General features: G+C 47.8%; 5 protein-coding genes across 7 annotated transcripts in view; 2 read left to right on the forward strand and 3 right to left on the reverse strand.

The window, feature by feature from the left end:
* USP43 (ubiquitin specific peptidase 43) overlaps positions 1 to 12,580 on the forward strand; it is a 55,500-nt gene extending 42,920 nt beyond the window's left edge. For both annotated transcript variants that reach the window (XM_081220592.1, XM_081220593.1), the window contains exon 15: positions 10,726 to 12,580. In XM_081220592.1, the coding sequence (XP_081076718.1) occupies positions 10,726 to 11,771 (1,046 nt within the window). In that variant the 3' untranslated portion in view covers positions 11,772 to 12,580. The remainder of the gene's footprint in view (positions 1 to 10,725) is intronic.
* Positions 12,581 to 19,103: 6,523 nt separating this feature from the next.
* Positions 19,104 to 36,028, reverse strand: DHRS7C (dehydrogenase/reductase 7C; the record flags this gene model as incomplete). 2 transcript variants are annotated; one of them, XM_081219351.1, is made up of 6 exons in its annotated part: positions 19,104 to 19,312; positions 20,323 to 20,478; positions 23,596 to 23,688; positions 25,353 to 25,563; positions 27,781 to 27,893; positions 35,875 to 36,028. In XM_081219351.1, the coding sequence occupies 6 exons, from the start codon at positions 36,026 to 36,028 to the stop codon at positions 19,104 to 19,106; spliced, it is 936 nt and encodes a 311-aa protein (XP_081075477.1). The 2 variants fall into 2 exon arrangements, with proteins under 2 accessions (XP_081075477.1, XP_081075476.1); XM_081219350.1 differs by having other exon boundaries at positions 25,353 to 25,566.
* A 6,084-nt stretch (positions 36,029 to 42,112) lies between these two features.
* On the reverse strand, positions 42,113 to 56,890 carry GSG1L2 (GSG1 like 2; the record flags this gene model as incomplete). The annotated part of the gene is made up of 5 exons (XM_081218622.1): positions 42,113 to 42,371; positions 45,467 to 45,578; positions 47,327 to 47,479; positions 48,506 to 48,553; positions 56,596 to 56,890. The coding sequence occupies 5 exons, from the start codon at positions 56,888 to 56,890 to the stop codon at positions 42,113 to 42,115; spliced, it is 867 nt and encodes a 288-aa protein (XP_081074748.1).
* A 3,667-nt stretch (positions 56,891 to 60,557) lies between these two features.
* GLP2R (glucagon like peptide 2 receptor) lies at positions 60,558 to 108,322 on the forward strand (the record flags this gene model as incomplete). Its single annotated transcript, XM_081219269.1, has 13 exons — positions 60,558 to 60,746; positions 67,089 to 67,176; positions 69,117 to 69,221; positions 71,901 to 72,022; positions 77,420 to 77,526; positions 79,753 to 79,906; positions 82,373 to 82,532; positions 83,578 to 83,638; positions 84,477 to 84,546; positions 93,816 to 93,904; positions 100,998 to 101,136; positions 105,462 to 105,503; positions 106,526 to 108,322. The coding sequence occupies 13 exons, from the start codon at positions 60,558 to 60,560 to the stop codon at positions 106,859 to 106,861; spliced, it is 1,662 nt and encodes a 553-aa protein (XP_081075395.1). The 3' UTR covers positions 106,862 to 108,322.
* A 4,903-nt stretch (positions 108,323 to 113,225) lies between these two features.
* Positions 113,226 to 120,676, reverse strand: RCVRN (recoverin). Its single transcript, XM_081219281.1, has 3 exons — positions 120,038 to 120,676; positions 116,303 to 116,414; positions 113,226 to 113,388 (listed from the first exon to the last, which is right to left on the reverse strand). Exons 1-3 carry the CDS (start codon positions 120,416 to 120,418, stop codon positions 113,273 to 113,275), a joined length of 609 nt encoding a protein of 202 aa, XP_081075407.1. The 5' UTR covers positions 120,419 to 120,676; the 3' UTR covers positions 113,226 to 113,272.
* Positions 120,677 to 121,896: the final 1,220 nt, after the last annotated feature.

Raw genomic sequence — 121,896 nt, forward strand, 5'->3', positions numbered from 1 at the left:
AAATGTAGTCACATTCTTTTTTCTTTGACTTCTTTTGTTCAACATTATATTGGTGAGATGTATATTTGTGGTATGTATCAGTGCTTTTTTCATTTTATTCCATTTGTCAGAAACAAAAAACAAAAAAACGCAAACCAACCCAAAACAACTCAGACACATAACGTTTGTTACCGAGTCCAAGCTTGTACTGCTCACCGCATGACAGGCCAATAAATCAAGAGACATAGTGTTGGTGCAAGGAATAGCGACTTTATTTGGAAAGCCAGCAGGCCGAGAAGATGGTGGGTTCGTGCCCCAAAGAACCATCTACCCAAGGCAGAATTCAAGCTTTCCTTATACTAAAAGGGGAGGGGGTGTGGCTGGTCCTTGCTCACTTCTCGGGGCAGGAATCCTTTGTACTTGCAGCTGCCCAGGTAGGTCTGGTCACAATGTTCCTATAAACCTCCAACAAGAGAATTGTTACTTTCTGTTCTGCAACTTTTTATCTCTACACGAATGGGAAAGTGTTATACCTTTAAAGGTCAGAGCCTTGAAAATGGGCTATCAGGTATATTTCAGGCTCTAGGCAACATTCTTTTACAAAAGGTGCAGAGCCAGCATGACTGAGATAGGCAACAGAGCACAAGGGTTACAGCTAAAGAAGTAGATCCAACATGGAGTCATGTTTGTTCTCCGTTACAGGTTCTCTGCACGCAAGTTTAATTGTACATATGAGAGAGAAAAAGAGAGATTGTTGTCTGTTGACTGTTGACCATTGTCAATAAAAAAGCAAAAGCAGGCATTTGGAAAAGAAATCATGATGGGTAGGGTGGGGAGAACCACCGTATTTCCGAGGGGTTCACGGATGGGCTGGATTTGATCTCAGAGGCTGACCTGGCGAAGTTTGGCTTGATCGTCAGGGGAAGCACTTTGAGTCGTTACAGATTTCCGGATTCTTGAGTTATTTGTGGATTCTCCAAAAATCCACACAAGTTTTGTGGTGAAGACACGTGACAGAGTGTCTTTGGGAAACGTCTGCTGGTGTCCTTCTGCACCCTGATGGGATGCTCCACTTCCCTCATCAAAACCTCCCACATTGTAGGAATAGATTACATTTTGCTTATTTATTCCATTGTGGTTGGATATTGGGGTTGTTTCCGTTTGGGGCTATTACTAGTAGTACGGCTATGACCATTTCTGTTCATGCCTTTCTGTTGTACGTATGTCTGCATTTCTGTTGGCTATTTACCTGGGAGTGAAATTGCTGGGGTGTTTGTGTGTTTATTCGTCAGTTACTTATTTCTTTATACTTTAAGTTACTGTTCTATCAAAGTAGCTAACACAGTTCCTGGTGTGTCCCAGGCTCCTGTTACATATTCGGGAGGGAATAAATATGATGATAGAATTTTTTAAAATAAAATTATTTATTTATTTATTTTTGGCTGCATTGGATCTTCATTGCCACGGCCAGGCTTTCTCTAGTTGCAGCGAGCGGGGGCTACTCTTCGTGGCGGTGCGTGGGCTTCTCACTGCGGTGGCTTCTGTTGTTGCGGAGCCCGGGCTCTAGGTGCATGGGCTTCAGTAGTTGTGGCACACAGGCTTAGTAGTTGTGGCTCAAAGCCTCTAGAGCGCAGACTCAGTAGTTGTGGCGCCCGGGCTTAGTTGCTCCACGGCATGTGGGATCTTCCCAGACCAGGGCTCGAACCCATGTCCCCTGCATTGGCAGGCAGATTCTTAACCACTGCGCCACCAGGGAAGTCCCCTGATGATAGAATTTTAAAGCGGCAGGTGGTTTTAGATTGTCATGGACTCCAACCCTCTGGTTATTATGGTTTATGTGTCAAATTTTGGTGAATTATTCCTCCATGTTCAGCATTTTGGCTCCCAATATCTCACTATTAGACAGAATGCTGATTGCACCACCGCCCCCTGCAAATCACGGTGGTCTGATTTCCTTAGAATCCGCTCTGTGTTGGCGTACTATTTCATGCATTATATTCTGACTCACCCTGTCTGGGCGTTTCTTTTCCCTTCACATTTTTATGACTGCACATTTAGGGTAGTGTCTGGTGAACAAAAAAAGGCATTCCTTCCCCAGCATGTCCATCCCCCATCAGCATGAGCCACTGACAAGCTCATAAATTCATCCCAGTTCTGTCCAGGGGCGTAGGACCTTGGGCCATTTCTCAGTTCTCCCAAGAAGAAATGTGTTTCACACCCCTTAAGGAGGCAACTTCAAAAGATGGCCAACTTTTCAACAGGGTACTCGGACAGGCGTCAGGCACAGCTCCAGAAAACTCCCCAGAGAGACAGAGAGGGCTGGGATGGGAGGAGAAGTAATATTGCAGAATAACTGTCCTCCAGACCCTTGCAGGCATGTTACTTATCTACTTCATTCAGAACTCTGGGAGAGGTGAAATGTTAGCCCTTTTACCAGGGAGAAAGCTGAGCCTCGGACGTAACCAGTCACAAGCTCGCCTGGGAAGTAATCGGGCTGCAAATAGACCGGCTCCCTCTGGCTGCCAGAGTCCTGGCTCTGTGGCTCTTAGATGTAAATTCCAAATTCAAGGCTATTCCTTTCAGACACTGCCAGAGCCTCCCTTCCAAAGGGAGCATTCCCTCTTGGAGTCTGAATATAATGGTGATAGATTTGAAACCTGTTTGAGAAGCTCTGAGATGGTTGAAAATCCAGCTTTATTTTACTGTTAATACTAAGCCCAGGGCAAGATCAAAATCCAGCACATAGGCTTTCAACAATGATTGGTACTGACTCCTCTCCCCACGAGTATGTGGGAGACTTTTTTTTACTGTCAAAATGAGTAGAGGGCAGGACTGGCATTTAGTCCCCAGGGGGCAGGGATGCTAAATGTCTTGCAATGTCCAGGGATGGTACCATGTGGTACAGACCTGTCCTTCCCAAATGCCAGCAGTCCCCTGTAGAGAAACACTGATAGCTTGGCAACTTCATCCTTCTGGTAGCTCTGGTTATGGGACTTCATAATAACGAAGGCATTTTAAAACGAAAATGAACAGATCCAAGTTTTGTGGGGTATGCAACTTAAATAACTGGGGATGGGTATTGGGAGAGGCTCTATAAGAAAAAGGACAAAGAAATACCTTACTTTTGCAATTGTTGTAAAAACATGACCATGTGAAAAAATTGCTAAAGTCCTTTGCAGAGGAGGGGCCCTGGGACTAAAGCGTTTCAGTGTCAGTGTTCCTGATGGTAAATTTCCTCTATGGCTTTATTGAGCCTCAAAGGTTTTGTTTTTCTTTTTCAGTGCTTTCCAAATAGTATGTTGTTTCAGTTTCGATTTCCTCTTTGATCTAAAGGTTATCTGGGTATCAAGTATTTAAGAGTTTTTGGTCACCCTTTTATTCTTTATGTCTAATTTTATGGATTGTGATCCAAAAATGTGGTTTTCAAAAATGATTCCCTCTTTGTGATCAAGTAACTACATGATGATTATTTTGTCAGTGTTCTGTGTATACACAAAATAATGTACATTGTCTTCTGAGGAATGTGAGCTTTATTAAATTAGGTGAGTTGATTGTTGCATTCAGTTTCCCCATGTCTTTTTGTTTTTTAATTGAAGTACAGTTGATTTATAGTGTGTTAGTTTCTGGTGTACAGCAAAGTAATTCAGTTTTAAATATACATATATATATGTTCTTTTTAATATTCTTTTCCATTATTGAATATAGAATAAGATACTGAATATAGTTCCCTGTGCTATAAAGTACGACCTTGTTGTTTATTTTATATATAGTAGTTTGTATCTGCTAACTCCAAACTCCTAATTTATCCCTCCCCCACCCCCTTTCCCCTTTGGTAATCATAAGTTTGTACTCTATGTCTGTGAGTCTGTTTCTGTTTTGTAAATAAGTTCATTTGTGTCATATTTTAGATTCCACATATAAGTGATACCATATGATAGTTGTCTTTGACTTACTTCACTTAGTATGATAATCTCTAGGTTCATCCATGTTGCTGCAAATGGCATTATTTCATTCTTTTTTATGACTGAGTGGTATTCTATTGTATATATGTATCACATCTTCTTTATCCATTCATCTGTCGATGGACATTTAGGTTGTTTCCATGTCTTGACTATTGTAAATAGGGCAGCTGTGAACATAAGGGTGCATGTATCTTTTCAAATTAGCTTTTTCTCAGGGTATATGCCCAGGAGTGGAATTGCTGGATCATATGGTAGTTCCGTTTTTAGTTTTTAAAGGAACCTCCATACCGTTCTCCATAGTGGCTGCACCAATTTACATTCCCACCAACAGTGAAGGAGGGTTTCATTTTCTCCACACCCTCTCCAGCATTTATTAGCTTTTTAACGATGGCCATTCTGGCCAGCATGAGGTGATACCTCATTGTAGTTTTGATTTGCATTTCTCTGATAATTAATGATGTTGAGCATCTTTTTTTTTTTTTTTTTTTTTTTGCGGTACGTGGACCTCTCACTGTTGTGGCCTCTCCTGTTGCGGAGCACAGGCTCCAGGCGCGCAGGCTCAGCGGCCATGGCTCACGGGCCCAGCTGCTCCGCGGCATGTGGGATCTTCCCGGACCGGGGCACGAACCTGTGTCCCCTGCATCAGCAGGCGGACTCTCAACCACTGTGCCACCAGGGAAGCCCGAGATTTTTTTTAATTGAAGTAGAGTTGATTTACAATATCATGTTAGTTTCAGGTATACACAGCACAGTGATTCAGTTATATATATATATTGTTTTTTTAAAAAATAAATTTATTTATTTATTTTTGGTTGCTTTGGGTCTTCGTTGCTGCGGGTGGGTTTTCTCTAGTTGCGGTGAGCAGGGGCTACTCTTTGTTGTAGTGTGTGGGCTTCTCTTGTTGCAGAGCACGGGCTCTAGGCACAGGGGCTTCAGTAGTTGTGGCACATGGGCTCAGTAGTTGTGGCTCATGGGCTCTAGAGCGCAGGCTCAGTAGTTGTGATGCACAGGCTTAGTTGCTCCACGGCATATGGGATCTTCCCAGACCAGGGCTCGAACCTGTGTCCCCTACATTGGCAGGCGGATTCTTAACCACTGCGCCACCAGGTAAGTCCTATATATATATATATTCTTCTTTAGATTCTTTTCCTGTATAGGTTATTACAAAATATTGATACAGTTCCCTGTGCTATACAGTAGGGCCTTGTTGGTTATCTATTTGATATATAGTAGTGTATATACATTCATTTCATTAAAAAAATTTCGATCACTGATTCTTTTTTCTTATTTTTACTGATTTGATCATGTTGCTGTGTGTTCCCTTTTTTCCCCCTGGTTCAGTGGGAAGCGCTGTTCTTTTCCATCTTGTTAATTCTTACCTTATGCTTCCCTATATTTAAAATCAAAGGCATTTTCCAATTATTATATGGATACGAGAAGCCTGCTATTTCCTACGAGTCATTCTGTTTCATCACTGCCTTCTCTCTTTCCCCTAATGAGACCTTTTAATGCTTCCGTGTCATTCCCCGCAAATGAGAGCTTTGAGCTGCTTTCCCAGGTTCTCTCTGGTCTGTTTCAACAGCACCCCCTCGTCAGTCCCCAGTTCTTAGATTTTGCTGAGATGGTTTCCTCCTCTGTTCCAGACTGTAATCAGAATTACTCTTGCTGTCCCTTTCCTGTCCCAAACACACCAACTTAACTTCATGTAACACATCCTAAGACCACCTGTCCCCTGCGAGGGTGGATGGTACACGATTGCACTGGACACCGCTGTCTGTCTTCTTTTCATCACCTTCTGTCTTCAGGTCTCGGTGCTGATTTTTAGTGTTTGGTCAGAATTCTTTTCAGGTATGCGTAACATGCTCTTCCTCTGCAGAGCCAGGAATATTTTCCTTTCCCGGGGAGTGAAGGGCAGATAGACTGGTGAAGGGCTCTTGGGTTGCAGTCCTTTTCTTTCGGGCATCTGTGGATGTTTTCCCACGGTCTATGAGGCCCCAGGGTTGCAGGTGAGAAGTTCTTCTTTTTCACATGAGAGTCACTTGTTCTTTCTGGCTGGAAGCTTTTAAAATTCTGTCTTTGACCTTGGAGTTTAGAAATTCTACCAGAATTTGCCTGGGTCTGTGTTTTTTCATCAAACCTGCCTGGGACTTGTGGAGGCCTCTCCTTCTACAGATGCAGACTTTTCTTTAGGGAAATGCTGTTTTTGTTTAATTACTGTCTTGCCTACTTTTCAGATTCCTATTATTTGCCTCTTGGGTCCCCTAGATCTGTCCTCCAAGTCTCCTAGCTTTTCCCTGTGATTTCTATTGCTTTGTCATTTTGCTCTATGGCATGAAACATTGCTTTCACAATTATAAAATTTGTGAAATTTACCAAATGTCATCAATTTCAAGATCATTTCAGGCCACTGATTTGAGTCTTCACAGTGACCCTGCATGCCTTCAGTTCATTTACTGAATTTTAAAACCTGAAAGTCACATTCTTCAGTCTCCTGTTGTTCTACACTTGAATCTCCTTGACAGTTTTATTTTGTCTGTTTTTCTTTAATGGCCCAAAAGGCTCTGTTCTGATGGTTCTCTTTATTCTTTTTTTTTTTTAAACAGAGAACAGGAGTATTTATTTATTTATTTATTAAAAAAATTTTTTTGGGGGGTGCTGTGTTTGGTCTTCGTTTCTGTGCGAGGGCTTTCTCTAGTTGTGGCAAGCGGGGGCCCCTCTTCATCGCAGTGCACAGGCCTCTCACTATCGCGGCCTCTCTTGTTGCGGAGCACAGGCTCCAGACGCGCAGGCTCAGTAGTTGTGGCTCACGGGCCTAGTTGCTCCGCAGCATGTGGGATCCTCCCAGACCAGGGCTCGAACCCCTGTCCCCTGCATTAGCAGGCAGATTCTCAACCACTGCGCCACCAGGGAAGCCCCTGGTTCTGTTTATTCTTATTCTCTGACTGCCAGACCCCCTTAGGTGTGTTTTTATTTTTCTGTTTCTGCCTGTTGGGGCTTCCTTCCACCCTCTCCTGAGTGGCCGTGGTTCTTGGAATGATGGACGGGGCAGTGGCCTTGGCTCCTGAGGCAACCTTTCCCCTCGCCAGCCTTGTCCTGCCAGCTCAGTCACAGAAGTGGACCAGGCTCAGCTGTTCTGTGCAGCTTCTCCTTACTTTCTGGGGGACCCGAGAAAAGTTTGGGGGTCGGGCTTGCCCCAGGTTGCACTGTGCAACCAGAGACAGAGATGTCTCCAAATACAGGTTGGGGCTTAGACGATGAAGGCCCCTAGTTAGGGCCCTTCTCTCCCTTGGTTACAGCCCTGGAGGGCTCTTTGCTGCTCCCTCTGCCTGGAACCTGTTATCCCCAGATCTCCACGCAGCTTCCTCCCTTCTCTCAGGTCTCTCCTCACTGAGGACCCTCTATTTCTCCCTTATTCTGCCTTCTTCTTCATCCTAGCTCTTATCTCTACATCCCATGGGATCTATTTTTGCTTTTTTGTCAAGCCCAATAAGGAATAGGCACATTGTACTTTATCCACAGCTGTATCACCAGCACTGCAAACAGTCCTCGGCACCCAGTAGGCTCTCATTAAATATTTATTGAGTGCATAAGTTGGGGACACCCTTGACGGGACGAGGAAAAGTCTTGTCCTGTTGCAGGTGGGCTGAGGATGGTGAGAAGAGCCCCCACCCCCTGCTCACAGCACACATAGTGAGGACAGGTTGGTGACCGATTTCATTAGCCCAGGAGAAAAAGTCACAGAGGAGCAGATGTGGCATTTCTCAGCACAGCGTCCACCGGCTCCAGGGCCCCTGTGTGGTGGGGTCTGTGCCCCGAGGCTGCCCTGGAGCCATCTGTGTTGAGCAGGGCTCTGGGGGACCTGGGAAGCTCCTAGGGGCTTCCTGGCTTCCTGCTGGCTCCCTGGGGCTTATACAACCTCAGGAAGCACTTAACCATTCATGTCCTCAATGTGGCTTCAGATTCTAGGCCCTTGCTGGTTCTCAAGCCAGGCTGGGGGTGAGCAAGGCCACGGATTCCATGGTGGGAAAGGAAGCATAGCTCAGGGGTCTCTGAACTCCACCTCTGCCTCTAGCTGCCAGCCTCCCTGGAGGTCTGGCTCCCCAGGGGAAGGGCTTACCATCCCCACCCCCCCACCCCCCCGCCCAGAAGCAAGATACTCGGTGAACAGTAAGTGCTGCATCTGCTTGGGTGCTTTCCCATTCGTTTCTCCTCTTAGCCAAAGCTCTTGCTCCCTCTCAGATCCAACAAACAGGATGAAATAAAATCATGATGGCCAAGGTGTTTTCTCACTGCATCTTGAGAAACAGGAGCTGGGTGCTGCTGGGCACCTGTGTTTCCTGTGACATGAGCTGCTGCCCGGTGCTGGGTGCCCGGGAAGAAGGATGGAGAGTGGGTTGAGGCCGTGGCCAAGTCATCTGCCACCTGCCCGGGCTGCAGGCTGGGCCTCCCGTTTTGAAAGGCTGAACGTCACCGCTTTGTGACTCCTAATACAAAGCTCCTCTTTTTCTGCCCTTCCCAGGGCTGTGGACCAGGAACAAAACCTTCCCACATGTCTCAGCCCCCAGAACAGTTTTTTTTTTTTTTTCCTTCCAAGGTGTGGGAATTTAATGATGGAGCAACCACGTCAATCGGGACTGGAATTACAAAGTATTTGGGGTGAGATTGTGTCTCTTGATGGCTAATCTGAAGAAGTACTTTAAAGAAAAAGAAAAATACCAAAGATTATCTGTGAAAAGCCTGAAAGGCAAGATCCGCGGAACCTCAGATGCTATAGACGCCTCGTGGAATTGATGGGCTTTCCGCGCCCTCGCCTTCTTGGCACCTCTACTGGCTGACGTCTGTGCGCTTTCCCTGCTGGCGCCTTGGGGACCCCTTGTACCTGCTCCTTTGACCTCCTGAGCCCCCCGCCTGTACCTCCGAGGACCCCGGTCCCTCTCCATACAGCTCAGAGGTTGGCTTTGGTGGTTGTGGTCCTGGCTCATTTTGGAAGCTGACTTGTGCTCTGTGATGAGAGTGGAGAGGCTGGTGCCCTTGACCCAGGCTGACTGTCCTTGAGCCACGTGGGCTTCAGCAGATTTCTTTCTCAGTGGTGGCAGGCATCTCATAAATCAAGTGCCTTAATGGTACAATGGCCAATGACTTTTTAACTTTTTTTTTTCCTTTTAATTGTGTTGAAATACACATAAAAGAGAATTCCCTGGCGGTCCAGTGGTTAGCGCTCTGCTCTTTCATTGCCGAGGTTCCCGGGTTCAATCCCTGGTCGGGGAACTAAGATCCCACAAGCCAGGGGAAGAAAAAAAACAACCAAAAACACATAACAGACTTTGTTTGCCATCTTAACCATCTTTAAGTGTACAGTTCAGTTGTATGAAGTACATTCACGTTGTCGTGTGGCCTATAACCACCACCATCCCTATAACTCTTTTCATCTGTAAATCTGAAACTATGCGTGTTAAACACCAACTCCCTATTCCCTCCTTCCCCAGCCACCTTTATACTTTCTGTCTCTCTGATTTTAGCTGCTCAGAATACTTCATAGAGTGGAATCATATAGTATGTGTCTTTTTGGTGACTGGCTATTCGGGGTCCCTTGAGATTCCATATGAATTTTAGGATGGGTTTTTCTATTTCTGTCCAAAACCTCACGGCGATTTTCATAGGGATTGCATCGAATCCATAGATGGCTTTGGGTAATATTGGCATTTTAACAATATTAAATCTTCCAGTCCGCGAACACAGGATGCGTGTCCATTTATTTACGTTGTCTTTCATTTCTTTTGGCAGTGTTTTCTAGTTTTCAGTGTACAAGTCACCTCCTTGCTTAAGTTAATGCCTAAGTATTTTATTCTTTTTGATGCTATTGTAAATAGAATTTTTTTGGGTAACTGATTGACTGTGTCTAAAAAAAAAATACACGACCTGGGTATATGTCTGTTCCCTTTAGAAATGTTGAGATTTAGGAAAGACTTGAGAAGACAATCAGAAATACACAGCACCCCCATGGTTCCTTCTACACCTCCTCATTTTATTTATTTAAGCATGGAGTATTTATTTCTCCATACTTCTTTGTATGTTTTCACATGCACGCATCAGGCACATACACACACATCTACACATATACGTGTGTATATATTTTTGCAAGTTGGATTACTCTGTGTTTTTCTAGACTCTATTTCGCCCTTAGCAATATATATCAAAAACATCTTTCTAACTATATACAGATGTTGCAAAACACACAATGGAGGTATAGCTGGCAGTTCTGATAGAATTAAACACACAATACTTTTCTTTTTCTATTCTTTTCTTTTTCTCTTCTTTTCTTTTTCTTATTTTTAGCCCAAGGTAGAATATCTGAGACTTGTGCATTGGAAAAGTACAAGCACCTAATTTGACCTGAAAAAGCAGGGACTTTTGCTGAGTATTCTGTTTCATGGCCATATATAAAGATGAATGAAAATGATGTTAAATCTTAGGCTAGCTGCCTCAGAGACTGAGTTTTCTCGGGAGTCTGCACTGCCTGGCATGCAGCTACCTTCGTTGGCACTGGCTTGCCCTGTGGCTTCAAATATATAAATGGATTCCATGGAACAGTGGGTGAAAACAGTGATGCTCCTGAGGGCAGAAACCATAATGTCTTGTTCACTGCTGTGTCTCCAGCACCCAGGACAGTCCCTGATCCATCAGAGGTGCATGGTCAGTGCTTGTTAGACGGACTGGCCTTGCAGCTACTCTTATTGCAGCCGGAGGGATACTAGGGCACTGATGCTCTTGGTGTCTCTTTCAGGAGGCTTGGAGTCCAGGCCTTTGGCACGGGGTGTCCAAGGCCGCAGCATCAGCATGAAGGTGCCCACCCCTTCCCGAGCCAAGCAGGGGACCTTCAAGACCTTGCCCCTCCGGTGGTCTTTTGGCCCCAGGGAGAAACCCCTGGGTGCATCCATCGAGCTGGTAGAGTACTTGGAGTCCAGACGGAGACCTCGGTCCACGAGCCAGTCCATCGTGCCGCTGCTGACGGGCACTGCTGGTGGGGATGAGAAGTCAAACGCCACCCTCTCTGCTAAGGGTGAAGATAGTGGGCGAGCCGGCGACAGAGTGCTGGCCGAAGCGCCCTGCCCCTCGGGCCACCCCGGCCGCTGCACGGTCCCTGGCAACTCACATGGCCCGAACACAGCAAGGAAGCTCAAGGAAAACGCAAGTCAGGATATCACGCTGCCCAAACAGTCTGACCTGTCCCTCACAATGATGTCCTCAATGGACGGCGGGAAACGAGCCTGGCCGGAGGGCCAGAGGACCACAAGCTGTAAGGGAAGTGGCCTGGCGGGGAGCAGTGGCCAAACACCCTCTCCCAAGGAGGCTCCCAGCGCTGCGACGTTATCTAGAAACAGTGCAGACAGTTGCCCAAATACCTTTGGCAAGATGAGGGCTAATGTGGAGAGAAGGGGCCCCGAGACAGACAGATTCCCACAGGGAAGCCTCACCTTTCTGAGGTCTGTGTTTTGGAAGAGGGAGAGCAGGAAGAGTGACAGGGCAGAGGTGGCGAGTGGCCGGCAGAGCCCAGCTGTGGATGAGCAGGCCCGGGGCTCGTCTCCATCCCTCAGGATTCGAGAGAGCCTGGCCAGGGGCCCCGCCAGCCCCCTGGAGAGGGACATCCGGTCAGCGCCCAGCTCTCTGCGCCTCCCTCGCAAGGCCGGCAGGCTCCCGAGGGCCGCTGCCCTTGGCACATCACAGAGGAGTGTCCCCGGGGAGCAGACTTCTTTCGGCACCTTGCCAAAGGTGAAGTACCACACGCTCTCCTTAGGTCGGAAGAAAACGTTGCCCGAGTCCAGCTTCTGATGGTGTGTGTTCCAGTGACGTGTGGAGCTGGTATCCTTGTGACTCTGCGCTGAGCACCTGTAGGCAGCCTGTGTTGAGAGTGGGATTTGGGGAAGACAGTTGTCTTGTGACCCCTGAAAATAAAAATTTTTTGGTCTCCGCATCTAGATTTCCAACACCTAATTCCAAAAATACCTTATTGGCTGCTTTTATGCCACCAGAACCACAAGAGGGCGTTGGTGGGTCAGCATAACCATTTTGAGGCAAGAACTGCTGTTTTGTTTAAATTTCAGGGCCTGAGTACTTACTACTAAGGAGTGATTGGTTGTGGGCAAAACATAGAGCATAACTCCGTGAGGAAGCCTCGTTAATAAGAATCTTCAGTATCAAATCAAATACTGTTATTGGTTTCTCCTATTTAAACTTTTTTTTGGGGGGGGGTGGGAAATAGCGGACTTAACAGGAAAATCTTCTTTTCCTCTTGATTCTTCTCTGGGATAAAGCATTAAGGATGCCAAAAAAAAAAAAGTGATAGTGACACTAAAGCAGGATTCTAGGGTAATGAGGTGGGAGAGAAATGGTTGAGATTTTAGGAGAGTATTTAATATATAACAAAATAATTGTATTAAAAGTTTGTCAAGGTATTTAAAAAAGATAACTATTTTGATACTGGGAAAAAAGGAAGTTCTTTTTTAAAAAAATTAACTATGAGATCTATGTACAATTTTAATAAAAGCTCATCTGTGAAACATGCAAATGCTGTCTGAATTATTCAAGTTAGACAAATGATCTTGTTTCTGCTGCATAAACTTAGCTCATTGCTTTTTTTTTTTTTTACCGTTTAACCATTTTTTAACATTGAAGTATAGTTGATTTACAATGTCATGTTAGTTTCAGGTGTACAGCACAATGATTCAGTTATACAGATAGATAGATGATAGATAGATGGATAGGTATATTCTTTTTCAGATTCTTTCCCCTTATAGGTTACCACAAAATACTGAGTATAGTTCCCTGTATATACAGTAGGTCCTTGTTTGTTATCTAAACTTGTTGCTGTTGATATCAGAAAGCCATTGATTGAGTTGTCTCTGAAAATTTTGAGTACTTTTAATTAAAATGATTTGCTGTTCTCTAAGGAAACAGAAGTCTCCCCAGGTCTCTCTCTGGAGGGCATGTACTTTCAAGGACTAGAGAGTCTGAGCCTGTCTCAACGGACTCTCACTTTGTTACCGACTAGGGTCCTTGGACTCCTTAATCAATAGAAATTGATGAGAGGCCAGAGGAGGAATTCAGGCAAGGCTTTACTGGGACTCGTGCAGCAGCAGGAAGGAGCGAAAACAAGCAACAGGTGCCCTTGCTCACTCTCCGAGGAGGGTGGGCTGCTCCCTTAAATGGGGGAGGCTGGGGGCGGATCAGTGGGTCAGGCCGGAGCAGTGGCTCAGGTGGTCTGCCTACGCCCTTGGTGGTGCCGTGTGCAGGGATCATGTGCAGGACCCTGCTTTTCCTCCCCGCCCCTCAGAAGTGGCAGTTGGGTTTTGACCTTTTTGTATCTTCTTGTTCATAATTTGCCCCAGCTGCGCCTGCGTGCAGGTATTTTTAGTCTCTTATAGTTTCTTTGTATTCTGTTGCTGGAGGAGACGTTTGTCCAGGTGCAAGCCCTGCAGTAGAGGGTCCCGGGTCCCAGCCTGTCTCAGGTTGACTGTCCTCTGTTTCCTAGAGCTTTGCACACTTTTCAATAGCTCTTCTAACAAATATCCCCTCACTTCTTACAGGGAAGCTGCTAAGGCTGATCCCAGTCCTGGGGCTCGATAGGTGAGGTTACTGGTGAGTCTGTAGTTCAACAGTCCATTTTCTAGGAAGACTTCCTTTCTGATAGGAACCATTTGTTTAAGACACCCGACTCCAAAAATTAAGTTTTTCCTCATATGCACGGCACGACTCATTGGTGTGTCTCTGCTACTGTTCTTTTCTTAAGAAGGAAGAATGAGGTTCTTTTTTATTCCCCATGAAAAAGGCTACATAATTTTGAGCAACAGTTCCAAGATAGAAGGAACCGAGATGACAGAAGGAGAAAGCAGGGGGACCTGCCACCTGATCCCAGAGGGCAATGTGTGTATCAGTAGACCCACATGCTTGCATTTCAAAAGAAGTCCGTGTTTTCTTCAAGTCTTAACTGATGCTGGGGAGGATGTAGCTGTCCGTGCCCTCTTGGGTGATGGGAGTCTAGGAGTCCTCCTGCTGTATCCGGTTCTTTTTCCTCTGTTGACATTCATGTGTCATCTTTCACTCCCATGCTCTTCCTAAGCCCAGCCTCACTTTCTTTGTCCCCTAAGGCATTGGGTTGTGACTCAGATGTGCATCCCCAGGCTTCTCCCTTTCGAATACCTTTGGATATCATGAGCAGGTCCCAATTGTTAGCAGCTTTCTCTGTAATACACCACAGATTGGAGCATTTGCCCTAGGCTATGAATTTGGAATCGAAAGACGCTGGTAGTTATATCTGCCATCCCACATCTTCAACAAGGATGCCTGAAGTTCCTTGGTAACGCTTTCCCTGAGGTTGCTTCCCTGTCGACAGGGACCTGGTAGGGAAGGCTGGGAGAACACAGCATGGAAAAGATTGGGTTACATTTCTGCCCAGATTGGAGGCATGGTTCCAACCTTGACCGTGCATCTGAGTGTACGCTGTGGCCATCTGGTCAAGGGATGTTTCAGGAGGAAGCATGGCAGAAATACTTGGATGCTTTTCTCAAACTACAGAGCTGCTTTTGGACATTTGTAAATTGGAGTTTGAGGCAGGTTGAAAGCCATTGAGTCAGATACGAGCATGGCCAGCGATTGAGTTAGCTCAGCCTGGCAGAAATGGTCTCCCATCCTCCTCTGGAAGCCCAGGTACCCTGCCTGGACCTTTCCTTGCTCCTGAGGTCTGGACCCTGATCTGGTGGTGATAACTCCCTCCTGGCTCCCAGCGTGTTCTCCAGGTCTGAGACTGCTTTGCTTTATCCTCCACTCTCTTCCACTAGCAGAAGGAAGGGTTTGCAAGTCCAGAATCTTGGGCTGGGACGTCATACTGGCGATGTCAGAAGCTCCAAGGGCCAGAGGAGAAAGAACATCTAGAGGAGAGGAGATCGTAATCTATACAAGTTACAGAATTACAGTTCTGGGAACAAACAGAGGCATATGCTAGCTCCATCCTGCTTTCCAGATCCTGTCAGCAGGACACCACCTGTCGTGAACAGACACAGGGATGGTGAGTTAACCAAGCTCCTGCTGACTTGATTACCTCTCTTACTGCAAAAGGTAACATGTAATAGTTGCAGCTAACGAACATTTCGATAGCACCTGCTGTGTGTGCAAAACACTTCTTCTAAGGTGCTTCAGATTTGTCCTCCGAAATGTGAGAGGTTGGGTCATTGCCCACCAACTCCTGTCCCCTGCTGGGTGAACAATGCCCCCCCAGGGACATTAACTCTTGTGCAATTCAGGACTGCACCTGCAAGGGTTGAAGGGACCCTCAGGCTTTAGAGAAAGTCCCCCAGGGCAGAGAAGTGGAGAGGTGAGCTGGAATGCTGTTGGCAGGTGTGGGAGCCTTCCATCATAGCTACCGCTGACACTGGGGACAGGGGGTGGGGAGATGGGTCACAGGGCACCAAAAGCATCTGCTAAATCCTCCTGATTCCTCTACTGTTTATATACTTGGACATTTCCCTTTTGGGCAGCAGAGCACCACCTAATCCAGACCAAACTTCCCCCCTGTACCTCAGCCTTTGTAATGGAAACTCCTTGACTGACTTTGCAACCCAGAGTTCCCCCAATACCACTGTTGACCAGGGTACACCAGGAAGGTGGGGGTGATCTGACCCTACATTTGGAAACCTCACCCAGTTCTAAGAAGAAAGGGACTGATAGGTTATTGGTCCTCTTCAGCTGCAAGGGCTCCAGCCATCTCCACCCATGTCCCAGCTCTGCCATTGACCAGCTCTGTGATTTGGGCTTAATTACCTACCCAGCTTTCTGAGCCTATTTTCTTCACCAGTAGAAATGGAGCCATTAAATACCGGTCTTGGAGGCTTGCTGGTAGCATTGCATAAGGTGACGTGTTAAAGTTCCTCATAAGGTAGCAGGTAGGTGGTAAATGCTCAGAAGTTCCCTTGTCTTCTCCAGAGATAAGCATTTACATAGAAAGGCTTGTTTTGCCCGAAAGTGTGTTCTCCCTTTCTTTTTGTAAGAGCATCTTTTTTTTTTAATTAAAAAAAATCATTTATTTATTTATTTTTGACTGTGTTGGGTCTTTGTTGCTGCATGCGGGCTTTCTCTAGTTGCAGTGAGCGGGGGCTACTGTTCGTTGCGGTGTGCGGGCTTCTCATTGCAGTGGCTTCTCTCATTGTGGAGCATGGGCTCTAGGCGCACAGGCTTCAGTAGTTGCGGCACGCGAGCTCAGTAGTTGTGGCTCACGGGCTCTAGAGCACAGGCTCAGTAGTCGTGGCACACGAGCTTAGTTGCTCCGTGGCATGTGGGAACTTCCCGGACCAGGGATCGAACCCGTGTCCCCTGCATTGGCAGGCGGATTCTCAACCACTGTGCCACTGGGGAAGCCCGTTGTAAGAGCATCTTAATTTTCTCTTGGGAAATCACTCCCTCTCCACTCTGTCCATCAGACAGAGCTGCCCCACGTCTCCAGCCCTGGAATGGGCACGTGGCCCAGGCTTGAGCAATCAGACACACGTGGTGGTTTCAAGGTGGCTACATGACCAGGTGGGCGTTGGAACTAGGGGGAAAGAGGAATCTTTTTCTATCTGGCTTCTCAGTCTATAGGATGTGAGCCTGGAGGTATTGGTGTCCATCTTGTCGTGAAGATGGGGAGAGCCTGTTGAGAATGAAGCCCGCCCAGTAGAATACGTTGTTGAGAGATGGCAAAACAAAACAAAGAACAAACAAAACAAAAACCCTGAATCCTGGTGGCATCCTTTGGACGCCTAGATCTAACTATACCTGAAATAGAACTTTCTAGTTACTTGGGTGAATCAGTGTTTTGGTTCACTCTGTGGTCTGGGATGGTCACTGGCCTCTGAGGTCCAGTCCTTCTGTGTCCCCAGGGGCCAATGAACCGCCTTCAGGCTGCCCTCCTTCTGCCAAGAGTATCCCACAGAGCATGACCACCCTCATTTTTCTCATCGGTGAAATAGATTTGTCGGCTGTTCCAGTGACTCAGGGTTGATGTGAAGACCAGATGGGATCTTGGAGGGGAATGCTCGTTGGAGATGATGAATTGCATGCAGTTTTGTGGGCTTGTTACTGCTCTGCTGTGCTGGATTTCTGTTCAGAGGAGGAAGCTATAAAATAGGTTTGGAGCCACAGTGACACCTGGTGGCCATTCCTCTTATTGCATGATGCTTCCCCACCCCCAACTTAAATAAAATTTCCCATATGTTTCAGCCTAAGGGTTGTAGGTTTTCTCATTTGCTAGGCTGGTGAGATGCCCCATCCTGAGAGGGCAACGGGCCTGTGTGGACACAGGGACATCCTAAAGGCAATAGGGGGTATCCAGTCAGAGGGAGACCAAAGTCCACGGACAGGAAATTCAGCTTAAGGGAGCTTGGGGGGCCAGCCACTCAGTCCTGCTGTGGCTGCGTCCACCTGCAGGTCTCTGACCCTGTTTGGCTGCAGGGACAGCGGAGCAGACCCACTGACACAAAGGTCCTGCTTCCTGAGCCATCATTCAACGTGGTTTTTTGGGGGGAATCCCAGGGGTCTGAGGTCTTCCCCCTCCTTGGAGTCTTCCAGTCTTTGCTTTCCCAGAATTCGGCTTGGTGCCCGTGTGGATGCTTCCCAGAGGCAGTCGCTCTCTGCCCGTCCACCCCTACTCCCATCACCAAAGGATGGTTCCCTCAGCCCCGCTCCAACCTGAGAGGAGGCAGGGCCCCAAAGAGAGCGGGTCAGGACCCCAGGCCCGGGGCTGGGGCGTGGCGAAGCTAGACCCGGAGCCCAGCCCTGGTGCGACCCCAGGACTGGCTGCCTGCAGCCCTGGCTCCAGCCCTTCTTGCCCCAAAGCTGCCGTCTCTGTCTCTAGCCACCTATTGCATTTCAGTCGTTTTCCCGATGCTGTTGTCCGTCCCCCACCTCCCAGCCCCTACCGACCCTCCATCATTCTGGCCTAAGCACCTCTAGCGTCCCAACACCCAACAGCAGTAATAACATAGAAGGCCTGCCCTGCTTCAGCTGTCCCTCCTAAGTTCTGGCGACGCAGCCCGACCAGCAGCCTTATCCTGAGGTAGCCTGGGTTCCCTGGTGATCATGTGATCCTGGATATTTTGCTTTTTAAATTCAGGGATATATATATATATGCAGACATGTACCATGTGTGTTAATTTTGTAAATGGCTTAGGTTCAGGGAGGAAATTTGAGCCCTCTTTCATCTGTAAATATTAGAAAAGTTTGAATCAGTAGGTACAATTATTAGTGCAAACAATGTACCCTACACTTTCCAAGATTTCAAGAATCATTAACAGTTTTGTTTAGGAAACACTAACAGAAACACCCACCAACAACAAGGATGGCAGTTCTAAATGAATTTTGCTTTGAGAATGTAAGAGGCTTGAATGAGCTGGATGCCCCGGGGCAGAAGTTCTTAAGATTTGTTGCACCTTAAGCAGCTGTGCCTGGGCTCCTCTTTGGACCAATTAAATCCAGGGAAAGGGCTGATTCTGCCAGGACCGAGGATTACAGCTCTGCTGTGTTGCCAGCCTGGGAACCGCTGGCCCCATGCAACTATTTAAAGTTAAATTAATTCAAATTAAATAAAATTGAAAATTCTGTTTGTTGCACAGGCCACATTTCAGGTATTCAACAGCCATACGTGGCTAGTGGTTGCCATACTGGACATTGCAGATGATAGACTATTTCCCTCATTCAAGAAAGTTCAGTTTCACAGCGCTGCCCTAAGGAGTTGCCAAGTTCAGCTTTTGTGGTTGGGGGCAGAGTGGGCAGGTCACCCTTGTGTAAAATGGAGGTGGTTTTTTGAGGTCCTGGGCAGGCTGATGACCACAGTGGGAGTGCGAGTATTTGGGAGTTGGACCCGTTATGGTTCCTGTTTTTCTGCCGGGCTGTCACTCTATAGGGTCTAGAAGCTTCTGGAAGTGAGTCCTGGGAAAGTCACGTGGGAGACACCCAGGGGCCCAGGGCGACCGGGCTGAACGCCAGGCCATCCTCACTGGGACGGTGCACATCTCCCACAGCTGGTGCGCAGGTTGGGGAATTGTTTGGGGCCCCAAGTGCTGAGAGAATAGAGGGTCCCGCAACTGCCCGTGAAGCCTTTATTCCCCGCGGGGTGACCCCTTTGGCCCCCTGCAGTTAACCCTCCTCTGGGACGTTGAGTTTCTCCTTCACCCCACAGGCCACCACGGCAAAAAAAACCTCAGGGAAGAAGGTGCGGAGGTACACGGCGGCCTTGGGGATGGGGTTGGCCAGGAAGACCTCTTGCTTCTTGCGTCTCACGGTGCGCATCACCTCCTCCGCCACGTCCACGGGGTGCACACCATAGGTCAGTCTCCTGAAAAAGACTGAAAAGCCCCCAGGAGGGGGCAGGGCTTATAGCCTCGGGAGGAGGGGTGTGGTCAGAGCCCCCACCCCCACCCCGAGGGTGGGGACGGGTGTGCGCTTCTGGAGTCCCAGTCTCGGGACCAACTCTGCCGTCTGCTGGCCGTGCGCCCTGGGGAGGCACTTTACTCGCTGCGCCTCAGCTACCACATCTGTAACGTAGGCACAGTTTTCTGCCCCGTTAACATCCCAGGATAGTTATGAGCCGTCGGAGGGGATGAGAAAGAGCTTAGAAGATAGGAAAGTGCCGGATGTATGAAGGGGCTGTTGTTTACAGTTGTTGCGAAGCTGTGTGTGTCCAGAGCCTCCTGGAACCTCTTGCCCACGTCTTGATTCATCTTGATTCCCTAATGTAGATAGAGCCTCGGGCAGGGGGTAGCTGCTCTGTGTAGAGCATTCTAGAATACTGATCATAGGTGCATTTACAGACCACTCAGGATGTGCTGATCGCTGCTCCAACCCCTCTATGAGCTGGAACTTTCCGTCTTCCCTGTGAATCTACAAGTTAGGTATTACCATTAGCCCTCATTTTCCCAAAGGGGAAACAGAGGCAGAGAGATGAAGGGAGTTGCTTAATATGTGACTGAGGCGAACTTCATATGCAGGCAGTTGGGGCCAGACTCTGAGTTTCTCTGTGCTGCCTTCTAGGGCAAGGGGAACAGGAAGTTCTCGAAGACCAAATCCTGGCTATTCCACATGGGAAACTGAGGCCCAGAGGCGGGCAGTCCCAGTGGCCAAGGTCACAGAGCCTGTGACTGACGGAGCCCAACGTGGCTTCGGTCTGCTGATTGCAGGTTAGGATTCCATCTACCTGGTGCCTCAGGACCTGAGTTTTGGGGTCCCTCCCCACTGTTAGCTGGGTGCAGGGGCCTCACCGTCCCCAGTCTCATGCTTCAGGAACACCCCCCTGGACCCCCCCTCCCCCAGAGCCCTCCGCGGCCCCTGTCCCTCAGGCTTCGCTCCAAAAGCTCACATTTCCGGATGGAGCCCTCCCAGTTTCCTTGGCCTGGATGAACGTGGTAGGAGCGGATGAAAGAGGGGCTCACAGTGCTGACGGTGACGTCGTATTCCTCCACCTCGGCCCGCAGGCAGTCGAAGAAGCCGAGCACCGCGTGCTTGGCGGCGGCATCTGGAAGAGAAACCAGCTGGGGGTGGGCGTGGGTCCTGCTGTGCTTCCCAGGAGGGGCCTTGGGGACACACATCCCTGCGAGCTCCGTTGGGAGAGGCCTCAAGTCACCTGCCCCTCACTTCATAGTTGAGGACAGAGAGCCCTTGTGAAGCAGTGGACAGGTGCAGAGATGAGACGGAATCCAACTTAGCCACTGGCCCCCTGTGTGACTTTGGGCAAGTGACTCATTTTTACCTGAAGAGGCTCAGTTTTCTTATCTTTAAAATGGGCATAATACACAGGGAACTATATTCAATATCCTGTGATAAACCATAATGGAAAATAATATGAAAAAGAGGATGTGTATGTGTAACTGAGTCACTTTTCAGTACAGCAGAAACTAATACAATGTTGTAAATCAGCTATACTTCAGTAAAATTAAAAATCAATAAAATGGGCTAAATAAATAAATAAATAAAGTGGGGATAATATCACCCTATCCAAGTGAGAAAATGTATATAAAACATTTCAGCCAGGAAGGCTGATTCCCTGAGGGAGTGATTTCTCCAAGGTCCTGAAGCCATCAGGGTTAAGAATGCAGGAGCTAGGACTTCCCTGGTGGCACAGTGGTTAAGAATCTGCCTGCCAATTCAGGGGACACGGGTTCGAGCCCTGGTCCGGGAAGATCCCACGTGCCTTGGAACAACTAAGCCCGTGCGCCACAACTACTGAGCCTGCACTCTAGAGCCCACGAGCCACAACTACTGAAGCCCACGCAGTGAGAAGCCCATGCATCACAACCAGGAGTAGCCCCCGCTCTCCGCAACTAGAGAAAGCCCGTGGGCAGCAATGAAGACCCAATGCAACCAAAACTAAATAAATAAATTTTAAAAAAAGAAAAAGAAATGTTCCAAGGAAAGCAGTACATTGGGTTCCCTGTTAGTTGGAGGCCAAAGGGCCAGTTGTTTTGCCCACGCCACATTGTATCATGTCACTGCTGTCTGTGTCCCCAGCACCTGGTTCTAGGCATTCGATTGCTGTTTGTTAAATGAACGAAGGCAGCGAGCAAGTGGAAAGTAATCCACCTGCTGAAAATGACAAGTATGTTTGTGAGTAGGAGGAATAGTGGTGAGGTTCTAGATGGGCTGGGTCAGAGACGGAATGAGGTATGTGGCAAAGACTGCCCTGTGCAGACCCAGATGTACTCCTCTCCCTATCCTGGGCCCACAGGCAGACTGCAATTCCCAGCATCCCTTGCAGCAAGGGGGTCTAAGCATGTGACTGGCTTCTCGACAACAGGATGTGAGCAGCGCTGTATGGGCACGACGCCCTCTTCTTGCCAGCAGGAACCCATGTGGGGTGGGAACTAGCTTTGACCACATGGAAAATGATGGCAAAGCTGTGACTTGGCACGACTCTGGGCCCCCGAGTGACTGTGAGGAACAGTGATGCCCGCTGAGCTGGGCCATGCCATTTAGACAGTTATATGGAGGAGGAATAAAGGTCTTTACAGCACCGTCGGCTTAGCCTAACTAATGCAATCGAGAAAAGGAAAGTGAAACACTATTAGGGGGATATGATGGGCTGAATTGTATCCCACCCCCAAATTCATATGTTGAAGTCGTAACCCCAGTATCTCAGATTGTGGCCGTATTTTGAGATAAGGGCCTTTTAAAGATAATGAAGTTAAAATGAGGCTGTTACGGTGGTGCCCTAATCCAACGGACTGGTGTCCTTATAAGAAGAGCAGGAGATGGCAGGGGTGCCCACACACAAAGACCATGTGAGGACCCGGGGAGCAGGCCATTAGCAAGCCATGGAGAGAGGCCTCGGGAAACATCAAGCCTGCCCACACTTTGTTCTTGGACTTCCAGCCTGCAGAGCTGTGAGAAAATACATTTCTGTTGTTTAAGCCACCTGGTCTTTTTTTTTTTTTAATATTTATTTATTTATTTGGTTGCACCAGGTCTTAGTTGTGGCAGGTGGGCTCCTTAATTGCGGCTCACCGACTCCTTAGTTGTGGCCTGCGAACCCTTAGTTGTGTCATGCATGTGGGATCTAGTTCCCTGACCAGGGATTGAACCCGGGCCCCCTGCATTGGGAGCAGGGAGTCTTAACCACGGTGCCACCAGGGAAGTCCCTGGGGTATTTTGTTGTGGTGGCCCCAGAAGACTACGTCAGGCTACCCCACCCCCCCTTTCTTCATTCCTCTCTCCCTCTCACCTTTCTACCCACCAGACACTTGCTTACCCAGCTCCAGTTTCGTGCATGGTACTTTGGGCCATAAGGAAATGTATGAGACATGTTCCCCCACCCTCCCACATCCTACCTCACGGGAGGTGGGAATGTCTCCAGAATTCTCCCAGTTGGGTCCCAGGAACATACACCGAGAAGTCCCTCTCCTCCTTGGGCTTTTTAGAGGAGTCTCACCTTTGGAATTCTCTCTCTCACCTCCCCTGGAATTGTGTCCCTTTCCTTTTCTGCTTCCTCCTTCCTCAGACCCTCTCCATCCCTCTCCCCTTTAGGGATGTGCACCCCTCCTTTCTTTCCCAGTTGTAATTGTTCCTGTCTCTCCAGGGGCATCTTTACAGAGAAGGGGGCATCTGAGCTGGGGCTGTGCACCCATGTCAGGAGCGTGCCCTTGATCTGGCATTGATTGTGTCCAGCCAGGACATGCCCTGACCGCCTGTGAGACGTGAGCTTCTGGGGGCTGAGGGGAGGGCTTATCTTTATCTCCCATAGTCACCTGTGCGCTGTAGATGGTCAAAAATAGGAGCTGAAGGGATGAAAGAAAAGCCAACAGATGCTTTCATCTCTGGACCCTCTTCCCCAGTATAACCCCATGCCTAGTCCTAGACACACATCTCTTGTCTTATAAGACACATAACAGGGCTTCCCTGGTGGCGCAGTGGTTGAGAGTCCGCCTGCCAATTCAGGGGACATGGGTTCGTGCCCCGGTCCGGGAAGATCCCACGTGCCGCGGAGCAGCTGGGCCTGTGAGCCGTGGCTGCTGAGGCTGCACGTTCGGAGCCTGTGCTCCGCAACAGGAGAGGCCACAACACTGAGAGGCCCGCATACCACACACACAAAAAAAAGACACATAACATAGGACGAAACATGTTTGTCTTAGCAACTTACAGGCTGTACGGAATGGGATTCCAAGCTTCCCTTGGATGTTATTCACTAAAACAATTTGTCCGGTCCTCCGGGAAATCATGTTGGGGAGCAGGGCTGGAAAGCACAGGACAAAGAGTCACGGTTACAAACCTGAGACTGAGTCAGGCAACATCAGGCAGAGCCCTTCCCCTCATCACGGAGGGCTCCTCTACCTCCCTGACAGTTAGATTACAGTGGAATGGACCCTGGTTACCACTTATCCAGTGTTTCCTAAGAGTGGGCTGGGCTCGACTGGGGAATTGCTGGGTTATTTTATTTTATTTTATTATTTAATTTTTTTGGTCTCACTGCATGTGGCATGCAGGATCTTAGTTCCCTGACTAGGGATGGAACCCAGGCCCCCTTCAGTGGGAGTGCAGAGTCCTAACCACTGGACCCCCAGGGGAGTCTCTGGGTGATTTTAAATGACCCATCCATGTGCATGGAGTGACACTGATTTCAATAGTGAGAAAGGTAATCCCTTTTCAATTGTCCTATTGCTTCCAGTAGGAAAGTTGGTTCCAATGGGTCTTTAATAATTCTCTTGCATGTGCTAATCTTTTTAAAAAAAAGAGAAGAAAGACCTCAGCCCTTTGTCTTGGGAGAACTTACTGCTTTGTTCTGATTTCAGGTTTTCTTGTATTGATGGAGAGGGAAAGGGGTTTTTAATTTATGGTAAAGATTTCCTCCTGAATTGAATTAATTTACAAATGAGGAAATTTAGAAAAAGATATGGAGTAATAATAGCACAGATTGAATAGGGAGATGGCAAAAAATATCAGAAGACTTAAGTTTGCATTCCTCACCGTGGTGCCAGGGAACCTGAGCTCTCAGAGGTTGAGTGAAGGACACACCTTGGCTGGCCTGCTTGGTGTGTCCACAGCGACTGGGCTGGAGGAAACTGTAATCTCTGGGGCATCATCTTAGAAGCTCTGGGGAGTCATGTTTCTGCTCCCAGTACTTCTTTCCCTTCAGCAGTCACAGCTCTCAGAGTCCCATTACCATGGAGATTCTGGCCATAGAGAAGGCAGCTCTAAGATCATGCTTTCTCAGCCTTTGCCAAACACACTACTCCCTACGTGTAGACGTTCTCCATGCTTATATTCTCCCTTTTGTGCTTCTGCTTTGATAAACTTTATTTGGGGTGGGAGGAGGGCTTCCAACTCTTGGTTCTATTCCATGTCATCTCTAGCAACACCCCTAACCCCAGCTTCAGATCTGCATTTGAACTTGACCCTTAGAAATCTCCACACAGGAACCACCATTTTACCTTTAAAAGGGAGACATCCTCCTGCCTTCCTGTTTCTGCAAAGGGATCGACAGTATTCTGGGTCTCTTGCAGATCAACTCTTTCTCAACCTTGGACCAACTGTCATCATTAGGAGCAGATCAACCACAGGGTCGTTATAGTAAAAGATTTGCAGGGGATGAAGACAATGGTCCAGAGATGTGGAATGGGATTGGAGGGGAGCCATGGATAAGAGTAAGAAAAGAGGAGAAAAGGGCAGGGTGTGGGGGGGGGGGCGCTTAATGGAGAGGCAGGTTGGAATATACCAGTCAGAGACTTTCACAATCCCTTTTCTTTCATCAACATTTACAGTCAGATGCTGAAAGCTTTCACCAAATAAGCAGGGATTTTTCTGAAAGAGGGGCTGAGGCTCCATCCAGAATTGGGTGACTGTCTGGAAATATAACAGAGCCCTCTCTAGCAGCCAGTGGGAAGGTCAAACTCACGAGACCTTTGGTCAGTGTGATGGGTCCAAAGTAATTGGCATCCATGATCTTTTTGTCGAGTTCCAGAGAAATCTTATGGGCAGGCCCCTTCACCTTCATGCTGGCATTGTTGATGAGGATGTCCACACAGCCATAGCAATTCAGGACCTCTTTGGCCACATCCTGGACACAGCTGATGTCCGAGAGATCCAAGAGGACCAGCTTTGGGGTGAATGTCTGCTGGACCAATGAGAGAGTCAAGGCACATGTGGGTACATCCCCTCAGACCTTGGGACCCTTCAGTCTAAGAGCTGCCCCTTTTGAAACTCAGAGCTCATGGAATGACTACAAACAAATGAGGAAGAAGCAGAGATGGCTCTGGGAGGAAGGAAATTGATGGAGAAGATGCATCCTTGGGGACCAGAGCAACAACAACATTCCCAACATGCAAACATGCAGTCATAAGTCTGAACTTCTGGTCAAGGGGCCAGACCTGAGAAATCCAAGTTGAGGCCATGCATTGATTCTGCTGGTGATGTCATTTCTTGTAACACTTCTGAGCTCCTTTTTGGGAATTCTTTCAAACTGGCTTCCAAGCCACAAGAGAATCTTCCCAGTACTTTGTAGCCACATTTAATTTTTGGCCAAAATCATACAGTCAACATAATTTTTTTGGAGCACCATCTATGTGCCAGGCATTTGTGTTCAGCCCTAAACATTTGAGATCGTCAAGATTCTCATGGATTCGAAGGGATACAGATGGAAAAATTGATGGTACCATATGATGAATGCAATCCCGGTGTTTGACAAACACTAGCCCTGATATGGCCTTAAAAAAAGTTTCCCTGGTCAAATTTGCTTAGGAAATGCAGACTATCATATGTTCTTCTTGGAGATAACACAATGCACATTTGCATAGCAAAGGCCCTGAAAAGTCCTGCAGTAAAGAAATTAGTCAGACAAGCTTGGCCTAACTCAGTATTTCCCACACAGTTGACTTCAGAACCTCGTTTTTACTACTTAATAACCAATACCCAATAAGATCCCAAGAAACATACCTTGGAGTATGTTGTGTTATCCTGGTTGCTCCATCTCCTCAAATACCAGAGTTAGTTCTGAATGATTTTTGGCTAGTTCCAAAATCAAACTCAACATCAAGGGAAAAGATCAAAAAAAAAAAAAATCCTGAAGAGAACTCTCTGAAGGCAACGTCTTTTTCTTTTTTTCAAATAAAGTCATTTATTTATTTATTTTTGGTTGCGTTGGGTCTTCGTTGCTGCGCACAGGCTTTCTCTAGTTGCGGCGAGCGGGGGCTACTCTTCGTTGTGGTGCATGGGCTTCTCATTGCCTTGGCTTCTCTTGTTGCGGAGCACCGGCTCTAGGCATGCGGGCTTCAGTAGTTATGGCACGCGGGCTCAGTAGTTGTGGCACAGGGGCTTATTTGCTCTGCGGCATGTGGGATCTTCCCGGACCAGGGCTCGAACCCGTGTCCCCTGCATCGGCAGGAGGATTCTTAACCACTGCGCCACCAGGGAAGCCCCTGAAAGCAATTTCTTAAACAATGCTCCAGAAATGCTTTGAAAACCCCAGCTGCATTGAAATGTGTTCACCTCCTGTGTAACTTCATGGAAGGGGACTTCACTTCCCTGATTTCTTTGAAGGAAATTTTTTTTTTTTTTGGCTTGCGGGATCTTAGTTCCCTGACCAGGGATTGAACCTGGGCCATGGCAGTGAAAGCGCCAAGTCCTAATCACCGGACTGCCAGGGAACTCCCTCTTTGAAGGAAATATTATTTGAAGTATTATTTTAAAAATCAGCCATGAGTGTTTATAAACAGAGCCCATATCTGTGACATGCCATATTTTCTGGATCCTCTTTGAGTCTGACTTAAATAGAATGGGTGGGGGGAGGCTCAGAGGCTAGAGGCACGATGAGGGGTCAAAATGAGCCAACCCCCAAGTTGGCAGACTTACCTGTGTCAAGATTACGTTTCCCCAGGACTTCCCTGGTGGCACAGTGGTTAAGAATCTGCCTGCCAATGCAGGGGACATGGGTTCAATCCCCCGATCCAGGAGGATCCCACGTGCCTCGGAGCAACTAAGCCCCTGCGCCACAACTACTGAGCCTGCGCTCTAGAGCCCGCGAGCCACAACTCCTGAAGCCTGCACACCTAGAGCCCGTACTCTGCAACAAGAGAAGCCACTGCAATGAGAAGCCCACGCACCGCAATGAAGAGTAGCCCCCGCTCGCCGCAACTAGAGAAAGCCCGTGCAGAAATGAAGACCCAATGCAGCCAAAAATAAATTAAATTTAAATTTAAAAAATACATTAAAAAAATTACATTTCCCCAAAGCAAAATTTCACCCAAATTTCACCGAAAGAGCTGCTCTGTAACAAGCAACGAAGGCTAAGGGTGTCCAGGGGTTGCCCATGCCGGCTGCCAGAAGGCCTTACCTTGCTGGGGTCAGCCACACTGATCAGGGCATCATATAGACTCTGAAGCCTCTCCCAGTTCTTTCCGCACAGCACCAGCCTGGCCCCGCTGGTATGGAACACCCGAGCACACTCTGAGGGGAAGAAGGAAGGAGGACAGGACACGCTGTGGGTGAAACCACTGATGGGGAGCCCCTCCTTCTTACAAATTCAAGGGTTCAAAGAATTCAAAAGCCTTAGAGCCATGAGTTCCTTTAGAGGTCATTGCATTCAACTTCCTCTGGAATTTCTTCTTGTTTCCAGCCTCAGCATGGTTGCCTCCTGTGAAGGGCACCTCACAGGGGTGTGAAATAACCCCTCCTCCATTGGGTAGTTCTGATTATTAGGACATTCTTTCTTAAACTGGACAGAAAGATGACTCCATCAAACAAGACCCCCAGGAGCACAGCTCCAAATATATCTCAATCTGAAGATATTGAAGACAGCTGCCATGTTTTTTCAGACCAAATGTCACTAGTTTCCTCCACATTTTCTCTGTGGGTCGATACTCCAGCCAGGGTTCTTTTTATTAAGAAAGGAAACCTGCCTGCTGTCTAGTAAGTTTTACTCTGGATGAATTTCTGACTCACCGAATGTCCCAGTGTTATTATTATTTTTCTTTGGCCATGCCACGTGGCATACAAGATCTTAGTTCCCCAACCAGGGATTGAACCTGTGCCCCCTACGGTGGAAGTGTGGAGTCTTAACCACTGGCCTACCAGGGAAGTCCCTCACCCAGTGTTCTTAACTGGGAAGTAGTTGGTAGATACAAGTATTCTTATGTGGCAATAACAATGATATTTAAGAACAATAAAAGCTAACAGATTTTGACCGTTTACTTGTTTGAGTAGCTATTGAAAGGGATTTACATATATTACCTCACTTAATTCTCACAGTCATCCCATGCAGCAGTTTCTTAGGTTGGGTTCCCTAAAAGCAGAATCTAAGACAGGGATTCAGGTGGCCAGGATTAATTCAGGGAGTGCTCTTCAGAGAAAATCTGTCAGGGAGTAAGGGCATGGGGTAGGTGAAGGGGAAGGATAAAGTCTAGCTTTGGCTGGACCCAAGGAAGGCTCTGGACTGTAAACCCAGCTGCAAGACTGTCCCACCTGGATGCAAGGGGACTGTCTTTCGTACACGTGTGTCAGCCAGTCACTGATGGTGTGCTGCCTCCCGCCGGGGGTGGGTACAAAGGGTGTCCAGTGGCAGAGGGCAAGTCTATGAGCCATGGCCACCAACACTCCTAGGACCTGGGGATGAATGAACCGGCCAGGTACAGGAATCTAGGAGGGGCACCAACAACACCTACTACAGGGGAGTAGCTATTATTGTCCCATTTTTACACCAAGCATTGGTGACCCAGGCTGCCTGGGGATGCCAAAGGGTAGTTGGGCAGCACTGGGTGCCCACTAGGGGCTGGAAATCCTGTGTGCTATGGCTCTAAATGATCTTATGTTTGTGTGATTTTCTCCTGCAAGTCGCAACAGCTGGAGCAGGTGGAGAGAAGGGGGCCAGCTGGACAGGACAGTTGGCAGGGGTTTGATAAGTGGGCATTGTGGGCAGGGGAATTGTGGTATTGGAGAGGGAGCAATTGATGTGCTGGACCATTCAGTCTAAGCCAGATGGGAGCAGAAGTGAAGGCAGGAGGGGCTGATGGAGAAGGAAAGGAGAAGGCTCTAGGGAGGGGAGGTCTCAGTGAGGTCTAGAAACAGATGTGGTCGGGGGAAGCTGTGGTCAGTTCTGCTGACAGAGGGAGACTTGAATCAAGAAATAACTGTGTGGGGCTTCCCTGGTAGCGCAGTGGTTCAGAATCTGTCTGCCCATATATACACTACCAAACGTAAGGTAGATAGCCAGTGGGAAGCAGCCGCATAGCACAGGGAGATCAGCTCGGTGCTTTGTGACCGCCTGGAGGGGTGGGATAGGGAGGGTGGGAGGGAGATGCAAAAGGGAGGGGATATGGGAACATATGTATATGTATAACTGATTAAATTTGTTATAAAGCAAATAAATAAATAAATAAATTAATTAATTAATTAAAAAAAAAGAATCTGTCTGCCAATGCAGGGGACATGGGTTCGAGCCCTAGTCTGGGAAGATCCCACATGCCGCGGAGCAACTAAGCCCACTAAGTGCACCACAACTACTGAGCCTGCGCTCTAGAGCCCGCGAGCCACAACTACTGAGCCTGCATGCCACAACTACTGAAGCCCGCGTGCCTAGAGCCCGTGCTCTGCAGCAAGAGAAGCCACCACAATGAGAAGCCTGCGCACCACAACGAAGAGTAGCCCCCGCTCGCTGCAACTAGAGAAAAGCCCGCACGCAGCAACAAAGACCCAACGCAGCCATAAGTAAATAAATAAAATTTTTAAAAAAGAAATAGCTGTGTGAACAATGGCACCTTGAATTGTTAGGATCATAGAGAATGGAAGATTTCTCTAAATGTAGGTGTTTTATTGAGAAACGGGCTGTCCCTGATGATTCTCGCTGGCAAAATTCAATACAGATGTCAATCCATCTCCAAGTGAATTTGATGCAGTAAATCAAGATCCCAACATGTCTTGGAAAGTGACAGAAAGATCCTAAACTTTATTTGGAATACCTTACAAACTTTACTTGGAATAATAAATATGCAAGAAACCAAAGAACATTTTGATAAACAATAATGGGAGAGGACTATCAGTTATTAAAATATATTACAAAGCGGCAGAGATGAAAGCATTGTTAGTGTTTCCAGTATAGATAGAAATACGGATTAAAAATAGAGCCAGTGGGCTTGCCTGGTGGCACAGTGGTTAAGAATCCACCTGCCAATGCAGGGGACGTGGGTTCAAGCCCTGGTCCGGGAAGATCCCACATGCCGTGGAGCAACTAAGCCTGTGTGCCACAACTACTGAGCCTGCACTCTAGAGCCTGCGAGGCACAACTACTGAAGCCCACGCACCTAGAGCCTGTGCTCTGCAACGAGAAGCCACCGCAATGAGAAGCCCACACGCCACAACGAAGAGTAGCCCCCGCTCGCCACAACTAGAGGAAGCCCACACACAGCAATGAAGACCCAACGCTGCCAAAAGTAAAAAAATAAATAAATTTATAAAAAAAAATAGAGCCGAGTATTCATAAGAATTCAACATATGGTAAAGTTAGCACGTTGAATCAGCAGGAAAAGAACGTATTATTTAAAAGAGGTTTTTGACCCACTATTTGTGAGGGAAAAAATCTAGGTACAATATACCAAATGTATTAAATAACTAAACATAAAAATAGAACCATAGGGCTTCCCTCGTGGTGCAGTGGTTGAGAATCTGCCTGCCAGTGCAGGGGACACGGGTTCGAGCCCTGGTCTGGGAAGATCCCACATGCCGCGGAGCAACCGGGCCCGTGAGCCACAACTACTGGGCCTGCGCGTCTGGAGCCTGTGCTCCACAACAAGAGAGGCCCGTGCACTGCGATGAAGAGTGGCCCCCGCTTGCTGCAACTAGAGAAAGCCCTCGCACAGAAAGGAAGATCCAACCCAGACAAAAATAAATTAAAAAAAAAAAAAAAGAACCATAAAAGACCTAGAAGAAAATAGAGATATATTGCTTTGGGGAAAGATCTTTTAAGCACAGCACTGAAGGAAGAAATAATACAAATTATTTACAGGTTTTTATCCTTAAAAAAAAAATCCTTCCTTACAGAAGAAAACATAAATAAAAATTAAGAGGGAGATAAATTGAGGAAACCTATTTATAATACATATGTTGGAAAAGGGGTTAATTTATTTAATCCACAAAGAACTCTTGTAAATCAATAAAGGCCCTAATAAAGAAATTGGCTAGTGAGATGTGTAAGCAATTCATAAAAACACAAAGAGCTAATACACAGAAGATAGAAGTTCAATGCCAATAATAAAGAAATGCAAATTAACAGATGACAATCAAAACAAAATTGGTAATAATCACATATTCACTGCTGGTTGTAGTGTAAATTGCTACAGTCTTTTGGAAGAAAAATTAAAAGAATCCTTAAAAGTCAGCATGGCCCAGTTATTTTATTTATGGGCATTTATTCTAAGGAGATAATTAAGAATGTCTGCATGGAATAGTTAAAATATTATTTCTCTCAATATTGTAATAACAAAGAGTTGGAGATGTTGGTTAGGTAGATGGTGGTGTATCTATATATCAGTTATTTCAAAGTCTTTAAAACTGATGTTGCAGAAATAGGTCTACCGACATGGAAATCTCACAATATAGTAAGTTTTTTTTAAAAAGATTCAAACAGTGTGTCTAACACAGTGCCATAACACTTGACTCTGTGTGTGTTATTGGTCGTTAAATTGCACCTATGATTATGTAACAAGATTTAAAATTGGGATTTCCAAGATCAGATATAAAATTCCAAAGTGACAGTCCAAGATGCAGATTTTCAAAGAAAATTACTGAAACCCTGTTTCATGAATACCCTTTACTCCTAATAGGATGCAAACGGATAAGGCAGAGGAGAGAGGGGACTTGGAAAGGGGGTGTTTGTGGAGAGAACACTGTTAGGTGAGTTTTTGCCCCTTATGTCCATCCTAGAGAGAAGAGATGGACCATTTGAACACACGCTGTGAGTTCCCTGCAGCCGGGAGCCCGGAGTGATGTCTGAGTTGCACCTGGGAAATCTCATGAGCATCGCCAACTATCCCAGAGCAGAGGGAGGAGAGCTGGGGCTGCCCCAGAGGTTGGTCTCTTTACTGAAGGACCCTGCCATCCACCACAACCACTTGGACCAGAGGTGAACCATGAGCTGGCTGGGAGCTCTTGAATTCTGCCCAAGAAGACCTCTGAGAAGGGCAGTGGGACTACTCTAACACGGGGCATACGGGCAGCAGACTGCCCCAAACCAGGGCTGGCAAGGGAACTGAGCAAGGGGAGTGCACCTGCCCCGCGGCAAGTGCGGGTGAATATCCCAGGGGGCGCCTCTGAAGGACCCACAATAGAGCCCATGAGAGAAAGAATCCACTCGGTTTTAAATGTGTGCCAGGCATGGAGCTCGAAGCAAGCTTCTAGGAGTGTCAGTCAGCTGAGAATTTTTCCTGTCTTCCTTCTCTCCTCTCCTTCCTGCCCCTCCACCCCCAGAGGGTCAGAAAGAGCAGCAAACTGGCCGGCAACTTGCCCTCGCTGGGGGCAGGGATGGGAAGGGAGAAGGAAACTTGAACTTAATGAAAACGGACACGTTTATCAATGTATTGGACTGGGCACTGCAGTTTCTGAATCAAAGCTATGTTTGGGAATTTATTGTGACCAAAGGGTTTGGTATAATCTAATAGTAATCAGAAAAGCTATGAGACTATCTGATTTTTTTTTTTTTTAAATCAAGATGCAAAGGAAGACTTTCCCTTCTGCATGAGAGACCGGGGTGGGCTGTCTCCCTATACCCCTCCCCCCCCATGTGTGCTTGCCCCCTGATGGTTATAATCTCAGCATCATAAAGTTGCTGGAAGGAAATAGGATGAAGAGTTCCCGAGGGGGTGGGGTTCTGGGTGTGTTTTCGGTTCTTTTTTCTTGAAAAATCCTCTTTAATATATGTGGTTTCTATAATGACAGAATTTGCTAAAAGAAACTTCACGTGGAGGGAGGATGCCTAGCCTCCCTGCGTTTGGGCTGTAATTCTGAGTGGCGGCAGCAGCTGCGCTGGGTGTGGGCATTCGTGGAGGTCGTGTTTCACAAACCCGAGGGACGTGGTTCAGTGAGCGGAGCGGGGTCACCTACCACCCCGCCGCTGGTGAGTGGTGAAGCCAGGAGGGACCCCAAGTGCTGACATTCCCGTTGGGTCCCTTGTTCCGCTGCTGACAAAGGAGCAGGTTGGGGCTCTACTGTCCCTGATGACGGGCAGTCTTACAGGCTGGCCACTGGGGCAGGGTGAGGGTCTGTGGCCAGGAGCCAGACCAAACCCGTGGCCTTGACCTCCTTAGGAGAGGCAGCCATGGGTGTTTGTTACCATCACCCATTTCCCCCCCTTCTCTGCTGACACCTCACCTTTGCCAGGTGGACTCCAGTGGTGCATCACTGCTTTGGTGCAGCCCAAAGCCATGCTCCCAAATGGGTCCTTTCTGCCAAGGCCAGGCATTAGGTATAATACGCAGGTGTTCTTATTTTATTCTTTATCAGCTCAGCACAACCTATATCTTGTATCAAGCACGTGGATGCCAGGCTTGTTCTTTTTCACTCAGCAAACATATTAATACACGGAGCCCTTACTTCCATAGTTCCTCAAACCTAAGATGCCACCCACCTGCAAGAGGCTTTCTGATTTCAGATATTAAAATGCACAAGGATGGCCCGTGACAATTGTAAGATGCCATTGACTGAGAGACAATTAGCTCAATTTCAGAAACGTTGAAACGGGAAAAACCATGCATCTTAGAGGTGATGAAACATAGGCAGGCTCTGTGGTCTCTGAAGCAGTTCAAGTACAGTGGTTAAGTATTTTGAGAGTCACTCTTGCTGCAGACATAGTGGGTCCAAGGCGACCCCATCCCTGACTTGGCCGAATTGTGCGGGTTTGGGGTGAGGGTTAGAAGTCCTGATCTCTATCTGTCTGGTTTCCCTAGGAGACAGCTTGGAACTGGGCTCCTTGCTGCTGCCCAGAGCTACCCACTGAGTTCAGTCAGGTTCTGTGGGACTGGGCATATACTGTGGGCTGTGTGTAGCCTACATCATCCACTTGGTGCCCCTCACTTTTTTCTTGCCTTGGACCTGAGAAACGGAGCAGTTTGAACCCAGAATCGCTGTAGTCAGCAGCGTGTCCTGGCTAAGCGTTGATTTAAGGTCATCCACGCCCAGCTTCTCAAGTTATTTCTAAATACTCGGACTTTATTTTTTTTCTGCTTTGCATTTCTTTCTAAGGTGAGTCGTAAGAGACAGTGAAAAAGAGCAGTGACGCTAGTCATGACAGAGACTAGACCATATTCCTCTGAAAATGCCATTGTGCTCCTGAGATATGTTTCCTGGGCACCTGATTTGTACAATGTTCGCTTATAATAGAATGAGACTTTTAAAAATAAATAAACAGGGCTTCCCTGGTGGCGCAGTGGTTGAGAGTCCGCCTGCCAATGCAGGGGACACGGGTTCGTGCCCCGGTCCGGGAAGATCCCACATGCCGCGGAGCGGCTGGGCCCATGAGCCATGGCCGCTGAGCCTGCACGTCCGGAGCCTGTGCTCCGCAACGGGAGAGGCCACAGCAGTGAGAGGCCCGCGTACCGCAAAACAAAACAAAACAAAACAAAAACAACAGCAAAAATGATACCCAAATTATGTGACAAATGGTGCTGCACTACCATTGTTAGGGATGAGAGAGAATCTTAAAAACCTGAGGGCACTGACTGTCTCTTATGTCACACATGCCACCAGCAGAAGGGCCCTCTGAGACCATCTAATTCAGGAGTTGCAAACGTAAATGCCTTCAAGGCCAGGAGGTGATGTGGTTGAGAGAATCAGGCCGAGTGTGAGACAGTAAGGATTAGTGGGGTGTGTGGCACACTGGTGTTTGCACGTTCTGCATAATTATCACCGTTGCTAACACTTGAGAGGGGCCCACTCTAGTTCCCGGCACTGTTCTAAGTGCTTTCCATCTATTAATTCATTGATTCATCACAACAGCGTTATGAGGCAGAAAGCATTAGTATCCTTGCTTTCAGATGAGAAACCCAAGGCTGAGCAGTGCGTCACCAGCTGATAAGTGGTGGAGCCAAGACTTCAACCCCACCCCCAAGTCTGGCCTCATCACCAGTTCACTGGCCCGGCTGAGGGCTTTGCATTTCAAAATTTCTAGAAGCCCCCCTGGAGGCAAAACAAATCATGTCTGCAGACCAATTTTGGCCCTTAGACTGTGAGTTTGCAACCCCAGATATTCCAGTCCCCTCATTTCTCAGGCGAGAAAGCTGCAGCCTCCAAGAAAGAAGACACATGCTGGTTAATGACAGATGCTGGGAGAGAACACAGCCTCGATGCACCCACGACCTGCCCAGCGGGCTCAGCCACACGCCACCCTGTTGCCTCTCGTCCTTCAGGGCAGGAGTGGGCACGAGAGGGGGCAAAGCTCGCTTACCCTTGCCCAGTCCTGAGATGGCATCAGTGATGACCACCACCTTGTTTTGCACGGCTGACTTGGACCACAGGTTGGACACCTCCTGGTAGATGAAGAGGAGGCCGCTGATCCCCAGGAGCAGCAGGGGCAGCATGAGGAGAGCTGGGACTCCCATCTTGCGCTGGAGGAAAATGGGAAGAAGGAATCCGCTTTGCAAAGAGGCTCTGATCGGGACACGGGGCAGGGGGAGGCCTGAGTCTGTGGGACGCACTCATGCCCCAAGCCCGGAGCCCGCTGTCCAGGGAGCCAGGCTCTGTGCGGACTCCCAGAGGGCTGCTTCCTAGAACACCTGGCCGGCACGCTAATCCCCAAATGGTCAATGCAGAGAAAATTACTCACGGTGTCTCCAGAAGCAAATGGAATCCGGCCTGCCCTCCCAAAGGTTAATTACAAATTTAATTAAAATGGGTCTGCATTTTTGGAAGGAAAGCCATGTGTTAAGGCCACTTGCTTGGGTCCTAATGGCTATTTATAGCCCTCTGTGCACTAAAGGGCTTTCGGGGTAAATATAGTGTCTCTTCTGATATTCAGGAACACATGCTGGCCGGGTCTGATTTCAGAGTTCTTGCCAAGCCTTTTAAAGCTCTCCCAGGTGCCTCACTATTAGAGAGTCCTCTGCAGTTTGGGGCTGGGCATTAGGGATTAGGACTGGGGATTTCAGCACAAACACCCTCACCTTCTCTTCCTATAACCCTCTTATCAGGTAGCTTCCATGTAGCTCAGACCGGTGTGGCAGTGAGCCATCTGGCCTTCCCTTTCCGGTTGGGGGTGAAAAGCACAGAAAATCTGTTAAACAGAATGGAGCCTGTTGCAGAACAAAACACTTGGAAGTGTGACATGAACTATGGGAAAGAGCAGTTTGGAGCTGTTCCTCTTCAGTCAAGTGCTTCCACATTTCTGAGCCTTAGCTCATCTCTAAAATGGGCACAACAGTCTCATCTTGCAGGACTGTTGGGAGAACAAAATAATATACTGCATCTCAACAACAGACTCTGAGAAGATCACTCTTGTTATCTTTAGTGATTGAGAATACTAAGAATGTATCCCAAATGTCAAATATTTTAATTACTTAAGGAAACTCAGTAGGATTAGAAATGGAGAGAGATAGTAGCTACTATGGAAAACAGTATGGAGGTTCATTAAAAAACTAAAAATAGAGCTGCCATATGATCCAGCAATCCCACTCCTGGGTATATCTCTAGAAAAAAATGAAAACACTAGTTCAAAAAGATACATGCACCCCAAGATTCATAGCAGCACTATTTACAATAGCCAAGACATGGAAATAAACCAAGTGCCCATTAACAGGCGACTGACTTAAGAAGATGTGATATATATAGAGAGAGAAATATTGCCATTTGCAGCAACATGGCTGGACCTAGAGATTATTATGCTTAGTGAAATAAGTCAAAGACCCATACCATACGATACCGCTTATATGTGGAATTTAAAAATAATACAAATGAATGTATATACAATACAGATTTACAATCCTAGAAAACAAACTTGTGATTACCAAAGGAGGGGGGGAAGGGACAAATTAGGAGTATGAGATTAACAGATACAAACTACCATACATAAAATAGATAAGCAACGAGGATTTACTGCATAGCACAGGGCATTATGTTCGATACCTTGTAACAACCTATAATGAAATAGAATCTGCAAAAAAAAAACAAAACCCCATAACTGAATCACTGTGCTGTATACCTGAAACTAATGCAATATTGTAAATCATCTATATTAAAAAAAACAAGGGCTTCCCTGGTGGCGCAGTGGTTGAGAGTCCGCCTGCCGATGCAGGGGACATGGGTTCGTGCCCCGGTCCGGGAAGATCCCACATGACGCAGAGCGGCTAGGCCCGTGAGCCATGGCCACTGAACCTGCGTGTCCGGAGCCTGTGCTCTGCAACGGGAGAGGCCACAACAGTGAGAGGCCTGCGTACTGCAAAAAAAAAAAAAAAAAGAAGAAGAAGAAATGGGAGACATAAATAGCCAAAATTCAGTTCAAGTACTCAAACCGTCAAAAACCAGAAGACAGGTCATAACAATGTCCTATTTTGTGTGGTGAGGACCAGGAGGCAGGGCAAGGAACAGTACACTGGAGGTGGGGACAGAGAAACTGCATTTCTTCCTTGGAAATGAGAATGTCCAGGAACATTTTTAAACACCCAACTTTTTAAATGACACATGATATACATATAGAAGTATGTATATATCCTAAGTGTAGAGTTTCCTGGATCTCCAACTGAGCACATCCCTGTAACCAGCACCCAGATCAAGAAACAAAGCATTACCGACATCCCCCCATCACGTCTCTTTCCAGCCTTAAAGGTGACTGCTTTCTAACTTTTGATAACGTATGTGGTTGACCCTTGAACAACACGGGTTTGAACTGTGTAGGTCCACTTATTTTCAATAAATACTGCAGTACTTCACGATCCGAAGTTAGTTGAATCTGTGAATGTGGAACCGTGCATACAGAGAGCCAACTTTGAAATTATGTTGGGATTTTCCACTGAAAATTGGCAGCCCTGGGCTTCCTTGGTGGCGCAGTGGTTAAGAATCTGCCTGCCAATGCAGGGGACACGGGTTCGAGCCCTGGTCCGGGAAGATCCCACATGCCGCGGAGCAGCTAAGCCCATGCGCCACAACTACTGAGCCTGCGCTCTAGAGCCCACGAGCCACAACTACTGAGCCTGCGCGCCACAACTACTGAAGCCCGCGCGCCTAGAACCCATGCTCCGCAACAAGAGAAGCCACCGCAATGAGAAGCCCATGCACTGCAACGAAGAGTAGACCCCACTCGCCGCAACTAGAGAAAGCCTGCGCGCAGCAACGAAGACCCAGTGCAGCCAAAAATAAATAAATAAAATTTTTTTTTAAAAAAGAAGAAAATTGGCAGCCCTAACCCCTGTGTTGTTCAAGGGTATTAGCAAAGTGGAGTCACTGGTGCTATTGACGGGAATGTCTGTGTGAAGGTTACCATGAGGATTCAGTTCTCCTTCAAACTTATTGTCAGTGGTTCTGTAATGAGCAACCCTGCAAGGTGGTCCATGATCCACCCAACTCCATACATCTGACACTTTGAAAGCACAACCTTCTCTCCACCTTGATCTTGGACGACGGCCTCGCCAAATCCGGAAGATGCTTGAAGCCACCAGCCCACAAGATCCTCAGAGCTTCGTTGAATAATGTCAGGCAGCTTCAACTTTGCCCCATGGCCCTAGTAATGAGGAAGAGGCAGGACGGGGCATGGGTTCTCTGGAGCAGAATTAAGTTTGGACTCAAAGTTCTCACGGGAGCTTCAGTTGTACCTGCAAAAACTCATATCCACTAAGGGTGGTCGGAGTTTCCTTTTCTTTCAACTTAATTGCCACAGACAAGGACTATTCCAACCCAAACACAATCTTTAGTCTACAAAGAGATTCTTGCTCCAAATCCCTGTCTACTTTACTGCCCCACTTAAGAAAGATGCCTGAACCTTCACCTGAAATCATGGTATTTTCTAGTCCAAGAATTGAGAACTAAGACCAGCATGAATGCATTTATGGGGTCGGGGACCATTCTGGGAAACCTGGTATGTGAAAGTCACAGTCTAGATCAGAGCTAGTCCCAGCCTACCTTCACCTCTGGGGCCTCTTCAGTCTCCTCGGTTCCAAGTAGAAGCCACACTTGGAACCACGTCTAGTTTCAAGCCGAGTGTAGCTTGCACTCGCCCTAATCCATCTGTGAATCAGAGAAGAGTGTTCCCTCCATGGCTACATCACAGCGTTTACAACCCTTTTACTCCTCCATAAAATGCCCCAGCGCCCTGCCCTTTGACAGCCTCACTTAGGGAGGGAGAAGGGGAGAAAAAAATTTTGCTCCCACTACGCCTCCAGAAAGGCAGCATGATGGGCTTGAAGTTGGACAGCCCTGAGTCTGAACCTCAGTTCTGCTTCTGACTTGTGTGCAGCCTCAGGCACACACGTAACCCTTCTGAATGTCATGGCCATCATCTGGAAATGAGGATACTAATGCTATTATCTTCCTCGCTGCACCACAGTGTAGAGTTAGAATATAAGAGGTGACGTGTGGACAACACCCAGAATGGGTCTGTTCCATTGCTGTGCCTGATGGTTTCGGTTTCTCTCTTCTTTCTGACAATTTTTTCCTAGTCTGTGTTGGTTTTCTTTGTTGCCTTTCCTTAATGCATATCAAGACCCGTTCCTTAGGATTCTGGACAGGATTCAGAGGTGAAGGATGCCAGGGCAAAGTCAGGTAATGTGTGTGTACATACTTGTATAAACATACATGTGTATGTATACACATACATATACACATATGTGTGTTGGGGGTTCTATTTGCCAGCGATTGTTTTAGATGCTGGAATGTACAGAGGACAGTTCATGTTGCAAAGAAATAATTTATAATTCATAAGAGGGGAACAGACCTGTAAACCGATTATTTCAATATACGGAGGAATTAAAATCCACCCGAATTTGTTTTATAAGAGCAAAGATAGATGGAAATGAGACACCTTGAACTGAGGGATGGTTACACAGCTGTGTTCGTTGTCTAAAAGTTCCTTAAGCTGCACACTTAGGGTTTGGGTACTTTTCTGTATATATGTTGTACTTGAATAAAATCAACACAAAAAATATAAAGGGAGATATGGGGATATATATATATGTATAGCTGATTCACTTTGTTATAAAGCAGAAACTAACACACCACTGTAAAGCAATTATACTCCAATAAAGATGTTAAAAAAATATATCTATAAAAGGAAGCAGAGGGCCTTGGAAACTTAGAATGTAGCAAAGAATCGGTTTTGACCTGAGCTTCGGGAACCAAGCGCCTCCTGCCCTGCCCGGGGTCTAGTTGATCACTGACTCCCCCAGCCCCAGACATCAGCGACACAGGATTTACCTCCATAGACACCCAGGGGTGACAAATCATATAACAGAACATGTACACTGTGGAGGGCAAGGGTCATTGTGTACAAACCCTTCTGCTCCAGAGGATCTCAGCACAACTTCTCTGCATTGGGCTCATTCCAGTGAAAATTCGTTTAATATCACTTCAGATATGCGTGATTGAACAAAACACAAAATTCCATGGGACCATCATTCATTAGGCAGGTACTCAACTGAAGCCCCAAACATGAAGAAATTAGCTGAACTGTCCCTTATTCTATGACAATATAAATGTTACAGTTCAGCATAAGCAGATTGAGTGATTTTATTTGAAACATTCAGGGTTTTTTTTCAGAAATGATATATTCACTAAACATAAATACAGTTTTGAAAAATGAGTCTAAGCTAGGATGCATTTAGGGTTGTTAGAATATGACAGTCCTTTTTTTTTTCAATAACCCAAATTATGTGTCTAACAACCTGTGGCATCAATAACATGTTAGTTTAAAGTACAAGATAAATTTATATAAAATTGTAACTGAACAAGTTAGGAAACATGCAGCACACCACTGTTTCACACGAGACTTGCATGTTTTGCAATGTTTATTTTTAGAAGCAGAAGTGCCTGGCAATTTAATTTAAGCACACCAATTCAAATATTTGTTCCACTTAACTGTGACAAGATGTCATTCCATTCAACCGTTCTCATTTTGTTTTATCATTTGATTATCCTTCCAAACTGATTTTCCTGAAGGTGGAAATTAGAAAGTTTAGAAGAAAATATGTTTTAAAAATAACACAAAACTAATTTTAAATTCATTTATTCTGGATTAAAGCAAAAAAGAAAATATGGGATAGTCACACTATCAATTTGTGTGTGTCAGTTAAGGAAAAAACTTTCTGGACTCTTCTATCAACAAAACTGTGTGGGCAACAAATTTACATCCTTTGTAGTCAAAGCCTGTTTTCCCTTTTCTTCAGCTTCTCTTACTCTTAGCACACACATGCTCCCCCCTTTTTTTTTTTGTCACCCTTATTATACTGTCAGGAAAGCGTGAGATGCTCATTTATACTAGAGTATCAATGGTTGATATAGTCTATAAATATTATGTCACTTAAAGATACTGACATTTTAACAGGAATCAGAAACTGAAGCCAAAGGTGTTTAGTGAAGGGTAAGATGGAAGGTGGAAGGTTTACTTGGACCACAGCTTTGTGAAGCCCACTCCAAAGATGTTCATTGTGGACATAAGTGCCTGGCTTGTCTGCCTGTGCAGGTCTGGCAGCCATGAACCCTGGCTAGCACGTGGACACCTTGCCTTTGGCATCTGATGGCAGGTGCTCAGATATATTGACCAGGGCACACCCAGCGGGGCTGGGAGCAGCTTCTGTTTCCCAAACACTTTCTGAAGACTTGGGTTCCTGGAAGTTGTGTTGAGAGAGCTGACTGCCCTTCCGTACACTTCGCTTCTCTGCCAGTTCCACGCGGGCTGCCGTGTATCTGCTCGTGGCCGTGACTGATGCAACCATGCACAGGGCAAAAGAACCCCATGCGAGGCTGTCAACAAAAGGCACAGTTAGGAAAGGGTGTAGGGCTATGATTCCAGGGCTTCCTGCTGGGGTGGAACATTAGCTGCTGGTTCTACCCAATTTGGACCTGGGTTTTGCAGCACAGATCTCAGAGAACAGCCAATGTGTTGTTGTAGGCAACGTGCTGATGGTTAAGAGAACAGATTCTGGAGTCATTGTGCTGAGTTTGCACTGTGGGTTTGTACCCATCTCTTATTAACTGTGTGACCTTGAAGTGGTGACTTCATCTTTCTGGATCAGTTTCCTCATCTGCAAAACTGGAATGATAGCAATGCTGCACACCAGTTGGTTGTGAGGAATTCACATGGGCATGGGAAGTACTCAGCACAGTATCTGCTAACATGCATTACTTTTTGTTGTTGTCTCTAACCCAGGACACTGGCACTGGGCATGGTTATTTTTATATCCCTATCCTCTGGAAGCCTATTGCATTCTGAGTCGATAGTCTACACTTTTCATCTTTCACAGAACCCAGAAGAGTGGCTGCTGAGAAAGAACCTCTACAAACTGACGTGTGTGTATGTTTTCATGGGGTGGAATTCCCAGGTAAAATAAATGGCTCCATATCCAATCAGCTACAAAAACCCTACCAGTTATTAAGTTCCAACCCCACTCCAGGGTTTCCAATCATCCTTAAATATGACTTGACAATCAAGGATACCAAGATCTAGGAGAAAGGCCCAACAACAAACAGAAAAGAAAGGAATCTGGGGACTTCCCTGGTGGTCCAGGGGTTAACACTCCATGCTTCCAATGCAGGGGGCACGGGGTTCGATCCCTGGCTGGGGAACTAAGATCCCACATGCCATGGGGCACGGCCAAAAAAACCCCAAATCCCACCCCCCAAAAAAGAAAGAAAGGAATCTGAAGGAAAAAGATAACACAAGGAACAGAAGAAAACAGCAACAAAAAGAAAACTCTGATTAATGTCCTCAGAGAAATATGAGAAGATATTGCATCAATAAAGTGATATCAGGGTATATGAAAAAGGAACAACTGGAAAACAAGGAAGATCTTGGTAAGTCAAATAAGGTTCAAAATAAGAATTCAATAGAAAACTTGGAGACAAATAGAAAGAAAATGTTCAGAAATACCAAAAAGAGAAAGAGATAGAAAATATAAGGGGTGCAACAACATCTAGATAATTAATCCAATAGACCCGATATCTAACTCATAAAAATTCTCTGAAAGGAGAGCAGAAGACTGAGGCATGGAAAAATCAAAGACATAATACAAGAAAAATTCTCAGAATTCTAGGACGTGAATATTCAAATTTAAGGGCTCACCAAGCACATGAAAGAAGAATGAATGTGAAGGAAAGAAGATCCCCTTCAAGGTACCTTATCATGACATTTCAGAACTCCAGAAATAAAGAGTAGAAAACAATAGATTACCTGTAATAGAACATGAATCAGAATGGTATTGGACTCTTGATGGAAACAATACATTCTAGAAGGAAACAGAGACATCTTCAAAATTCTAAGGGAGAATGACTTTCAACACAGAATTTTACATGCCACCAAACCATCAATCAAGATGGAACATTGAAAAAATACATTTCCAGACATGCAAGGAATAAAATAATTTATCTCTCATTGAACCCTTTCTTCAAAAGCTACTGGAGGGGGCTTCCCTGGTGGCACAGTGGTTGAGAGTCCGCCTGCCGATCCAGGGGACACGGGTTCGTGCCCCGGTCCAGGAAGATCCCACATGCCGCAGAGCGGCTGGGCCTGTGAGCCATGGCCGCTGGGCCTGCGCGTCCAGAGCCTGTGCTCCGCAACGGGAGAGGCCACAACAGTGAGAGGCCCGTGTACCGCAAAACAAACAAACAAACAAAAAACAAAAAACAACTACTGGAGAATGTGCTCCCACAAAAAAGTGGATGTAAACTAACTAGGATAATGATACAGGACCTAGGACACAAGGAAACAAGGGACTAGCAAAGGGAAATCTCCACTCGACAGCTCCATTCCAGAGCGGAGCAGGAAGACAGAGGGTTTTGGGGGGTTGGAAGAGTAGATCAGGGAGAGATGGGACTGAGAGATTGTTACGTTTTGTACCATTTGATTTTTAAAAACTAGGTGTATGTATTTCTTTTATTGAAAATTAAGATATTGAAAGCAATAGGAAACAAAATGATATTGGAAACAGACCATTTTTCGAACTCCTGTGATGTTTGGGATTTGCTTACATCCACAGCAGTAGGACCTCAATATAAATTGGCCACAGATCCTGACCCACCTGACATCCCTCTCAGCTCTAGAGCAGCTGTACTCCTGACTGTGTGCAGCGCTGGTGAGGTCACCTCAGGACCAATGGCACCTGCTCAGAGGGAGACAGCTAAAGTGACAAACAAGTGGAGAAAATGGTGTAAAGAGAAACATTTGTAAAAATTAACTTCTTCAGATTTTGAAGATGAAGAAGAGTTCAAAATCTAATACATCGTGAAGTTTATGGATAGTCGTAACATAGACGTGTTTGCCAAACCCTGGTATAGTAGGATGAGGGAGTGAGCCCTGAACATGCCACTTGTTTTACAAAGAGAAAGTAACACGAGAGGTTGTTATAGAGGAGGAAAATGTAAGTATATGTATATGTATATTTTAAGATGCAGCCAGGATTCGGAGGTCCACATCAAAGAGAACCCCTGTGGTCTTGTGTGACATGGTCGAGTCTTTCTAGTAGAGCTAGAACTTCTATGTCATGGCCTGTCTTTCCAATAGAATCAGGGGCTGGGTCTCTCCTCATTGAAGTATTTATTAGGAATTATAGCAGGACTTTTCCCCTGAAGCTGTGTTTAAGAAAGTAACAGCACTATCTCTATTTCTTGAGCACTTTACTCTGTGCCAAGAATTTTATAAACATAACCTCTTTATATTCCCATAAGCACAACTGAGACAGGTATCATCATTTTACAGATGAGGAAACTGGGCTACAGAAAGATTACGAAACTAATCCAAGAGTAGCAGGTGGCAGAACCATGACCAAGGTCAGTGGTCCTACAAAACCTGTGTGCCTCCCTGCTGGTCCTTCGGGGCTGGAGCACCATGGCCAGCAACTCACCAGGATGACCAGCCATAGTCCCACGTCTGAGGCTTCCAATCTTCCGGTCCAATGTTCACAGTGATTTGAAAAATGGTTGTGTACATCATGTGGGCCACCATGGCTAGGACCCCTGCACAAGGAAAGCTTGTGAGCCACAGTGAAGAATGTAGTTTCTCTACGGTACATGAGTTGGATGTCCAGAGCCCACTAGCCTCCTCCTTGAGCCCTTCCAAGCAGCCTTCATGTTTTACATGTACACTAATTTCTTAGAGTCCCTGATCTACGCAGTGGTATAGGCTCCTTTGCCATGTCATCCCTCCCAAGACCACATCTTTCTATTTTATCATGTCCCTGTGTCACTCTGCTCAGAGGCATCAATTTTCTATCCTCTCTTTCCCAGCACATAGGGGAGGTCCTTGAGCTACATTTGGCCCTAAGCCATACTTTACTAAGTTCTTTCACGTTATTCTTTAGAATGTGGATTGTTTGCTAACACATAAAAACTTTGCATAAGAATCTGAATATATTCTGGCCATAGTAGACTTAACATGGCAAATAATTAGTGGGAACCGAAGTCAGTTGCCAATGTGGTTTTCTGTCCTTTGTAGGTGAATTGATCTTTTTGCCTGGAGATCCAGAGGATTTTTTTTCCTTTAACAGTTTTAGTGGGATATGTCTAGGACTTGAATGTACTGTGTAATTTTTTCAGGTATTTGGAAGGAGTTTTCTATATACAGATTTTGGTCTTTGGTCCAGAAAATTTCCTTGAATTTTGCTTTTAAATATTAGTTGTCTTATTGTTTTGTCTTTCTTTTTCAGGGACTCCCATTACATCTATGTTTTTATTTAATAAATGTATGGCAGGCAGTGACCAACTGGGGATCATCTTCAGTGGTCCAAATAGAAACTAGTTTTAACTGGTGGGGCCAGTTATTTATAAGTCCTTATGATGTATCTGCAGTTATAAATCCTTAAACATTCCACCTGAGGTCACATGCACACAGATGAAACTAAAGAGATATCCAGAAAGAAGCGTACTCATGATTGGGTGATTTGGAGGATGCTAGGACCTGGGGAGAAATCTCCAAGACTCTTTCCTATGAAGATCCAGAAATTGGATTCTATCATCTTTTTCACTAATGATAAGACTTGGGAGAGATGCGTTATACAAACACAGAAGTGATCTACAAACTGGGCTGATACACTATGAAGTTAACAGTGTTTTATGTATCCCGCCAGAGAAATGAAGGAAGTTATTTGTTCAGGGTTCTTTCCTGGGTGGAAAGGCCTACTTAGGGGACCAAATTAAGTTGCTCTAAAAGTTGCTTGGAGAGCACAGAAGTAAGACCAAAAAGAGGAGTTCTTTATTCATATGGGATATTGACCCCAAACTTGGATAATAATTTTTAACAAGCTACCATTTTTTTTAGTACTTACTATATACTAGGTGCATTCTTATTTAGTCTTCACCATAGCCTTTTGAGGTCGCTAGCTTGGAGAAGTTAAGCCACTTGCCCAGGGTCACACAGCCATTAAGTAGGAGAGATCTGAACGCAGGGAGGATTTCTCCACAGACTCATGCTTAACCACTGTACTAAACAAAGCAATCTCTGTTCTCAGAGCCAGTGGACCCCCTTCCCAGGGTTGTGACAAAGACATACTGATAAATTTTATTCTCCATTTGTGCCTATCCCCCTTTTGTTTCATCAGTCACCCATTGCTTCCACCAATGGGATTAATTCAGTAGCTTCTCCTGTGGACCAGGTGTCCTGCTGAATGGGCTAGCGACAGGAAGAGCCAGCCTGGAGCTTTGCCAGTTCCCTCTGGGGCAGGCTGTGGGGAATTTGCCTGTTCTGATGATGCTGTTGGGGAAAGTACCTGCAAGCACCATGAGGATGGCTACAGAGGCATCCACCTTGAGCCAGTGGAATCCAGAGCTGTGATAACTCACTCTGGAGCCCAGGAGAATGGCACTTGTCAATGTCAGAAGGATATTCAGGACCTCAGCCCCAATGCACAGCCACAAAACACCTGCAAAATGTAAGGATGACAGAGACGCTGGGAACTTAGAAGTACTAGGATATTTAGTCCTTTGATTTAGTTCACTTCTAAAACAAAAAATAACAAAACCAGCACCGCGGGGTGAAAAACCACAGATACCTCTGCAGAGTCTTGGAAAGCTGACAATGAAAGGGGGGTCCTGGGGCTTGAAACAGAAGTTTGTAAAGATTGTCATTAGCTGGAAGGGAAAAAGCACTAAGCAAAATTCTGATGTGGGGACCTGAGGGATACTGGAAGTCCCATGGCCTAGTTCAAAAGTTAAAGTGTTATTTTGATTCCACCAGAAGACATTATCTTTGTCTTTTTAAGGAGAGGATCCACTTAACCAGGGTGGGCAAAGGAATCTGAGCATTGAAGAGCCCTGATTTGAGATACCAAAATCTCATTTGTTTCTGTGTGAGCCTATGATTTACCCTTGGGGTGGGACCTCATCTGCAGCTTCAAGAAACTGGGTTGGATGTGGAAGGGAGTGAATAAAGGGGGCAGGGAGAGGAACTATTATTTGCAAAAGGCCTCCTATAAGCTAGTTAGGTACTGTGTAGACACAGCAATGAATGAGACAGATGTGGTCCATGCCATCACAAAAGCTATGTTCCAGCTGGGAAAACATACTAAGAAAGTAAGTACAAATTTGATGAGTGTTATAGAGAAGAAAAAACGCTATAGGAAGCGATGAGCTAGACTCATCTTTTTCCTGTTCTGTGGTCACCTCACATTGATAGCTTGAAGTCGGCCATGGTGGGAGCATTTACACGCTGGAAAGTTGCAAACGCTACTGATCAGGGCTTCCCCTCTCCTCCGCAAAGTCGGTGGTTTAACATTTTCTAGCATTACTGACTACAGGGCACATGAAAAGAACCAGTGGCTCTGGCTTTTGGACTTGACTTCATAGAAAAACCATAACTCTTTCCTCTTTTCCCCCAACCCAACCAAAACCATAGAAATTGTCCAAAGTGCGAGGAGGGCTGGTGGACAGAACGTGAGGAAGGTATTTACCTTGTTCTTCAGCTGGTATTAGACTCTGGAAACTCCTGCACTTTTCACCTAGAAGAAAAAGAGGACAGAGCCCGAGTAGGGTGAACCTTGACTATTAGGGGAAACTGTGTTTCTAGATCCCTTGAGTGTATCCAGGTCGCTTTGAACAAGGATTGGGGAGTGTGGCTTTATTGCCCCCCAACAGGTGGTGCCCCTCCCTGGGGGATCATGATACAGTCCTGCTCCAGTGAATCCAGGCTAGGCCATGTGCCTTTCTTTGGCCAAGAATTGGGAGTGGAAATGGGGGGCGGAGGTCACTTCTGGTCAGAAGCTTTAAGAGCCAGTGTTTTGTCGTCTAAAGGTTCTTATCTTCTTGGTTCCGTGATCACAGAAGCACAAGTCCAGATGGAGTCTCTGTCTGCCTAGATCCCTGAGTGGCTCCAGTGAGGAGACACTGCTTGCAGACCTGAAAAGTACAAATAGCAAGAGCTAGAAATGAATTTGTTGGCTTAAACTGCTGGGACTTGGGGGTTGTCTGTTATTATAGCATAACTTAGCCCATCTGGACTGTTGCTGCAAGCCTTAGACCAGGGGTACTTGAGTTCCCAAACAGCACCCATGGTGATGTGAGTCGCAAATAATTTCTTTCTGGGTAGAGGGAAAGTGACAATGTTTGTAATCATTTAAAAAAATGAATTAGAGCAGACATCAGAACTATCTCTGCTACCGAGTGAGCCAATTACTCGTACTCCATTTTGCTTTCTGGAAGGGAAAGGAAAGGAAGCAGTTATTATGTGTGTACCAGGTACAGGGCAGAACCCACCACCAGACTTATTCTGTGCTCTGGGGAGTGTGCTTTGCCTGTATCATCTGTCACGTTGCACAGATTGTGTACCAGGTACGGGGCAGAACCCACCACCAGACTTATTCTGTGCTCTGGGGGTTGTCCTTTGCCTGTATCATCTGTCATATTGCACAGATTGGCTAGAAAACCTTGCGTTGCTACTTTTGATGCGTAGTCCCTTTGAAGGAGCTAAGTCCTTAAATATATACTGAGTGGACGGATGTCACCAAATTCTGGTTTGGGGGTGAGTGACAGATGGATGATTGAGGCCACAGCAAATCACCTTCTGGGATCCTGTCCCAGGTGGGTGTGCCAATTTCTCCATACTTCAGCCCCCAAATGAATCGTGGATGGCAGAGTGGGAGGAGCCTGGGAAATTGCCTGAGTCTTCTCTGCACAGTTAGGAGGAGTGGGTCCAAGGACATCTGAGAGGAAAGAATGGTAAAGAAGACACAGGTAGAGGCATTTTCAGCATTAGAACTGGGCTTGCAGGGGCCCCGCCTGTGCGGTCCAGCCATGTCGCTGATTTAATGCAGCCCAGCCGGCTGTAGCAGAGATGCATCCTGCTCTTCCCAGTGTGGGCTGGTCGGAGCTAAAAGAGGTGAAGTTAGGGGCATAGATCATTAACTCTTCAAAGGAATGGCTTTCCTATTTCTAAAATCTGTTCAACAGTCCCCACACTAGCCTTGCTTTGAAGATTAAATGAGATACTAGGTAGGAAGGCTGCTCTCCTTGTTACTGTGCACCTAAACCTTAATGGAATAAAATGAGTTCTGGGGCTTCCCTGGTGGCTCAGTGGTTAAGAATCTGCCTGCCAATGCAGGGGACACAGGTTCGAGCCCTGGTCTGGGAAGATCCTACATGCTGCGGAGCAACTAAGCCCGTGTACCACAACTACTGACCCTGTGCTCTAGAGCCCACGAGCCACAGCTACTGAGCCCTCATGCCACAACTACTGAAGCCTGCGTGCCTAGAGCCCGTGCTCCTCAACAAGAGAAGCCACCCCCATGAGAAGCCCTTGCACCGCATCGGGAAGAGTAGCCCCCGCTCACTGCAACTAGAGAAAGCCCGCATGCAGCAACGAAGACCCAACGCAGCCAAAATAAATAAATAAATAAATAAATTTAAAAAATGAGTTCTAATGGGGCCTTTTTGCATATAGTTAGCATAAATCATTATTTATTACTAGACTGTAAGCACCTTGAGGGCAAAGATCACGTCAGCCAACTTTTCTGGAAGTTTTCAGGAAGAGAAGTCACGTTGAGGAGAATCTTTGGACTTTAGAAAATATATTTTCTCTTATAGAAGAGAAAATTCCAGATCACTTTCCTATTCAAGAACTCATACAGCCTCCCCCCATTCCTCCAGCCTCACATCTAAATCTCTCTTCTTTCATGTCCTCTCTCCAGCAAGCTGACTTCCCAATGCAGAACCCTTTTTTTGCTTCCTTAGCGCAAGCCAGCATTCACCTTCTGCTTCATCAAGGACGCTATGTATGGCCAGGTGCATGCTTTGGAAGGTACAGATGCCCAAAGGCCATAACCCTTGAGATTGGCCACGCTCGACCTCCAAGTACCCTGGGGCCTCATTCCTTCATGCTTCTGCGTTGCCCCTCTGCTGGGCTATAGGAGGAAGAGAAATAAAGTTTGGGTTTATGATACCGCCATTTGGCTGAGCTGCCCTGCTGGGATACTCTCTGGCTTGATTCGGAAGCAGGGATTCATCTGCCACCTACCTGTCCACAACAAGTGGCCCAAAGGAGCGTATTTACACCGCCTGGGACCAAGAGCAACAGAATCAGGGAGCTCTCTGCCAATCTACAGCCACAGTGGCCTCTGCAGCCTTCTAATTAAGTCCATTTTGGATTGTGCCGTGGGACGTTTTTCCTGGTTGATTCTCTGCTTCTGGTGGCAGCAGTGGTGTGGACAAAGAATGTCAGCTGCCGTATCAGTCAGCAAAGGATGTTGCGGAAAACCGGGTCACTGGCCCTAGATAGTGAAGATGCACATCAAAGGAAGAATTTCATTAAGCCCAGACTCTTGCATCTTCCCATACATAGAAAAGTGCTGCATTCATTTTCTTGAGATGCCTGGTTTTACTTTAATTAGCAGTAATCTTTTAATGTTTGATTACCTGTTTTTTTGCAAAAACTCCTATATATCCTGGCTCCCCCCTTACCTCCTTGGAATGGTCCCTCAGAGCCATCTGAGAGGCTGTCTCCCAGGCTTAAGTCCTCAGTAATGCCCCAGATAAAACATAATTCTCAGCTTTTAGGTTGTGCTTTTTTTTTTTTTGGTTGACAGCAGTGTTATGGCCATGGTAGCTCAACATTCGTCCTGGTCGCCCCAGTTCTACTAGGGAGGTCACAGCCTTGGGGAAATCTCAACACTCACACCTGCTCTCTTGCAAGGCACTTTGGGGCTGATGGGGGTCCTTTTTTCACATCATCTCATCAGTTTCTCACTAGAACCCTGTGAGCCAGGCTGGGAGTGAGAGTAGCAGATGGACATCATGGACAGAATGTGGCATTTAAATCCAACAGGACTGGCTTCTACGCCAGTTCCGCCCCAGTCAGGAATCAGGAAGTTCCTTGACTTCTCTGTGCCTTGCTTTCTTCATCTGCAAAATGGGTATTATCAAAGTCCTCCAATGAGAAAGTTATGAAAGTATTTTGAGAACAGCCTTCCACTTTTTGGTGTGTTTAATTATTGATAAAGGCAAGTACAGATATCCATAGTTTACAGATTTGGAGGCCAGGCTCAAACAGGTTGGTAGAATCAGGAGTTGAAACTGGATTTTCTCACCCGGGACCCAGTGCCTTTTTCAACATCACCACCTGCTGTCTTTATACTTAATGCACGGAGGCCTAAGGGTCTATCTTGTCTTCTGAAGAGGGCTGCCTTATCTCAACAGGAGTAAAGAGGAGGCCCGGTACAGAGCCAGGGGCAGGGCAAAGGGAAAATGGAGGCCGGCGAAGGAGATTAAGACAATTCCCAATAGCTTAGGAGGGTGAGTTTAGCCTGGGCGAAGGGTCAGACCACAGTGACCCCTTGATTAATATGAATCCTCAGAAATGATGTTCCTTTTGAATAAGCCCAGCAGGATTAAAAGGAAAAATCTTTATAAATCCCACAAAGCCAGACAGGCAGGTGTTACATAGCTCGACAGAAGTTTACCAGCCAAGCCGTACAGCCAGCCAGCCTAGGAAACGGTGTCGTAGTCCTGGGGACAGACTCTGGAAACCTGTCTGCTGTTCTCCCCAAGCCCCCGCCCACTATGGGGTGCCCAGGTCCCTCTGTCCTTGAACTTTCTGAGTTTAGCAGAACAGCATAGTATTGGAAATCAACACATTTTGTTGACTAATTCATTCGTCCAAGAAAAAGAACATTTAGTCGAAGCGCTGCCCCAACCAGGAGTGTTTTTTGTTTTTTGTTTTTTTTTTTTTGCGGTATGCGGGCCTCTCACTGTTGTGGCCTCTCCCCTTGCGGAGCACAGGCTCCGGACGCGCAGGCTCAGCGGCCATGGCTCACGGGCCCAGCCGCTCCGCGGCATGTGGGATCTTCCCGGACGGGGGCACGAACCCGTGTCCCCTGCATCGGCAGGCGGACTCTCAACCACTGCACCACCAGGGAAGCTCAGGAGTGTTTGTTTTAAATCTTCATTTCGGAGGTGCTGTCTCTCTTTAAAGGCATTAGGAAGAAGATGCAGAGCTATTCGGTGTGACGTAACAGAGGATGACCTGAAACAGCACTCCAGGTAGGGGATCCCGGGAGGGTCAGCTTTTAGGGGGATGGAGATGGAGCTGATTCAGAAGGAAAATATCCAGGAAGCCTCAGGGGGCAGCAGAGCTGGGGGTGGCCGGACAGCCCGAGGCTCCTCTCCTGCGCTTGTTCAGGGCCAAGGAGCATCCTCCCCAGGCTGGAGTCCTTACGGCCAGATCTACTCAGCCCCCCTCACCTCTCCTGACCCTCTCTCTAAAGTCCCGGGTGGGTGCCTTCCATCCACCTCCAGTTGCAGTCTTTTCCTTTGTTTTGCCCCCAAGTCTCCCAGGCACAAGTGGTGCCTAAATTAGACTAAATAGCAGATGTTTGTACGGAGTAATCTCCCCGAGGGGGCCCCAGGCTGCGGTCTGCTGCAGCCGTGCTTTCTTGGGCCTGGGCAATGTGTTTTCACATGGAAAGCCAGAGAGCTTGCTTCCCTTGAACAACCAGAGGAACTGATGACATTGAGCTTATAAGCCCACAAGCCCGTAAGGCTGAGCTGAACAAGACGTGCCCCCTTCAGCTAAGGCTGAGGCTTCAAGGTCACTGGCATTCCCCGCTAGCCCTTACCACCTTCTGTAGGCATTTATTTGCAACCTAATGTAGCCCTTTTGCTTTATTTCCTTATACGTTTGCTACTATTTTAGTTATTATCTAGTAAAAATTTAATTCTAACTTTTTTTGTTTTAGGGGCATCTTGTAGCACAGTGATCACGTTTCCGGGGGTGGGGAGAAAGTGTTCTGAGGACAATGTCCTCCTTTCTTCCTTCTTAATAAAGTGATGACAATATTTAAAGACCTCAGTTTACCTGCACGACCTTATTATATTAAGAAATATGTAGGATGTGAGGGCGATCTGGCTGCAACATCTGTCACCCCTTTGATCTCCAGGGTTGATTCGGCTGATCTGGCTGGCTAGGCGGGTGTCCCCTTCCTCCCTCACCGCTCCACGTGTGTCCCTCCCGAAGCTGCACACTCTGTTGAAGAGGACGACCTTCCCCAATAGAGGAGGACCGTTCTTTGGTCAAGGGTATACGAGTAGCTGCGCTCCCCTGCTAGAACCTCCAAACAAGCTCTCAAGGTCCATTTGTAGGAGAACGTAGGGTCGTCAAGCTTCCAAGACTCCAGACACATCCAAATGAGGCACTGCACGTGGCAGTCTGCCTTTAAAAAAAAAAAGAAAAAACCCCCAAATATATAAAAGTGTGAGTGGAGTATTATCTTTAGATTGATGGACGCAAACTTATTCATTGACAATTATAAGACCATTGCCCTTCAGTTAAGTTTTGCGTATTGTGGGTCTGTAGGGAAAGTCTGGGCTCAGGGTTAAGAAGTTTGAGTTGCATGTGTAGCTCTATCAGAATCTAGCTATACAATCCTCAGTGGGGCCCGTCTACCTCTAGAACTCAGTTTTCCCATCTGTGAACTGAGTCTGATGTTCTAGATCAGCCTTTTCCAAAGAGTGTTCCACTGAACACTAGTCTCACAGGATATTAATCCTTATTCTACACAGACATATTTTTTACTAGTTCAACTAATTTTAGGAAACACTGGGATATGTAAGAATAAACAGGTTTCTTTATTGAGATTTTAATGTGCTAATGTGCATTGTGAATTTCCAAGAAGGAAAGTTAATCTATGACATTTTCCAAATTTGTTTGACTATCAAAACATTGTATTTAATTTTACAAAGAGTACCTTAAAAGACACCTCTGTGGAGTAATCTTTGAGGAAACCCAGCGAAGCCCTTGGTAAAGCCTCCTTCTGGTTTGACATCAAGTATATAAGATAAACATAAATCAGAAAAGCGTCAAGAAATACATTCTTTACTTTTCCTTGGCTTTGTCCATGAATCACTGAAAACATCAACCCTCCTTAGAATTCAGCACGTCTTCCTGATCATATACGAAAAACCTTTCAGTCGTGTGACCCGTGAGAAGACGGGTGTGTGTGTAGTAAGCCTTGGTTAAATATTTTTTTTTAAAGGAATGCAGGTTTATAGACCCCATCCCAGACCTGCTGAATCAGAAACTCCAGGGCTGGGTATCTGGATTTTTACAAACTCCCTGGGTGATTGTGATGTGCACCATTTGATAGCTGGTGTGATGCTTTATATGCAGCTGTGGAAATAGAAATAGGCGACCCTCAGATGGGGACTTGGAAAGGGAATGGTAATTCTCAAGCAGTTTGCCTAGGGGTATGATGATTGTATTTTCCAAAGCACAAACCTGAGACTATCTTGAGGACCCTTCAGGATGCAGGGTCATGAGCCTCCTGTGTCTGTCCATGAGGGTAGAGAGAGTGGACTGACAGGAAGAGAGTGCACTTCCCAGAGGAGAGAGGTGGGGAAAGCCCCTCCAGTAGCCTTAGCTCCTTGTACTGCTGCAGTGTCCTCACCACACTTAGAGCAAAGACCACAGGCACTGGCCTGTATACATGGGAGGGCAAGGCTTGGCACTGCCCCTCTGCAGTGACCACGGGGGCAGTGATGGGGAGGGGCACACAGCATCTTAGAGGGTTCCTGCTTGTTGCCTTTTACTTAGACCTCAGGAATAAACTACTAATGCTACGGGTATGGGAAAAGAAAAGGCAATTAGAAACTTCAGGAAAAGCAAAAAACTGTACAAGGATGTAATGTAATAAGCCTGAGATCAGGATGGGCATGTTGCGGGGTGGGGGTCCTCTCCTTTTCACCTTGAGGGCTGTGTTCTCCCAGCAGGAAGGGAAGAACATCCTGGCCCCGAGCATGGGGCTGGGTTTGCAGCCAGGCTGCCGAATTCCTCCTTCCTCGGTTGCTCACGAGGTAAAAACACCGTTTTCTGAAATACATCCTCCAAATTATAACTTTCTCTTCCCTCTTCTCTGTCCTCTTCCTTCACCATTTCCCTCCCCACCACCCTGTCAAGCCCGTTGAAGTTCAAAAGACATCAACGAATCAGGGTTGAGTAATGGTGGTGGTGGAGGGCTTGCTGCTATGTAGCTTGAAACTCAGTTTCCTCATTTGTGAGCTGAGAAAACAATATTTACTTTGCTGGGTTATTTCAAGTTTGCCTGAGATAAAGGTCTGACTTGTTCATGGTTTTACTTCTGGTATGTGCTCCATACAGGGGATTCCCTTCCCACCGATGATGATAAGAGTTTGTTTTCAAAGAAAACCTTCTGTTCCAAGACCCCTTAAACGTGTGGGGATGCAGTTTAGGGTTGGGTGGGGGGCCACTTGAGATTCACCAGAGACTGAATGACCCTAGGAAATGGTAAAAGCTAATGTGTAATAAACGCTTACCCTGTATCTGGTGCTGTGTTTTAGTGGATTCGGTCATTTCATCTTTATGATAACTCTAGAGATGGGTACAGCTATTGCTCCTGTTTTATGGATGAGAAAACTGAGGCTCAGAGAGATGGAGAGCCTTGCTCGAGGACACACAGGTAGTCAGCGGCAGAGCTGGGGTTCAAACCCTAGTGGCCATCCCGCACCTGTCCCCCCGGGCCCCCCAGGCCGTGCTCACCTGTGCTGCCGAGGTTCTCCTCGCATGACTGCCAGAGCCCCAGGTGGAACCTGCGCCAGATGAACTTGTCGTCTCCCATCTCCCAAATGTACTGGACGGCCTGGGTCCCGTTGTCCCTGCTGCCACTGCTGTAGTGCATGCAGTGCAGCACCCCCGGATGGTCCTGGCACAGTGGCTTTGCCACCCGCCGGGTCCCCTCACACCAGTAGCTGCTGCCCACGGCCGTGAGGGAGAAGGCGAGGGCCAGGCAGACGGGGAGGAGGGCCAGCACCCGCTGTCGCCTGGCCCGGTCCATGGCCGAATGCGGGGTGCAGAGGCAGGATGAGCCATGGGGCCCCCTCCCCTGCCTTGTCATGGCACCTGCCCCTCCTCAGCCCGCCATCTGGCACTCTTACATCTTCCCTCACATCCCCCTGGGAAACCGGTGCTCTCCAGCGTGTAGCATCCTCAGCACCTGTACCCTGAGGAGGCATAGCGCTGGGATGCGCCTGCTTTAACAGTGTCAGCCCTTCGGTCCTCCCCACGGTGGAGAGGTGCTGGAGGCGCCAGTTTTCTGTTTTTGTTCAACTGCGGTGAAATACATGTAACACAGAATTGACCATGTTAACCATTTTTAAGTGCATACTTAAGTACATTCGCATTCGGCCACCCATCTCCAGAGCTCTTTTCATCTCACAAAACTGAAACTGTCCCCATTAAATGCTAACTCCCCATTCCTCCACCCCCAGCCCCCCGCAACACCCGCGATACTCTCTATGAATTTGGTCACTCTAGCTACACATGGAATTTGTCTTTTGTAACTGGCTTTTTTCATGTAGCATAATGTCCTCAAGTTTCCTTGTGTTGTAGCAGGTATCAGAATCTCCTTCCTTTTAAAGACTGAATAATGTCCCATTGTGTGGACACACTGCAATTTGTTTATCCATTCATCCACTGATGGATAGATACTTGACTTGTTTCCACTTTATGGCTGTTATAAAGGACGCTGGGTTCTGACGGAGGTCCAGGGTGGTTTGGGTGGGTGTCTGGGTGAGACTGCTCCACCCTTGCCTTTTGCTTTGGGCAGGGTCCTCAGGCTGAGGCCTGCCCAGCTCTGCAGAGAAAGGGGCTGCTGCTGAGGACAACTTCTGGCCCAGGGACTCTGAGAGGCTCAGGTCTAGGCAGCCTGCTTCAGGGCCTGAGTGCTATGCAGAGGGGAGGGGGGCATGCACCCCACATGGGTGCATTCAGCACCACCCTGGGGCCTCCAAAGCTGGCAGGCAGAGGCCCTGGCATATTGTTGCAGGAGAAGGGCGGGGGCGGGGGGGAGGCGAGAGAATGGTCTCATCCCAGGTCTCAGGGGAGTCCCTGGGGTGGGTGGCCAAGTTAGGGTCCTTGGGTTTGCACAGGAAAGAATTCGAGAGCAAGACATAGTGAAATGAAAGCAGGTTTATTTAGAGGGACATGCATACCGTAGGCAGAATGCGGACCTTCTCAGAAAGTGAGAGGGCCTCGGGGTGTGGGGTTGTTAGTTTTTATGGGCTGGGTAATTTCATATGCTAATGAGTGAGAGGAATATTCTAACTATCTTGGAGACGGGGTGGGGATTTCCCCTGGCATTGGGACACTGCCCACTTTTTGGCTTCTTATGGTCTGTCTCGGAGCTGTTGTGGTGCTGGTTGGCGTGTCATTAACATGCTAATATATTACAATAAGCGTATAATAAGGCTCAAAGTCTGAGGGAAGTAAAATCTTCCACCATCTTGGTCCTAACCAGTTTTTGTCGTATGCTCAACGGCTGTGACATTCTTTTAACGGTTGTACCATGTACCCTGCCCCCTTACCTCCTGTCTCATTATCACTCATGCCCTTGCCCAGGGGGCACTGCAGGAGCGGTGTTGCCGAGGAGACTTAAGCTGCTTCTTGGGCAGAGGACATTGATGAAACAGTGAGGGCCAGAGGAGGGTAGCAGAAGTTTCCACATGGCATCTGGAGCACACAGGTTCTCCATCCCATGTTAGACACCTCCAAAGACCCCCAGATATAATGGAGAATATGCCAGCCTGGGCAGGTAGGAGAAAAAGGCCAGTGTCATTTGGGTCCATATTACTCTGTCTGGACTTTGCTGCTGGCAAAGACGGAGGACTGTGGTCTGTGCCATGGGTGGCCTGTGAGCTGTGTCTGTTTGTCCTGGTTGCCAGCCTGTCTTGTGGGAAGAGGAGTTACCTCGTTTTATCACTAGATGGCATCCATCCAACAGGTTGGGAGGTCGTGTGCAGTCCCCCAACCCCTGTCCCTTCAGAAAAAGGATATTTTTGAGAAAAAGTTCAGAGAGGTTAGATAGAATATTCTTATCAAACAGGCACTGTCTTTGCCAGCAGGCAACTAGGAAGATAGTCTGTAAAGTGCATCATAGACTAGCTTTACAGCCCCACACGGGATCAGAGCTATCACGTGAGCAGTTTTCCTCCTCTCAGTCACTTCATCCCTCTCTCTGCTGTCCCAAAGAGATGGGCACATGGATGCCAGAGGTCCCATCATTATATGAGTCCATCTGGCGGGGGGTGGCGTCTATGTTCATTATGAGTGTTTTACTTCTGACATTTAGAGTCTTGCCACTTTTTTAAAGATTTCCAAGGATTTCCATTAAGTGACGCTCACCTGTTTTTCTCCACCTGTTCAGAATTCACTCACCTGGGTAACTTAACCAGGTTAAGCTCCTCTCATTCAACTTATGGGAGGAAAAAAAAATCCCTAAATGGAAACATGGTCTTCCTGTCTCTTGCTGACCAGCGTTTCATCCAGTCAGGACACCTTCTGCTGGGACTCCAGTTCAGGAGGCTGGAAAGAACTTGGAAGCGGCTGCCGGGAGCTGGACAGGGAGGGGAGGGTGAGAAGGGCCAAGCAGAGCCTCTCAGAGACACAGTGCTGAGCCTACTAGAGAAAAGGAACTCACCTAGAGGGTTAGGGTCAGATATGGCACCTTACCAAGTAGCTGTGGTCAGGTGACTGGTCAGAAGACCTGGGTATCCTGGCTCTGCCATTTACTTGCTGTGTGGCCTTGGGAAAGCCACCTAACCTCTCTGAAACTCAATGTTGCAGCTGTCAAGTGGAGAAATAATCATACCCTCACAGGGTTGTCGTGAGGATGAATGAAACAGGATGCCAGGCGAAAAGATTTGATATATATGAGGTGTGGTGAGAAAGTACACACACGTTAGATGGCAATAGTGGATCATGGGTTCTGACAAAGGATCTGCCAGGTGGACTGAGCAACCTTTGCTCACAAAAAGTAGGGGCAATCCAGAGGCGTGCACATTTGTGAATTTTTAGGATGTTGTTTGGCTGTTGTGTAGCAGGAACTCGAGGTGCTGAGTGAGGTTTTGCTTCAGGCCCTGGGTCAGGAGCTGCTATCTCCTGGGCTGGGCATCTGTCTTTCTGGAAGTCTTGGCATAAACAGGGCCCAGAGGAGACTCTGCCTTTGTGGCTGGGCTCAGCCCAACCTGGACAAACTTAAAGCCTTAGCAAGAATTGTCCCCCTCACAAAGCTGCCCACCTCAGAACTGGCTAGGGGCCCAAACTCCCTGCCACTGGTCCTCAGCAGCTCGAACCCAAGCCGGTCCCACCCTGGTCCTGTGCACAGAGCGGGGCTTCGGGGGTGGAACCCACTGACTGCTTTGCCTTTTCTCCTGGGCGGCCTCTGTCCAGGAAGTCCCAGGAGCACAGCTGACTTGGGGGAGGTCTGGGAAAAATCGCCTTGCCTTTTGCGGGGGCCGGGACGGGGGATGAGTCGTCACAGTTGAGAAACTTTGGAGATTTGGTAGATGGCTCTAGACTGGGGCAGACGCTCTTGGGGCGGCGTCCAGAGGGTTTGTGCAAACATTTTCTCGCCGTAGGAAGAGGAATGCAAGAGGAGGCCGCCTGTGGTACATCTTGGACCGTTCAAGCAATGTGCCAGCACTTGTGACCACACAGCGAGGAAGATGAGGCCGGAACCGAGCCAGGCAGGGCCCAGGAGTAGGAGAGTGGGACCCCTGCCCGGAGCCCACACGCTGCCCACGGGCATCCCTGCCACCCGGGGGGCCAGGCCTCCCCCCTCCCCTGGGAAGCGGGCTCTCCAGACCCCTGCAAGTCCCTTCCTGGCCCTGCTGCTTCTGGTTTCCATCAAGCAAGTAAGAGCCGTTTGTATTATTATTGTTACTGTTATTATTATCAGTTGTATGTATTTTCTGACTGTAGAAGCACTTCAGGCCTCTTGTAGGCAATTTGGAAAATGTAAAACAGTATTAAGACAATAACGATCAACCATAATCCAAGCATTCAGAGGTAATCACTGTTCATATTTTGGCATATGTTCCTCAAATCCTTTTTCTATGCATTTTTTTTTACACAGCTGGAATGAGGATGCAGAAAACATGTTGTATCCTGGTCTCCCCTTTACATCATATTGTAAGCATTTTCCCATGTCAGCGTGAACTCTGCAAAGAGCATTTAGAATTCCTGCATGTTTCCTCCTGTCCACTTTCATCTTTCTTTCAGGTTTGAGTTATTTAAATTGAATGGGTGGAATTTTTTTCCCTTCCTTCCTTCCTTCCTTCCTTCATTTCTTCCTTCCTTCCTTCCTATTATAAAAATACAGAATGCTAATTTTTTACAAAAATAAACTTACCAAATCCAGAAAAGCGTAAATAGAAACTACACATGACTGTAATCCCACCACCCAGAGATCACCCTCATTCACATTTTTTGACTTATACTTAAGACATTTTTCTACCATTTATTTATGTATAGTTTTTTTTAAAACAAACATAGACTCATCCTATAAATATTTTCTTGCACTATGCTTTTTTTCTTAACAAAATACACTAATATCACAAACTAACACTTTCATGAAGCATTTACTATGCCCCAGGTCTGGTGCCAGGTTCGGGGCCCTTATTATCTCATTTCATGCACTCAGCAACCCTGGGGAGGGAGGTTCTCCTGTTAACCCCATTTTACAGATGAGAAAACTGAGTCTCAAGGAGGTTGAACTTTCTTCCTACGTCAGAAAATGTAGCTCCATAGCATGATGTTTAAGGTCTTCAGGGATGTATCATAATGTATGTAACTATCTTCTTTAGTTGGGCGTTCTTGGTAGTTTGTTTTATTCTTATCCAAGGAGACGAGACCTTTGCCCCTTCCCTTTTCAAGGTTCCTTTTTTATACCGGGCCATGATGTGAAGGAAATTCAGTTCCATTCACCTGAGTAAGGAAGTGTCTTGAGAAATGCTTCTCTTCTTCCTTTGGTCCATGGGCAGAGTTAGGCTCTGTTTGCAGCCTCGGAATTCTGAATGCCTACTGCTCCCATGGAGGGAGGGCCGGGTGCCGGCTCTCATAAGTGTTCACCTTATCAGACTTTCCTTGGTGCTCGTCCAGAACCAGACAGGCAGAAAACCCCTACCAAATTCTCTGTATCCAAGTCCTCCCAGAGGCTGGCTTCAAACCCTCACAAATGGTAGATGTGAGCGCAGACCATGGTTTCATGGGATTCTTGCCATGGTGGCTGCCTCTTGTGAGTGACCGGAACATTCCTGAGGGGACGTGGCCTGGCCTGCCGCCTGCCCCGAGACTTACTTAGTGGCAGGGCCGTTGTTGGGAGAGTTGATACAGGTCTCTCACCCTTGCTTCAATTCTCTAGCTCATATTCAAACGGAGTATATTCAGCTAATTGCCTGGTTTTGTTCACCTCCTATCCACAACCATGTGTCAGAACTGTCTATCAGGTGCCAAGCTCTGCTGCAGCACTTGGCATTTTATCCTAAATCATCTTGCCCAAACTCCCATAATGAGCCTTTGAACCCATTTCACAGATGGGGAAATTAAGATTCACGGGAGTTACACAATCACCTGCAATGGTATAGCTTGTGAGCGGTGGAGCCGTCACACCTACCCCCATCTATTTGCAGTCCTGTGTTCTTTCATCCCCAGCATTCCTTGGAAGCTGTTGACATACGAATATTTCTATGTGACAACAGCAGAACCTGCAGTGCCTCAGGCTGGCTTATGACACTGACCAAGCCACACCTTGGTATTTTCATACTTGATAACGTGCCTGTGAGGAGTGTCCCCTCCCCGCCTCTGCCACCCCGTCTGTTTTCAGAACCTCTTCCCCCTGTCTGTCCTGTGGTGTGTGTATATAATCCTGAAGACCCTCCTCTTGGTTACCCATCTTAAAACCCATCTCCTTTCTCCAGATGTTTATGTTACAAGGCTTTGCATAGATTGCCACGATGAGTTTTGCTCATCGACGCTGGCCCTGCATGGATATAAATGACCGCGATGTGCTTTTTGGCTGGAAGTCTTCATAAACTTCACTCGATGGGAAATGCTCAGGGATAGTTTAGTTTCTAAATTCGAGCTGGGAAACAGTGCTATATCTCCTCACTTCTCCTACCCCTCCCCATAACTCAGTTCATTAGCAGTTGCTTTGGCATCAAAAAATATAAACTCTCTAAGGCTCTTTAAGAAGTGAATGTGTGGCTCTTTCATATTTTGCTGATGAGAGTGTAAAAAGGTGAATATTTTTAAATAAAAATTATTTTTTTGGCTAGGATAGATAGTTTGGCCGTACTTTGTCAAAACCTTTTAAGAATGTATAGTCTATGACCCAGAAATTCCAACTCAAAGAATTTTTCTTAAGAAAACAAAGATGTGCTCAAATTTTTAGCTGGGAATATTTTCATTACAGCATCATTTATATTACCAAACATCTCAAACAATGTAGATGTTCAATGCTAGGGGATTTAAAAAATAAATTATATCACATTCATCCATAGAAGATTATGGGGCTCTTAAAATGGTGTTTTAGAAGTGTAGTTCTTGAAATGGAAATATAGTCACAATATATCTTCAAGTGGGAAAAAAGGCTACAAAACAGTATGATTTCCTTTTGGGTTAAAATGAAAAAGAAAAGAAAGAAGAAAGAAAAAGGATGTATGTGAGTGCAGAGAGAAGAGTCTGGAAGGAGATGGTTATTTCTGACTAAAAAGATTAAGATTCCATCTTCTCCCCTTTTTGCTTGTCTGTTCATTTGTATTTTATTTACAGTGAAGTCTATTCCTTCAGTAACAAAGAGTAATAGAAGTTTTATTTAAAGCAAGTCAACAGCGGCTTTTCCCCCCTTTTCCCTACTCCCTTCTCAGCCAAGTGTGTTGTGATGCTGGTTGCCCATGCAAGGAAAAGAGGAATCGAGATCAAGCTGAACTTTTCCAGCTAGAAAACATCCACTCATCATTACTTTATTTGGATTTGGCTGTGATTGAACTTGGATTTGCCTCCTGTGTTTTTGGTGTCGTTAGGACAAATACCTGGGAAGACAGTCTGAGTCTGTCCAGCTCTTCTAGACTGACCAGATTCAGTGCTTCTTAGGTTCTATTTTTTTCTTTTGACCATGGCTATTAGTCATGGCAAAGAGCAGGGGAATAGGAGAATGTTAGTCCAGGGACAGCTCACATATACAATTGATTTTATTATCTCTTCCTCTGCCGGGTCCTGGTGGATATAAACAGCACTTTATCCAAGAAAGGGTCTTTCTTTGGTGACGTGGAGGAACGTGGAAGCTGTTGATTTGGTTATCAACATCTCTGCTGAATTTGTAAAAATAATATAGTCAGTTATGGTCCCATTAGGATGTGTATTTCTTTAAACAATGTGTTCTTATGTTCCATTGTGCCTCTTGGGCCATAACTGAGAGAGAGATTATTACTGGAGACTTAAAACGCACTGGAAACTGAAACCAAGGGGTAAATGCCAATTATTTCATCATCATTTTCATCATGATAACTACTTATTGGCTAATCCCATGGTTCCCAATTTGTGTGCTAAGGTGCCCCAGGGCACCGCTGTGAACTCGCAGGGGTGCTGTTAGGTATTTTAATTTTTTGAGGGAAGCAGCGCTTCATTATTATTAGCCATTCCTTTGGATGATGTTGTGTCTTTGCAAAGCTGGGCTTCTTTGCAGTTGCTGTGATAAAAAGCAAGCACTGCACAAAAATCAGTGTGGGACAGGAGCACAGGTGGTGATGGCCAATCTGATTCTCAGGTCTGAGACGTTTTACAGTCCCCAGCAGGCACTAAGTTTGTTCGGGCCTACCTACTTAATTAGTGGAACTTTAGATATTTCTTTTGGCCTGGGGATGCTGTGGAAAAATTATTGAGACACGAAAGACACCGAGAGCTGAGAAAGTTTGGGCACCTCTTGTCCAATGATGGCCATACTAGCTCTTTTTCAGAAAGTTGGCTGTGTGATTCTCTGGAAAAATTGCAAAGCAACTACTCACAGACCCTAATGTGAATGCCATGGGATTGGGCAGGGGGGCATGGTGGGCAGAGGAGGGAGGGGGTAGATTGGACTAATTGCTCAGGAGGTGAAAACTAGCTACCTGTGGGGCTCTTAGATGGTTTTCGTTTGTTTGTTTGTTTCGTTCTGTGTGTGTGTGTCTGTGTCTGTGTGTCTGAATGCCTTTTGGTGGACTATCTCCCCAATTTACAATAGCCCCACCATCACCTGTCCCACCTCATTCTTTCAGGTTACCTACCTGGCCCAGAAAAGCACTGAGTTTGTTACCCCTTGTGAGAGGAGACAAAGCCACAAAGCTGACTGATTTGCTGGGCGATCTTAGCCCAGATCACATATTTAACCCCTGCCGGGTTCATCCCAGCCCCCTCCTCACCCCATCTCTGAGCCTCTGTTCCATCTCTGAGCCTCTGTTTCTTTAGCTGGAAAATGTGGGAGAAAGAGGACAGTAGCCCCTGTGCTAAGGGCTGGTGTTCAGAGGTGAAGGGCTAGCTCGGCCCTCCAGGAACATACGGGTAGTGAGTGAGATGAACGTGTGACCCACCTATGACGGTACAAATTGATGGGTTGTGTGTGGGGTCCCGGGGCACTGCGGAGGGTTACTAGCTCCAGGCTTCAGTGAGAGACGTGGCCAAATGGGACCAGCGGCCATAAGCTTGAGTTGAGCATTGACACATGAACTGGGAGTGAGCCAGGGGAAGTGAGTGTGGAAAGGAGGTGCCGACGGAAAGGGCAAAGATCCCAAGTCGTGGGAGATCAATGGGGGTTGAGAGACTTGGGATGGGTGTGGCTGAGAAGTTCATTCTTGAGTCAAGGGGTCCTGAGGGGAAGACTAGGCAGGGGACCCCCCGTTCTCAGGTCAGCCCTGGGGACCTGTCCCCCTGGAACAGCATGGAGCGGGGACGTGGCACCAGTGAGGAGGTGAAGGGAATGGGAGGCCGGCTTGGACAGGAGAGAAACGCAGGAGGATAGACTCAGGTGCATAGGTGGATGTGGGGGGGGGGAGGGGAGGAGTGGGGGACGACTCCTGGCTTCTGGTTTGTGGCTGAGAGGACGATGGTGCCAGAACTGAGCCACTAGGGGAGAGGCCTGTTTGGAAGCAGAGGAAGACAGGGTGAGACTGTCACTCGACTTAGGCCAGCCGCTTATATAATCGCCTTATCTTTAGCAGACGCTAAGTCCTTTAGGGCAGAGACTGTGTCTTGCCCATCTTTGTACCCCCTTAATTCCTTCCTAATGCAAAGCCTGGCACACAGTAAGTTCTCAATTAAAATGAGTAAATTGAAGAAGGGAAAGCCCCTTTAAAACCAAAACAGGGGCTTCCCTGGTGGCGCAGTGGTTGAGAGTCCGCCTGCCGATGCAGGGGACATGGGTCCGTGCCCCGGTCCGGGAAGATCCCACATGCCACGGAGTGGCTGGGCCCGTGAGCCATGGCTGCTGAGCCTGTGTGTCCGGAGCCTGTGCTGAGCCTGTGCATCCGGAGCCTGTGCTCCACAACGGGGAGAGGCCACAACAGTGAGAGGCCCGTGTACTGCAAAAAAAAAAAAAAAAAAAAAAAAAAAAAAAAACCCAAAACAAATAGTTCAGCTACACAATTAGAAGTTGTTAGATAGCCCAATTATCTGGAAAGACCCAAAATGTATGCTGTATATCCAAGGTTCTATGGGATGTTGGAAAGAAAAAAGATCCCGAAGCCTCGGTACAGTAGCAGAGCATCTGTGACCCAATGTCTTCAACTCTGGACCCACAGCTGCTGGGTGGGACAGTACAGGCCCTGCAATCGTTCTGGCTCTTCTCTGACCACCGCTGAGCTCTCTTAGCATGCTGCTCCTCTATTTGAGATCCACAGGGTCTTAGAAGCGTGCAGCTATTCTTCTGGTTGGTTGTGAAACGTCAGGATGGGCACATTGCGTCCTCTTGAAATGTCAAGCTCATTGAAGATTTTGAAAAAAATCTTTTGTGTTTGTTTCAAACCCAATATGACTAGATTATGGAGTGCATGTGAAACGTGTATGTGTCTTGAAGATAGGACATAGGTTACCAAAGAAATGGTTTTGAGGTGCAGGCCATTATGGACTCATCAGTGGGAAGGTTTGAGAATCATGGTGTGAGATGATAACAAGGCCACCTCTGTGCTTGCTGCTAACTGGGGGTCACCATGGTTTGCTCTGCTCAGGTTACGGGATCTCTCCTGGAGGAGACAACTCGGAAGTGGGCTCAGTACAAAGAGAAGTGTCTGAGAGACTTACTCAAGGAAACTTCTGGTAAGTACATGTATCAGTTATCTATGGCTGTATAACAAATAGCCCCAAAGCTTAGTGGCTTAAAACAGTAATAACAATGATTTATTATCTCTCACAGTTTCTGTGGGTCAGGAATTCAGACAGAGCACACTGAAGATGGCTTGTGTCTGCTCTACAATGTCTGGAGTTTAGCTGGAAGACTCAGAGGCCAGGGGTTGGATTCATCTGAAGCCTGGTTCACGCCCATGTGTGCTGGTTGATGCTGGGAATCAAGCTGGGGCTGTTGGCCGGAACACTTCCATGTGGTCTCTCCATATGGCCTGGGCTTCCTCACAGCATGGTGGCTGGGTTGCAAGGACAAACATGACCAGAGGCCACGATGCCTTTTGTGACCTTGCCTTGGAAGTCACCTCTGCCATGTTCAGTTGGGTCAGACAGTTAGAAAGGCTACCTGCCTCCATTGTAAAAGCGCATGCGAGATGGGATATATATGTGTGTGGCCATCTGTGATAAAAGCCATCTGTCACAGTACACTGACCACCTAATCACATGACATGAGCCGCTGTTGTAGATTAACCCAGGAATCTACTGTGTGTTGAGGGGGGTGTCCTTCGGTCTCCCATGGTGTTAACACTTCTCTTATCCAGGTCTACATTAGGTTTAGAGCATTCTAGCTAATATGCGAATAGTTTGGTCAGCCCATAGCCTCTCCTGCCTACTACATGCTGACTCTTTGGGTACATGCAAATTCTTTTTTTTTTTTTTTTTTTTAAGGAAAAGAAAGGAATAAGGAGACTTGGCCCACGGCCTCTGAGACTGGGGACTGTGGGTGAAAGCTACCTCCTCCTTGTCCTCCTGGCTTCTTTCAGATCATGTCATTCAGGGACCCGGAGGTTGACAGGACACTAAAAACTCTCTCTGCCTTTTCCTGACCTGAAGGCAGTCCCAGCCTCCAAGCTATGCCCTCCTCCCTCTAAATAGTCCTTCAGCCAGGTGGGCGGCCACCAAGGCTTGATTCATTGCAGGAACCACTCCCACCTAGAGGAATATTGCTTTCTGAGGTCAAAGTAGGGCAGGTCCTCCTGATCAGGTGCCATGCTTTGGGCAGCTCAGCCAGGTGAGCGCCCACACACTGGGTGCTGACACTTGGCAACCAGGTCCATAGGGTGCCCCGAGCCAGCCCAGAACCCAGCAGAGGTCCCGATACCAGCAACCTGGGTCTTCACCGTGAGTGGCCCCCGAGTTCTAGCTTAATAGGGAGCCAATGGTAGGAAATGATGCTTGGTAACCAGGAGTAAGGAGCTTGCAATACGGATGTTTGGGGTCCAGCCTGAAACCCCTCACTTGACTCTGGGGGGCCCATAAGGGTGGGGCTCACATTTGTCGTATCTCATTGCCAAGCGCCAGGGTGTGAATCATACCCTGAGCTTGAGGTGCCCAAATATTTCATAATGATCATTGGATTAATCTTCAAACAGAGAAATCTGACCAGGGAGTGCTTGCGTCAGGTCCACATGACCAAGAACCTGGATCCTGCAAATCCCCTTATATCCACCGGTCATTTTGCACATTTCATATTAAGGGTGTTCCAGGATCTAACTGGAGAAGGTTTGACAATTATTTAGTTAATTATGGGACAGAAGATGCTGGCTGAACATCCAAGTGTCCTCCTGACCCTGAGTTTCTGTGAGAGTTCAGCTCGTGTAAAGTAAACCAAAATCAGTGTGACGTGCACATTGACATAAAAGACTGGACCACCGCCAGGGGTCAAATTGGGTAGACAGAGCCACAGTGTGGGGCTGCATGAAGCATTCCTGTCCGCTCCACATGGCTCCTCATCCTTGGTCCGTCTGGAGAGTGTGACGCCCCTTGCTGGGCCCTGTGCAGCCTGCACCAGCTTCTGACGCCAGGGAGGTGGGTTCTGGGCTCCCTCCGTTTAGTTTGTCCTCTTCCTTCTGCAGGCACAGTCTGTAACGGGACCTTTGATCAGTATGTGTGCTGGCCTCATTCCGCTGCAGGAAACGTCTCTGTTCCCTGCCCTTCATACTTACCTTGGTGGCGCAAAGGTAATAAGTCTTATTGTACCAGTTTCTAACATTTTCCTTTATGGCTGGTCCCTCCTGGGCAGACCGGCCAAGGGGGCGGTTAGAAGGCTCCAACCAGGTTCTTTTCTCCAGCCCTCTTCTCCCACGAAAGGTCTCCTTCTAAGCTGTCAGTAACACATCTTCCTTTTCCTCTCTGCTTCTTCTCTTGTCTTCCTGCAAGTCTTCTGTGTCTGGAGGTTCTGTTTATATCAGAGTCCTCTTTTCGTTGAAGAGCTGAGAGTCCGAGTCTGGCCACCAGAGACTTTGCTGCAGTGAGAATAAGAGTTATCACCATCGTGGAGAGGAGAAGGAGATGGGGAGCAAGACTGGGATGCTCACATCCATGCAGTTCTTGCTTCTCAGATGGAGAGGAAGGCCATCAAGACTACCCTTGCAATAGCGTTGGGAGGAATTGGTGCTTTTCAGCCCCATGGGACTTGGATGGGGAATTCTACCCTTAGCTTGCCCTGAAGTGACCATGACTTAGAACCCACCTCCACCTGCCCCAGCAGCCCAGCCTCCTGGTTGTGTGATTCTGGACGGGTGGGGAGTGAAACAGTTCAAATCTAAGAACGGGCTGCTATTCTCAAGGAACATCAGTGGTTACAAATTTCCAGGCCAAGCAAAATGAGAATGGGTTTCTTTCTTTCTTTTTTTTTTTTTTTGGCCACACCACGCGGCTTGCAGGATCTTAGTTCCCCGACCAGGGATCAAACCCAGGCCCTCAGCAGTGAGAGCATGGAGTCCTAACCACCGGACCACCAGTGAATTCCTGAGAATGGGTTTCTGAGAAGGCAACATGGTGATATTTTGTACTTAATTTCAGCCCAAGAAAGCATCACATCAGTTAAAATTTGGTTTCAATATTTTGATGCCTCCAGTGCAAAGAGAGAGAATTTCGAAGGGAGATGCATTTCTGGATGGGAGCAGTAGTGACATATTCTATGGAACTGTCATCTGGGGAAATTCAGTGGGAATCAGCCCAGAAGGCCTGAGGATGTGAAGCTGAAGGGAAGATACTAGAGAGACTTTAGGAAAGTTCCCAGAGCCCTCTAAGCTGTGGTTTCCTTGTAAAGTGAAGTGAATAACAGCCGATTCTTAAGGGCATTTTGAGGCGTGAATGGGAAGGCACACATTGGGTCCACCACACAGTAGGTGCTTCATAAGTGGGAGCTGAGGCCGAGCCCCACTAAGGTCAGACTCCTTGGATTCCTTCAGGGCTTTAAGGACCCGAAAGTCTGCGACTCCTTGAGGGCACATGGAACGGATCAGCATCACCCAGCTCTACCGTCTACCTGTTCCTTCCCAAGAGCTAAAAACACAGGTCGATTCCACTTTAAGAGAAAAAGTGATCAAAAATCCACACTTACAAAGAAGTTGAGTTAAAGGCCTTTTAAGAAAAATGGGGGTTCTGGGCTCCTGAAATGTACTCAAGCGAGTGTGAGTCCCAAAAGGTAGGAAGTTACTCTTCCCCTCCACACTGTGTGCGTCAAATTTTTAGAATCCAAGTGGGGTGCCTGATGTCAAAGGAGGACCTGGCACCAGTGGAGGGGTTTGGAGAAGAAAGGATGGAGCAGAGTTCTTGTGGATGAGAACAGAGGAAGGAGCGTTAGAATATGAGAAGGGAGAGAATATACAGGCACAGGAGGCTGACCGTGAGGCTGGGGCCTGATCGCCAAGCCGACCGTGCTTTATGCTACAGGCTTTAAACTCCCCTCTGTAGAGAAAGATTATGTGGAGCCAGTGAAGGTGTTAAGGCATGAGAAGGACATCGCAGGGTTTGTGGTTTGGGGAGATGATGTTGGTAGCCTGTGGTTGATGAACTGAGGGATGGAGGGGGATCGGAGAGGTGAGTTCGGAAGCTCCTGCAGTGGTCCAGAAAAAGAGAGGATGAGGATGCAGATACAGGCAGAGGCAAGAGGTTGGGAAGAAGAAGGAGTGAAGAAAACTATTGGAGGTCGAATAGTCAAGACTTGTCATCAGGGGCTTCCCTGGTGGCGCAGTGGTTGAGCGTCCGCCTGCCGATGCGGGGGACACGGGTTCGTGCCCCGGTCCGGGAGGATCCCACATGCCGCGGAGCGGCTGGGCCCGTGAGCCATGGCCGCTGAGCCTGAACGTCCGGAGCCTGTGCTCCGCAATGGGAGAGGCCACAGCAGTGAGAGGCCCGCGTACCGCAAAAAAAAAAAAAAAAAAAAAAAAGACGTCATCAGAAGCAGGAATTGAGGGACAGGGAGGGGTAAGGCCCTGCCCAAGGCCACAGAGCTCATAGGTGGCAGAGCCGGCTTGGTCCAGCACCCTCTCTTCTTCATGGCACGGCCTCTTGGGCATCAGGAAGCCCCAGGTCTGCGTCTCCCAGCTGGGCCACACCTTGGACGGCTGTCATATCTCTGAGTCACCAGGGACCATTCCAGCTCCGGGGACTTTGGTTAAACACAGCAGACATTAACAGAACATGGTTTGTTATGAGATGTAGAGGCTTCCGTGTTTTTCTTTCCATCCTAAATAAACAGCAAGGATGCTATGAGCCCCCAGAAGGGGAAGTGAAAATTCCTTTTCCCTGGGATTTTCCACAGCTTTGCGGTGAGGATGAGGGCCTTCCCACGTGCTCGGGGAACGGGCTGCGTGTTCTGACCTTTCCCCCAGAGCTGTGTTTACTTTCAGAGAACTCAGGAAGGGCCTACAGATACTGCCTTTCTCAGGGCACTTGGCAGACGCTGGAGAACTCCACAGACGTTTGGCAGGACAACTCCGAATGCGCCGAGGACCACAGCTTCAAACAAAAGGTGAGTCAGCTGGGCTCGGTGAGGACAGGCCCTGGGGCCCAAACCAACCTCTGCCGGGGTCCCCGCAATAGGGGCCACACAAAGAGCCTGCCCCCAGTGCGCCTGCCCCAGGCTCACCTGGGAAGGTCCTCCGTCACCCAAAACAGCAACCCGGACGGCAGCCACAGAATCTCTTCTGCTGCTGGGATGAGATGTGAACGTCTCCGGGAAGGCACCCCAGCCTCTGTGCTTGCTGTTCCTTCCGCCTGGAACACTTTCCCCAGCTCTTCTGTGGCTTCTTTCCATTAGTCACATTTCAAGCTCAATGTCTCCTTCCAAGTGAAGTCTTCCAAGGCCACCCTGTGGGGAACGGTCTCCATGGTCACTTTCTACCACTCCCCCCAGCCTTGACGGCACCTGTCACTCTGACACTCTCTGGCATCTGCCCCCTCCTAGAATGTAGACTTGGTGGTGGCTGGACACAGTGTGTCCTGAGGGACACACACCTAGCAGCCGGGGTACAAGCTCAAGGCCAAGGGCCTGGCAGCCCGACTCACGTCCAGAGTCTTTGCTCCCTAGCTCTTTATACCCCACCCTTCACTGTCTGTGCCCCTGCTTCCCCGTCCATCCCCAGCAGAGTGTATTTATTGCATGTACCGTGTGAGGGTTGAAAGAGTTGATAGACATACAGTTCTCTGGAGAGAGCCTGACCCCTCGTCACCACGACGTAAGTAAGAGTGCCGGCTCCGTCACCAGGATCCAGCCTGTTCGCTGGGCCGTAGATCATCATATCATGTCTGTGGTTCCTTCCCACTGGGAACTGGCCCATCCTCGGCTCTCTTGTGTATCACATCTTCCCATCAGGCATGAAGAACCTTCCATCAGAACCTCTACCTCCGCAGGGAATTTTTTCTCAACCTCTTTTTAACTTTATTACTCGACTTGAGTTGGCAGAAGTCTGTGTTCCCTAGACCATGTGACAGGTCACACCTCTTAAAGGTATTAAAATCATACCTGTGGTTGGCTTGGATTCAGCTTATCTCAAGGATTTGTCTGACGTTTCTCACAGCGCCAAACTCATGCTAACTGCATGCCGTGAACTGGGCACTTTGTATATATTTCTTAGCTTCCCTCCTGGATGAAGCTGCTTGAGAACAATGACAAAGTCAGAGTTATATCAGAATACATGCCACCCCCTGGCCTAGTGCTGCTAAAGGTGCACAAAAGCCTTTACATACAGTGGGCACTTAGTAAATATTGAATGAATGGTTTCACAGATTCTGAGTCAGTGGGCGTGCGGTGGGGGTCTAGGTGTCAGTACTGATGGGAAAGCTCCCCAGGTGACTCTGAAGAGACTGGAAACAGAGGTGGTGACAACGAATTCACCAGCAGGTGTGAGATGCCTGCTGCTTGCTCTGGGCTGAGGTCTGCCAACAGGGACAGCAAAGCAAGATGGGAAAACTGCACTTTCCAAGACAGGCAGTAAAGTTTTCTCTCTTTAGAGCAGTGAGGACACGGGCATTGCCTCCCCCTCTCTGCAAATGGCCATATTTCCAAGAAATCAAATACTTAAAAAAAAAGTTTCTGGCCATGTTTACCTGTGTTTCTAGTAGAGGGTTGAATTTTTGCCCAAAAAAGGCTAGTGTTAGTAAATCTATGCCCTTTGGAGTTTTGGCAAACGAGATATGTTATGTTCTTCCAACTGACAGCTCACTGGGGGTCCTTATGCGTGTTAACTGGTGCTTTTTTAAGGAGATTGTGTGTGTGTGTGTGTGTGTGTGTGTGTCTCTGTCTTTCAAAATTGTACACACTATGTCTTTTCCATCTTCACTGTGCGCTCATCATGCACCGTGGCCGTAACTTTTGCAGTTTAAAGTGTGACAGCAAGACTAGCACGATTCTCTAAAATTTCACTGATAGCAGATTGGTTCTTACTGTAGATCTTAGCAAGCTCAGCATATGATTGTTTTTTCTTCCCTTATTAAGTCGAGAACTTTCATCTTTTCCCTTAAAGGAAGCACTTTGTGGCTTCTCTTTGGCACATCCGAATTGCCAGCATCACTACTCTTTGGGGCCATGATTAAGTAAAATAAGAGTCACTTGAACACAGCACTGCTGTACCAAGACAGTCTAGCTAATAACCAAGAGGGGTCCTAAGTGACTAACGGGCAGGATATGCTGGACAGAGGGATGATTCATGGCTCAGGAAGGGCAGAGCAGGGCGGTGTGAGATTTCACAACGCTGCTCAGAATGGCACACAATTTAAAATTCATGAATTCTTTATTTTTGAAATTTTCCATTTAATATTTTTGGATCGAGGGTTGACAGCAGGTAACTGAAACCACAGAGAGCAAAACTGCAGATAACGGGAAATGACTGTAAAAGAAAAAGTTGATAAATTGGACTTTAGCAAAATTAAAAACTTATGCTCTTTTAAAGACACTGTTAAAAAAAAAAAGGCAAGCCACAAAATGAGAGAAAATACTGGCAAAACATGTATCTGACAGATTTATATCTAGAATATATAAAGAAGATTTACAATTCAAGATTAAGACCAACAATCCAATTTAAAAGACGGCCGAGGGCTTCCCTGGTGGCGCAGTGGTTGAGAGTCCGCCTGCCGATGCAGGGGACACGGGTTCGTGCCCCGGTCCGGGAAGATCCCACGTGCCACGGAGCGGCTGGGCCCGTGAGCCATGGCCGCTGAGCCTGCGTGTCCGGAGCCTGTGCTCCGCAGCGGGAGGGGCCACAACAGTGAGAGGCCCGCGTACCGCAAAAAAAAAAAAAGACGGCCGAGTATTTGAACAGATACTGTACTAAACAAAATGTACAGACGGCAAATAAGCACACGGAGTGATTCTCAAATCACTAATCATTAGAGAAGTGCAAATAAAGCCACCATACGATACTACTGCACACCCATTAGAATGATTACAATTTAAAAGACTGATTGTAGGAAATGGTAGTAGACCCTCAAGCAGCTGGCACTCTGGTGGGAATGTCAGTTGCTACAACTGATTTAGAAAACAGTCTGGCAGTTTCTTGAGAAGTTAAAACGTACACCATGCTACTGCATCATTCTATTTCTAGGTATTTATCTGAGAGAAATGAAAACCCACGTCCACATAAAAACTTGTACAGAAATTCTCAGAGCAACTTTACATGTGAGAGCCAAACTCTGAAAAGAATCCGAATGGCCATCAGTGGGTGAGTGCATAAATAAATTGCGGTGTATTCACAGTGGAATACTACTCAGAAATAAAAAAAGGAATAAACTATTAATTTTGCGTGTGTGTGTGGTACGCGGGCCTCTCACTGTTGTGGCCCCTCCCGCTGTGGAGCACAGGCTCCGGACGCGCAGGCTCAGCGGCCATGGCTCACGGGCCCAGCCGCTCCACGGCATGTGGGATCTTCCTGGACTGGGGCATGAACCCGTGTCTCCTGCATCGGCAGGCGGACTCTCAACCACTGCGCCACCAGGGAAGCCCCAAACTATTAAATTTTTTAGAATTTTAGATTTACTATTTATTGAGGTAATATTGGTCTACAACATTATTTAAGTTTCATGTAGACCTCATTCTATTGCTACTTCTGTATACCCTATAGCATGCTCACTACCAAAAATTTACTTTCCATCCACTGCCATATAGTTGATCCCCTTTACTCTTTTCACCATCCCCCTGCCCCTCCCCCTCTGGTAACCACTACTCTGTATATACATGTTTCTTTCTTTCTTTTTTTTTTTTTTTCCGGTACGTGGGCCTCTCACTGTTGTAGCCTCTCCCGTTGTGGAGCACAGGCTCCAGACACGCAGGCTCAACGGCCATGGCTCGTGGGCCTAGCCACTCCACGGCATGTGGGATCCTCCCGGACTGGGGTACGAACCTGTGTCCCCTGCATCGGCAGGCAGACTCCCAACTACTGCGCCACCAGGGAAGCCCCCGTGTTTCTTTTTGTTTGGTTTGATCGTTTATTTTGTTTTTGTTCATTTTTTTATATTCCACGTATGAGTGAAATCATACAGTATTTGTCTTTCTCTGTCTGACTTATTTCACTCACCATAAAACCTCAAGGTTCATCCATGTTTTTGCAAATGGCAAGATTTCATCTTTTTTATGGCCGAGTAGTATTCTTATATATATTTACCATATCTTCTTTAGCCACTCAACTGTTGCTGAGCACTTAGGGCGTTTCCATATCTTGGCTGTTGTAAGTAATGAACATAAGAGTGTATATATCTTTTTGAATTAGTGTTTTTGTATTCTTTGGATAAATATCAAGAAGTGGGATAGCTGGATCAAATGGTAGTTCTAGTCTTCATTTTTGGAAGGAATCTCCATACTGTTTTCCATAGTGGCTGCACCAGTTTGCATTCCCATCAACAGTGTAGGAGGGCTTGCTTTTCTCCACATTCTCACCAACACTTGTTATGTCTTGCCTTTTTGATGATAGCCAGGGAATGAACTATTGGTACATGCTATGACATGGATGAATCTCTAAATAATTATTCTGAGGGAAATAAGCCTGACAAAAAATAGAATACTTATAAGATTCCATTTATATAACATTTTAGAAAATGCAAACTACCCTCTAAAGGCAAGGGATAGTGAGAGGGGGTGAATTACGAAGGGTCACAAGGAAACTTTCGGGAGGTGATGGAAATGTTCATGATCTTGAATGTGGTGATGAAATCACAGATATATTCATGTCCAAATTCACCAAGGTTTATACTTTAAATATGTGCAGCTTATTGTACCCCAATTATACTTCAGTAAAGCTGATGAAAGAGTTATGCAGAGAAGTTTAGGCATAACCTAGCAGGTAATACGTATTTACTGTGGGTTCTTGTGCAAAAATTTATTCAGAAACATAATCTTGATGGCTATATGCACAGTGGATTGAGTGAGAAGTTGGGATTTCCTTTGGAAAATCACACTTAATAACAGAATTGCCAGTAAACTAACCTCTGTTCGCAATCAGGGTATCCTGGGACTCAGGGGAAATATTCCAGTGTTTTAAGTGGGTCTTTGTTAAAGAGATCATCTGTGAAAAGTTACTTTAGGAAGGAGACATCCAGATGGAAACCCAGCCCTGTCTTCCAGAGACAGGGACCCCGATGCTCTAGGGACAGCACGCTTGGGGGCAAAGAACCTGTCCTCATTCCCAAGATGTCCTCTTCTCCTGGGCACAATGCTCTTATGATATCGTGAATCTCAGTGCATCACTGCTGGGCAGTGGGACCAGCCATGGAGGTGAGACCCCCAGTGGGCTCTTGACTCTTTAAGCTTCCTTGAACTCTGAGATGTGCCAGAGAGCTGTGGTATAAACAGGTCTACTAGGGTTCGGGGCCTGGAGAGGGGGTTGGACACCATAGCTGCCCGGCTTGGCGGTCACACCTGCTCTTTCTCTGCATTCAGGTGGACCACCGCGCCTTGCTGTCGACCTTGCAGCTGTTGTACACTGTGGGGTACTCCCTCTCCATCGTCTCCCTCTTCCTGGCTCTCACCCTCCTCCTGTTTCTTCGGTGAGTGGAACTTCTGCTGTCACGTGTGCAGACAGGTACCCAGGCATGCGCTCGTTGTCTCCCTTTAGAAGGCAGGAGACTAGGCTGGATGATTTCATGGCTCCTCAGAGCTGGAAGGGATCCGAGAGAGTCTCCAGTCCATCCATCCCATTTCGTAGGCAGAGGAAAGGGATCTCAGAGGTCCAGAGAAAGACACTGAGTCACCCCAGGTCGCAAAGCACAGCTAGGACTGGAATCTGGGACTCCTAACTCTGCTTTTGCCTCTTTTGGATTAGATGACCTCTGCCCAGCCCTGGTCTAAATTCCTAGTTACACCCATTACTACCACAGCCCCTTCTCCCCACAACTCTACCAGATGCATTATTTTTATGGACGAGATTAAAAAACTTCCCCCAAACAAATTAGTGAGTGGGAGAGCTGGGGTTTTAATCCAGGGCCCTCGGACTCCAATTAGCCGTCAATCATTGGAGTGCTTCCTTGGTGCCAGGTACTGTTCTAAGCACATTACGTGCATTAAGTCATTTAAGTCTCTTTCTAATCAGAATTAAGATGAATTCTAACCCTAGGAGATTAGCCTTATTTTTACTCCATTTTATAAGTGAGTTAACTGAAATATGGAGAGATGACGTGACTTGCTCACAATCACACAGCTGGCAAGTGATGGAGCCAGGATCACAACCGGGCAGTCCAGAGCCTGAGCATTTTCACTCCCTTCTACTGTCTTTCAGAATCCAAAACCTGAATGCATTTTACTAAATCACGTTTTTAGAAACGACCCAAGTGAGATATTTATAGACCCCCTAGGGAGCCCTCCAAGGCTGTCTCCTGGTCTTGGTCCGTTCAGGAACATAATGGAGTGTAATGTGGCAGAATGAACATTCGATGCAGATGTGGAGGCCTGGATGGGGACCCTGGAGACCTGGATGCTAATTCTAGAGCAGCTCCCACCTGGGCTCTGCGAGGCCCAGGGCTGGCCCCACCTGACCCCTCAATCCCATGATGCTCTTGAGGCCCTAGAGCAGAGAGCAGAGTCATGACCACTTACCCCGCTGGGAGAACAATTATTGAACAATGGGAGAGAATTCCACAGCCTGTGCCCACTGCTATCTGTGACCTCCTCCACTCATCTTCCCAAAGTCCCAGAACCAGGCCAGGAGAAAATAACTGCCTGGCCCTGGAGGAAGTAACTTTAGCAGAGCCTGGGTTGACTACGTGTCCATTTTGTCTCTGGCTCTGGGCCCAGTCTAGGGAGAAGGATGCATAAATAGTAAAACACAAGGACCTGCTCAAATCTTTTTGGAAACTAAAAAAGTAATAATAGCTCTAAAGCAAGGCAGGACTGGACGGACATATGCCGCACAGGGGCACAGGCAGGGCTCTGAGAGCACAGTGCTGGAAAAGGGTCCTTTCACCAGAGGGACCGAGGATGCAGGTTTTTTTTTTTTTTTGCGGTACGCGGGCCTCTCACTGTTGTGGCCTCTCCCACTGCGGAGCACAGGCTCCGGACACGCAGGCTCAGCGGCCATGGCTCACGGGCCCAGCCGCTCCGTGGCATGTGGGATCTTCCCGGACCGGGGCACGAACCCGCGTCCCCTGCATCGGCAGGCGGACTCTCAACCACTGCGCCACCAGGGAAGCCCGAGGATGCAGTTTTACATCAGCTGGCACAGGAGGCTCCAGCTGGGTGAGGGAGGTCATGAGAGCTGATATTTTCCAGGCACTTAAGTGCCAGGTACTGTGCGAGCACTTTTCACCCATTAACTGGCTGAATCCTCCTGTAGCCCTCTGTGGTGAGTGCCCTTGTTCTTACAGGGAGTAGGGTCTCGGAGAGCCATATATTGACCTCAGAGTTTCTGGGTCTGAAATCTCAGCTCTGCCACTTACCGCTCTGGGACTTTGGACTTAAGCTTTCTGCCTCAGTTCCCCCATTTGTAATGTCAGAAGCTGTGAGGAGTAAGGATACCCATAAGTACCCACAGGCAAGTAGCTTGGAACATAGCCTGGCATGTTGAGCATGCTGTAGATGATAGCTGTTATTCTCTCCATCTTACACATGAGGAAAATGAGGCACAGAGGGGTAAGATCCTTTCAGCCAGCTATCCAGCTCTGGAGACGACACTCTGAACATATCTGCCTTCAGTGGCAGACACACGGGTTTCAGGCACACACCTGTCGGTCTGAGCCGTTCTTTTCTGAGGGAAGACACTCTGTTTTCTCCTTGCACAGAAAACTCCACTGCACACGCAACTATATCCACATGAACTTGTTTGCCTCTTTCATCCTGAGAGCCCTGGCTGTGCTGGTGAAAGACGTCATCTTCTACAACTCCTACTCTAAGAGGCCCGACAGTGAGAAAGAGTGGATGTCCTACGTGTCAGAGGTATGTCCTTCCTTACCGTTGGCCTCGACCTGGTGGATCAATACTGGGAACTGCAAGAAGGTGAGGCTGGGGAGGAGAAGAGAGAGAGAAAGCACTGTCAGTCTCTCTGGTTAGAGTTGCATCACCTAACTTAAAAAAAAAATTCAACCTCCCGAGAATGGGGCAGGTAAAGGAAATCAGTAGCGGAAAATATCACTGAGAGGCTGCTTTATACCCAATGGGTGGAAAATTGCTTCACCTGTAGACAAAAGAAATGGACCAGATCAACCTTTTAAAATTATTACTGTGTTTCACGGCAGTAAAGCTTTTCTACATCTGTTGAGATGGTTTTTCCTTTATCCTGTTAATAATGAATGCAGTAACCTCTCAAACTACCTTGCACTCCTGGAAGAAATCCAGCTAGGTCCTCAGATAGTAATCTCTCTCCCCTCCTGCTGGACTGTTTGCTAACACTGTGCTTTGTTTAGCAGTTCCTCATCTACGTTCAGGAGTAATTTTCTTTTCTTGTACAGGCATACCCTGCAGATACTGTGGTTTGGTTCCGGACCACTATAGTAAAGCAAATACCGCAATAAGGCAACTCACATGAATTTTTTGGTTTCCCAGTGCATATAAAAGTTATGTGTACACTATACTATAGTCTGTTAAGTGTGCAATAGCATTGTGTCTAAAAAAATAATGCACATACCTTAATTTAAAAATACTTCATTGCTAAAAAATGCTAATCGTCATCGGACAACATGGGGTTGCCACAAACCTTCAGTTTGTAAAAAACACAGTATCTGAGCAGCCCAATAAGGCAAAGTACAATACACGAGGTATGTTTGTACTGCCTTTATCAGGTTTTATCAGGTACTGCCTTCATCAGCATAAAGTTTATGCTGACTTTTCAAGACAAATTCTCTCTTTCTCACTTCTCTGGAAGAATTTGTTTAAGATCGGTATTATTTCTTCCTTAAATGTTTGATAGATTTCCCTAGTGAAGCCATTTGGGCCCAGAGTTTTCTTTATTGCTAGTCTTTTAATTATGGATTAATTAGGACTATTACATTCAGATTTTCTATTTCTTCTGGTGTCAGCTGTAGTAATGTGTTTTTCTAGGAATTTGTCTACTTCATCTAGCTTTTCAAATTTATTGGCATATTGTTTATATTGCCTTAAGATCTTTTTAAGGTCTGTTACATCTATCGTGGTATTCCTTTTTTCATTCCTGATACTGATTATTTGTACCCTCACTCTCTTTTCTCCCTCCTTGATAATCCTTGCTAAAGTTTCTCAATTTTACTGGACTTTTCAAAGAACAAACTTTTGGCATTGTTGATTCTCTTTATTTTATGTCCTCTATTTCATTAATTTCTGCTATTATCTTTATTATTTCCTCCCACGTAGTTTCTTTGGCTTTATTTTGCTGTTCTTTTTCTAACATTTTTGACATATTTAAGGTAAGTGACTTTCAGCCTTTTTCTTTCTTAATAAATGCACTTGAGTAGGTAAGTTTCATTCTAGTTGTAAAATTCATCCTAGCTGCATGCCCCAAGTTTTGATATGCAGTATTCTCCATACATTCAGTTCAGGAATAATTTCTAATTTCTATTATCATTTCTTCTTTGATTCATGAATTATTTAGAAGTCTATGTCCTCATTTCTAGTCATATGAAGATTTTTAAATTATTGATACCTTGCTTAATTGAACTGAGATCAGAAGACATACCTTTCGGTGCTTTCTTTTTTAACTTTCTTTTTTTTTAACATCTTTTTTTTTTTTAGACTTTTTTTTAATTAGTTTCTGCTTTATAACAAAGTGAATCAGTTATACATATACATATGTTCCCATATCTCTTCCCTCTTGCGTCTCCCTCCCTCCCACCCTCCCTACCCCACCCCTCTAGGTGGTCACAAAGCACTGAGCTAGTCTCCCTGTGCTATGCGGCTGCTTCCCACTAGCTATCTATTTTACATTTGGTAGTGTATATATGTCCATGCCACTCTCTCACTTTGTCACAGCTTACCGTTCCCCCTCCCCATATCCTCAAGTCCATGCTCTAGTAAGTCTGCGTCTTTATTCCCGTCTTATCCCTAGGTACTTCATGACCTTTTTTTTTTTTCTTAGATTCCATATATATATGTGTTAGCATACGGTATTTGTTTTTCTCTTTCTGACTTACTTCACTCTTTTTTTAACCTTAAAAATTTTTTTCAGTGCTTTCTTTATGGAAATTGCTGCTGATGAATTCTCCTTGTCTTTGTCTAAAAATGTCTCGCATGTCAAGAAGCTGGGCTTTAAAACCTACATGAAGCCCCCATATTTTTATATTGTTGCCAACCTCTCTGAGATGGTCAGGAAGGGTTTGGGAGAGAGGGGAGCTCAGAGGGAGGGGCTGTGCACGTGGAGGCCCTTCTCCACCCTGGTGGGGTCCAGATGCTGAGGGAGCCTGGACTCACCCCCATGTGTTCTGTCCTCTGCAGGTGTCCACTTCCTGCCGCTCGGCCCAGGTTCTCCTGCACTACTTCGTGGGTGCCAATTACTCGTGGCTGCTGGTTGAAGGCCTTTACCTCCACACGCTCCTGGAGCCCATAGTGCTTTCGGAAAGGCGGCTGTGGCCCAGATACCTGCTGGTGGGTTGGGGTGAGTGACCTGAACCCCCAGCCTCTTCTCCTGGGGACCTGTCAGAACGTGGGAGCCCAATAGAGCTTTTGGTTGGAGTTAGGGACCAACTGGAGTGAGGTTTCTGGGACAGACAACCCCTCAATCACAAGAGACTCTGAAAAGAGGGGTGTGTGTGTGTGAGTGTGCACGCACTCCCATGCACATGTGTACATGCACGTAGACATAAGTGCTCTAGACCCAATGCACACATTCAAAACTTGGGAAGGTTTTGGTAGAATCAGATGACCTTCCTCCTACCCTGTCCCTAGCTGTATTCATCTACTAGGGCTGCCATAACAAAATACCATAGTCTCTGTGGCTTGGAACACAGATGTTTACTTCTGGAGGCTGGGAACTGTGAGATCACAGTGCCAGGATGGTTGAGTTCTGATGAAGATCCTCTTCCTGGCTTGCAGACAGCTGCCTTCTTGCTGTAGCCTCCCATCATGGCGGAGGGGGGAGAGAGAGCACGAGAGAGAGAGAGAGCTCTCTGGTCTCCTCTTGTATGGACACTAATCCCATCACGATGACCACCCCTGCCACACACACCTCATCTAAACCTGATTTCCTCCAAAGGTCTCATCTCCAAATGTCATCACATTGGGGGTTAGGGCTTCAACATACGAATTTGGAGGGGACACACACATTCAGTCCATGTGCCAACTAAGTCTCCAAGATGAGGTCTGGAACCCCTGTTGCCACAAACTCTTGCGGAAGTTGAGGCTGCGGCATTCAGAGGGCATAACTTTGGCCGGTGATTCAGGAGGTTTGATCATTGTCTTTGGATTTACCCTAAGCTGCTCCGTGACATGTGGCAAATCTGTTCTCCTCTCTGCTTCCTGGTTTCTCAAACAGTCAATGGCCCTGTGCCACCGTAGGCCTCTCCAGCTCTCACAGTCCACAGTTCTATGATGTTTGGGTTTTTATCAGTTTCAACCAGTTGTGCTTGGCCCATCAGGGTAGTGCAGGCAGTAGGCAAGTTTGGTCGGCCAGCCCTTGACTCCATTTCTGTGTTTTCTCCCAGCCTTCCCGGTGCTCTTTGTTGTACCCTGGAGCTTCGCCCGTGCTCAGCTGGAGAACACAGGGTAGGTAATTCACCTCTTCTTACATTTCCATGAGCTAGCCATTCCCAGATAGGCCCCAATGTAAGGAAATATACTATTTTCCCAAAGAGAATATCCACTCCCTTCCATTTTGGCCATCCAGGATATACTTAAGTATGTAGATAAAAGAATCAGGGCTTCCCTGGTGGTGCAGTGGTTGAGAGTCCACCTGCCGATGCAGGGGACACGGGTTCGTGCCCCGGTCCGGGAAGATCCCACATGCCGTGGAGAGGCTGGGCCCGTGAGCCATGGCCGCTGAGCCTGCGCGTCCGGAGCCTGTGCTCCGCAACGGGAGAGGCCACAACAGTGAGAGGCCCACGTACCGCAAAAAAAAAAAAGATAACTGATCACAGATTGCCATAACAAATATAGTAACAATGAAAAGCTTTAACATACTGCAAGAATTACCAAAATGTGACACAGAGACACGAAGTGAGCAAATACCATTGGAAGATAGTGCCTACAGACTTGCCCGACGCAGGGTTGCACAAACCTTCAATTTGTAAAAAACGCAATATCTGCGAAGTGCAATAAAGTGAAGCACAGTAAAATGAGGTGTGCCTGTAGAATTAAGAATTCATGTTTGTATGAACACGGAGAAAAATGTGGAAGGATACACACCAAGCTATTAGCACGAAGACCATTTTCCTGGTTAAAAATATGTCCACAGTATCAACCTAATAGGAAGGGATTTGGGCCCTCCCTCCCCCCTCCCAAGTGAGTCTTGAGTGTGAGCATCCTTCTTCCGAGGGTACAGGCCCTTTACCTTCAGCCTTGTCTCAGACGTAAGTCTTCTTTTACTGCTTGCTCTTTGCCATAGGTGCTGGGGAACCAACAGGAATAAGAATATCTGGTGGATCATCCGAGGACCCATGCTGCTTTGTGTAACGGTGAGGACCGTCCCACCTACCCTTTTTCCTCTTTGAGCTCAGCAGCTGTGGAGGACCCTGTCCCCTCCCCTGCCACCCACCAGATTCTCTGGCTCAGAATGAACCTGGGCCAGATCCCTTGAGATGGAGACGCTGAGCTGTGAGTAAGATCTGTTGAATGAGAAGCAAGTAAGAAACTCCTCCTTGGCGTCATGTCATGGCAGAAGTAAGTGTGCCATGTTATCCCCCCTACCCCCCAAAAAGAAACTTCTCCTTGTTCTGGTTCAGTACCTAAATCCGGGCTTACACTATAAGCCTCCTTCTCTCTGGGTTTTCGAACTATGTAGAGAAACCCATAATCAGCTCAGTGACCTCATGTCAACTGGCTGTGATGTGCACAAACCCTGGGGATGCAGATGCCTTCGGTCATGGACGAGCCCGGGGACAGCAAAGCTATGGGCTTGGATTTACCACCATCAGCAGGAGGGAGGGGTGACTAAGGAAGCATCTTTTAGAGGAGGAAAGCATGCAATCGCTATTAACCCAGAGCTGTGATGGGGGCTCGAGTCAGGAGATGATGCTACTCTGAGACCTTGTGGAAGAAGGCCCTTTATTCCTTAAGGCCCAGGATTTGGGGGGTGCGGAGGGACTGCCCAAGCCGGAGTCCTAACGCTCCTTTAGATGGTAGCATGTGAGGAAGACATCTGCCAAAGAAGTTCGGGGGAGGGGCAGGGAGATAGCAGACAGTTGGAAGGATGAGCAGGGATCCCAGAGGAGGCGGGAGGTCTTCCTGCCTGGACGCAGGGCCAACAGCCCTGGGCACCCACCAGCCAGGCACTGCCCACTCTCCTCTCCAAGGGGTTGCCGGACATTCCGTTTTTGCCATTTTATAGAAATAACCTGGCATTTGTGGTTTCGTGAAAGCAAAAGGGCTTATTTTTAGAGAAGAACGTCAATATTTGTCAATAATCGAAGGGCCCTCTCCGCCCAGACCTGAGCGTTGAGTGTGCCTGGGAGGGGAAGATGTTCATAGAAAGGGCAGGAAAACCAAGAGTGTGGAGACGTTCTAAGCAGTGGCCTGGATGCTACTGGGGATGTCCCCTCCGGTCCTGCCACACGCAGCTGAGAGCGGATGCTCAGAATGACCTCTGACCACGCCCACTCCAAGCGTGGCCTCCTGCCCTGCCTCGCCCACCCCGTCCCTCCCTTCCCGACATCCTCTCCTCTCCAGCCACACTGCCCCGCTGCGGTCCCAGCCGCAGCTCCTGGCTGGCCACCTCCGCTGCAGCCGGCTGACATTTATGGAGTGCCTCCTACCTACCTGCTCTTCTGAGCGCTCTGTGCGTATTCACTCATGTCATCTTCCCAACAAACCCATGAGGTAGGCGCTACTATTGTTTCTTTTATTGGTGAGGATGCTGAGGATTGGTCTGAAGTCACAGAGTTAGTCAGCGGGGGCCAGATCTCGGTCTGATCGGGTGACACCAGCGCTTGCAACCACAGCATCGTGCAGCTGCCCCCAAATACTTATTGCCTCCAGCCCTCATGCCTGGAGGACTGTGGGCTTTTCACGCATTAGTACCTTGCTTTGGACCCTCCTCAGGTTGGAAGCACCTCTCTCCGCCATCTCATCCACCTGGCCACTCTACCTGGACACCCGCCCCACAAGGTAGAGATGGTCACACCCCCCTCTGTGTCCTTCCCAGATCCTGTACCAACTTCTGCTATGACCCCAGCAATGTTTTATTGCAAGTATCTGTCTGAAGCCCGTGTACTGTCACTATAAGCCCTGTGTTTTATTCATCCTGGCGGCCAGCCCAAGCATCCGGCAGGCTCTGCAGAAACTTACTCAGTAAATGCTTGTGACCCACACTCCTGGGCACTGGAAGGTTCTCGTGAACCAGGCAGAATGAAGCAGGATGGCCCTCCCTAGGATGCAGTTCAGACTCGCTCCAGCTGGATCCCTGGTGCTTACCCTGCGTGCAGTCTTCCAGAGGCTACCTCACTGGTTCTCCATCTTGGTTGCTCTTGGGATCACCTGGGTATCCTGAAAAATTCTTCTTGCACGAGATTTGTGTTTCGTTGATCTCAGATGTGGCTTAGGGATTCTAAGGAGAAGCTCAGGTGTGGTCTCCTGAGTGCTTGTTCTGAATTCAGGTTCCCAGGCCCCACCCCAGACCTGCAGAATCAGAATCTTCATTGTAACAGGATTCCTGGGCACTGGCTGCACAAGAATGTTTGTGAAGCGCTCTGTGCCCACACACCAGCGGTTCTCAAAACTGGCTGTGCATTAGAAACATCGTGGTGGCTCATACCCCAGAGGATTTCATCCGAAATTCTGGAGGTGGTACCTGGGCAGTGATTCTAATCCGTGGCCAGGGCTGGAACAATTGCTCTGGACCTCGCTGCTTGGTTGTCCATGGCTGGCTGACCTGTGTGCTGGTTTCTCCAGGTGTTTCCTAGTTCCTAGAGCCACCTTTTCTCCTGCCAGGACCAGAGAATATGCTCTGTCTTTTCATCTTGGATGAAATGACCTTCACATGCTGTTGCTTCTACAACTCCAGTTGTGGCCAGCTCCACAGAAATGGCCAGAATCACCTTAGCTCACAGTGGTTCCTTGTCCTCCCATCCACACCCCCTCTTCCTCCTGTTCACCCCACGGTGAATGACACCACCATCCATCTACCAGGCACCCAAGCCGGAAACCTGGGCACCCTCCTAGCTTCTATCTCCTGCCTCACTACAGCCTCCAGCCAGACTTCAGGTCTTGTTGGTTCTTCCTCTGAAGGTCACTCCAAGCTTTCTCCTTCTCCTCAATCCATTGTCATTGTTCTTCTTCAGCCCCTTGGGGTTTCTCATGCAGACCTTTGCAAAAGCCTCCTGTTTGGTCTCCCTTCCTCATTCCTGCCCGTGGCAATGCACCCTCTGTATGGCAGCCAGAGTGGTCTTTCTTGAGCAAAATTTGGCTATGTTTCTCTTCTACGTGTGACTTTTTAATGGCTCATTACTGCCCTTGGGCGTGGTTCCAAAGTCCTTCATATGGTACGTTGTCATTCCCATCCAACCACAAGCACCCCGTGCTCCATTTATACGGAGAAATGCACAGTTCCCCCGAATCCATGCTGATGTTCATGCCTCCCGTGCCTTTGCACACGCTGCCTCTCTCCCTGGAATGCCCACCTGACGGCCCTGCATCTGCCTGGTGAGCTCTTCCTCCTTGCAGACTGAACCCTTTATTAAGGCTAAGTGCATGTGCCCTTCAGCAGGGCTCCTGGGGACGGAGGGTTTTAACCCAAAGGAGTAGCTCTAATGTAGGCATTTTCGTCTATATAGCGGGCCAGGGGAGGAGGGGCTTGGGGGGAGACAGAGGAGTTAGGGGTACACGAGACCTACCTCTGAGTCCCCACTGTGCTGGCACCCACCTCTGCCAACTTGTAGACCCCGATATGAGCATGGCAGCTGGCATGGTGCCGAAGAAATATCACCAAGAATGGTACATCTGATCATATGCATTCTGTATCATGTAGGACCTGAAAAGGAGCCTTATATGTTTGGGGTCCTAAGTGCCCCACATCTGGTCACAGAATCCAAGAGGAGTTGGCTGGGTTCTTTAAAACTTTCCGACGCTTGCGCAGAACGAGGATTTTGGTACCTTTTTCTAATCACCTTTCCGCGCGCTCCCCAGTCCTCAGACCGCCCTGCTTCTTTATTGGTTATCCTATATAAATACCCCAAGCTTCTTGCCTTGGGGAGGTGGATTTGAGATGTGTTCTCCTGTCTCCTTGCTTGGCTGCCTTGCAAGTAAACCCTCTGTTTGCTGCAAAAAAAAAAAAAAAAAATCCTCCTTCAGCCCCTTTCCTGCTGGTACACAAATCATGAACAGCCCCATCCAAATGTGATTGCCGACCCCTGTCTTCTGGAGCACCTGGATGGATGGAGGTTCTGTGGTCCACCAGGCTGCTGTTTCATTCCATGGCAGTGAAGAAGTGCTTTCTCCATCTAGCCCATTTTCTCTGGTCTCTGGAAGACACAAAGAGCAGTGAATCAACACGCTTCTCATCACAAGCCTTCATTTCCTAGGAGACAGTCCTGGTTGAAATTAATTTACTGAAATATGTGCCTTTCCCGTGTTAGGCTTGCTTTGTAAGAAAACCGCCTGAGTTCAACAAGTCACTAAGCCAAGGACACAACGTTTTCTCTTTGTTAAGGAAAACAGATATCCCATTAAATGGGATAAATTCCTTGGTTACACTTAGTTTGTATTTAAGTGTTCTGTTACTAAATATTTTTGGCTGGGGATCTCCATTATCCCCGTTGGCTTGTGGACGGGATGAATAGCCTCTTGCCTGAAACTCTATCCTCTTAGCTTCACGCATTGATTCTCCCGAGGCCAATAAGATAAGTAATAACAGGTATGTGCTGGATTCTGCAGCTCGTGTTTCAATCTGTGGTTTAAGACAAGGACATCAGTACTGTGCTGGTTCAATGTCTGTAGAGACTTTACTCCATTAATTGTCACCCAACCACCGTCCCTATGGGCTCTTTCTCCACTGCATAGAGGCATTTTTAAGTCTTTTCAATTTTAAAAACAACTGTACCCCAAAACCACTATTAGCCCTACAATTCAGTTGAGAGACATTATCTCCATTCCGCAGCCCTTGCCAGCTACTGTTCTATCAGTCTGCTTCCTTTTGCAGTCAAGTCTCTTCAATGTGGTCTCCACTTGCTGTCTCCTGTCTCCTGCAGCTTCTCTTAAGTGAGCTCCCTGTTGCTAAGTGTGGTCTTATTTCGCCTTCAAATTATTGTAGCATTTAAACCTTTTTAAAATTCTACCCATTGTGAGCTTCCAGGAAACCACGTCCTTGTGGTTCACTCCGACTGCCCTGGCTACTCTTTCTCAATCTCCTTTGATGTCTCCACTTCCTCTACCTTTCCCTTCCTTACAAGGTAATTCTCAGAACCCTCTTTTTCTCCCAGTCTCCACAGCCTCCTTGGACAATCTCACCAACTCCAATGGCTCCATGCTCTGACTGGGACCTCCTTGCTGAGGTCCAGATGTAAATAGCTCACTGCCTTGGGACATCTCTTGTGTCCAAAACTACTAGGTCCCTCTCCCCCGAGTTCTGTTCCTTCTCTGTGTGGTCATTCTCCTGGGGAATGGCACGACCACACATTGAGATCTACCATGAAACCTTGGGGTCATCTTTGATCTCCCATCCAGCCGGTAACAAAGGTCATCTGACTCAAACTCCTTAATAATTTCTACTCCATCTCGCTCCATCACTGAACCACCAGGGCTGCTCTTTACGTCACCCCTCCATCATCCTCCCCAGGAACTCTGAAACTGCCTCCCAGTTGGTCTCCCTTCCTCCAGCTTTGCCTTCATTCAATCTAGTCTCCACGCTTGCTGCTAAAATGAGCTTTCTGAAATGCAGAAATGCAAATCTGATCAGGTCACTTGCCAGCTTGAAATCTGTCATCCCTGTTTTCAGAAGAAAACCCAAACTCCTTAGTGTGGCCATGAAAGGCTCTGCAGGACCTGGCCCTCCCTCCCTCTCCAGTCTCACGTCTCATAAACCCTGTTCTCATTCTCCAAGCCCTACTTACGTTTGACCACTTGCTGTTCTGCGTTTCCAGTGGTCCATGACCTCTCATGAGGTTGCTGTCTAGAGGTTGGCCAGGGCTGCAGCCATTTGAAGCCTGGGGCTGGAAGATCAGCTTCCAAGGGGCTCACACACATGCTGGCAAATGGTACTGGTTGTTGGTCGGAGGACTCAATCTCCCCACATGGGTCTCTCCACGGGCTGCTTGGGTGTCCTCACAACATGGTGGCTGGTTTTCCCCAGAGAGAGAGGGAGAGAGAGAGAACCAGGTGGAAGCCATCCTTTTGAGGACCTAGCCTCAGAACTCACAGCATCACTTCTACCATATCCTTTTCATTACATGCAAATAACTAAACCTAGTTCACATCCCAGAGAGAAAAGGTGGATTAGGCTCTGCCTTTTGAAGGGAGAAGTGTCGAAGAATCTGCAGACGTTTTTTGTGTGTGTGTGTGGTACACGGGCCTCTCTCACTGTTGTGGCCTCTCCCGTTGTGGAGCACAGGCTCCGGACGTGCAGGCTCAGCGGCCGTGGCTCACGGGCTCAGCTGCTCCGCGGCATGTGGGATCCTCCCGGACCGGGGTACGAACCCGTGTCTCCTGCATCGGCAGGCGGACTCTCAACCACTGCGCCACCAGGGAAGCCCTCTGCAGACATATTTAAAAATTTCTACCAAAGCTGATGATAATCAAGGGTCGAATTTTCCCAGTTCATGACAGTTGTGGAAAGTCATCTAGAGGGTGGAGAACGTGTGCTTTCCAGTGAATTCCGTGGCAGCAACAGGTCCTCAAGTTCAACACCAGTAGACCTGGAGTTCTTTACAGTGGGAGGCATTGTGTGATTCTGTTTAAGTGAAGGGAGGGTTGTAATTAGACAAATCTGAATTTAATTAATTACCAGCTCAGCCACTTACTAGCTGTGCAAGGTTGGGAATAGTACTTGTTTCCCCTGTGCCTCTGTTTTCTCATTGTATCATGGCATTAAAATAGTGTGGCTTCCTCAGAGGGTTGTTGTGAAGATTAAATAAAATAATGTATGGAAAGTTAGCCCAGTGCCTGGCATGGTAAGTACTCAGTACCTGTTAATTAAAAATAATAATGTAGAAAGAGAAATTAAGGAAACACTCCCATTTACCATTGCAACAAAAAGAATAAAATACCTAGGCATAAACCTACCTCAGGAGGCAAAAGACCTGTATGCAGAAAACTATAAGACACCGATGAAAGAAATCAAAGATGATACAAACAGATGGAGAGATATACCATGTTCTTGGATTGGAAGAATCAATATTGTGAAAATGGCTATACTACCCAAAACAATCTACAGATTCAATGCAATCCCTATCAAATTACCAATGGCATTTTTCACAGAACTAGAACAAAACATTTTACAATTTGTGTGGAAACACAAAAGACCCTGCATAGCCAAAGCAACCTTGAGAAAGAAAAACAGAGCTGGAGGAATCAGGCTCCCTGACTTCAGAAAGCTACAAAGCTACAGTAATCAAGATAGTATGGTACTGGCACAAAAACAGAAATATAGATCAGTGGTACAGGATAGAAAGCCCAGAGGTAAACCCACGCACATATGGTCACCTTATCTTTGACAAAAGGGGCAAGAGTATACAATGGAGAAGAGATAGCCTCTTCAATAAGTGGTGCTGGGAAAACTGGACAGCTACATGTAAAAGAATGAAATTAGAACACTTCCTAACACCATGCACAAAAATAAACTAAAAATGGATCAAAGACCTAAATGTAAGGCCAGACACTATAAAACTCTTAGAGGAAAACATAGGCAGAACACTCAATGACATAAATCACAGCAAGATCCTTTTGACCCACCTCCTGTTTTATGGAAATAAAAACAAAAATAAACAAATGGGACCTAATGAAACTTAAAAGCTTTTGCACAGCAAAGGAAACCATAAACAAGACAAAAAGACAACCCTCAGAATGGGAGAAAATATTTGCAAACGAAACAACTGACAAAGGATTAATCTCCAAAATATACAAGCAGCTCATGCAGCTCAATATCAAAAAAACAATGCAATCCAAAAATAGGCAGAAGACCTAAATAGACATTTCTCCAGAGTAGACATACAGATGGCCAACAAACACATGAAAAGATGCTCAACATGACTAATCATTAGAGAAATGCAAATCAAAACCACAAAGAGGGGGCTTCCCCAATGGCACAGTGGTTAAGAATCTGCTTGCCAATGCAGGGGACACGGGTTTGATCCCTGGTCTGGGAAGATCCCACATGCTGTGGGGCAACTAAGCCCGTGCACTACAACTACTGAGCCTGCGCTCTAGAGCCTGCAAGCCACAACTACTGAGCCCACGTACTACAACTACTGAAGCCCGTGCACCTAGAGCCCGTGCTTTGCAACAAGAGAAGCCACTGCAATGAGAAGCCTGCGCACCACAACAAAGAGTAGCACCTGCTCATCACAACTAGAGAAAGCCTGTGCACAGAACAAAGACCCAATGCTGCCAAAAATAAATAAATAAATAAATTTAAAATATATATATATATATGTACCACAATGTTCACTGCAGCCCTGTTTACAATAGCCAGGACATGGAAGCAACCTAAGTGTCCATCGACAGATAAATGGATAAAGATGTGGCACATACATACAATGGAACATTACTCAGCCATAAAAAGGAACGAAATTGAGTTATCTGTAATGAGGTGGATGGACCTAGAGTCCGTCATACAGAGTGAAGTCAGAAAGAGGAAAACAAATGCCGTATGCTAACACATATATATGGAATCTAAAGAAAAAAAATGGTACTGATGAACCTAGGGGCAGGGCAGGAATAAAGACACAGACATAGAGAAAGGACTTGAGGACACGGGGAGTGGGAAGGGTAAGCTGGGACGAAGTGAGAGAGTGGCATGGGCATATATACACTACCAAACGTAAAATAGATAGCTAGTGGGAAGCAGCCGCATAACACAGGGAGATCAACTCGGTGCTTTGTGACCACCTAGAGGGGTGGGATAGGGTGGGAGGGAGGGAGACACAAGAGGGAAGAGATATGGGAACATATGTATATGTATAACTGATTCACTTTGTTATAAAGCACAAACTAACACACCATTGTAAAGCAATTATACTCCAATAAAGACGTTAACAAAACAAATTAAAAAAATAATAATGGGGGAGGGGGAAGGGTAAGCTGTGACAAAGCGAGAGGCATGGACATATATACACTACCAAACGTAAGGTAGATAGATAGTGGGAAGCAGCCGCATAGCACAGGGAGATCAGCTCGGTGCTTTGTGACCTCCTGGAGGGGTGGGATAGGGAGGGTGGGAGGGAGACACAGAGGGAAGGGATATGGGAACAGATGTATATGTATGACTGATTCACTTGTTATAAAGCAGAAACTAATAAAAAAAATAATGTAAATGTCCATCTGCCTTTCTCAGACAGCTGTTGGGTCTCCTGGAGGCAGAAGAATAAACTAGGTGGCTTTTTAGGGTCCTTTCTAGGCTCTCAATTGAGATGGCCTTAGGGTGAGTGGGGATTACCCTGACCACTTGACACCTGACCAGCTGACTACAAGACTGCCCCTGATTTCCCCGGACACGGATCTGATGGTGGGTCCAGGGTGACCTTGATATTCCTAGCCATATGGAGTCCATCACTTACTCATATCTGTTTTTTTTTTCAAGGTCAATTTCTTCATCTTCTTGAAAATTCTCAAGCTTCTCATTTCTAAGCTCAAAGCTCATCAAATGTGCTTCAGAGATTATAAATACAGGTGAGTGGCCTGAGGTCAGTACCCGAGAGCCCGAGGTTATTTTTACCCCTTTTGGCTGTTGTGGCTAATGTCCCAGGAAGGGGGGAACATTGCATTAGTACGTTTATCTCCTGACACAAGGGTGTCAGCAAGAGCCCCTCTGAAAAAGGTGTCGTGGGATCATGTAGGGCTTTTGCCAAAGATGAGGACCTTCTGAGCCCATGAAAGTGAAGTCAGTGGTGAGTAGTAAAGGGCACACACATTCCCCAGCAGGACACTGTTAAAATGCTCCTAAGAATGGGTGCTTTACGGGGACAGGAACGAGTCACAGGAAGGGGAGTTTGACAGTTGCCTTCCTTCGGGAAGGAGTTGCGGCAACAGAATAAAGGATATATTGTAACGCAGAAGAGAGTCTTTGGGTATTTTTAAGACCTTGAGTAATGCAACCGCAAACTTTTGGAGTCCAAGGGAATACATTCTTCACACAGTCACGCTTTCTTTGCGACTTGCCTTTGCTGCATCCCGGGTTCTGCTTTCCATGGCGACAGCGGTCCCATCGCAGAGTAAGTCAGGTCATGGGTATTTATTGAGCTCTGCATTGCTGTCACTCAAATGATGGATGAGTGAGAGAGAAAGGGCTCCCTCCCCCCTTTCCCAGTTACTCTGCTTTCTGTAGGACGTGTGCACTTCTTGGGGACAGAGGGTTTTAACCCAGAGTTCCTCTCCCGTGGTAGAGATTTTAGTCCTTGTGGTAGGGGTGGAGGTGTGAGTGAGGGTGGCTCTATCTCAGCTTCTCCCTCTCTAAGGCCAGAACGGCCCCGAGCCAGGTGTGCTGGGAAGGTAGATTTTCCATTTATCTGACAAACATTTAATGAATGTCTAAAATGCGCTTGGCACTGTGCTTCAAACAAAAGGTAAATAGGAGGGGGACCCCATCTGTGAGGATCACACATTCTAACTCGCCAAGGACCGGAATGTGGGTGTGGAACGTGAGTCAGGGGGGCTGATGCTGGCGTTGACCCCAGACTGACCTTGGGCAAGTTGCTTGGCCTCCCCGGGGTCTGCTTTCTGGTATGTCACATGGGAGCGTCACCCCAGACCCATCCTCTGCCTGTGATGAGGATTAAAGGAGGTCCTAGTTACCCCTCCCCCAATCTAATCAGATGTGGTGAGTGGTATTTGCCCCGGGTGTCCAGACCCCAAATCCTATCAACCTAGCCCCCACCACCCCCGGGAGTTCCAGAAGGGTAAACACACCGTTCAGGACCAGGCAAATATGTACGGTATCAGCTCTAATATTGCGCAACCTGCCCCTGGTCCTGGGACACTTGGGCTGGCCTGGACCACACAGAGCTACGCTACCTTTCTCGGCGCCTCTGGCCAAGCCTCCAAGTGGCTGACAGGCTCTCTGGCCCTTTTCCCAAGGCTCAGCCTCTCACCACTCTGTGAGGATGGAGGTCCAGGGCCAAGAGCAGGGCTTCTCCCACCTACCCTGCCTGGGTCCATTTAGGGAGGGAATCCTCTCACTAACCAGGCACAGGGGAAACCCAGGCACCATGGAAACCCAACAGAGGACAGCACTCCCGAGAGACAGAAACGGGGAAGATGAACGCCAAGGCATCACTTTCCACACAGACTGAGAGCCTAAACCCTGCCATTTTGTGCCTCCAAAGCCCACCATGTACTGCTGGGGCCATCCCTGAGCTTCAGACCCACAGTGGCCCCTACGATAGTTTTCTATCCTGGCTATTTTAAGCATCATCAGACAGCCGGCCGAAAGCCCTGATGTGTGAGCTCTTCTACTGGATGTTTGATTCAGTAACTGAGGGTTGGAGCCCCACACAGGGACTTCTTACAGGAGAGTTCCTAGAAGATTCTGATACACAGCCAGAGTCGGGGCACCACGGGACCAGATGTTCTAGTGAAATAATGCATGGAGTTTTCTGGTCAGGTCATGGCAAATGTGTTTCTAAGCAGCCTTGACATCCTCTTTTCCAGGCTGTTCTCTAGAGTTATCCAAGACGGTGGCTCTCAAACTTTTTTTTTTAATTAAGTAATTTTTGGCTGTGTTGGGGTCTTTGTTGCTGCGCACGGGCTTCCTCTAGTTGCGGCGAGCGGGGGCTACTCTTTGTTGCAGTGCGCAGGCTTCTCATTGTGGTGGCTTCTCTTGCTGAGGAGCGTGGGCTCTAGGCACGGGGCTTCAGTAATTGTGGCATGCGGGCTCAGTAGTTGTGGCTTGTGGGCTCTAGAGCGCAGGTTCAGTAGTTGCGGCACATGGGCTTAGCTGCTCCGCAGCATGTGGGATCTTCCAGGACCAGGGCTTGAACCCGTGTCCCCTGCATGGGCAGGCAGATTCTTAACCACTGCACCACCAGGGAAGTCCCTTTCAAATTTTTCTGATCACGTGTCTCTATTAGTAAAGCATGATGTCACTCATCATATTTATAAATGGTCTACTGAACTATTACATGTGATACACCAAAATAAAGAAAATTATAAAGGATAGATAAAAATTTAACATACACAGAACTTCTATTATCCTCTCTTATTATATATTCTTCCAACACCAAATGGATTTCCTTGTACAGCCCTGAAGTGTGCACACCCAGTTTGGAGGCAGTTATCTCTGGAAGTGTAAATCAATATACTGGGGAGACCTTCATGGCTGAGCGGTGATTCAGGCCAGCTATTTTGGGGAGAGACACAGTAACCCTGCCTGGCATAAACAATCTGTCTGGAAACTTCCCTATCCTTATTCAAGGCAAAATCTTGAAAAGAGGAACCTGGGTGCCTGCCTACCTGGAGGCCTCCCAGCGTGAGACACCCCACCTTGGCGAGTTTGATATCTACCACCTGGGGACTGTCCTGGGGAGACTTTGGCTGAGAGTGGCCAAAGTGGCTGAGACTTTGGAGGGCTAAGTCTAACTGAACTCACACGAGACCGATATACAAACCAGATTATACAATTATTCATTCTTAGATTCTGTGAAAAGTGGGAGTGGGACCTTCCTGCTTTAGTGCCTGCACTCCTCGTAAAGTTGACACCAGAAGATCCCAAAATCCAAAGCAGTCACCAGAATGCTGCTTGGTGATCATGTCATCAAAGTAAAGTGGTTGGTGTTGAAGGATCACTGACGGTGGCCTGAGAAACCACCACTGCCCTGTGGTGCACCCGTCCCGGTGAGAGGGAGGTTCATTCCCCAGAGTCTCCACCCGTAGGGCCAGATGAGTACTGAGAACTTCCTGCTTTGTGACTTTTCCTGCCATTCTGGTTGGCCATCTGCTTTCTGTTTATTCTTTCTCCATGCAGAGTGCAATACAATTGATTAGCTTATGCTTATTAATTAGCAAAAAGCCAGGGCTCTGTCTCTTAGGACACACCCAGGCCACCTTATTTTACTCTCTGGGCCAGGGAATCCTACAGCGTCGAGAAGCACATTTGCCCATCTCCTTGTCACAGCAGTGCTAACTTCCTCATTTCTAAGTTCTGGGAAGGCTGCTTCCCGTCACCCCAACAGGTCATGAGCACCCCCAGCTCACACTGTCCTCCTCCACGTTGAGAGGTTCTCCTCTTCCACGTCCCCTTCCATTAGGGCCCCCTGCTAGGGTAAGGAGGAAGGGGCAATGGGGCCCAAATGCATTTTGTCCTAACTGGTAGGAACAGCCCGGCCTACAACTCTCCCAGATTTTGAAAACTTTCAGAATGTAGTTCTCAAGATTTGCGCCCCCTCCCACCCAGGAGTATATTTTAGGAAAGTTTAAATTAAACACACTTAGACCTTGCCAAAGAGGCAAGTGGCTAGGAGCTGGAGAACTTTTGTAGTCCTAGCCCTCATCCCCCAGCTTCTGTCATTCAAGAAGGAAACCGTAACCAGCCCAGCTGCCTGCCTGGTCTGGACAGGGACAGCTGAGCCAAGCCTAGAGAAAGAGCAATGTCCCTGGATTGTGGACAGACACCAGTGGACCCTCAGCTTGGAGGGAGTTCTCTATTCTTTGTGGTTCCCAGCATGGAGGTGGCTCTCTCCTCCTAGATAAACGATCTTAACTTTCCGTGTGATGCACGGGGCAGAACTCTTAAGGAACTTATAAAGGAGAATCATTTCTTAACATGCTAAACCCCAGACCCCTTTCTGAAAGAACTTTCAGAGAAACGTCACAAATGGAAGAAAAATAATCCAAGTCACTGAGGTTGTGAGCAACTTGAGGACAGGGACAGATTCTTTAAAAATGGTGATAGCTAAGTGTTATTGATTGCACATAATGTATCGGGTACCATTTATTCTGAGGGTTGGCCCCATGTTATTTAATCCTTACAATGACACTGTCAGGAGTTATTACTACTAATATTTTTATAATTATTTTAACATTTCATATGATATTATTATTAGTATAATCCTCATTTTTACAGATAGAGAGGTTAAATAATTTTCCCAAGGCCACATCACTAGTCATTGGCGGTGCTGGGATTTGAACCCAGGCCCCAGGTTCTGCCCCCATGTTCCGTTGCCTTTGGCCCCAGATCCTCCTCCTCACTGTACTCGCTCATATGTCCAGAGCAGATGCCCCATATTTGTTGAAGGGCTAACCGACAGCAATAAACTAAACCATTTAAATAAACAAATGACTGTAGATGAAAAACAGGCATAAACAGAGTTCATAAGAGGATGCTCCTATAGATATTTATGGATTTTCATCTGAACAGAGACGCAAATAGTCCTTTGTCCAAGGAGAATTTAGAATCATGTGAGGAGTGGGAAATTCCTCTGACATCCACCCAGAGAGGTGGCAGTTACTAAAATGGCCCAAAACCTCATAAAAAGATGATCATTCCTTAAAAATTCTCCTGTACTAAGTGTGAGATCTTGGATTGGATTCTGGAATGTGAAAAGAACAATAGTGGAAAAACTGGTGAAATCTGGATAAAGTCTGGAGTATAGTTATTGGCCATATGCCAACGTTAGTTTCTTAGCGTTGCTGAAGGTACCATGGTTCTGTAGGGTTTTAACATTAGGGGAAACTCAGTGAAGGGTATGTGGGAACTCGCTACATGATCTTTGCTACTTTTCTGTAGATCAAACATTATGCCAAAATGAAAAGTTTATTTTAAAAGCATAATGTAGTAGCATGGCCCCAAGAATAAGCTGATGGTAAGACATGGGTCTGCATGTAAGTATGTGTCATTAAAACCCATATAACGCAGAGCAAGGGTCACAGACTCACACATTTGCAAGGGCCAAGGAGGCTGGTTGGGTTGGAGAATGCGTGTTCCCTCTAAAGGCTGTAACCAACGATTGCCAAGCAGGAACTGGGGCCCAGCATGGCCAGATCTCCCCATTTTTCAAAGGAAGCTGAAGATCTGGACCCCTTTGCTTGCAATCACCTTATTTTTTAAGGATGGCTCCAATAGCAAAAATCACTACCTAGCATAAGCAAAGACTGTCTGCAGGTCAACTATAACCCATGGTTGCCACTTGGCAACCTCTGAGCTACAGGGCTTTAAAACACTCCTGGAAATTAGACAAACAAGCAAAACCCAGAACTCTTGAAATAGTCTCTCCTTGGGAACACCTTAATGTTGCTCAGCCAAGTGAGTGTGCACGGGTGAGTGTGGGTGTGCAAGTAGGTGTGAGCTTGGCTCAGGAGAACCACGTAACCAGGGCCTGTGTCTCAGACTCCCCACTCCTCGGCCTCCCCTTGACCGGCGAGGCCCTGGGACGCTCAGCCCCTATGCTCCGGGGGAGTCCCTCTCCTTGGTGACTCCTGCTGAACTGTTATAGGCTTTAGGTCCTTTTAGGGCACGAAGGTGAGGTTTTTTGTTTCATGGATAACACTGCATCTGAATGACTCTCAGAGATGCAAGTTTCCTAGTAAGCACTTTCCCTTGCATAAAGTTAAACCTTCTTGAAGATACTGCCCATGAGGGGCTGCTGACCCTCTCTGTTTCCACATCTTTAACTCCACGGGGTTTTTATTCAGTGGGGAGGAACCTTCTCCTAGTTTGGCCCTTTAAGACAAGAACTTGGGCTAAAAAAATCATCACATTTAAGCTCTTTTTTTCCCAATGTATCTCAGACAGTAGCTTTGTTTATGCCCTGAATATGTCACCTTTGCTGATGTAGTTAGTTTGAAATCAAGAAGCAGCTCAATGGTGAAGAGTTGTTGTTCCCAAACGTGGCTGCTTGTCAGTATCCTGTGGGGAGTCCCTTAAGGATTCTCATTCCCAGAATCCAACCCCCAGAGGTTTTGATTCAGGGGGTTGACATTGGGGCTCAGGAAGCTATATATAGAGAGAGCCAACCAATAAAAAAATATATATTTTAAAAGCTCTGTAAGGAATTCTAATAGTCTGTCCACTTGGGAACCACCAGTATGCGGTATGGGATGTTTGGGTCCCAGCTGTGCATTTGCACGTGGGTGGTACAAAGGAATGTTTGTCATTTTTGTGTAGAGTGTATACAACAGCAAGCTTCTACACAGCGCTTTTTACGAGGAAGATCAGTTTCTCATTTCCTGCTGCCCTTGCTATCACCAGGGTTGGGGACAGCTTGGGGGCAGATGATGAAATCCTGCTTGGAGTGTGCAAGGCCTGAGTGTGAGGTCAGAAGCCCCCCTTCCAGGCTGGGAGGTACCACTTAGTGGCTGCGTGACCTTGGGCAAGTCATTTTCTTTCTCTTTTTAGGCTTCGTAAAGCACTGACACTGGAAGTCCCAAATAGAGAAAGAGGTAGAGGCACCTGCTAGCCAGGTAATAGGAAACTTGTCAAACCTGGTAAGGGATGTAATGTCCTATGGTGACAGCCATGTGCATGGAAATCTATCCATCAAGGAAAACGTTAAGATCTGTAGGTATATCATTATATGGAGGAATCCATTCATTCATTCATTCATCCAATTCATGTTTTCTGAGCATCTTCCATGAGTCAGGTGTGGGGATGCATCAGTGAACAAGACCACACTGACCCTTAAGGCATTCAACGTGTAGCCAAGGAGACAAACGGGAAAATCAACTATTTATCAATGCCATTAGAGCTACAATAAAGGATGCACAGAAGAGCAGAAAATGTTGCCTGTACCCAAGGTGGCTTTCATGACACATATTTGATTGCTATTTGCAGATTGGCCAAGTCCACGCTGGTCCTCATTCCTTTATTGGGTGTTCATGAGATTCTCTTCTCTTTCATCACTGATGATCAAGTTGAAGGATTTCCAAGATATATACGACTCTTCATTCAGCTGACTCTGAGCTCCTTCCACGTAAGTAGACGTCTGAACAAGGATGCCTTTGGCTTTGGAGAAAACAAAATGCCCTTGATCCAAACACACTCGAAATTGCGAGGGCCCGAAGATGGAAAGAGAGCTCCGGTTATCAGTAGGATTGATCAGCGAGGGCCTTTGGCATTAGAAGGGTGTGGAGATGGAAATGTTGCTTTAATCCTGCCAGCGTGACTCGGTGACTAAGAAGGGAAAAGTGGTTTGTTTCCTGCACTATAACAGTTGGTGTGACTCACAATCATATTCACCATGTCAGCATGAAGCCTTTTATTCAGCACCTATTTTTGCTGGGTTCTCTGCACAGTTTGTGCAAAATGAACAGTGAGTAGAGACCAGGAGGCTCTCGGGACTTTGACAGATGTGTGTGGGATGAAACTAGAAACGGGAGGCCACCTGTGGTTAAGGTACATTGGTGTTTTGGTTATCCAGGGCTTAAATTGTCATCCATTACTTAGCAGATTAAAACGACAGTAATTTTTATTATTTCTCATGATTCTGGGGGTCAAGAATCCAGGTAGGACATAGTAGGCATGTCTCACCTCTGCTCCAGGGATGCTTGCCAGGGCTGAACTTTCTAGATGACTTCTCCACTCATATGTCTGGAACCTAAGCTGCGAAGGCTCAGATGGCTGAGACTGGCTGGAGTGGCTTTATTTGGGTCAAAATAAATTTCATCGAATCCCCACACTCACCAAAGGCCCAGGGGACAGAGCCTGAGGTATGGTAGGGTCAACTGGACAATGGCTCTTTTTACCTTCTGTTAGAGCTGAATTGCATGTGGCTTTGAATGCAGACAGAGCGCCCACTGGTAACATTTTTTCATTTTGAAACCATGTTTAATTTACTTCAGTCTTTTGGGGGATTTCAAAGGCTAAAGTTTAGTCACTTGGGTTTCCTATGTTGCTTGGTCTTAATCTTCTTTAAAAAGTAATCCCAAATTAGAAAGAACAAAAAACAAAACAAAAAATAACAGCTGTTATGTCAGTAGTATTTGGTGGCCTTTTTTCCTCTGAGGACTTGATCGGTCATGTGACCCCTTGATTAGCTGATCTCACACACCCAAGGCCAGTTGAAGATAAGACGCTCATGCAGAGCTTTGTGGGACAGATTTCTTTGTAGGACAGATCCTAGCCTATCAGACTCCCTGGCAAGGGAGCATGTTTGGGTCACCCATTACTGTGTAGCAAACTCCCCCCAAACTTCATGGCTTGAATCAGAAACTATGTTATTATCTTGAATGATTCTGCAGGGTGAACCTTTCGATACATGTCATCTTTTTTTTTTTTTTTTTTTTTTTTTTTTTGCGGTACGCGGGCCTCTCACTGTTGTGGCCTCTCCCATTGCGGAGCACAGGCTCCGGACGCGCAGGCTCAGCGGCCATGGCTCACGGGCCCAGCCGCTCCGCGGCACGTGGGATCTCCCTGGACCGGGGCATGAACCCGTGTCCCCTGCATCGGCAGGCGGACTCTCAACCACTGTGCCACCAGGGAAGCCCGATACATGTCATCTTTGAATGGGGCTGCAAACATCTGAAGGCTTGATTTGGGCCAGAACGTCCAAGACAGCTCATTCACATGGCTGGACGTTGACATGGGCTGTTGGCTGGGAGCTCAGCTGGGGCTAGCGATTAGGAACCTAAGTTCTCTATGTGGCCTCTCTACTTATCTTGTGCATCTGAGAGCGTGGCAGCTGGACTCTTAGTAGTATCCCAAGAGCACATGCTCTAAGAGGGAGGAAGCAGACACTTCCAACCCTCTTAAGGCAAAGGCTCGGAAGTCCCAGAATGTCACTTCTACCACATTGTGCTGGTAGAAGGAGTCACAAGGACATCCCAGATTCAAGGGGAGGGAAGTTATGGTCCATCTCTTGATGTGAAGGGTCCCATATGCCTACCAGGAGGGGAGAAATCCTTGGGGCCGTCTCTGGAGACCAGCTACCACACTGGTCGTTTGGTCCTGCAGCAGCCTGAGCTCTGTTCCCCACCAGGCACCACCGAGGAAGGCGAGGAATCAGAGCAGCTCTGCAGATGGAGCTAGAAACACACGTAGGAGCTTGTGCCTGGACAGAGGCCACGCACCTTCTGAACACCCCCACGCTGTTCCCCTCCAGCCCGCCAGGCAGAGGTGAGAGCATGGGTGGGCAGGTGTGCAGGTGTACATTCAGTGGGTCGTATCTTAGTGACTCCACCATAGAAATTAGCACTGGACCCAACAGCTTCCTTTCCTTGCTGCTTTAGGGGACCCTTCACTCTCCCAAGGGCCTATTGCTTAGAGTATTTCACCAGCCTCCTGCTGTCAAGGGATCTTTGGAGAGACCGCCAAGTGGTGGTGACATACCGAGTGACAGCCATCTGTTTGTGGGACCGCTCCCTTCACACTCGCTTCATCTAGAATGAGAGTCAACCAGACTCCAGGATGTCCCTCAAACCATGACTCAAGAACCTGAAGAAGTGAAAGACACACTTGTGATGAGGAATCCTATTTTACCCAACTCATCTGTGAGACGTCTGGCACACTGAAAGCACGCCAACCCCCTTCCAATATCTGGCAGTGAAAAGACCAGATGAAGGTGGTCTTCTGGTTGGGGGAAGGGGGCAGGGAGGGACAGATAATAACCAAGTTGACAAATGAAGAACAATTCTGGTTATTTATATTCTGAAGACTATAAAATAGAGAACTGTGATTGTGACTAGAACGGCTACCAAAAATTGAGTGGTGGGGAAAGACTTCTCTTTTAGGAGATATTTGAGCTATGAACTGAATTTTGAGAAGCCAGTTAGGCAGAGATTTGAGGAAAGAATGGTCCAGAAAACAGAAAGTGTGGCCACGGGACCTGAGGAAGAAATAGCCAGTCTCCAACATGACCCCCGGTCATCTTCGCCTCCTGGTTTTCACAGACTTGAGTAGCGCCCTCTCACACAGGAAAGGGTTGACCTGTGCGACCATTAGAGTGTTGTGGACGTGAAAGTGTGTGATGTTTGAGGCTAGGACATAAAAAGGGTTGCAGCCTCCGCCTTGCTCCCTTGGGTCACGCCCTCTGGGTGAAGCCAGCTGCCACGTCCTGAGGACACATAAGAAGTTCTATGGAGGGAGATGGAGGTTTCCTACCAACAACCAGCACCAACTTGCCAGGCATGTGAGCTGTCTTGGAAGCAAGTCAAGCCTTCAGATACCTGAAGTTCCAGCCAACAACTTGACTGCAACCAGAAGAATGACCCTGAGCGGGAATACCCAGCTAAGCCATGGCCAGATTCTTGGCCCATAGGAAGTATGTGAGATGATAAATCTTTATTGTTTTGATCCACTTAGTTATACAGCAACCTAATACATTAGCTTGAGATGCTGAAGGCACCCAGAAGGTCCGTGTGGCTGGAATATAGTAGCTGAGGGGAAGCATGTTACAAGGTGAGGTCAGTGACACAGACTTGTACAAGGCCACATCACCTTAGCTCCTCCTGTGGTTAGGATATTGTATTTTAATCTAAGTGTGATGGTAAACCCCAGGCATGAAATGATCTATCTTTTCAAAAGAAATATTCTGACAAGAGAAAAGCGTATTTACTATCTCACAAAAATGAAAATTTCAGGATCAGGTATAGCTGGATCCAGGTACTCAAACAATATCATCAAAATCTGTCTCTGACCATCTCCAGCCTCTGCTTTTCTCTATGTTGGCTTTATCCTCAGACAGGTGCTCCCCACGTAGCTGGGAAGATGCCCTTGAGTGTCTCCAGACTAACTTTGACTATAAAGTTGGCAAAAGCAGGGAAGAGGGTGCAACTTTCTCTTCTTTCCTGGTGAAAAGAACTGAGATTGGGCCTGCTTGGGTCACATGACCATTTGGGCTGTTTATTGTGGTGATGGCCCTCCTAGAACATGAGGACCAAATGATTGACAGCCCTGCCAGAAGCCCAGGGAGTAGGGGAGGGTCAGGAAAGGATGCAAATCAGGCAAAAAAATTTAGCCATTGCCCACTGTGGACAAATAGAAATGAGACAGTCACCTTGTACAGTATTTATATAATTGAATGAATGATGTAGAACCTTTAGGGTTTAATCATCATTGACCTATGAGCATGTAAGCAAATGCCTAGGCTGATGTGGGTGGTGAGTGTCAAAGCAGGAAGAGACCCCATGGAAATCTGAGTTAATGTAATCATTATGACTCACTCTAGTTAGTACAAGCAAGTAGCTGCCTGCCTCTTGTAGGGGCCACTAGGACTAGGGCCATTCTGTGGACTTTCCAAGTGACCGTCAGACACACCTTCTACTGAGTCAAGCTTCACGCCACCTCTTCCTTTCATTCCAGGGACTTCTTGTGGCCTTGCAGTATTGCTTTGCCAATGGAGAGGTACGTTTTCCATGCTGCCATCCTGGCTCCCTGCGAGGCTGGGGCCGGCATCCTACTGCCCCTGGAGAGTTCGGTTTACATGATGGTGCCATGGGGGGGTGTGCAGTGACCAGCACGTCCTGGGACAAATGGGTACCACAGACATCCAGTAGAGAGAGCAGCAGGCATCTTAGACCAATGGGGAAAGGTATTGGGATGAGTTTTCTTTCCAGAACCCAACCATGGCCCCGCTGGAGCTGCACTGGGAGTATCAAACTGTGATACAGTTACCAGCTGTAACTCTGGAGTCCAAAAATCTGCATTCAAGCCATGACTCACCCACTTAGGAGATCTGCATTAGTCAGGTCACTGTGGCTCTTTGAGCCTCAGTTTCCTCCTCCGTAAAATGGGAATAACAATGGTCCCTACCCTGCAGTGATACCCCAGGGATGCATGGTAAAGGTCCTATGCATGGTAACAACGATTATTTTTATTATTAATATTATTGCAGAGCCCCCAACTAACTCTTTGCTCCCCCAGAAAGAGGCTTGAAAGGGGGAGGGGAAGAGGCCAGAGCAGTTTTCTCCTGACTTGAGGAGTTGGTGGAATTTCTGGCTCCCTTTCATCTTCCCCTCCCCCCATCCCAGGTTTAAATATGGATTTCTGTCTCCTTCCGCTAGAATGTAAGCCTCTTGACATCAAAACCTCTTCCGTCTTGCTCACTGCTGCCTTTTCTATATCTTCAAGCAGGGACCCATGATCCACCAGGCAGGTTTCAAATGTCACCTCGACACAGTCCTTTTCTGAACACCCTATCTCAGATTTTAGTCTCCTCACCCCACTGTCCTGCTTAAAGGCCTCACGGTGTCACTATTGTCTGCTCTGCTCACATGTATTTGTTTGCTTCTCTTTGTTCGTTTCCCCTAGTGAGAAGGTAGGTTTCCCAAGGGTGGTCCAGAGTAGCCACTCAATACACATTTGCTGAGTGGACACAGGACTCAGTGACTCCCAGGCAGTAACCCCGCCCTCTTCTCACCTGGCAGGTGAAGGCCGAGCTGCGGAAACAGTGGGCCCGCTTTTTGCTAGCCCACCACTCGGGCTGCAGAGCCTGGGCCCTGGGGAAGAACTTCCGATTCCTAGAGAAATGTCCCAAGAAGCTCTCGGAGGGGACCGGCTCCGGCAAGCCGCAGAAGGCGCGGCCCTCGCCCCACGGTGGGCAGCTCCTGCACTTGACTGCGGAGGGCCTGGGGGTGGCGGGCGCCCTGCCCCGCCAAGGCCACGCAGCCTGGCCCCGGGGCAGCAGCGTGTCGGAGAGCAGCGAGGGGGACTTCACCCTGGTCCACACCATGGAGGAGATTCTCCAGGAGAGCGAGATCTAGGCAGGAGCCCACATCTCTGGCTCCGCACCCTGGAGACTCCTGAGATGGGCGACGGAGGAGGCGGCCAAGCTGCACGTTGCTGACCTCGCGGGTGCAAAGTCAGGCCACTTCCCGCGCACCCCGCCCACTCCGACGTGACGTCGCCCCGCCTACTTTGGACGTCTCTTCCAGGCTTGTCCTGCTCTGTACGACAGAGGCTGCGTACACTCACCGCCTCTGCGTGCCCTGTCATCCTCATCACCCCCGCAGGTGTGTTTTCCAGAATGCCACCAGCCTCCCGGGCTGGGCCCATATTCGAGTGAATGGAGCCCTAGGATACAGAGAGATGTCTGCTATGAAATAGAGGCCAGCCGCTATCCTTCCTTTACCCTTCATGGTACAAGGTGTCGATCTGAAGTCGGGTTCAGTGTGTCCAAGGACCAACTGCGAAGTGTTTTAAATGCAGAGTCTGACTCATGGCAGAGATTCTAAGAGGGTGCATCTGGGACGATGGCCGGTGATGGGAATTGTGTAACAAGCATCGCAGGTAATTCGGATGCGAGCCCACATTTTGAAAACCTGGGGCAGGATGCGCGGCAGCCAGAAGCCCCTCTGAGCTGGCGGGAGAGACCGCCGGAGTTCTGCATACAGCAGTTCAGCTGTGACACGCCTGCCCTCCTCTGACAGGGTGGACCGCACTCCGCCCCCCAGAGCCCTCTCCTTCCCTTCTCTCTTCTTCCTCTCTTGTCAAGTCTTCCCTCCCTTTCTCCATCTCAGTTCTCATCCGTGGGCAGCAGCAGTTCTGTTTGATCTGTAACGAGCCCATCCTTCCTCGGAGGGTTGGCCCCAGCACCCAGGGCCCCTCTGAAAGTTGCTCTTGGTCATTTTCTCACTTTTCTGGCTCCACCTGCCTTTCTGAGCTTGGCTTCTTCAAGCCTTACTTGCCTACCATTCTCTGCCATTTTTGGTTTGCCATTGATACCTGGATGGCTGTACCTTCTGAGAGGTTTGCCCACTGTTCTCCCGGCCCTGAGTCCCCCACTGATAAGAGTACCACTCGTATGGAATTGGATGCTGAGAGCTGGAGGGGACCCAGCTGAAATGAGAGGACTGTGGCTGATCTGGAAATACTGAGGAGGCACCGAGGGGGCTGGGGCTGTGGACCCGGTCTGCAGGTGGGGAGTATGTTGTGCCCAGACCCTGAGTGGAGGGTGCTTCTGGAGGCTGAGGAGGGCCCAGGCAATTAGGGTCAGGCTCAGTGGCTGCAACTTTAAGGCAAGAGGCTGAGGAAGGTCAAGGGAGGAATGTTCTATGGAAACAGGATGTCAGTTCTCAGGAGCGTCACTTTTACAGTGTGTAAAATGTATGTGTACGTGGGTGGCTGGAGTATGATGCTGTGGGACCAAGTCCTATATTAGGGGGAGGCGTGATATGATACTTATCAAGTAGGGGTGCCAGATTTTGCAATTAAAAATACACAATTCGGATATAAGTATACGTATAGCTGATTCACTTTGTTATACAGCAGAAACTAACACAACAATGTAAAGCAATTATACTCCAATAAAGATGTTAAAAAAATCCACAATTCTCAGTTAAATTTGAATTTCGGATAAATGAATATTATTATTGTCTAAGTATATCCCACGGGATATACTTTACGTGAAATCCAAATCCACTGCACATCCTGTATTTCATCCTGGAGTTGTCCTGGCAACTCCATTGTCAAGGATACTTTGCAGCAGGACAGAGACCAGGGTGAGGCAAGCAGACCTCAGTTCAGGTGCAAAATTTAAGAGAGTACTAAAAAACCCCCAGTCGTCAAGATAAGTAATATTTTAATGCAATATTTTAAAAAATCAAATCTGCAAGCTACAGCCCACGGGCCATTTATAAAAATGACATTTTAGGCTTCCCTGGTGGTGCAGTGGTTGAGAGTCCGCCTGCCGCTGCAGGGGACACGGGTTCATGCCCCGGTCCGGGAAGATCCCACATGCCGCGGAGCAGCTGGACCCGTGAGTCATGGCCGCTGAGCCTGCGCGTCCGGAGCCTGTGCTCCGCAACGGGAGAGGCCGCAACAGTGAGAGGCCTGCGTACCGCAAAATTGGAACCAAGGCTGGGATGAGGGTGAAGCAAGTGAGGCCATGAGATGCAAATAAAGGGTCTGGTCCTGACTGTATAAAATTTTGATATTTTGCTCATCATGGACGTTTTAACATTAATTTTTATTTTTAAATGATTGCATGAAAATATTATTTATCTTGATTACTGAGCTTTTTGTCGCTTACCTTAAATTTCGCACCTGAGGCCGGTGCCCTCCCCCCAGTCCTGGCTCTGCTCTGCAACAGGGGAAACTGAAGCAATGACATTAGGCAAGTACATAACAAAGCAAAGGTTTGTTTTTTGGTGTCCAGATTGTCCACAATTCAATCATTAAAATATATGTCCTACTTTTTCCTTTCTGCAAAAATCTCTGCTGTTTCTCATCAACCCATTAGCACCTAGAAAGCTGGGCCGTGTCGTATTCCCAGCTAGTATCCAGCATAGCCAGTTCAGAGCAGGTTCAGAACACATTCATCAAAGGAGACAAGACAGAAGCGTCTTGGGAGCATCAGATGCTGTCGAGGGTCAGTTATCCAGGACCCGGCCACTGATAGAAGGAACTTTCTTTTTAAGCACTTGTAAATATGGCCTCCCCGCTTACTCCACAAATGCGGTGGCACACACACACACACTGCTGCTTGCTCTTGTTCTGCTAATGATTAACATAAGTTTATTTAATTTGATTTGTATTTTGTTGATTCTTTTACATTGGTTTCACACCGGAGCTGAAGGTCTCTGCCCCTGGAGAATCTGGTGCACTGTTCCTGGCCAGAAGTGGGAAATAGAGCTGCAGTGTTAAGCCTGGGAACCTGGGTGGTCCATTGTCTCAGGGACCAAGAAGAGTGGGCAGAGGGGTCGGAGAGAGAAGCAGAGGTCAGAGGTCAAAAGGGTGGAAGGCAAGTGTCTGCCTTCTTCTAGACCACTCCCTAGATCATTCACTTTGCTGTTGCCTTAAAGATGCAGCCTAGTGGGTCTCAATCCTGGCTTTGCAATCACCTGGGACACTTTCTAGAAACATCGATGGCTGGTGAGGCCAGAAACCACACCAGCAGCCCAGCACACAGCTTGGACACGTCAGAAGCACTGTAGCCTTGGCTGTGGTGGAAATGTGACTGGTGGCAGCAATGGTACCTGGCACTGAGGGACCTATTGATGAATCTGTCTGGGGTGCCTCCTGGGGATGCTAAGAAATGCCCAAGAGCCACTGCACAAGAGGCTGGGACCCTGTGAGAGCAGTTTGGGTTATTCTTGACGAGTTTGTTTCTGCCCTTGAGTTTCCATGTACATGAGGAAGCAGAAGTTCAGAGATGTGAAGTGACCTCCACAAAGTCTCTATAGTGGACATCTATTTTTACAATCCACCCCTCTTATACTAACAGCACCAAAATTTCCCTTTTGGAAATCACACATCTCCCACTCTCAGTCCTTGAAGTTTGAGTCATTCCAACTCCATCCTCAGCCCCAAGGATGGGCATGAAAATCTGCTTGGCCAGCCTGAGCATGACATCCTCCTGGCACCAGATATTGGGTCAGGGATGGACATAGAACCAATCAGAGCCAGTGAGAGACAGTCCTGGGACTCCTGACAAAAAAAGCATTTTTTCTTTCTTGCTGAACTTGGAACCACAAAGAAGTAAGCCTGGATCTGCTGGTAGCCCTCTTGGGGGAAAAGCCTGGCTGGGAATGGAGACTCCACAGCAGCAAGCAGAACCAGGAGATGGAGAAAGAGCTCTGAGACCTTGCTGGAGCCCCTGGATTAAGCCTGACCTTAAAGTTGGTGCTACTCCTGGAATTTCAGTTACATGAGTCAATAATATTTGTGCCACAGCAACTGGTGTTGGGTCTTCCGTTCCTTGCATCTGGAAGAGTCTTGATGACATAGCTCATTACCACCCCTACCTCCTTCTCTTCTCTTCAGTCAAGTTGGACTTTACACTGCCTCTGAGTTCTCTTAGCATCTTCCCCACAGGGTGCCCTAGAGCTGTACAGGATCCCAGCCCAAGTGGCCCTGCCACCCCAAGCTAACAGAGGATGTGCTAATTAGGTTATGACTCTTGGGTCCTCCATGGCCAACAGAAGGTCCAGTGGCTCCTTTATGTCTCTTACTGAACCACAAACCAACATGGTTATTATGCAGTGTCTATCCTTTTAGACTCGAGTGACAAGGATACCTTGACCTCAGAGAGAAGTGAAAAGCTCCCAACTTCACACCCCAGTCAACCAGATTCAGTCATGGAGGGGCAGTGTGTGTGGAAAGAGCACTGGAGTGAGGCATTGAGCCCTTTGGTTCTATCCCTAGACCACCCTGGGTCTTTCGTCTCCCTCCGACCTGGCTCCTGGGTGGCCCGCTATGTCTGATACTGGAGGGGTATCTTGGGCAGGTTATTACTGTCCTCCCCCCAGAACCACTGGACCAGATGCTGTGTAGTCCCCTCTCACTTCCAGCTCCGATGCTGTGCAATCCCAGAATTCTCTGTCATGTCCAGGTGAAAACTATTGAGGCAGCCTGGTGTAATCAAAGGGACTCCTGTTTGAGTACCAAATCCTACTCTTACTTCATGGCCTTGGTGTCCTCATCTATACTGTGGGGATAATAACACCTCCATCAGTGAAATAATGCCGAGCATCCAGCAGGATGCCTGGCTCATAGGAAACGCTCCATCCTTGAGTGTTATGATGACTCTCCAGTTCACCCTCCACAAAGAGCAGCACTTTCTGGCGGCGGTGATTGTGCCATTGCTGTTGCTAAAGCTGGGGTGATCCCCCCCATGCCAGCAGATGGAGATGCCCCAGCCTCAGAGGGTTGCACACAGGTTGCTCAAGTGTCCAGGACATCTGCATGTCCTGCCTTTTTCTAACCTCATCTTGGAACTTAGGCCTGGAGAATAAATGAACTTTCAAAACAATGAACACAATGCTCTTGAGAACCCGCCAGTGGAGCTCTGAGGTGTCCCAGGCCCTAGAGCTCTGATAAGGCAGTGTGGGCCAGTGGGCAGTGCTGGCCTGGCCTCTGCTCGTTAGCTGACCCTGGGCGAGCTGCTTGCTGTCTCTGCGTCTCCTTTTCCTTGTCCCTAAAAATAGGGGCCTCAGGGCCATCTGTCTTCACCTCGCAGCGCATCAAAACTGACCTTGTCATTATCTCCTGAAACCAGCGTCTCTCCCAGGTGTTTCCCATCTCGGTGGATGACGTCACCACTCACCCGGCACCCAAGCCACAAACCTGGCTGCCATCCTTGCTCCTCCCTCCTCCCCTGTACCAGTCAGGTGGATTCTACCTTCTAAGTATCTCCCGAGCAGGTCCCATTCTCTTCATCCCACTGCTGTTCCCCTGGCCCAGACCACCTGGGCGACTGTAAGAGTGTGATCTCCAGGCCTCGGTCTTGCCCCTCTGATTTATTTCTACTCTGCCAGAGGGTCCTCTGACAAACATAAATCCTTCCTACTTGAAACCCCACACGGTACCCACCACCCTCACCTCCCTGGGGCTGCAGGGAAGGCCTTGCATGCTCTGGCCCCTGTCTGCTTTGGAGGCTTATCTCACAATCCGCTCTCCCTCCTCTCTGCTCTCTGGCTACGCTGGCCTTCTCAGGGTCCTAGAACTCGAAATGCTCATTCCTGCCTCAGGGTCTCTGAGACACACTGCTTTCCCACCACCACCCTTCCCCCACGACAGTCCGCTGGGTCTTAATGGAAATGCCTCTTCATTAGGAACACCTGCCACATCTCTAGGCTAGTCGGCCCCTCCCATTGTGCCTTCCCACAGTGCTTTGCGTGTCTCCGCGGTAACCTCATCACCTCAGCCGACTCCTTCAAGGTCTGTGGTCACCTCTGCGCCCTGAGTTGCACGAGAACAGGCCTGTGCTGTCTCTCTCCTTCAGCACCACAGTCCCCGCACCCTGGCCTACGACTGCGACACATCCTTGTCTTTGAGGCTGAGCCGACAGAAATAATTTCTTCTTCCAGTTCGAGAATGACCAGTCAGCTGTGTGCCCGGCTCCTCTTGCATTTATTGGAACCTGCTTACCCAACAATCCACAAAGGAGCTTACAGGTAGGGGGTGGGGATATTTAGGGCTCCTGTGACCTAAGCCTGGGATTACTGCGGAAGCCTGGGCTGGCGGGCAGGTGGAGGGGAGGCAGGCAGGTATAGTGGGCGGGACTTGGTGAATTGCTAAAGACGCTTCCGTTTGGCAGGAAGCTCTGCTGCGGGGTTAATGTGCTGCGGGGTTAATGTGCTGCGGGTTGGAGGCTCTCCCGCCCCGGGGGGCGCGTGTGCACATGCGTGTTTATGTTGGGGCGGGGGACGGGGAGGAGACCTGAGCAGTTGACGTCAGGGTTTCTTTTCCTTAAACTTCTCCTTCACTTTTTGCGGCTCAAATTGGATCAGTCGCAGAATTTCCGTATTGGCTAGGGTTCCCTCGATGAACTCTTTCTCTGTAAGTTTATCTGTGCACAGGGGGGGGGGGAGAAATTACTACAGTCAGGATAGGCTGCGATGAAGCTGACGTCGGCCAGCATACCCCGTACGGATGGATCTATTATGAAAATACTGAGTCTCAGTGCCCCTGAGGGTAACCCCACCCCTGACTCCACCCTAGGACCCCTGGACCTCCCCAGAAACCAGCAACAAGAGGGTTAAGTTCAGGCACTGCTGGGCCTCCAGGAAGTGTGCTGTGTCTCTTCTGATTGGCTGGTGATCCTTTCCTAGGCTCTCTGCATCCCTGATCGACCTTCCCATTTAGGACAAGAGAGATCCTTGTCCCCAACTATTGAATTCAGTTCTGTCCAGTGAAATGCACTCACTAAACCCTTCCTCTGTGCCAGAGTCACTGTGTTTGGGGCTGAGGTCATTGCAGGGGCCAGAGGGCAGGGTGTGGCATGGAAAGGAGTGAGATAATGTCCCCTGGCCCAGGAAACTGCTTGTCTGATGGGGAGACAGTCACCTGTAGAACTGACCCTAAAATGAGGCAGCTGTTCCTTCCTGCTCATGGCTATGCTCATAGTCCTGCACGTAGTAGGTGCTCAATAAAGCTTGGCTGAGCTGATTTGGGTTTCGCCATTGGCTTATGTTCCAGGCCTTTTCGGCAACCTTAATCCTTCCTGGATTAGGATCCAGGCTGTTTCCCTGTGCAGGTCAGGATGGTGAAATTTGGGTTTTAAAGTCCCAGCCACCGACTTCCCTGGTGGTGTAGTGGTTAAGAATCTGCCTGCCAATGCAGGGGACATGGGTTTGAGCCCTGGTCCGGGAAGATCCCACATGCCGTGGAGCAACTAAGCCCGTGCGCCACAACTACTGAGTCTGTGCCCGGGAGCCACAACTACTGAAGCCCTCGCACCTAGAGCCCGTGCTCTGCAACAAAGAGAAGCCACTGCCATGAGAGGCCCGGGCACCGCAATGAAGAGTAGCCCCCGCTCGCCACAACTAGAGAAAGCCCGCGCACACCAACAAAGAACCAATGCGGCCAAAAATAAATAAATAAATTAAAAAAAAAAAAAAAAGAAGTCCCAGCTGCCCTATCAGCCTCACACATAGCTTGAAACTCCTCCCAGGAGTGAGGCGTTGCCTCCAGACGGGCCATGTGAAAACACAAATCACGTGGTAGGAGTACTGTCTCAGCCTCTCTATACCACTGCCCCCTGTGACATTCACCTGGGTCATTTCAGTTTAGCACATAGCAGAACAAGGGACTCAGCAGGTGAAAGAGCCAGTGGGGTAAGGTGCCACCAGGCGGCATCTTAAGCAGCCAAGAGAAGGTGCTCAAAGGGGAGGTGGCATCTGAGTGAGGCAAGGGAGGTGCCTACCCTCCAAAATTTAAGGAGGCTCTCACTTTTAGGGTCCTGCGAGCACAGGGCTGGCACCTGAGAATGGGTGCCTCCTTAAATTTTGTGCCAGGGTACCTCACTTGCCTCGCCCTAGTTCTGGCCCTAACGTCAAAGATCTGGTTGCTGATCTGCCTTCTTCCTAGACTGCAGATTAGCAGGTCCTTATTTAACAGCCTGCTCAGGCCTGTGCCCGGGAACCTTGGTAAGAGACTGCCCCAGAGATCACAAAAGGGGCCAATACCGGTTCCTCAGATGTGTTTGGACCACGCAGTGTTTCATCAATTGAGGCACTTTGGATTTTAAAAATCTCGATTGCTGGCCTCTCTTTTTAACAAATCAGATGGTGGGGCCCCAGTGGCTCTGTATTCCAGTGTGGCAACAATTGACCAGAGGCTGTAAGACCAGACAGACCCTCAGGCCCCACACTGTTTGCCAGTCCCTATCTATCACTTAGTAGGGCCTCTGTCCACTTCTGTCTCATTCATCATCACGGCCCCTGTGGTCATTCAAGTTTGCAGCCCCCATCTGACACCAGCCCCTCTCCTGTGTCCTTCCCGAGTTGGACATGGGCCTCATGCACCAGCAGCCCTCGCTGCCCAGTTGTGGAATCCATCTGTGCTTACAATGCAAGGCCGTGCTCCCCACAGGCTGCTCCCAGCCAGACTGAACAGGGCAGGGAGCCAAGACAGGCCAGCTCCTGGAAGAAGGGGGCTTGAGGACACCCCCTCAGCTTTGCCAAGACTGTCCTAGCCCAGCACTGCAGTCTAAGACTTTTCTTACCCAACCCGCTTTCCTTGCCTCTGCGCATAAATGTTTCATCTGCTTTGCAGTCTGATGGCTTATCCCTGCCTCTTCCAGACCCCTCCCCATTTTCCCTCATATGCCTTCCCCCCATCAATCTCTTGAAATCTAATCCCATCTGGCCATGCTTCTCAAGAGACCCAAACTAACTTCCTAAAGGAAAAACCATGTAAACTGAGATCCCACTTATTGGGACTCCATGCTTTCAGATTATTCTGAAGTGAGGTTTACGCTGTCCCAACCGTGCAGAAGGCATTTTTATAAACAAGTAAACCAAAGTGTCTAAAAAAAACAGGCACTCCATTGAAAAAGAAAGTGGTTTGCTTGCAAAGCCTCTAAACTTGCCGTTTGCATACAAACTGCTAATGGGCTGTTGCCTTGACTTTTTACTATTCCTTCAATGTGGGTTAACTCTGTCATAACAAAAGATGTTTTTTTCTTCCAAAGCACACCATCATTTAGAGCCTTCCTCCTCCCCCCAGAGATCTCAGGCAGGGATGGAGTTTTATGAGCGGTGGGACGTGGTTCCATTTCCCATCAGCTCCAGAGGGGTCCCACAACTGCCCACTGACCATTCTGCTCACTCCCCACAAAAGCCCTTCCGACAGCCCCGCAGCAGGAGGAGGGGTCCTCGGTCCTGCGTGGGCACTGGACTCGGAAGGGTCGATCTTGTTGGGATCTCTAGGACACAGCCCATGACTGTGAATTCAAAGCCTAGGAAGGAGAAGTAATTCACCATCATCCGTCTTGCCAAAGAACCCCCAGATCTTCTCAGCTCGCTTCTCCGGGGTGTTCTCATCTTCCGGAAGATGCTTCACGTCCTCAGGACTGATCATCTTGAAAATAGCCTGCACCGAATCAAGAGGGAGAACCCATGAGAGGGAGTAATTCTGGGGGAACCCATGTCGCTTACCAGGATGCACCACAGCAGAGGTTAAAATGCAGATGCTCAGGCCCCAGCCCTCCCTACTGAATCCAAGTTCCTGGGGATGGGGAAGGGGCATCTGTACTTCTGAGGTCCCCAGAAGGGACAGGGAATGTGGGGGAGGGGTGAAGATGGCTTTCCCTTCTTATTTTGTCCCTTTCTGCACTGTTTGAATTTCCTGCTCCTATAGACATATTACTTTCATCTTATTAAAAAAATGAAGATAAGAATCAAAAACTTACTGATGATAATCCCATAGCAATCCCAAGGCTGCAGTTTGGGAACTGGTAGTACCTTTAACCCCACTCCCCAGAAGTTTTAGAATATCAAACGGCTTCTTCTGGGTCCAGGTGGTACCTTGGTTGTAAGGGCTAATGTTTGTTAAGTGATCAACGTGTGCCACTTTTCTAAGCGCTTTTACCTGTAAACTCATGACAAGTTTATGAGGTGGGGGTTATTGGCCCCATTTCACAGAGGAAGAAACTGAGTCAACTAACTTGTTAGAAGTCACCCAGCCAGAAGCAGAAGAGTGGAGATTCTAACCCAGGCGAGTTTGGTTCTAGAACCTCTGTACTTGCATCGCCTGCTATTCTGGAATGTCTTAGAGAGCATTCTAGGGGCTGGGGAAGGTCTCGGGAAGCCCCTCATTTACCCTCCTGCTCAGGGAGGGATCCAGAGAGAGATTTAGCCTAAAGCTCAAGGATCCGTCTCACCTCCCTCTAGTCTCATTAATAAAGGAGTTGGATGGACAATATCCAGCAAAGAAGGAAGTGCCTCCCGACCTGCGATCAGGGAAAGGGACAAGGTGGTCTCGATGTGCCCTTTCAGCTCCAGGTTACTAGGATTCCACCAGGCCTTGGAGACATCGGGGAGCCAGCCAGGCAGGGGCAGTAATGCCTGTGAAATTAACCTGGAGGGAAGATCAGCAGCTTTAGAAGCCCCCTTTCAGCTCCCTGTGCTGTAACAGGAGAAGCAAGGAAACCAAACCCAGCAGCTGGGGCAGCAGCCTTGCTGACAGCGCTCAGAGCCCAAAGGTTCCTGGCGCTGAAGTGCAGCAGCTCCCTTAACTCCTCCGTCTGTTCTGAGCCAGGGAACCATGTGCACGCTGGACGGCTAAAGGCTGGGAGTGACTGGCTGCCGGCCAACCCCGCTTCTAACGCCAAGGACGGACTGTCAGGGCCTTGGTGAATGGACCGAGAACGAACAATTGCATCCTCACCCTGGGCGCTGGGAGATTATATGGTCTTCTCGAGGCCATGCAGTTTGGTGGTGAAGTATTTGGGACTAGAATCCCTAACTTCTGACTCCCAGGCCAGTGACCTTGAACCTGGTGAATAGTAGAGGCCCGGCATCATCTTTTTTTTTTTTTTTTTGCGGTATGTGGGCCTCTCACTGTTGTGGCCTCTCCCGTTGCGGAGCACAGGCTCCGGACGCGCAGGGTCAGCGGCCATGGCTCACGGGCCCAGCCGCTCTGCGGCATGTGGGATCCTCCCGGACCGGGGCACGAACCCGTGTCCCCTGCATCAGCAGGCGGACTCTCAACCACTGCGCCACCAGGGAAGCCCTCGGCATCATCTTGCATAGCCTCAGCTGTGGATGCTCCCCTCCTTCTCTCCTCCCCCAGCTCCTCCTTTCCCTGAAGGAGCACCAACTTGTAGGCCTCTGCTGGGCCTGGCATCCTTTAGGTGGTTCTGAGGGAGTGGTCCCCATCCCAGGCCACCTGCCAATCCAGGGGAGCTTGCTCTACAGGCCGTGCCCAGAGGCCAGCGAGGTTCCCGCACACACCTGCCCCTAATGGGAGGCCCAAGCCGAGTCCACTAACCACAAGCTGCATGCTTAGCTATTTTATTTATGGTTTCTCCTAATAAGGGTGGAAGAACTGTGCAAATGAAAGCAGGATTGCAAATGCATCAAAAAATATGGGGCTTCCCTGGTGGCGCAGTGGTTGAGAATCTGCCTGCCAACGCAGGGGACACGGGTTCGAGCCCTGGTCTGGGAAGATCCCACATGCCGTGGAGCAACTAGCCCCGTGAGCCACAAATACTGAGCCTGCGCGCCTGGAGCCTGTGCTCCGCAATGAGAGGCCGCGATAGTGAGAGGCCCGCGCACCGCGATGAGGAGTGGCCCCCACTTGCCGCAACTAGAGAAAGCCCTCACACAGAAACGAAGACCCAACACAGCCATAAATAAATGAATAAATAAATTAATTAATTAATTAAAAAAAAAATATGAAAAATATTCTCTCTTAACAGGAATGGAATTAGAGAAATAAAGCTAATGGCATGGAGTAGTGGGGCAAAAAAGATCCTGTAAAACGATACTAAATGAAGGGAAATAGAAATGATATAATAGGAAAAAATAGAAGCATCTTCATTGTCCAAAAATATAGGGATGGCTAACTAATTTTATGGCATGTCCATAAGATGGAATTCTAAGCAGCTATTAAAAACAGTTTGATATTGAAAACATTCATAATAAAATAGTGGCTGAAAAAAGTATACTAAAAACTGTATGTGAATATGTCATAGTTTTAAAATTATTTTTAAATCTACAGATAGAAGACTGGAAAGGTATATGCCCATATGCTGACAGTAGTTTTCTCTCTATAATGAAAGGCAATTTTCATTTTCTTTTGTGTAGGTTTCTAGATTGCATGGATTACTTATATATTAAATGAAACTATTTTTCAGACATCTAAAAATCTTATTGGATGATCTTATCCTGGGCCAATGTATTTGAAACATGTGTCTTTAAAATGACTTGTGAGGGACTTCCTTGGCGGTCCAGTGATTAGGACTCGGAGCTTCCACTGCCATGGCCCTGGGTTCAATCCCTGGTTGGGGAACTAAGATCCCACAAGCCGTGTGGATATATATATATATATAAAAATATATAAATATATATATATATTTATATATTTATATATATTTATATATATATATATATAATGACTTGTGAAAGAATCTGAGTACGTCCTATGGAAGGTTTTGAAGGACTTTTTTTTTTTTTTTTTTTTTTTTTTTTGCGGTACGCGGGCCTCTCACCGTTGTGGCCTCTCCCGTTGCGGAGCACAGGCTCCGGATGCGCAGGCTCAGCGGCCATGGCTCACGGGCCCAGCCGCTCCGCGGCATATGGGATCCTCCCAGACAGGGGCACGAACCCGTATCCCCTGCATTGGCAGGCGGACTCTCAACCACTGCGCCACCAGGGAGGCCCCTTGAAGGACATTTTAATGAAGGAAGGAAGGAAGGTGGGAGGGAAAGAGGGAAACAATATAGGTAAATAATAGGAAATACCGAGATTCTTCTTCTTCAGGAGGAAAATGAAGCTGCGGGAACACACCCAGCCCTCTATTAATATTGGTCTATTGGAGACCCCTCCTGACCACGGTGTCAGAGCCACTGACTCACAAAGCGCGGGTCCCCACTCCCCCCTCCAGCCCCGCCCCCAGCCAGGCCCCCTGTGCAGAAGCAGCAGCAGGGAGGGGGCCCTGATCCCGGGTGACCCCCGTCCAGCTCAGCCGGGAGCGCAGAGGCTGACACTGACCGAGACGATCTCCAGCACTTCGTTCTTGCTGATGCTCCCGTTGCCGTCCACATCGTAGAGGGAGAAGGCCCACTCCAGCTTCTGGTTGGTCTTGCACACGCTGGTCATGTGCAGGGCGATGACATACTCCTTGAAGTCCAAGGTGCCATCGCTGTTGGCGTCAAAGCTGCGGAACACGTGCTGGGCGTAGGCCTTGGGGTCGGCCTCAGGGAAGAACTTGGAGTAGATGGTCTGGAACTCCTGTCGGGTGATGCGGCCGCTGGGACACTCCTTCAGGAAGGTCCTGTACCAGGTACTCAGCTCCTCCTCTGTGAACCTGGTGTTCAGCTGCAGCTCCTCCAGGATCTCCTTGGACAGGGCTCCACTTTTGCTGTTCCCCATGGGTGAGGAGGTGTGGGCCCAGCCGGTCAGTCACCGCTGGGTGGGTGGGCGTGTGGGAGCAATGAGGTCTCCTGGCTGCCTGGCTGGGCGCTGCTGGAAGCGGTTGCACCCTGAGATGCTGGTGGATTAGGAGGATTTGTGGCTGGCTCACCCCAGTACTTGGAGGAAGGAGGGGCCTGGAGCTTGAGTGGGGAGACGAGCTCCCAGAAGCCCCCTGAGATTAAAATAAAGAGCTGACAGCAGGGGGTCAGTCCACCTTGGCCTCCTGGGGGGATAGGACAGGTGATCGGAATCTTCAGAGCCGAAGCCTTGAGCCGAGGCCTTTCCCACTGCCCCTCATCCATCCCTGCCCCAACTTACCCCACCAGCTCTAGCTCTCTAAGAGCAACGATGTTCCCTGCCTGCCTTCTGCCCTAAGTCTGAGGGTCTCAGCGACAGGCATGGCCCTGTAATGCAGGGGTCAGGAGCCAGGCTCTGGAACCAGCCCAGGTTCAAAGCTCAGCTTTGCAATTTACTAGCTGTGTGACCCCAGGTGCGCTTCTTAACCTCTCTCTGCCTAGAATTCTCTTCTAATCTTTCACCTCCTTCACGGCTTTCCTGAAATGTCGCCTTCTCAGCCAGGCCTATAGTCACCATTCTGTTAACAAGAGCACCTCCAACTGTCAGCACGCCCCAGACTGTTTATCCTGCTTGATTGCTGCTCTTCCTTGATTGCATGTACACCTTCTGACTTACTGCTTATTTATTCTGCCGGCTGCCTGGCATCGCACCAGAATGAAAGCGCCATGAAGGCGGGGATTCTATCTGTTTCGTTGCCCACTGCATCTCCATTGCCAGAAGGGTATCTGGCGGGTTTGGGCCCTCAGTGACTATTCTTTGAGTGAACTGGCATAATAAGAGCGTCTCTCCCACTGTTATTGTGAGGCTGAAACGAGTTAATACGTGCAGTGCATTTAGAATAGAGCCTGGCACGTAGTAAGAGCTGAACACATGTTAGTTTTTGCCATTATTCTTCTACGACAGGGATCAAAAACTAAACTGCCTACAGGGGCCAGCAAGTGGAGTGTGTGAGTGAAGCTGGGGCGTCAGGGAGGCAATAGGAGTGGTGAGGCCCATGCCTACATGGCAGGGGCTGCCAGTGTTCGAGTCCATTTGGATGTGGTCAGATGGGATTATGGCCTGGCGTTACTAGATTTTTTGGTAAGCCAAAAGAAATCCAGAAATCAGATTTTCAGTTGTAATTTCCAAACTTTAAGAGTGATTTCCAAGTTTTCAGAAACACAGGGTGGGATAAATATAACTTATCTGTGGCTCAGTTTCAGCTGCAGGTCATCAGTTTGCAACCAAGCCTGGTGCCAGGAGCTGGCAGACAGCAGTACATGCTTGTTGAGTGAGTGAATGGACAAGTAGGGCTCAGGGAGCTCCACCAGGGGAGGCTTCCACCCCTGCGGTCAGCTCAGTCACCAGAACAAGCCACA

Source organism: Mesoplodon bidens (assembly GCF_964165515.1).
Source record: "Mesoplodon bidens genome assembly, chromosome: 19".
In the NCBI taxonomy this organism is placed as follows: domain Eukaryota; kingdom Metazoa; phylum Chordata; class Mammalia; order Artiodactyla; family Ziphiidae; genus Mesoplodon; species Mesoplodon bidens.

Excerpts from the sequence above, each read along its gene's own strand:
- RCVRN (XM_081219281.1), bottom strand. The coding sequence starts at position 120,418 with ATGGGGAACAGCAAAAGTGGAGCCCTGTCCAAGGAGATCCTGGAGGAG. Across the intron at positions 116,415-120,037 it reads AAGTGCTGGAGATCGTCTCG|GCTATTTTCAAGATGATCAG; the intron begins GTCAGTGTCAGC and ends GATTCGGTGCAG. Across the intron at positions 113,389-116,302 it reads CTTTGGCAAGACGGATGATG|ATAAACTTACAGAGAAAGAG; the intron begins GTGAATTACTTC and ends CCCTGTGCACAG.